Source organism: Ambystoma mexicanum, chromosome 12 (assembly GCF_040938575.1).
Source record: "Ambystoma mexicanum isolate Mex_15411 chromosome 12, UKY_AmexF1_1, whole genome shotgun sequence".
In the NCBI taxonomy this organism is placed as follows: Eukaryota; Metazoa; Chordata; class Amphibia; order Caudata; family Ambystomatidae; genus Ambystoma; species Ambystoma mexicanum.
Genome location: NC_090936.1, coordinates 1,221,685,448 through 1,221,827,755, shown reverse-complemented (window position 1 = coordinate 1,221,827,755; position 142,308 = coordinate 1,221,685,448).

The following is a 142,308-nucleotide window of genomic DNA, read 5'->3' as shown; positions in this document are numbered from 1 at the left end:
CACCCTGCTGTGTCTCAGTCACTCAGAGTCTGAAAGTGCAAGCTATTGAAAGAAGCTCTGCTGCTCGGGCCACCCTGCTGTGTCTCAGTCACTCAGATTCTGAAAGTGCAAGCTATCGAAAGAAGCTCTGCTGCTAGGGCTACCCTGCTCTGTCTCAGTCACTTAGAGTCTGAAAGTTCAAGCTATTGAAAGAAGCTCTGCTGCTCGGGCCACCCTGCTGTGTCTCAGTCACTCAGGTTCTGAAAGTGCAAGCTACTGGAAGACGCTCTGCTCCTCTGGCCACCCTGCTGTCTCTCGGTCACTCAGATTCTGAAAGTGCAAACTACTGATAGAAGCTCCGCTCCTCGGGCCACCATGCTGTGTCTCAGTCACTCAGATTCTGAAAGTGCAAGCTATCGCAAGAAGCTCTGCTGCTAGGGCCACCCTGCTGTGTCTCAGTCACTCAGAGTCTGAAAGTGCAAGCTATTGAAAGAAGCTCTGCTGCTCGGGCCACCCTGCTGTGTCTCAGTGACTCAGATTCTGAAAGTGCAAGCTTTCGAAAGAAGCTCTGCTGCTCTGGCCACCCTGCTGTGTCTCAGTCACTCAGTGTCTGAAAATGCAAGCTATTGAAAGAAGCTCTGCTGCTCGGGCCACCATGCTGTTTCTTAGTCACTCAGATTCTGAAAGTGCAAGCTATCAAAAGAAGCTCTGCTGCTCGGGCTACCCTGCCGTGTCTCAGTCACTCAGATTCTGAAAGTGCAAGCTATTGAAAGAAGCTCCGCTCCTCGGGCCACCCTGCTATGTCTGGGCCACCCTGCTGTGTCTCAGTCACTCAGGTTCTGAAAGTGCAAGCTACTGAAAGACGCTCTGCTCCTCTGGCCACCCTGCTGTCTCTCGGTCACTCAGATTCTGAAAGTGCAAACTACTGATAGAAGCTCCGCTCCTCAGGCCACCCTGCTGTGTCTCAGTCACTCAGATTCTGAAAGTGCAAGCTATCGAAAGAAGCTCTGCTGCTCAGGCCACCCTGCTGTGTCTCAGTAACTCAGAGTCTGAAAGTGCAAGATATTGAAAGACGCTGCGCTCCTCGGGCCACCCTGCTGTATCTCAGTCACTCAGATTCTGAAAGTGCAAGCTATCGAAAGAAGCTCTGCTGCTCGGGCCACCCTGCTGTGTCTCAGTCACTCAGATTCTTAAAGTGCAAGCTATTGAAAGAAGCTCCGCTCCTCGGGCCACCCTGCTGTATCTCAGTCACTCAGATTCTGAAAGTGCAAGCTATCGAAAGAAGCTCTGCTGCTCGGGCCACCCTGCTGTGTCTCAGTCACTCAGATTCTTAAAGTGCAAGCTATTGAAAGAAGCTCTGCTCCTCGGGCCACCCTGCTTTGTCCGTGCCACCCTGCTGTGTCTGGGCCACCCTGCTGTGTCTCAGTCACTCAGATTCTGAAAGTGCAAGCTACTGATAGAAGCTCTGCTCCTCGGGACACCCTGCTGTGTCTCAGTCACTCAGATTCTGAAGTGCAAGCTATCAAAAGAAGCTCTGCTGCTCGGGCCACCCTGCAGTGTCTCAGTCACTCAGATTCTTAAAGTGCAAGCTATTGAAAGAAGCTCTGCTCCCCGGGCCACCCTGCTGTTTCTTAGTCACTCAGAGTCTGAAAGTGCAAGCTATCGAAAGAAGCTCTGCTGCTCGGGCTACCCTGCTGTGTCCAGTCACTCAGAGTCTGAAAGTGCAAGCTATTGAAAGACGCTCCGCTACTCGGGCCACCCTGCTGTATCTCAGTCACTCAGATTCTGAAAGTGCAAGCTATCGAAAGAAGCTCTGCTGCTCGGGCTACCCTGCTGTGTCTCGGTCACTCAGATTCTTAAAGTGCAAGCTATCGAAAGAAGCTCCGCTCCCCGGGCCACCCTGCTGTGTCTCGGTCACTCAGATTCTGAAAGTGCAAGCTATTGAAAGAAGCTCCGCTCCTCGGGCCACCCTGCAGTGTCTCGGTCACTCAGATTCTTAAAGTGCAAGCTATTGAAAGAAGCTCCGCTCCTCGGGCCACCCTGCTGTGTCTCGGTCACTCAGATTCTTAAAGTGCAAGCTATCAAAAGAAGCTCCGCTGCTCGGGCCACCCTGCTGTGTCTCGTTCACTCAGATTCTGAAAGGGCAAGCTACTGAAAGAAGCTCTGCTGCTCGGGCCACCCTGCTGTGTCTCGGTCACTCAGATTCTGAAAGGGCAAGCTACTGAAAGAAGCTCAGCTGCTCGGGCCACCCCGCTGTGTCTCGGTCACTCAGATTCTGAAATTGCAAGCTATTGAAAGAAGCTCTGCTGCTCGGGCCACTCTGCTGTGTCTCAGTCACTCAGATTCTGAAAGTGCAAGCTATTGAAAGAAGCTCTGCTGCTCGGGCCACCCTGCTGTGTCTCAGTCACTCAGATTCTGAAAGTGCAAGCGATTGGAAGAAGCTCTGCTGCGGGCCACCCGGCTGTGTCCGGGCCACCCTGCTGTGTGTCAGTCACTCAGATTCTGAAAGTGCAAGCTATTGGAAGAAGCTCTGCTACTCTGGCCACCCTGCTGTTTCTTAGTCACTCAGATTCTGAAAGTGCAAGCTATTGAAAGAAGCTCCGCTCCCCGGGCCACCCTGCTGTTTCTTAGTCACTCAGAGTCTGAAAGTGCAGCAATTGTAAGATGCTCCGCTGCTCGGACCACCCTGCTGTGTCTCATTCACTCAGATTCTGAAAGTGCAAGCTACTGAAAGACGCTCTGCTCCGCGGGCCACCCTGCTGTGTCTCGGTCACTCAGATTCTGAAAGTGCAAGCTACTGATAGAATCTCTGCTCCTCGGGCCACCCTGCTGTGTCTCAGTCACTCAGATTGTGAAAGTGCAAGCTATCGAAAGATGCTCTGCTGCTCGGGCCACCCTGCAGTGTCACAGTCACTCAGATTCTTAAAGTGCAAGCTATTGAAAGAAGCTCCACTCCCCGGGCCACCCTGCTGTTTCTTAGTCACTCAGAGTCTGAAAGTGCAGCAATTGTAAGATGCTCCGCTGCTCGGACCACCCTGCTGTGTCTCATTCACTCAGATTCTGAAAGTGCAAGCTACTGAAAGACGCTCTGCTCCGCGGGCCACCCTGCTGTGTCTCGGTCACTCAGATTCTGAAAGTGCAAGCTACTGATAGAATCTCTGCTCCTCGGGCCACCCTGCTGTGTCTCAGTCACTCAGATTGTGAAAGTGCAAGCTATCGAAAGATGCTCTGCTGCTCGGGCCACCCTGCAGTGTCACAGTCACTCAGATTCTTAAAGTGCAAGTTATTGAAAGAAGCTCCACTCCCCGGGCCACCCTGCTGTGTCTCAGTCACTCAGATTCTGAAAGTGCAAGCTATTGAAAGAAGCTCTGCTGCTCGGGCCACCCTGCTGTGTCTCAGTCACTCAGATTCTGAAAGTGCAAGCTATCGAAAGAAGCTCTGCTGCTAGGGCTACCCTGCTCTGTCTCAGTCACTCAGATTCTGAAAGTGCAAGCTACTGAAAGAAGCTCTGCTGCTCGGGCTACCCTGCTGTGTCTCAGTCACTCAGATTCTGAAAGTGCAAGCTATTGAAAGAAGCTCTGCTCCCAGGGCCACCCTGCTGTTTCTTAGTCACTCAGATTCTTAAAGTGTAAGCTATTGAAAGAAGCTCCGCTCCTCGGGCCACCGTGCTGTATCTCAGTCCCTCAGATTCTGAAAGTGCAAGCTATCGAAAGAAGCTCTGCTGCTAGGGCCACCCTGCTGTGTCTCAGTCACTCAGAGTCTGAAAGTGCAAGCTATTGAAAGACGCTCTGCTGCTCGGGCCACCCTGCTGTGTCTCAGTCACTCAGATTCTGAAAGTGCAAGCTATCGAAAGAAGCTCTGCTGCTAGGGCCACCCTGCTGTGTCTCAGTCACTCAGAGTCTGAAAGTGCAAGCTATTGAAAGAAGCTCTGCTGCTCGGGCCACCCTGCTGTGTCTCAGTCACTCAGATTCTGAAAGTGCAAGCTATCGAAAGAAGCTCTGCTGCTAGGGCTACCCTGCTCTGTCTCAGTCACTTAGAGTCTGAAAGTTCAAGCTATTGAAAGAAGCTCTGCTGCTCGGGCCACCCTGCTGTGTCTCAGTCACTCAGGTTCTGAAAGTGCAAGCTACTGGAAGACGCTCTGCTCCTCTGGCCACCCTGCTGTCTCTCGGTCACTCAGATTCTGAAAGTGCAAACTACTGATAGAAGCTCCGCTCCTCGGGCCACCATGCTGTGTCTCAGTCACTCAGATTCTGAAAGTGCAAGCTATCGCAAGAAGCTCTGCTGCTAGGGCCACCCTGCTGTGTCTCAGTCACTCAGAGTCTGAAAGTGCAAGCTATTGAAAGAAGCTCTGCTGCTCGGGCCACCCTGCTGTGTCTCAGTCACTCAGATTCTGAAAGTGCAAGCTTTCGAAAGAAGCTCTGCTGCTCTGGCCACCCTGCTGTGTCTCAGTCACTCAGTGTCTGAAAATGCAAGCTATTGAAAGAAGCTCTGCTGCTCGGGCCACCATGCTGTTTCTTAGTCACTCAGATTCTGAAAGTGCAAGCTATCAAAAGAAGCTCTGCTGCTCGGGCTACCCTGCCGTGTCTCAGTCACTCAGATTCTGAAAGTGCAAGCTATTGAAAGAAGCTCCGCTCCTCGGGCCACCCTGCTATGTCTGGGCCACCCCGCTGTGTCTCAGTCACTCAGGTTCTGAAAGTGCAAGCTACTGAAAGACGCTCTGCTCCTCTGGCCACCCTGCTGTCTCTCGGTCACTCAGATTCTGAAAGTGCAAACTACTGATAGAAGCTCCGCTCCTCAGGCCACCCTGCTGTGTCTCAGTCACTCAGATTCTGAAAGTGCAAGCTATCGAAAGAAGCTCTGCTGCTCAGGCCACCCTGCTGTGTCTCAGTAACTCAGAGTCTGAAAGTGCAAGATATTGAAAGACGCTGCGCTCCTCGGGCCACCCTGCTGTATCTCAGTCACTCAGATTCTGAAAGTGCAAGCTATCGAAAGAAGCTCTGCTGCTCGGGCCACCCTGCTGTGTCTCAGTCACTCAGATTCTTAAAGTGCAAGCTATTGAAAGAAGCTCCGCTCCTCGGGCCACCCTGCTGTATCTCAGTCACTCAGATTCTGAAAGTGCAAGCTATCGAAAGAAGCTCTGCTGCTCGGGCCACCCTGCTGTGTCTCAGTCACTCAGATTCTTAAAGTGCAAGCTATTGAAAGAAGCTCTGCTCCTCGGGCCACCCTGCTTTGTCCGTGCCACCCTGCTGTGTCTGGGCCACCCTGCTGTGTCTCAGTCACTCAGATTCTGAAAGTGCAAGCTACTGATAGAAGCTCTGCTCCTCGGGACACCCTGCTGTGTCTCAGTCACTCAGATTCTGAAGTGCAAGCTATCAAAAGAAGCTCTGCTGCTCGGGCCACCCTGCAGTGTCTCAGTCACTCAGATTCTTAAAGTGCAAGCTATTGAAAGAAGCTCTGCTCCCCGGGCCACCCTGCTGTTTCTTAGTCACTCAGAGTCTGAAAGTGCAAGCTATCGAAAGAAGCTCTGCTGCTCGGGCTACCCTGCTGTGTCCAGTCACTCAGAGTCTGAAAGTGCAAGCTATTGAAAGACGCTCCGCTACTCGGGCCACCCTGCTGTATCTCAGTCACTCAGATTCTGAAAGTGCAAGCTATCGAAAGAAGCTCTGCTGCTCGGGCTACCCTGCTGTGTCTCGGTCACTCAGATTCTTAAAGTGCAAGCTATCGAAAGAAGCTCCGCTCCCCGGGCCACCCTGCTGTGTCTCGGTCACTCAGATTCTGAAAGTGCAAGCTATTGAAAGAAGCTCCGCTCCTCGGGCCACCCTGCAGTGTCTCGGTCACTCAGATTCTTAAAGTGCAAGCTATTGAAAGAAGCTCCGCTCCTCGGGCCACCCTGCTGTGTCTCGGTCACTCAGATTCTTAAAGTGCAAGCTATCAAAAGAAGCTCCGCTGCTCGGGCCACCCTGCTGTGTCTCGTTCACTCAGATTCTGAAAGGGCAAGCTACTGAAAGAAGCTCTGCTGCTCGGGCCACCCTGCTGTGTCTCGGTCACTCAGATTCTGAAAGGGCAAGCTACTGAAAGAAGCTCAGCTGCTCGGGCCACCCCGCTGTGTCTCGGTCACTCAGATTCTGAAATTGCAAGCTATTGAAAGAAGCTCTGCTGCTCGGGCCACTCTGCTGTGTCTCAGTCACTCAGATTCTGAAAGTGCAAGCTATTGAAAGAAGCTCTGCTGCTCGGGCCACCCTGCTGTGTCTCAGTCACTCAGATTCTGAAAGTGCAAGCTATTGGAAGAAGCTCTGCTGCGGGCCACCCGGCTGTGTCCGGGCCACCCTGCTGTGTGTCAGTCACTCAGATTCTGAAAGTGCAAGCTATTGGAAGAAGCTCTGCTACTCTGGCCACCCTGCTGTTTCTTAGTCACTCAGATTCTGAAAGTGCAAGCTATTGAAAGAAGCTCCGCTCCCCGGGCCACCCTGCTGTTTCTTAGTCACTCAGAGTCTGAAAGTGCAGCAATTGTAAGATGCTCAGCTGCTCGGACCACCCTGCTGTGTCTCATTCACTCAGATTCTGAAAGTGCAAGCTACTGAAAGACGCTCTGCTCCGCGGGCCACCCTGCTGTGTCTCGGTCACTCAGATTCTGAAAGTGCAAGCTACTGATAGAATCTCTGCTCCTCGGGCCACCCTGCTGTGTCTCAGTCACTCAGATTGTGAAAGTGCAAGCTATCGAAAGATGCTCTGCTGCTCGGGCCACCCTGCAGTGTCACAGTCACTCAGATTCTTAAAGTGCAAGCTATTGAAAGAAGCTCCACTCCCCGGGCCACCCTGCTGTGTCTCAGTCACTCAGATTCTAAAAGTGCAAGCTATTGAAAGACGCTCCGCTCCTCGGGCCACCCTGCTGTGCCTCAGTCACTGCTATTGACTCGGGGCACCCTGCTGTGCCTCAGTCACTCAGATTCTGAAAATGCAAGCTATTGAAAGAAGCTCTGCTGCTCGGGCCACCCTGCTGTGTCTCAGTCACTCAGATTCTGAAAGTGCAAGCTATTGAAAGACGCTCTGCTGCTCGGGCCACCCTGCTGTGTCTCAGTCACTGCTATTGACTTGGGCCACCCTGCCATGTCTCAGTCACTCAGATTCTTAAAGTGTAAGCTATTGAAAGAAGCTGCGCTCCTCGGGCCACCCTGCTGCGTCTCAGTCACCCAGATTCTGAAAGTGCAAGCTACTGAAAGAAGCTCTGCTGCTCGGGCCACCCTGCTGTGTCTCACTCACTCAGAGTCTGAAAGTGCAAGCTATTGAAAGAAGCTCTGCTGCTTGGGCCACCCTGCTGTGTCTCAGTCACTCAGATTCTGAAAGTGCAAGTTATTGAAAGAAGTTCTGCTGCTCGGGCTCCCCTGCTGTGTTTCACTCATTCAGATTCTGAAAGTGCAAGCTATTGAAAGACGCTCTGCTGCTCGGGCCACCCTGCTGTGTCTCAGTCACTCAGATTCTGAAAGTGAAAACTACTGAAAGAAGCTCCGCTCCTCGGGCCACCCTGCTGTGTCTCAGTCACTCAGATTCTGAAAGTGCAAGCTATCGAAAGAACCTCTGCTGCTCGGGCCACTCTGCTGTGTCTCAGTCACTCAGATTCTTAAAGTGCAAGCTATTGAAAGAAGCTCTGCTCCTCGGGCCATCCTGCTTTGTCCGTGCCACCCTGCTGTGTCTGGGCCACCCTGCTGTGTCTCAGTCACTCAGATTCTGAAAGTGCAAGCTATTGAAAGAAGTTCTGCTGCTCGGGCTCCCCTGCTGTGTTTCACTCATTCAGAGTCTGAAAGTGCAAGATATTGAAAGACGCTGCGCTCTTCGGGCCACCCTGCTGTATCTCAGTCACTCAGATTCTGAAAGTGCAAGCTATCGAAAGAAGCTCTGCTGCTCGGGCCACCCTGCTGTGTCTCAGTCACTCAGATTCTTAAAGTGCAAGCTATTGAAAGAAGCTCCGCTCCTCGGGCCACCCTGCTGTATCTCAGTCACTCAGATTCTGAAAGTGCAAGCTATCGAAAGAAGCTCTGCTGCTCGGGCCACCCTGCTGTGTCTCAGTCACTCAGATTCTTACAGTGCAAGCTATTGAAAGAAGCTCTGCTCCTCGGGCCACCCTGCTTTGTCCGTGCCACCCTGCTGTGTCTGGGCCACCCTGCTGTGTCTCAGTCCCTCAGATTCTGAAAGTGCAAGCTACTGATAGAAGCTCTGCTCCTCGGGACACCCTGCTGTGTCTCAGTCACTCAGATTCTGAAGTGCAAGCTATCAAAAGAAGCTCTGCTGCTCGGGCCACCCTGCAGTGTCTCAGTCACTCAGATTCTTAAAGTGCAAGCTATTGAAAGAAGCTCCGCTCCCCGGGCCACCCTGCTGTTTCTTAGTCACTCAGAGTCTGAAAGTGCAAGCTATCGAAAGAAGCTCTGCTGCTCGGGCTACCCTGCTGTGTCCAGTCACTCAGAGTCTGAAAGTGCAAGCTATTGAAAGACGCTCCGCTACTCGGGCCACCCTGCTGTATCTCAGTCACTCAGATTCTGAAAGTGCAAGCTATCGAAAGAAGCTCTGCTGCTCGGGCTACCCTGCTGTGTCTCGGTCACTCAGATTCTTAAAGTGCAAGCTATCGAAAGAAGCTCCGCTCCCCGGGCCACCCTGCTGTGTCTCGGTCACTCAGATTCTGAAAGTGCAAGCTACTGAAAGAAGCTCTGTTTTCGGGCCACCCTGCAGTGTCTCGGTCACTCAGAGTCTGAAAGTGCAAGCTATTGAAAGAAGCTCCGCTCCTCGGGCCACCCTGCAGTGTCTCGGTCACTCAGATTCTTAAAGTGCAAGCTATTGAAAGAAGCTCCGCTCCTCGGGCCACCCTGCTGTGTCTCGGTCACTCAGATTCTTACAGTGCAAGCTATCAAAAGAAGCTCCGCTGCTCGGGCCACCCTGCTGTGTCTCGTTCACTCAGATTCTGAAAGGGCAAGCTACTGAAAGAAGCTCTGCTGCTCGGGCCACCCTGCTGTGTCTCGGTCACTCAGGTTCTGAAAGGGCAAGCTACTGAAAGAAGCTCAGCTGCTCGGGCCACCCCGCTGTGTCTCGGTCACTCAGATTCTGAAATTGCAAGCTATTGAAAGAAGCTCTGCTGCTCGGGCCACTCTGCTGTGTCTCAGTCACTCAGATTCTGAAAGTGCAAGCTATTGAAAGAAGCTCTGCTGCTCGGGCCACCCTGCTGTGTCTCAGTCACTCAGATTCTGAAAGTGCAAGCTATTGGAAGAAGCTCTGCTGCGGGCCACCCGGCTGTGTCCGGGCCACCCTGCTGTGTGTCAGTCACTCAGATTCTGAAAGTGCAAGCTATTGGAAGAAGCTCTGCTACTCTGGCCACCCTGCTGTTTCTTAGTCACTCAGATTCTGAAAGTGCAAGCTATTGAAAGAAGCTCCGCTCCCCGGGCCACCCTGCTGTTTCTTAGTCACTCAGAGTCTGAAAGTGCAGCAATTGTAAGATGCTCCGCTGCTCGGACCACCCTGCTGTGTCTCATTCACTCAGATTCTGAAAGTGCAAGCTACTGAAAGACGCTCTGCTCCGCGGGCCACCCTGCTGTGTCTCGGTCACTCAGATTCTGAAAGTGCAAGCTACTGATAGAATCTCTGCTCCTCGGGCCACCCTGCTGTGTCTCAGTCACTCAGATTGTGAAAGTGCAAGCTATCGAAAGAAGCTCTGCTGCTCGGGCCACCCTGCAGTGTCACAGTCACTCAGATTCTTAAAGTGCAAGCTATTGAAAGAAGCTCCACTCCCCGGGCCACCCTGCTGTGTCTCAGTCACTCAGATTCTGAAAGTGCAAGCTATTGAAAGACGCTCCGCTCCTCGGGCCACCCTGCTGTGCCTCAGTCACTGCTATTGAATCGGGGCACCCTGCTGTGCCTCAGTCACTCAGATTCTGAAAATGCAAGCTATTGAAAGAAGCTCTGCTGCTCGGGCCACCCTGCTGTGTCTCAGTCACTCAGATTCTGAAAGTGCAAGCTATTGAAAGACGCTCTGCTGCTCGGGCCACCCTGCTGTGTCTCAGTCACTGCTATTGACTTGGGCCACCCTGCCATGTCTCAGTCACTCAGATTCTTAAAGTGTAAGCTATTGAAAGAAGCTGTGCTCCTCGGGCCACCCTGCTGCGTCTCAGTCACCCAGATTCTGAAAGTGCAAGCTACTGAAAGAAGCTCTGCTGCTCGGGCCACCCTGCTGTGTCTCACTCACTCAGAGTCTGAAAGTGCAAGCTATTGAAAGAAGCTCTGCTGCTTGGGCCACCCTGCTGTGTCTCAGTCACTCAGATTCTGAAAGTGCAAGCTATTGAAAGAAGTTCTGCTGCTCGGGCTCCCCTGCTGTGTTTCACTCATTCAGATTCTGAAAGTGCAAGCTATTGAAAGACGCTCTGCTGCTCGGGCCACCCTGCTGTGTCTCAGTCACTCAGATTCTGAAAGTGAAAACTACTGAAAGAAGCTCCGCTCCTCGGGCCACCCTGCTGTGTCTCAGTCACTCAGATTCTGAAAGTGCAAGCTATCGAAAGAACCTCTGCTGCTCGGGCCACCCTGCTGTGTCTCAGTCACTCAGATTTTTAAACTGCAAGCTATTGAAAGAAGCTCCGCTCCCCGGGCCACCCTGCTGTTTCTTAGTCACTCAGCTTCTTAAAGTGCAAGCTATTGAAAGAAGCTCCGCTCTTCAGGCCGCCCTGCTGTGTCTCAGTCTCTCAGAGTCTGAAAGTGCAAGCTATTGAAAGAAGCTCTGCTCCTCGGCCACCCTGCTGTGTCTCAGTCACTCAGATTCTGAAAGTGCAAGCTATTGAAAGACGCTCTGCTGCTCGAGCCACCCTGCTGTGTCTCAGTCACTGCTATTGACTTGGGCCACCCTGCCATGTCTCAGTCACTCAGATTCTTAAAGTGTAAGCTATTGAAAGAAGCTGCGCTCCTCGGGCCACCCTGCTGCGTCTCAGTCACCCAGATTCTGAAAGGGCAAGCTACTGAAAGAAGCTCAGCTGCTCGGGCCACCCCGCTGTGTCTCGGTCACTCAGATTCTGAAATTGCAAGCTATTGAAAGAAGCTCTGCTGCTCGGGCCACTCTGCTGTGTCTCAGTCACTCAGATTCTGAAAGTGCAAGCTATTGAAAGAAGCTCTGCTGCTCGGGCCACCCTGCTGTGTCTCAGTCACTCAGATTCTGAAAGTGAAAGCTATTGGAAGAAGCTCTGCTGCGGGCCACCCGGCTGTGTCCGGGCCACCCTGCTGTGTGTCAGTCACTCAGATTCTGAAAGTGCAAGCTATTGGAAGAAGCTCTGCTACTCTGGCCACCCTGCTGTTTCTTAGTCACTCAGATTCTGAAAGTGCAAGCTATTGAAAGAAGCTCCGCTCCCCGGGCCACCCTGCTGTTTCTTAGTCACTCAGAGTCTGAAAGTGCAGCAATTGTAAGATGCTCCGCTGCTCGGACCACCCTGCTGTGTCTCATTCACTCAGATTCTGAAAGTGCAAGCTACTGAAAGACGCTCTGCTCCGCGGGCCACCCTGCTGTGTCTCGGTCACTCAGATTCTGAAAGTGCAAGCTACTGATAGAATCTCTGCTCCTCGGGCCACCCTGCTGTGTCTCAGTCACTCAGATTGTGAAAGTGCAAGCTATCGAAAGAAGCTCTGCTGCTCGGGCCACCCTGCAGTGTCACAGTCACTCAGATTCTTAAAGTGCAAGCTATTGAAAGAAGCTCCACTCCCCGGGCCACCCTGCTGTGTCTCAGTCACTCAGATTCTGAAAGTGCAAGCTATTGAAAGACGCTCCGCTCCTCTGGCCACCCTGCTGTGCCTCAGTCACTGCTATTGAATCGGGGCACCCTGCTGTGCCTCAGTCACTCAGATTCTGAAAATGCAAGCTATTGAAAGAAGCTCTGCTGCTCGGGCCACCCTGCTGTGTCTCAGTCACTCAGATTCTGAAAGTGCAAGCTATTGAAAGACGCTCTGCTGCTCGGGCCACCCTGCTGTGTCTCAGTCACTGCTATTGACTTGGGCCACCCTGCCATGTCTCAGTCACTCAGATTCTTAAAGTGTAAGCTATTGAAAGAAGCTGCGCTCCTCGGGCCACCCTGCTGCGTCTCAGTCACCCAGATTCTGAAAGTGCAAGCTACTGAAAGAAGCTCTGCTGCTCGGGCCACCCTGCTGTGTCTCACTCACTCAGAGTCTGAAAGTGCAAGCTATTGAAAGAAGCTCTGCTGCTTGGGCCACCCTGCTGTGTCTCAGTCACTCAGATTCTGAAAGTGCAAGCTATTGAAAGAAGTTCTGCTGCTCGGGCTCCCCTGCTGTGTTTCACTCATTCAGATTCTGAAAGTGCAAGCTATTGAAAGACGCTCTGCTGCTCGGGCCACCATGCTGTGTCTCAGTCACTCAGATTCTGAAAGTGAAAACTACTGAAAGAAGCTCCGCTCCTCGGGCCACCCTGCTGTGTCTCAGTCACTCAGATTCTGAAAGTGCAAGCTATCGAAAGAACCTCTGCTGCTCGGGCCACCCTGCTGTGTCTCAGTCACTCAGATTTTTAAACTGCAAGCTATTGAAAGAAGCTCCGCTCTTCAGGCCACCCTGCTGTGTCTCAGTCTCTCAGAGTCTGAAAGTGCAAGCTATTGAAAGAAGCTCTGCTCCTCGGCCACCCTGCTGTGTCTCAGTCACTCAGATTCTGAAAGTGCAAGCTATTGAAAGACGCTCTGCTGCTCGAGCCACCCTGCTGTGTCTCAGTCACTGCTATTGACTTGGGCCACCCTGCCATGTCTCAGTCACTCAGATTCTTAAAGTGTAAGCTATTGAAAGAAGCTGCGCTCCTCGGGCCACCCTGCTGCGTCTCAGTCACCCAGATTCTGAAAGGGCAAGCTACTGAAAGAAGCTCAGCTGCTCGGGCCACCCTGCTGTGTCTCGGTCACTCAGATTCTGAAATTGCAAGCTATTGAAAGAAGCTCTGCTGCTCGGGCCACTCTGCTGTGTCTCAGTCACTCAGATTCTGAAAGTGCAAGCTATTGAAAGAAGCTCTGCTGCTCGGGCCACCCTGCTGTGTCTCAGTCACTCAGATTCTGAAAGTGCAAGCTATTGAAAGAAGCTCTGCTCCTCGGCCACCCTGCTGTGTCTCAGTCACTCAGATTCTGAAAGTGCAAGCTATTGAAAGACGCTCTGCTGCTCGGGCCACCCTGCTGTGTCTCAGTCACTGCTATTGACTTGGGCCACCCTGCCATGTCTCAGTCACTCAGATTCTTAAAGTGTAAGCTATTGAAAGAAGCTGCGCTCCTCGGGCCACCCTGCTGCGTCTTAGTCACCCAGATTCTGAAAGTGCAAGCTACTGAAAGAAGCTCTGCTGCTCGGGCCACCCTGCTGTGTCTCAGTCACTCAGAGTCTGAAAGTGCAAGCCATTGAAAGAAGCTCTGCTGCTCGGGCCACCCTGCTGTGTCTCAGTCACTCAGATTCTGAAAGTGCAAGCTATTGAAAGAAGTTCTGCTGCTTGGGCCACCCTGCTGTGTCTCAGTCACTCAGATTCTGAAAGTGCAAGCTATCGAAAGAAGCTCTGCTGCTAGGGCCACCCTGCTCTGTCTCAGTGACTTAGAGTCTGAAAGTTCAAGCTATTGAAAGAAGCTCTGCTGCTCGGGCCACCCTGCTGTGTCTCAGTCACTCAGGTTCTGAAAGTGCAAGCTACTGAAAGACGCTCTGCTCCTCTGGCCACCCTGCTGTCTCTCGGTCACTCAGGTTCTGAAAGTGCAAACTACTGATAGAAGCTCCGCTCCTCGGGCCACCATGCTGTGTCTCAGTCACTCAGATTCTGAAAGTGCAAGCTATCGCAAGAAGCTCTGCTGCTAGGGCCACCCTGCTGTGTCTCAGTCACTCAGAGTCTGAAAGTGCAAGCTATTGAAAGAAGCTCTGCTGCTCGGGCCACCCTGCTGTGTCTCAGTCACTCAGATTCTGAAAGTGCAAGCTTTCGAAAGAAGCTCTGCTGCTCTGGCCACCCTGCTGTGTCTCAGTCACTCAGAGTCTGAAAATGCAAGCTATTGAAAGAAGCTCTGCTGCTCGGGCCACCCTGCTGTTTCTTAGTCACTCAGATTCTGAAAGTGCAAGCTATCAAAAGAAGCTCTGCTGCTCGGGCTACCCTGCCGTGTCTCAGTCACTCAGATTCTGAAAGTGCAAGCTATTGAAAGAAGCTCCGCTCCTCGGGCCACCCTGCTGTGTCTGGGCCACCCTGCTGTGTCTCAGTCACTCAGGTTCTGAAAGTGCAAGCTACTGAAAGACGCTCTGCTCCTCTGGCCACCCTGCTGTCTCTCGGTCACTCAGATTCTGAAAGTGCAAGCTATTGAAAGAAGCTCTGCTGCTCGGGCCACCCTGCTGTGTCTCAGTCACTCAGAGTCTGAAAGTGCAAGCTATTGAAAGACGCTGCGCTCCTCGGGCCACCCTGCTGTATCTCAGTCACTCAGATTCTGAAAGTGCAAGCTATCGAAAGAGGCTCTGCTGCTCGGGCCACCCTGCTGTGTCTCAGTCACTCAGATTCTTAAAGTGCAAGCTATTGAAAGAAGCTCCGCTCCTCGGGCCACCCTGCTGTATCTCAGTCACTCAGATTCTGAAAGTGCAAGCTATCGAAAGAAGCTCTGCTGCTCGGGCCACCCTGCTGTGTCTCAGTCACTCAGATTCTTAAAGTGCAAGCTATTGAAAGAAGCTCTGCTCCTCGGGCCACCCTGCTTTGTCCGTGCCACCCTGCTGTGTCTGGGCCACCCTGCTGTGTCTCAGTCACTCAGATTCTGAAAGTGCAAGCTACTGATAGAAGCTCTGCTCCTCGGGACACCCTGCTGTGTCTCAGTCACTCAGATTCTGAAGTGCAAGCTATCAAAAGAAGCTCTGCTGCTCGGGCCACCCTGCAGTGTCTCAGTCACTCAGATTCTTAAAGTGCAAGCTATTGAAAGAAGCTTCGCTCCCCGGGCCACCCTGCTGTTTCTTAGTCACTCAGAGTCTGAAAGTGCAAGCTATCGAAAGAAGCTCTGCTGCTCGGGCTACCCTGCTGTGTCTCAGTCACTCAGAGTCTGAAAGTGCAAGCTATTGAAAGACGCTCCGCTACTCGGGCCACCCTGCTGTATCTCAGTCCCTCAGATTCTGAAAGTGCAAGCTATCGAAAGAAGCTCTGCTGCTCTGGCTACCCTGCTGTGTCTCGGTCACTCAGATTCTTAAAGTGCAAGCTATCGAAAGAAGCTCCGCTCCCCGGGCCACCCTGCTGTGTCTCGGTCACTCAGATTCTGGAAGTGCAAGCTACTGAAAGAAGCTCTGTTTTCGGGCCACCCTGCAGTGTCTCGGTCACTCAGAGTCTGAAAGTGCAAGCTATTGAAAGAAGCTCCGCTCCTCGGGCCACCCTGCAGTGTCTCGGTCACTCAGATTCTTAAAGTGCAAGCTATTGAAAGAAGCTCCGCTCCTCGGGCCACACTGCTGTGTCTCGGTCACTCAGATTCTTAAAGTGCAAGCTATCAAAAGAAGCTCCGCTGCTCGGGCCACCCTGCTGTGTCTCGGTCACTCAGATTCTGAAAGGGCAAGCTACTGAAAGAAGCTCTGCTGCTCGGGCCACCCTGCTGTGTCTCGGTCACTCAGATTCTGAAAGGGCAAGCTACTGAAAGAAGCTCAGCTGCTCGGGCCACCCCGCTGTGTCTCGGTCACTCAGATTCTGAAATTGCAAGCTATTGAAAGAAGGTCTGCTGCTCGGGCCACTCTGCTGTGTCTCAGTCACTCAGATTCTGAAAGTGCAAGCTATTGAAAGAAGCTCTGCTGCTCGGGCCACCCTGCTGTGTCTCAGTCACTCAGATTCTGAAAGTGCAAGCTATTGGAAGAAGCTCTGCTGCGGGCCACCCGGCTGTGTCCGGGCCACCCTGCTGTGTGTCAGTCACTCAGATTCTGAAAGTGCAAGCTATTGGAAGAAGCTCTGCTACTCTGGCCACCCTGCTGTTTCTTAGTCACTCAGATTCTGAAAGTGCAAGCTATTGAAAGAAGCTCCGCTCCCCGGGCCACCCTGCTGTTTCTTAGTCACTCAGATTCTGAAAGTGCAAGCTACTGAAAGACGCTCTGCTCCGCGGGCCACCCTGCTGTTTCTCGGTCACTCAGATTTTGAAAGTGCAAGCTACTGATAGAATCTCTGCTCCTCGGGCCACCCTGCTGTGTCTCAGTCACTCAGATTGTGAAAGTGCAAGCTATCGAAAGAAGCTCTGCTGCTCGGACCACCCTGCAGTGTCACAGTCACTCAGATTCTTAAAGTGCAAGGTATTGAAAGAAGCTCCACTCCCCGGGCCACCCTGCTGTGTCTCAGTCACTCAGATTCTGAAAGTGCAAGCTATTGAAAGACGCTCCGCTCCTCGGGCCACCCTGCTGTGCCTCGGGCACTGCTATTGACTCGGGGCACCCTGCTGTGCCTCAGTCACTCAGATTCTGAAAATGCAAGCTATTGAAAGAAGCTCTGCTGCTCGGGCCAACCTGCTGTGTCTCAGTCACTCAGATTCTGAAAGTGCAAGCTATTGAAAGACGCTCTGCTGCTCGGGCCACCCTGCTCTGTCTCAGTCACTGCTATTGACTTGGGCCACCCTGCCATGTCTCAGTCACTCAGATTCTTAAAGTGTAAGCTATTGAAAGAAGCTGCGCTCCTCGGGCCACCCTGCTGCGTCTCAGTCACCCAGATTCTGAAAGTGCAAGCTACTGAAAGAAGCTCTGCTGCTCGGGCCACCCTGCTGTGTCTCAATCACTCAGAGTCTGAAAGTGCAAGCTATTGAAAGAAGCTCTGCTGCTCGGGCCACCCTGCTGTGTCTCAGTCACTCAGATTCTGAAAGTGCAAGCTATTGAAAGAAGCTCTGCTGCTCGGGCCACCCTGCTGTGTCTCAGTCACTCAGATTCTGAAAGTGCAAGCTATCGAAAGAAGCTCTGCTGCTAGGGCCACCCTGCTCTGTCTCAGTGACTTAGAGTCTGAAAGTTCAAGCTATTGAAAGAAGCTCTGCTGCTCGGGCCACCCTGCTGTGTCTCAGTCACTCAGGTTCTGAAAGTGCAAGCTACTGAAAGACGCTCTGCTCCTCTGGCCACCCTGCTGTCTCTCGGTCACTCAGATTCTGAAAGTGCAAACTACTGATAGAAGCTCCGCTCCTCGGGCCACCATGCTGTGTCTCAGTCACTCAGATTCTGAAAGTGCAAGCTATCGCAAGAAGCTCTGCTGCTAGGGCCACCCTGCTGTGTCTCAGTCACTCAGAGTCTGAAAGTGCAAGCTATTGAAAGAAGCTCTGCTGCTCGGGCCACCCTGCTGTGTCTCAGTCACTCAGATTCTGAAAGTGCAAGCTTTCGAAAGAAGCTCTGCTGCTCTGGCCACCCTGCTGTGTCTCAGTCACTCAGAGTCTGAAAATGCAAGCTATTGAAAGAAGCTCTGCTGCTCGGGCCACCCTGCTGTTTCTTAGTCACTCAGATTCTGAAAGTGCAAGCTATCAAAAGAAGCTCTGCTGCTCGGGCTACCCTGCCGTGTCTCAGTCACTCAGATTCTGAAAGTGCAAGCTATTGAAAGAAGCTCCGCTCCTCGGGCCACCCTGCTGTGTCTGGGCCACCCTGCTGTGTCTCAGTCACTCAGGTTCTGAAAGTGCAAGCTACTGAAAGACGCTCTGCTCCTCTGGCCACCCTGCTGTCTCTCGGTCACTCAGATTCTGAAAGTGCAAATTACTGATAGAAGCTCCGCTCCTCGGGCCACCCTGCTGTGTCTCAGTCACTCAGAGTCTGAAAGTGCAAGCTATTGAAAGACGCTGCGCTCCTCGGGCCACCCTGCTGTATCTCAGTCACTCAGATTCTGAAAGTGCAAGCTATCGAAAGAAGCTCTGCTGCTCGGGCCACCCTGCTGTGTCTCAGTCACTCAGATTCTTAAAGTGCAAGCTATTGAAAGAAGCTCCGCTCCTCGGGCCACCCTGCTTTATCTCAGTCACTCAGATTCTGAAAGTGCAAGCTATCGAAAGAAGCTCTGCTGCTCGGGCCACCCTGCTGTGTCTCAGTCACTCAGATTCTTAAAGTGCAAGCTATTGAAAGAAGCTCTGCTCCTCGGGCCACCCTGCTTTGTCCGTGCCACCCTGCTGTGTCTGGGCCACCCTGCTGTGTCTCAGTCACTCAGATTCTGAAAGTGCAAGCTACTGATAGAAGCTCTGCTCCTCGGGACACCCTGCTGTGTCTCAGTCACTCAGATTCTGAAGTGCAAGCTATCAAAAGAAGCTCTGCTGCTCGGGCCACCCTGCAGTGTCTCAGTCACTCAGATTCTTAAAGTGCAAGCTATTGAAAGAAGCTCCGCTCCCCGGGCCACCCTGCTGTTTCTTAGTCACTCAGAGTCTGAAAGTGCAAGCTATCGAAAGAAGCTCTGCTGCTCGGGCTACCCTGCTGTGTCTCAGTCACTCAGAGTCTGAATGTGCAAGCTATTGAAAGACGCTCCGCTACTCGGGCCACCCTGCTGTATCTCAGTCCCTCAGATTCTGAAAGTGCAAGCTATCGAAAGAAGCTCTGCTGCTCGGGCTACCCTGCTGTGTCTCGGTCACTCAGATTCTTAAAGTGCAAGCTATCGAAAGAAGCTCCGCTCCCCGGGCCACCCTGCTGTGTCTCGGTCACTCAGATTCTGGAAGTGCAAGCTACTGAAAGAAGCTCTGTTTTCGGGCCACCCTGCAGTGTCTCGGTCACTCAGAGTCTGAAAGTGCAAGCTATTGAAAGAAGCTCCGCTCCTCGGGCCACCCTGCAGTGTCTCGGTCACTCAGATTCTTAAAGTGCAAGCTATTGAAAGAGGCTCCGCTCCTCGGGCCACACTGCTGTGTCTCGGTCACTCAGATTCTTAAAGTGCAAGCTATCAAAAGAAGCTCCGCTGCTCGGGCCACCCTGCTGTGTCTCGGTCACTCAGATTCTGAAAGGGCAAGCTACTGAAAGAAGCTCCGCTGCTCGGGCCACCCTGCTGTGTCTCGGTCACTCAGATTCTGAAAGGGCAAGCTACTGAAAGAAGCTCAGCTGCTCAGGCCACCCCGCTGTGTCTCGGTCACTCAGATTCTGAAATTGCAAGCTATTGAAAGAAGCTCTGCTGCTCGGGCCACTCTGCTGTGTCTCAGTCACTCAGATTCTGAAAGTGCAAGCTATTGAAAGAAGCTCTGCTGCTCGGGCCACCCTGCTGTGTCTCAGTCACTCAGATTCTGAAAGTGCAAGCTATTGGAAGAAGCTCTGCTGAGGGCCACCCGGCTGTGTCCGGGCCACCCTGCTGTGTGTCAGTCACTCAGATTCTGAAAGTGCAAGCTATTGGAAGAAGCTCTGCTACTCTGGCCACCCTGCTGTTTCTTAGTCACTCAGATTCTGAAAGTGCAAGCTATTGAAAGAAGCTCCGCTCCCCGGGCCACCCTGCTGTTTCTTAGTCACTCTGATTCTGAAAGTGCAAGCTACTGAAAGACGCTCTGCTCCGCGGGCCACCCTGCTGTTTCTCGGTCACTCAGATTCTGAAAGTGCAAGCTACTGATAGAATCTCTGCTCCTCGGGCCGCCCTGCTGTGTCTCAGTCACTCAGATTGTGAAAGTGCAAGCTATCGAAAGAAGCTCTGCTGCTCGGACCACCCTGCAGTGTCACAGTCACTCAGATTCTTAAAGTGCAAGCTATTGAAAGAAGCTCCGCTCCCGGGCCACCCTGCTGTGTCTCAGTCACTCAGATTCTGAAAGTGCAAGGTATTGAAAGAAGCTCCACTCCCCGGGCCACCCTGCTGTGTCTCAGTCACTCAGATTCTGAAAGTGCAAGCTATTGAAAGACACTCCGCTCCACGGGCCACCCTGCTGTGCCTCGGGCACTGCTATTGACTTGGGGCACCCTGCTGTGCCTCAGTCACTCAGATTCTGAAAATGCAAGCTATTGAAAGAAGCTCTGCTGCTCGGGCCACCCTGCTGTGTCTCAGTCACTCAGATTCTGAAAGTGCAAGCTATTGAAAGACGCTCTGCTGCTCGGGCCACCCTGCTCTGTCTCAGTCACTGCTATTGACTTGGGCCACCCTGCCATGTCTCAGTCACTCAGATTCTTAAAGTGTAAGCTATTGAAAGAAGCTGCGCTCCTCGGGCCACCCTGCTGCGTCTCAGTCACCCAGATTCTGAAAGTGCAAGCTACTGAAAGAAGCTCTGCTGCTCGGGCCACCCTGCTCTGTCTCAGTCACTCAGAGTCTGAAAGTGCAAGCTATTGAAAGAAGCTCTGCTGCTCGGGCCACCCTGCTGTGTCTCAGTCACTCAGATTCTGAAAGTGCAAGCTATTGAAAGAAGTTCTGCTGCTCGGGCTCCCCTGCTGTGTCTCACTCATTCAGATTCTGAAAGTGCAAGCTATTGAAAGACGCTCTGCTGCTCGGGCCACCCTGCTGTGTCTCAGTCACTCAGATTCTGAAAGTGAAAACTACTGAAAGAAGCTCCGCTCCTCGGGCCACCCTGCTGTGTCTCAGTCACTCAGATTCTGAAAGTGCAAGCTATCGAAAGAACCTCTGCTGCTCGGGCCACCCTGCTGTGTCTCAGTCACTCAGATTTTTAAACTGCAAGCTATTGAAAGAAGCTCCGCTCCCCGGGCCACCCTGCTGTTTCTTAGTCACTCAGATTCTTAAAGTGCAAGCTATTGAAAGAAGCTCCGCTCTTCAGGCCACCCTGCTGTGTCTCAGTCACTCAGAGTCTGAAAGTGCAAGCTATTGAAAGAAGCTCCGCTGCTCGTGCCACCCTACTGTGTCTCAGTCACTTAGAGTCTGGAAGTGCAAGCTATTGAAAGAAGCTCTGCTCCTCGGGCCACCCTGCTGTGTCCGGGCCACCCTGCTGTGTCTCAGTCACTCAGATGCTGAAAGTGCAAGCTATTGAAAGAAGCTCCCCTCCCCGGGTCACCCTGCTGTGTCTCGGTCACTCAGATTCTTAAAGTGCAAGCTATTGAAAGAAGCTCCGCTCCCCGGGCCACCCTGCTGTGTCTCTGTCACTCAGATGCTGAAAGTGCAAGCTATTGAAAGAAGCTCCGCTCCCCGGGCCACCCTGCTGTGTCTCGGTCACTCAGATTCTTAAAGTGCAAGCTATTGAAAGAAGCTCCGCTGCTCGGGCTACCCTGCTGTGTCTCAGTCACTCAGATTCTGAAAGTGCAAGCTATTGAAAGAAGCTCTGCTGCTCGGGCCCCCCTGATGTGTCTCAGTCACTCAGATTCTGAAAGTGCAAGCTATTGAAAGATCCTCTGCTGCTCGGGCCACCCTGCTGTGTGTCAGTCACTCAGATTCTGAAAGTGCAAGCTATTGGAAGAAGCTCTGCTATTCTGGCCACCCTGCTGTTTCTTAGTCACTCAGATTCTGAAAGTGCAAGCTATTGAAAGAAGCTCCGCTCCCCGGGCCACCCTGCTGTTTCTTAGTCACTCAGAGTCTGAAAGTGCAGCAATTGTAAGATGCTCCGCTGCTCGGACCACCCTGCTGTGTCTCATTCACTCAGATTCTGAAAGTGCAAGCTACTGAAAGACGCTCTGCTCCGCGGGCCACCCTGCTGTGTCTCGGTCACTCAGATTCTGAAAGTGCAAGCTACTGATAGAATCTCTGCTCCTCGGGCCACCCTGCTGTGTCTCAGTCACTCAGATTGTGAAAGTGCAAGCTATCGAAAGAAGCTCTGCTGCTCGGGCCACCCTGCAGTGTCACAGTCACTCAGATTCTTAAAGTGCAAGCTATTGAAAGAAGCTCCACTCCCCGGGCCACCCTGCTGTGTCTCAGTCACTCAGATTCTGAAAGTGCAAGCTATTGAAAGACGCTCCGCTTCTCGGGCCACCCTGCTGTGCCTCAGTCACTGCTATTGACTCGGGGCACCCTGCTGTGCCTCAGTCACTCAGATTCTGAAAATGCAAGCTATTGAAAGAAGCTCTGCTGCTCGGGCCACCCTGCTGTGTCTCAGTCACTCAGATTCTGAAAGTGCAAGCTATTGAAAGACGCTCTGCTGCTCGGGCCACCCTGCTGTGTCTCAGTCACTGCTATTGACTTGGGCCACCCTGCCATGTCTCAGTCACTCAGATTCTTAAAGTGTAAGCTATTGAAAGAAGCTGCGCTCCTCGGGCCACCCTGCTGCGTCTCAGTCACCCAGATTCTGAAAGTGCAAGCTACTGAAAGAAGCTCTGCTGCTCGGGCCACCCTGCTGTGTCTCACTCACTCAGAGTCTGAAAGTGCAAGCTATTGAAAGAAGCTCTGCTGCTTGGGCCACCCTGCTGTGTCTCAGTCACTCAGATTCTGAAAGTGCAAGCTATTGAAAGAAGTTCTGCTGCTCGGGCTCCCCTGCTGTGTTTCACTCATTCAGATTCTGAAAGTGCAAGCTATTGAAAGACGCTCTGCTGCTCGGGCCACCCTGCTGTGTCTCAGTCACTCAGATTCTGAAAGTGAAAACTACTGAAAGAAGCTCCGCTCCTCGGGCCACCCTGCTGTGTCTCAGTCACTCAGATTCTGAAAGTGCAAGCTATCGAAAGAACCTCTGCTGCTCTAGCCACCCTGCTGTGTCTCAGTCACTCAGATTTTTAAACTGCAAGCTATTGAAAGAAGCTCCGCTCCCCGGGCCACCCTGCTGTTTCTTAGTCACTCAGATTCTTAAAGTGCAAGCTATTGAAAGAAGCTCCGCTCTTCAGGCCACCCTGCTGTGTCTCAGTCTCTCAGAGTCTGAAAGTGCAAGCTATTGAAAGAAGCTCCGCTGCTCGGGCCACCCTGCTGTGTCTCAGTCACTCAGATTCTGAAAGTGCAAGCTATTGAAAGACGCTCTGCTGCTCGGGCCACCCTGCTGTGTCTCAGTCACTGCTATTGACTTGGGCCACCCTGCCATGTCTCATTCACTCAGATTCTTAAAGTGTAAGCTATTGAAAGAAGCTGCGCTCCTCGGGCCACCCTGCTGCGTCTCAGTCACCCAGATTCTGAAAGTGAAAGCTACTGAAAGAAGCTCTGCTGCTCGGGCCACCCTGCTGTGTCTCAGTCACTCAGAGTCTGAAAGTGCAAGCTATTGAAAGAAGCTCTGCTGCTCGGGCCACCCTGCTGTGTCTCAGTCACTCAGATTCTGAAAGTGCAAGCTATTGAAAGAAGCTCTGCTGCTCGGGCCACCCTGCTGTGTCTCAGTCACTCAGATTCTGAAAGTGCAAGCTATCGAAAGAAGCTCTGCTGCTAGGGCCACCCTGCTCTGTCTCAGTCACTTAGAGTCTGAAAGTTCAAGCTATTGAAAGAAGCTCTGCTGCTCGGGCCCCCCTGCTGTGTTTCAGTCACTCAGGTTCTGAAAGTGCAAGCTACTGAAAGACGCTCTGCTCCTCTGGCCACCCTGCTGTCTCTCGGTCACTCAGATTCTGAAAGTGCAAACTACTGATAGAAGCTCCGCTCCTCAGGCCACCATGCTGTGTCTCAGTCACTCAGATTCTGAAAGTGCAAGCTATCGCAAGAAGCTCTGCTGCTAGGGCCACCCTGCTGTGTCTCAGTCACTCAGAGTCTGAAAGTGCAAGCTATTGAAAGAAGCTCTGCTGCTCGGGCCACCCTGCTGTGTCTCAGTCACTCAGATTCTGAAAGTGCAAGCTTTCGAAAGAAGCTCTGCTGCTCTGGCCACCCTGCTGTGTCTCAGTCACTCAGAGTCTGAAAATGCCAGCTATTGAAAGAAGCTCTGCTGCTCGGGCCACCCTGCTGTTTCTTAGTCACTCAGATTCTGAAAGTGCAAGCTTTCGAAAGAAGCTCTGCTGCTCTGGCCACCCTGCTGTGTCTCAGTCACTCAGAGTCTGAAAATGCAAGCTATTGAAAGAAGCTCTGCTGCTCGGGCCACCCTGCTGTTTCTTAGTCACTCAGATTCTGAAAGTGCAAGCTATCAAAAGAAGCTCTGCTGCTCGGGCTACCCTGCCGTGTCTCAGTCACTCAGATTCTGAAAGTGCAAGCTATTGAAAGAAGCTCCGCTCCTCGGGCCACCCTGCTGTGTCTGGGCCACCCTGCTGTGTCTCAGTCACTCAGGTTCTGAAAGTGCAAGCTACTGAAAGACACTCTGCTCCTCTGGCCACCCTGCTGTCTCTCGGTCACTCAGATTCTGAAAGTGCAAACTACTGATAGAAGCTCCGCTCCTCGGGCCACCCTGCTGTGTCTCAGTCACTCAGAGTCTGAAAGTGCAAGCTATTGAAAGACGCTGCGCTCCTCGGGCCACCCTGCTGTATCTCAGTCACTCAGATTCTGAAAGTGCAAGCTATCGAAAGAAGCTCTGCTGCTCGGGCCACCCTGCTGTGTCTCAGTCACTCAGATTCTTAAAGTGCAAGCTATTGAAAGAAGCTCCGCTCCTCGGGCCACCCTGCTGTATCTCAGTCACTCAGATTCTGAAAGTGCAAGCTATCGAAAGAAGCTCTGCTGCTCGGGCCACCCTGCTGTGTCTCAGTCACTCAGATTCTTAAAGTGCAAGCTATTGAAAGAAGCTCTGCTCCTCGGGCCACCCTGCTTTGTCCGTGCCACCCTGCTGTGTCTGGGCCACCCTGCTGTGTCTCAGTCACTCAGATTCTGAAAGTGCAAGCTACTGATAGAAGCTCTGATCCTCGGGACACCCTGCTGTGTCTCAGTCACTCAGATTCTGAAGTGCAAGCTATCAAAAGAAGCTCTGCTGCTCGGGCCACCCTGCAGTGTCTCAGTCACTCAGATTCTTAAAGTGCAAGCTATTGAAAGAAGCTCCGCTCCCCGGGCCACCCTGCTGTTTCTTAGTCACTCAGAGTCTGAAAGTGCAAGCTATCGAAAGAAGCTCTGCTGCTCGGGCTACCCTGCTGTGTCTCGGTCACTCAGAGTCTGAAAGTGCAAGCTATTGAAAGACGCTCCGCTACTCGGGCCACCCTGCTGTATCTCAGTCCCTCAGATTCTGAAAGTGCAAGCTATCGAAAGAAGCTCTGCTGCTCGGGCTACCCTGCTGTGTCTCGGTCACTCAGATTCTTAAAGTGCAAGCTATCGAAAGAAGCTCCGCTCCCCGGGCCACCCTGCTGTGTCTCGGTCACTCAGATTCTGGAAGTGCAAGCTACTGAAAGAAGCTCTGTTTTCGGGCCACCCTGCAGTGTCTCGGTCACTCAGAGTCTGAAAGTGCAAGCTATTGAAAGAAGCTCCGCTCCTCGGGCCACCCTGCAGTGTCTCAGTCACTCAGATTCTTAAAGTGCAAGCTATTGAAAGAAGCTCCGCTCCTCGGGCCACACTGCTGTGTCTCGGTCACTCAGATTCTTAAAGTGCAAGCTATCAAAAGAAGCTCCGCTGCTCGAGCCACCCTGCTGTGTCTCGGTCACTCAGATTCTGAAAGGGCAAGCTACTGAAAGAAGCTCTGCTGCTCGGGCCACCCTGCTGTGTCTCGGTCACTCAGATTCTGAAAGGGCAAGCTACTGAAAGAAGCTCAGCTGCTCGGGCCACCCCGCTGTGTCTCGGTCACTCAGATTCTGAAATTGCAAGCTATTGAAAGAAGCTCTGCTGCTCGGGCCACTCTGCTGTGTCTCAGTCACTCAGATTCTGAAAGTGCAAGCTATTGAAAGAAGCTCTGCTGCTCGGGCCACCCTGCTGTTTCTCAGTCACTCAGATTCTGAAAGTGCAAGCTATTGGAAGAAGCTCTGCTGCAGGCCACCCGGCTGTGTCCGGGCCACCCTGCTGTGTGTCAGTCACTCAGATTCTGAAAGTGCAAGCTATTGGAAGAAGCTCTGCTACTCTGGCCACCCTGCTGTTTCTTAGTCACTCAGATTCTGAAAGTGCAAGCTATTGAAAGAAGCTCCGCTCCCCGGGCCACCCTGCTGTTTCTTAGTCACTCAGAGTCTGAAAGTGCAGCAATTGTAAGATGCTCCGCTGCTCGGACCACCCTGCTGTGTCTCATTCACTCAGATTCTGAAAGTGCAAGCTACTGAAAGACGCTCTGCTCCGCGGGCCACCCTGCTGTTTCTCGGTCACTCAGATTCTGAAAGTGCAAGCTACTGATAGAATCTCTGCTCCTCGGGCCACCCTGCTGTGTCTCAGTCACTCAGATTGTGAAAGTGCAAGCTATCGAAAGAAGCTCATCTGCTCGGGCCACCCTGCAGTGTCACAGTCACTCAGATTCTTAAAGTGCAAGCTATTGAAAGAAGCTCCGCTCCCGGGCCACCCTGCTGTGTCTCAGTCACTCAGATTCTGAAAGTGCAAGGTATTGAAAGAAGCTCCACTCCCCGGGCCACCCTGCTGTGTCTCAGTCACTCAGATTCTGAAAGTGCAAGCTATTGAAAGATGCTCCGCTCCTCGGGCCACCCTGCTGTGCCTCGGGCACTGCTATTGACTCGGGGCACCCTGCTGTGCCTCAGTCACTCAGATTCTGAAAATGCAAGCTATTGAAAGAAGCTCTGCTGCTCGGGCCACCCTGCTCTGTCTCAGTAACTGCTATTGACTTGGGCCACCCTGCCATGTCTCAGTCACTCAGATTCTTAAAGTGTAAGCTATTGAAAGAAGCTGCGCTCCTCGGGCCACCCTGCTGCGTCTCAGTCACCCAGATTCTGAAAGTGCAAGCTACTGAAAGAAGCTCTGCTGCTCGGGCCACCCTGCTGTGTCTCAGTCACTCAGAGTCTGAAAGTGCAAGCTATTGAAAGAAGCTCTGCTGCTCGCGCAACCCTGCTGTGTCTCAGTCACTCAGATTCTGAAAGTGCAAGCTATTGAAAGAAGTTCTGCTGCTCGGGCTCCCCTGCTGTGTCTCACTCATTCAGATTCTGAAAGTGCAAGCTATTGAAAGACGCTCTGCTGCTCGGGCCACCCTGCTGTGTCTCAGTCACTCAGATTCTGAAAGTGAAAACTACTGAAAGAAGCTCCGCTCCTCGGGCCACCCTGCTGTGTCTCAGTCACTCAGATTCTGAAAGTGCAAGCTATCGAAAGAACCTCTGCTGCTCGGGCCACCCTGCTGTGTCTCAGTCACTCAGATTTTTAAACTGCAAGCTATTGAAAGAAGCTCCGCTCCCCGGGCCACCCTGCTGTTTCTTAGTCACTCAGATTCTTAAAGTGCAAGCTATTGAAAGAAGCTCCGCTCTTCAGGCCACCCTGCTGTGTCTCAGTCACTCAGAGTCTGAAAGTGCAAGCTATTGAAAGAAGCTCCGCTGCTCGGGCCACCCTACTGTGTCTCAGTCACTTAGAGTCTGGAAGTGCAAGCTATTGAAAGAAGCTCTGCTCCTCGGGCCACCCTGCTGTGTCCGGGCCACCCTGCTGTGTCTCAGTCACTCAGATGCTGAAAGTGCAAGCTATTGAAAGAAGCTCCCCTCCCCGGGTCACCCTGCTGTGTCTCGGTCACTCAGATTCTTAAAGTGCAAGCTATTGAAAGAAGCTCCGCTCCCCGGGCCACCCTGCTGTGTCTCTGTCACTCAGATGCTGAAAGTGCAAGCTATTGAAAGAAGCTCCGCTCCCCGGGCCACCCTGCTGTGTCTCGGTCACTCAGATTCTTAAAGTGCAAGCTATTGAAAGAAGCTCCGCTGCTCGGGCTACCCGCTGTGTCTCAGTCACTCAGATTCTGAAAGTGCAAGCTATTGAAAGAAGCTCTGCTGCTCGGGCCCCCCTGATGTGTCTCAGTCACTCAGATTCTGAAAGTGCAAGCTATTGAAAGATCCTCTGCTGCTCGGGCCACCCTGCTGTGTCTCAGTCACTCAGATTCTGAAAGTGCAAGCTATTGAAAGAAGCTCTGCTGCTCGGGCGACCCTGCTGTGTCTCAGTCACTAAGATTCTGAAAGTGCAAGCTACTGAAAGAAGCTCTGCTGCTCGGGCCACCCTGATTTGTCTCAGTCACTCAGATTCTGAAAAGTGCAAGCTACTGAAAGAAGCTCTGCTGCTCGGGCTACCCTGCTGTGTCTCAGTCACTCAGATTCTGAAAGTGCAAGCTATTGAAAGAAGCTCTCCTGCTCGGGCTACCCTGCTGTGTCTCAGTCACTCAGATTCTGAAAGTGCAAGCTATTGAAAGAGGCTCTGCTGCTCGGGCTACCCTGCTGTGTCTCAGTCACTCAGATTCTGAAAGTGAAAGCTATTGAAAGAAACTCTGCTCCCCGGGCCACCCTGCTGTTTCTTAGTCACTCAGATTCTTAAAGTGCAAGCTATTGAAAGAAGCTCTGCTCCTCGGGCCACCCTGCTGTGTCTCAGTCACTCAGATTCTGAAAGTGCAAGCTATCGAAAGAAGCTCTGCTGCTAGGGCCACCCTGCCGTGTCTCAGTCACTCAGAGTCTGAAAGTGCAAGCTATCGAAAGAAGCTCTGCTGCTCGGGCCACCCTGCCGTGTCTCAGTCACTCAGATTCTGAAAGTGCAAGCTTTCGAAAGAAGCTCTGCTGCTCGGGCTACCCTGCCGTGTCTCAGTCACTCAGATTCTGAAAGTGCAAGCTATTGAAAGAAGCTCCGCTCCTCGGGCCACCCTGCTGTGTCTGGGCCACCCTGCTGTGTCTCAGTCACTCAGATTCTGAAAGTGCAAGCTACTGAAAGACGCTCTGCTCCTCGGGCCACCCTGCTGTGTCTCAGTCACTCAGATTCTGAAAGTGCAAGCTATCGAAAGAAGCTCTGCTGCTCAGGACACCCTGCTGTGTCTGAGTCACTCAGAGTCTGAAAGTGCAAGCTATTTAAAGATGCTCCGCTCCTCGGGCCACCCTGCTGTATCTCAGTCACTGAGATTCTGAAAGTGCAAGCTATCCAAAGAAGCTCTGCTGCTCGGGCCACCCTGCTGTGTATCAGTCACTCAGATTATGAAAGTGCAAGCTATTGAAAGAAGCTCCGCTCCTCGGGCCACCCTGCTTTGTCCGTGCCAACCTGCTGTGTCTGGGCCATCCTGCTGTGTCTCAGTCACTCAGATTCTGAAAGTGCAAGCTACTGATAGAAGCTCTGCTCCTCGGGCCACCCTGCTGTGTCTCAGTCACTCAGATTCTGAAGTGCAAGCTATCAAAAGAAGCTCTGCTGCTCGGGCCACCCTGCAGTGTCTCAGTCACTCAGATTCTTAAAGTGCAAGCTATTGAAAGAAGCTCCGCTCCCCGGGCTACCCTGCTGTTTCTTAGTCACTCAGAGTCTGAAAGTGCAAGCTATTGAAAGAAGCTCCGCTCCTCGAGCCACCCTGCTCTGTCTCGGTCACTCAGATTCTTAAAGTGCAAGCTATTGAAAGAAGCTCCGCTCCTCGGGCCACCCTGCTGTGTCTCGGTCACTCAGATTCTTAAAGTCCAAGCTATTGAAAGAAGCTCCGCTCCTCGGGCCACCCTGCTGTGTCTCAGTCACTCAGACTGAAAGTGCAAGCTATTGAAAGAAGCTCCGCTCCCCTGGCCACTCTGCTGTGTCTCGGTCACTCAGATTCTTAAAGTCCAAGCTATTGAAAGAAGCTCCGCTCCCCGGGCCACTCTGCTGTGTCTCGGTCACTCAGATTCTTAAAGTCTAAGCTATTGAAAGAAGCTCCGCTCCTCGGGCCACCCTGCTGTGTCTCGGTCACTCAGATTCTGAAAGTGCAAGGTATCGAAAGAAGCTCTTCTGCTCGGGCCACCCTGCTGTGTCTCGGTCACTCAGATTCTTAAAGTGCAAGCTATTGAAAGAAGCTCCGCTCCCCGGGCCACCCTGCTGTGTCTCGGTCACTCAGATACTTAAAGTCCAAGCTATTGAAAGAAGCTCCGCTCCTCGGGCCACCCTGCTGTGTCTCGGTCACTCAGATGCTGAAAGTGCAAGCTATTGAAAGAAGCTGCGCTCCCCGGGCCACCCTGCTGTGTCTCGGTCACTCAGATTCTTAAAGTGCAAGCTATTTAAAGAAGCTCCGCTCCCCGGGCCACCCTGCTGTGTCTCGGTCACTCCGAATCTGAAAGTGCAAGCTATTGAAAGAAGCTCCGCTCCTCGGGCCACCCTGCTGTGTCTCAGTCACTCAGATTCTTAAAGTGTAAGCTATTGAAAGAAACTCTGCTCCCCGGGCCACCCTGCTGTTTCTTAGTCACTCAGATTCTTAAAGTGCAAGCTGTTGAAAGAAGCTCTGCTCCTCGGGCCACCCTGCTGTGTCTCAGTCACTCAGATTCTGAAAGTGCAAGCTATCGAAAGAAGCTCTGCTGCTAGGGCCACCCTGCCGTGTCTCAGTCACTCAGATTCTGAAAGTGCAAGCTTTCGAAAGAAGCTCTGCTGCTCGGGCTACCCTGCCGTGTCTCAGTCACTCAGATTCTGAAAGTGCAAGCTATTGAAAGAAGCTCCGCTCCTCGGGCCACCCTGCTGTGTCTGGGCCACCCTGCTGTGTCTCAGTCACTCAGATTCTGAAAGTGCAAGCTACTGAAAGACGCTCTGCTCCTCGGGCCACCCTGCTGTGTCTCAGTCACTCAGATTCTGAAAGTGCAAGCTATCGAAAGAAGCTCTGCTGCTCAGGCCACCCTGCTGTGTCTGAGTCACTCAGAGTCTGAAAGTGCAAGCTATTTAAAGACGCTCCGCTCCTCGGGCCACCCTGCTGTATCTCAGTCACTGAGATTCTGAAAGTGCAAGCTATCCAAAGAAGCTCTGCTGCTCGGGCCACCCTGCTGTGTCTCAGTCACTCAGATTATGAAAGTGCAAGCTATTGAAAGAAGCTCCGCTCCTCGGGCCACCCTGCTTTGTCCATGCCAACCTGCTGTGTCTGGGCCATCCTGCTGTGTCTCAGTCACTCAGATTCTGAAAGTGCAAGCTACTGATAGAAGCTCTGCTCCTCGGGCCACCCTGCTGTGTCTCAGTCACTCAGATTCTGAAGTGCAAGCTATCAAAAGAAGCTCTGCTGCTCGGGCCACCCTGCAGTGTCTCAGTCACTCAGATTCTTAAAGTGCAAGCTATTGAAAGAAGCTCCGCTCCCTGGGCTACCCTGCTGTTTCTTAGTCACTCAGAGTCTGAAAGTGCAAGCTATTGAAAGAAGCTGCGCTCCTCGAGCCACCCTGCTCTGTCTCGGTCACTCAGATTCTTAAAGTGCAAGCTATTGAAAGAAGCTCCGCTCCTCGGGCCACCCTGCTGTGTCTCGGTCACTCAGATTCTTAAAGTCCAAGCTATTGAAAGAAGCTCCGCTCCTTGGGCCACCCTGCTGTGTCTCAGTCACTCAGACTGAAAGTGCAAGCTATTGAAAGAAGCTCCGCTCCCCTGGCCACTCTGCTGTGTCTCGGTCACTCAGATTCTTAAAGTCCAAGCTATTGAAAGAAGCTCCGCTCCCCGGGCCACTCTGCTGTGTCTCGGTCACTCAGATTCTTAAAGTCTAAGCTATTGAAAGAAGCTCCGCTCCTCGGGCCACCCTGCTGTGTCTCGGTCACTCAGATGCTGAAAGTGCAAGCTATTGATAGACGCTCCGCTCCTCGGGCCACCCTGCTGTGTCTCGGTCACTCAGATTCTGAAAGTGCAAGGTATCGAAAGAAGCTCTTCTGCTCGGGCCACCCTGCTGTGTCTCGGTCACTCAGATTCTTAAAGTGCAAGCTATTGAAAGAAGCTCCGCTCCCCGGGCCACCCTGCTGTGTCTCGGTCACTCAGATACTTAAAGTCCAAGCTATTGAAAGAAGCTCCGCTCCTCGGGCCACCCTGCTGTGTCTCGGTCACTCAGATGCTGAAAGTGCAAGCTATTGAAAGAAGCTGCGCTCCCCGGGCCACCCTGCTGTGTCTCGGTCACTCAGATTCTTAAAGTGCAAGCTATTTAAAGAAGCTCCGCTCCCCGGGCCACCCTGCTGTGTCTCGGTCACTCCGAATCTGAAAGTGCAAGCTATTGAAAGAAGCTCCGCTCCTCGGGCCACCCTGCTGTGTCTCAGTCACTCAGATTCTTAAAGTGTAAGCTATTGAAAGAAGCTCCGCTCCCTGGGCCACCCTGCTGTGTCTCAGTCACTCAGAATCTTAAAGTGCAAGCTATTGAAAGAAGCTCCGCTCCCCGGGCCACCCTGCTGTGTCTCAGTCACTCAGAGTCTGAAAGTGCAAGCTATTGAAAGACGCTCCGCTCCTCGGGCCACCCTGCTGTGTCTCAGTCACTCAGATTCTGAAAGTGCAAGCTATCGAAAGAAGCTCAACTGCTCGGGCCACCCTGCAGTGTCTCAGTCACTCAGATTCGGGCCACCCTGCTGTGTCTCAGTCACTCAGATTCTTAAAGTGCAAGCTATTGAAAGAGGCTCCGCTCACCGGGCCACCCTGATGTGTCTCAGTCACTCAGATTCTGAAAGTGTCCGGGACACCCTGCTGTGTCTTAGTCACTCAGATTCTGAAAATGCAAGCTATTGAAAGAAGCTCCGCTCCTCGGGCCACTCTGCTGTGTCCGAGCCACCCTGCTGTGTCTCAGTCACTCAGATTCTGAAAGTGGAAGCTATTGAAAGACGCTCTGCTGCTCGGGCCACCCTGCTGTTTCCGGGCCACCCTGCTGTGTGTCAGTCACTCAGATTCTTGAAGTGCAAGCTATTGAAAGAGGCTCCGCTCACCGGGCCACCCTGATGTGTCTCAGTCACTCAGATTCTTAAAGTGCAAGCTATTGAAAGAGGCTCCGCTCACCGGGCCACCGTGATGTGTCTCAGTCACTCAGATTCTGAAAGTGCAAGCTATTGAAAGAAGATCCGCTCCTCGGGCCACCCTGCTGTGTCTGGGACACCCTGCTGTTTCTTAGTCACTCAGATTCTGAAAGTGCAAGCTATTGAAAGAAGCTCCGCTCCTCGGGCCACCCTGCTGTGTCCGAGCCACCCTGCTGTGTCTCAGTCACTCAGATTCTGAAAGTGGAAGCTACTGAAAGACGCTCTGCTGCTCGGGCCACCCTGCTGTGTCCGGGCCACCCTGCTGTGTGTCAGTCACTCAGATAGCTATTGAATGAAGCTCAGTCACTTGTCACAGCTCTGAGAAGGATTATCTGTGCATGCCTAACTTGTCTTCCGTTCTCATAGTTCTAAGTTTTCTCTCCTTTAGCCTCCTACTTTGGGTCAGTGTTTGATGAAAACAAACATGAGAGCAGAGATGAGATGTTAATATTTAAGAAAAGTAGTGTTGGTGCACAAAAGGCTATCGATTCATTTCCCATTTCTTTTCACTGCAATTTAACTGTGTGATGCTGCTTGAAAATGCCACGTCAGCAGATGAGCAGCTGTGCTTTTGCTGTCATCTCTTGTTTATTAGCACAGATAAAGAAACACTTGTTTTTTTAACAAAAGGGTTTTTATTTGCATCGACACTTAGCTTTATGGCGCGTGTCTGCGTTTAATAAGCAGGTACGTTTAAGTAAAGTGCAACGTTTTCCATAACATGCACTTTGAAAGTCACTTGCATGAGCACTTATAGCAACATCAAAGCCTTTTCTTTTATTTCTAGGGCCATGCGTGTGCTCCTTGTTTAATAAAGTGTGAATATTACTTATTGCAAAAGGGTGTTTGTCATGATGCATTATTTTATTTTCGGCCTCTCTGATTGTGCAATAAAGCGCGTGCCAGCAGCTGGATCCAGTGGAAGCCAATGGAGACATCTCACCTGTGCTGTAATTGCTGTCTCGCGCCATTCACCCGAAGCCAGGATTGATGTCTTGGTATAAATCCCAGTGTGTGACTTCCAAATGGTTTCAACTGGATCCGGGTGCTCACCGATGGCTGTTGGACATGTCCTGAATTGCTATGAAGAACGACCCAGCGTGGATGTTATCAAACCAGGGGAATTTCATGCGCAGGAAACCATTTCTGAGGTGTCACGTGTTCGCTTACTAGTGTGAGCTACTCACAGGGGACACAGAACCCCTTGCAATGTTCTACCCCTGCCCTGACCAGCTTCTGTTCTTTTAACTTTAGAGTAAAGTGTCCTGTTGAAACTGACACTTTAGGCTTTCCTAATAGTCTCTACTGGATCCACTTACTGACTTATGTGATTGTGTTCATCTCCTGAGGATGTGTGTCTCTCCCCGTGCACTGCGCTGCTGTCCCACTTCCTCTCTGTGCACTCAGTAATCACCACCTCTTTCTTCCTCACTCATCCTCACTCTTCTTTCCTTCCCAACCCCAACCCCTCTTTCCCTCGGCTAATTTTCCCTCACCTTCCCTCATTCCTCGCTGTCCTGGCTCCTTATCAGTGGCTGCAGCAAAGTGACAGCCATTGGCGTGGTCCATTCTTGTTTAGTTTTTCAATAGCATTTCTTATGCAGGTCCTTGTTTTATGCCAAATAAATGGGCTAAGTCGCAGAGCGAGAATGTGATTTTCCCAGGATCACGCATCTTTGGAAATGTGTTGAAACTAAGGGACGGAATGTGCACAGAGAACCCACAAATCCTACATTCCTTAGAACGACTCTGCACAAGCCTCGGTCCAGATGTTTTTCTGTGCGTACCGCGTATTCATGGAATTGTTCACGCAAAGTAACCGTAAACACAAGTCACGGCCGGACACCCCTGACACGTCCCCACGCAAAGCAAAAACAGCCAGAAACAGCTACATTTGCGTGCTCCAGGGGTGAAAATACATGCACCTGTAGAGGAGCAGTTACATGCCTCTACAGGAAACCCCGCCCCCTACCTCCTATACGTTGGAAGCCTGAGATCATGCCGTGTTTGACACCAGCAGTTGTGCCAATACCGCAGCGCTTATTTGAAAGAAGGTACCCACTGAGAAAACCCTATCAAATGTATTCCTTAAGAGACGACCATCTGAGGGAGGAACTCCCTGAAGGAACATGAAAAGGAGCAAAGGGAGAAGCTGGTGACGTCACAAGAAACGTGCATGACGCCCCAAGAATACTGGCTAAAGAGAATGCATGGATTTTACAGACACTGATGACGAAGTTAAGAATCGAGTAAACTTTTATATGCGAGAAGACTGCACGTATGAGAAGTGCTGCAGAAAATCAACCATTCAATAATTGTACAGATGCTGTGACGCAAGTAGAATAAGTCATCATAAAATCTGGCTGTATGTAGTGATTAGAAAGCAGGTGAAGCCGCCATTGTATAGGAGCTGGACATCGCTATCATGAATTTAGTAAGCCCGGACCCATGGAGAGGAAAAGGCAGAGAATTGTGTTGCAGCAAGAATAAGTCGAGATTGTGGAAGTGCCTGGCGAGGTTGTCTGGCCTGGTATCAAAACTGAAGCAGCCAAGGTCGGTTATCTATTCTTGAAAGCAGTAAATGTGCGAAGGATGAATAATCCCTTAGTAAGGTGCAAAGAAAGAACACCAAGAGGGCCAGGTTTTATTCATTTAAGACATTCAAATGCTGCAAAATGGACCAAATTGTGATCTCCTGTCACGTGAGCAAAGGATGGAAATAGATTTGAGTTTGGAGTCCTAGACAACGATAGTGAGTGCCCGCACTCCTATGTATTCCCACAGACAAGGATACTTTGCAAGGCCTAGTTCCAAGACAATCTTCATGGCAGAAGGCATGGGTGATGACAGATGCTGGGCCAATTGGTTGGGGAGGTGAAGTCAAGTCCACCTCCTGGCGCCTGGGTTTGAGCTTACATGCTGCTAAGTGAACCGAAAATTCCAGAAATGGCACGAGCATGCCAACGAATTGTAGAGGGCCATATAATGAAGGGCCTTATAGTGTGAAGACCAATGATATACTGTGTGCTTAATAGTGTTAAAGATGACATGTATTTAGTGGTAGGCAAAAGGTGTCCACGTGACAGTGTGCAGCCAATCACAATCCTAGTCCCTATGCAATGTAAATTTAGATGTTTCCCTTAAGCCTATCACAGCCTTTGATAGGCTTTCTATTATTTGCCACGTAGTATGATATCATTTATTTTGCATATAAGGATGTTTTTATGAGAAAATCATCGAGAGCCTTGATGTCCGTTGTAACCTCGCTGTTTTAGATAATTGTTAATAAAACAGTACCTTTGCCATCTTCTTGAGTTGGTTCAAATATTTGAACCCAGAATTATTCTGCAACCCCATATGCTTACACCCTTAGAACAGTGGATTGGGTCCCCCGCAAGCAGGCCTGCATCTTGGAGACCCAGCGCGGGGTCCCCTGCAACTGTTACCGGCACCCTGAAAACATGCGTACGATTTATTGTAACTCGGGTAAAATCTGTGTGCGAACTCCCGTAAACCATTCCTGCACCCCACTACACTGTATACCCGCACTCCTGCGTTAGATTGGGACCCCGGCTGTGTACACGCACCTCTAGATCTGACACCTGATCTTACCTCTGCACAGTGAATCCTATGCACAAGTGTCTGTATGCCTGCCTCGGGGTGGCAGATCGAATGAGGGCTTTGCTTGGCCATTTCGCTGCCGAGAGGTTGCGCAGTCGGATCCATGACTATGTATCATTCCACGCAATAGTGGGCGTGTGATGAACTGGCTGCGGGCAATCCCTTGTAACTCCCACATTTTCACATGTTCTTCCTTAGTTTCCGAGTTCTGCCCCCTTCTCTGCTCAAGCCATGCCGATGCTCTACGTGGTGTCTCGTGCAAGGCACTCGGACCCTCGCATAGACGTGCCGAACCCGCGCGAAGTCCCCGCAAAGTACAAAAAAGTGCAGCGCAGTTAATTCCATGAATCGACTAATGGGATTTTGCATGCAGTTTGGCGCAAGTAATTCCATGAATCGGGCCCCAAGAATGAAATCCAGCTCTCTTGAGTCCAGGTTATACACCTGCGCCTGCCACACTTTGACACAAACATGAATTGTCACATTAGGCCACCCGACTTACCCAAATATATTGATTGTGCTTGGATAGAAATGATTTTTATCGCTGTGATTGATTTATCTGGTGTCAGGAAGCAGCCCAGCTTTCATGGATCTTTGCTGTCTTTCCGAGACCCACCCCCGGGGGATCTTCTGACCGACCAATCATGGCTGCGTATCATTTGTTTGACTTTTCTGCAAAAGAACCGGCGCCCATACGTAGAACAGGCAAGAAATACATAGTTATCATAGAAACACTTTAGGCTAATAAGCTTGCCTCCCTTTTAGCAGCGGAATGACCACAAAGGTGAATGAATGCAAATCCTTCAAGGGCAATGTCGAGGGCAAGGAAAGGAACATACAGTGAAGTCATATTTAAGAAGTTGACAAACTTGATGAAACAAAACGTACTTCCAGTCACATAACAATAGACACGATGAACAGCCACATTAGAAAAGAAAACAAGGCCACAACTACAGAAGCCTGCTCCCTGGTTCCATGCCTGAAGACAGCTGTAGGAGCTCCTAGCTTCATGCCATTGCATCGTGTCCGCAGCGTTATGAGTGATAACCACAGGGTGAGAAGGGCCCGGCAGGAGGGCCCAGAATCAGGAACATCAGGCGCCTGGGTGGCTGGGGAGGTCCAACGACGGGGTGTGACGCAGGAGCAGCTCCAAGTGCCATGCACGTGCACCGAGCTTGCCCTTGCCAGAGGCCAGCCCTGGTCCTTTCTCTTGAACCACATGTTCCCCTTGAAGAGCTTTGAATGGAAACCACAGCATTGTGACAGCATTCCTCAGTTAATGCTCAGATTAAGGCCATACTCTTCACTGGAAATAAAACCGTAGTTGAGGCTCCAGTTCTCCGAGCCGTAGTGATCTGATTCCAGTTGCAGGTACTCGCAACATACAGTTTCTCTCCCTGAAGGGTAAGGCGGGGAGAGTCTTTGCAAAATGGCGGCACTGAACTGGTAGGTGAGCTTGCGCCTGATCTTCAGGACCTCCCCTGTCCGGCCGTAGTTTCTGAGTGCTCGTGCCATCTTCTGGTAGGTCATGGTCTTGCGGTTGCCTTTTCTCTTGCCCCAGATCTCGGCCAGGGTCTCCTTGTTCTTGGATATGAACTGGAAGACTCCATTGGGCTCGTCCACCCACTGGATGCAGCCGGCCATGCTTGGGTCGTTCAAAGACTCGTGCAGGTACTCAAACAGTCGCAGCTTCCGCCGTCCTAGGGACAAAACAAGAGGAAGACGGTAAACGCAAAGAAAATGTGTTCCAAACGGAATATCATACATATAATCATTTATTCTGAGTGACTGAAAATATAATATGCAGGTTCCAAATAACATAAAATCCAACATCTAATCTTTCATCCATGGAACATGTTTTGGCAGAATGCATGATTTTTAGGCATCAATATGTCAAACTCAGATTGAACCCCTGCTGAGACCCGCGAATGTGCCTTCCCATGGCCCTCATCATTCCCTTCTAAAGCCCACCAAGGTCCCCTCTTGAGGCCCTCAAAATTCCCTTTGTGAGGCTCAACGTAAATCAGTTCCTTAGGGTTATGTAGAGGAACAGTTGGATGCATTATCCTAACTCCCGCCCCCTTGCCGCCGTCATCCTGGAACAGTAGAAAAGCTCTGTATGGGACCCCATGTGTTGTTCCTGTACTGCATCGAGTACGAGAGATGATATGCACTCAAACAGCCATACCGAATGTACCCTTGCACTGAAAGTGTGGAAGGATGCCGTGTGGAAGGATGTCAGCACGCACCATTGGACATCATCCAGCACTGAGTGAAACCTGATGAGGGCAGAGTGATGTCATGAAGCAAATATACAAAGCCATACTGAAACAATATGAAAATACTTAAGAGAGACGATGTAACCGGAATAACAAGAGAAATATGTACGAAATGATAAAGTAATCATGAATGCAAAAGAAGACAAAGGGCCTCATTACGAGTCTGGCGGTAACCCCGCCGGTGCGACCGGCAGCTTGCCGCCAGACACAGAATATTTTACCGGCGCCTGACCTCTCAGTGCCACCGGCTGATTACGAGTCCGGAGGCCCCGGAAGTCAGGTGCCACTAAATTTCAAGTTCCAATTTGCATAGAGCCCTGTAGGACTCTATGGGCCTGGGGACACAGAAGCAGAAGCACTGTTGCTAACAATGCTGGTGCATCCGTGACGGGTCTGCCTACTGTGGCCGCTGCGCCTGGCAGGGTCAGACCTGTCGGGCACAGCGGCCACAGCAGGCAGACTCAGAGTTTGCCGATCTGGAAACAAGGGTGCCATGATCTTACCAGCATCCTTGTTTCTTGACTGACAAACTCCTAATGAGGCCCAAAGTAACTTACTGACCAATACGTTGAAATACGCAGTAACGCAATGTAGGAAGGACATATAGAAGCTTGCTATAGAGGAATATATAACGAGATAGGACGGCCATAATTGGAAAATGGGCGCTGGCTCATGTAAATATTCAATTCAGCTACCTCAGAAGCAGATCAGGGTTGAGGAGTCAGGAGACGCTGGAAGAACAGCTTTGTGTGCAAAACAAAGAGGAGTCGATGTTGGCTTGGGATCAAGGATGCTATGTTTAAGGAATAGCTGCAAAGCACAAAGGGAGGCAGACGGATAAGCCATGGACGAGACATATTTCTCTTAAATTTAAGAACAGGAAAACATCTGCAAACACCGTATTGGACGGTTATAGGTCAAAGGATCGAAAAAAAGGGTCGAATGACAAAAGGGTCGAGTCAATCCGACCGAAAAAAAAGATCAAATTATTTATTTATGTATTTATTTTTTGCCCCCCCCCACCCCCAAACTCCTGTTTTTGGGGTAAAAAAAACCCTTTTAAAGCTACACTAGAGCAAAAAGAAATATATATATTTTTTTTAATTTCGATCCTTTGGTTTTCGGTCGAATGCACTCGACCCTTTTGCATTCAACCCTTTTGCTTTCGACCCTTTAACTGGACACCGTATTGGACAATTAAAAGTGTATAAAGTCTATACAAGGTAAAGTGAACAGATCTCTAGAGGCCAAGAAGAGCAATGCCACTCAGTATAATTAAATCTAATAGCAGTAAATAAGAGGTTGAAATGGACAAATTCATGGTCTCTTCACATGTGATGCAGAAGTCGAAAACGAGGGCTATTCATTAAGCCTCAGATGAAGACGTCATGTGCTTACAGCCCCTTGAATGTCCCAGAACAGAGGTCAGGCTACAAGGTCAACTACAGACGGGTAACTTTGGCTCATAGCCAGAATGATGAGAGAGGATGGACTAATTGGAAAAGTGGGGAATAATCTGACGTGATTCAAGCACCTGGGTTTCATTTCGCTTATGTGCTGCTAGTTGAGCCGAAAGGCCAAGGTTGGGTAAGAATGCCAACCAATCAGTGGGTCTATGGGGCAACCTGCTATACAATGTTGCACAGACCAATGTTCTGCCAATTTGTTTGCAATAATTAGTATTATACATATTTAGAGCTAGTTCGAGGCGTGCCTCACAGATAAGAGACAGCCAATAGTTAGTAGATATGTTCCCCTAACCAATTCCTCCAGCTGATAAGTTTAATAGATTGCCACGTAGGATGACGTCATAGATGACACTCATTGGGGTATAAGACCTCTGTGTGTGAGTGTGCAAACATCAGTCTGATATCTGCCAGTTGACCCTGCTTTATTAAATTCAGAATAAAGTAGTACTTTGCCATATTCTTTGAGTCTGTCTGGTTATTTGGGTCTGAGATCATTATTGGTAATTCCATCTAGCACATGAGACGCTTCAAGGTGCTAGAGCACAGTTACCAGGTTCCCTTCCTGAGGCTTACATGGTTCCTTCCTGAGGCTCACATCAGTCTCTTCCTGAGGCTCACATCAGTCCCTTCCTGCCGCGCATATCAGTCCCTTCCTGAGGCTCACATCAGTCCCTTACTGAGGATCATATCAGTCCCTTTCTGAGGCTCACATCAGAACACCTACTGAGGCTCACATCAGCCTCTTCCTGAGGCTGCAATTAGTCATTTCCTGAGGCTCAAATCAGTCCCCTCCTGAGGATCACATCAGTCCCTTCCTAAGGCTCACTAACACTCCTTCCTGAAGCTCAAATCAATCCCTTCCTGAGGCTCACATGACTCCCTTCCTTAGGCACACATCGGTCAATTCCTAACACTCACCAGTGCCCTTCATGAGGCTCACCAGTGTCCCTTCCAATGGCTTACTAATTTCCATTCACGAGGCTAACATCAGTCCCTTCCTCAGGCTCACCAAGGTCCCTTCCTGATGCTCACACCCATCCCCTCCTACGGCCTTCTACATTCCCTTCCTCAGGAGCACATCAGTGCCTTCCTAAGGCTCACATAGGTATCTTTCCCAGAAACACATAGGGCCTCTTCCTATAAGACACTTCCTCAGGCTACTATCGATTCATCTTCAGGCTCAGGTCACTTTCTCACACTCACCTGAATGCCTTCCCCGGCTCACACCAGTCATTCCCTGAGGACCCTCTCTTCCCAGAGGTGCAACATGCTTTGAAAAATCTACTTGTCCAAAAAGGGTAAGAAATATACTTGTCATGTAAGAAAAATCTACTTTTACTAGAGGTAAGTCATGACAGTGGTACAGAAACACCCACAAAATCATTTGGGGATACCCGCAAAAACACACACACACAATGTCATGCACATACACACACACACTCACATACTATATCGCATCACTCATCAGATTAGTCATTAGATGAACTCCAAATGGTTCAACAAACAAACACAAAACTGAACTCCTGTTGGTCAGCCAGATGGTACCCACTGTTCAATCTTTAACTGAGGCACTGTTCTCCAACCTTCACCCACACACCCCATTGACTCCAAAACAAAATGATGTCTTTAAGCAGTGCTGGAAATGGAAGAAAATTGCTCAAGTTCACATCTGAATGAATTCCTATAGCTCAGTATTGGGGTTCTCAGTGTAGGTCTGCCCCCAAGCACCCTCATAGAGCTACTTGACACCTGGCGTTGGTGTCTAGAGATTCGCACACAGCTGCCAGGATGTTCTTCTGACTGCAACTTGCTGTGAGACACATGTGGATTGGGAGCCCGAGCCAAGTTCACCTGACCCTGGACACCCCCACCATGCACTGCACGGCACTGCAAGGCCACTGGCCTCACTACAGCGGGCACTGGCCGCTTAATTGTGCACGGCCATTGCTGGTCTATGGTCTAGAGCTGTCAGGACCAGCTACTTAGCAAATAATGATTTTAGAAATGTATTGTTCCTGACGTATGACATGTCCTGGGTGTTCAGTGATATGATTTTGATGCCCTTGCTTGCTCAGGTTCACAAAGGACCTTTCCCGAGTCTCGTGAAGGGCCGTGCATGGGGTGCACACGGGTCCTTTCCTCAGGATCCCCTAAGTGTATAATGAGGGTCACAAATATGACTTCCTCGGGCCCACATCAACCCTCTTCCTGGTCTTACAACGGTCCCTTGCATGAGGCTCAAATAGGACTTTTGTACTTATTTGAAGAGCAGGGATATCAATTTTGATCAGAAATGACTTCCAATAACACATTTACAACTGGCGGCTGCGTTCCCACAAAGGGTGTCTGTACAACAGTAACAAAGATGAGAAAAAGTGGTGAGCACGTTTATGAGGTGTGAAAAAAGTGGGACGTATCCCAGAGACAGAACAAAACAAAACAAACCTGAAAAAAATATATATTAAAAACTGGTGACTTACAAAGGTAACATTAAGGGGTAAGTGCTTCAAACTAAAGAGGAGTACTATCGAAACAAAATTACATTATTAAGCATCATTGTCAAGAGTAGTGGGGTCAAGAAGAGAGGGTTGGGGAGGGGGCAGAGGGAGCTCCCTCTCAAGCTGGGCTTTGATTGTGATGAGAAGCTGTTTGCAGTGGATCCGGGCGAGTAGGTAGGATAGCTCTGGGGCAACGTGCTCGCCTTGGAAGCAAGACGACACAGACCAACACAGTTTCAATCCGTGGGTCTGCACTTAGAAAGCTCTGGGTATTAAGCGCATCATAAATAACCTATCATATAATATCAGAACGGTAGCGAGAGGAGGCATAACGAGGGTATGGGACAGTGAGGTTGAGAGCAGAGGAGGATCAGAGGGAACAAGATGACGAAGAAACAGTGAAACAGCGAAACAGTCAGCCAGGTACAGAGGGGCACGACTATTGATAACTTTGTAAACTCAGAGAAGGGAATTGAAAAGACAGGAGTTGTGCATGGTGAGCCAATAAGCATGTTGTTGGTAAGTGGGGGGGGGTGCTGGTTGGGTTGCAGAGAGTGTATGTAACAAAGTTAAGGACTTTGTCTAGAGGGAGGAAAGAGTAGAGAGGAAGACCGAGGAGTAGGCTAGAGCAGTAGGCACAAGGGTGGAGATTGGAGGTTTCAGAGAGTGGTTATCAGGAAAATGTCGCACTTCCTGAATGTTGAGGAGGTGAATACGAGCAGCAGAGCCATGCAGTGATGAATTGCAGTGAGACAGTTCATAATCCATTCCGAGGTGGCTGCAGTGAATGATGGGTCATCAGCAAAAAGGTGACAGTGAAAACCAAAGGATGAGATACGTCTTCCTAGGGCAGAGGTGTAGAGGGTGAAGAGCAGAGGTCCAAGGACTGATCTTTGGGGGACACTGACAGGGAGAAGGGTGGGGTCAGAGGCAGTGCTGGACTGAGTAGGCGGGATACCGGGAGTTTTCCCGGTAGGCCTCTTAACTTGGGGGCCTCTTTTTTATGTGGTAGGATACCCGAGTTAATCCTGCTTCCCCTGCAGTGCATGCAGTAATTATTACTTTAAAAACAAATATGTGCTTGTGTGCATTCTTACGTGAGCGCGATTAGCAAAATGTTTTGATGTGCCTTTTCCACCAGGCCCAGCCCAAAACAGTTTGAGCTGTGACTTTCAGTCACTTACTCCATTTCTCGTGCTTAATGGCGCCCCATTCAAGCCGATATGAAAACAGGGCCAGGAGTAGGACAGGGTGAGGTTCTGCCTGCACCTGTGCATCGGATTGAAACACGGGCACTGCATGTGTGCTGGCTGTTGTAGCAATACACAGACGCTGTATCTGCCTTTGGCGCACGCCGTCGCCTTCTCTGCCAAGACCACAGGAACGGTGACAAGCTGATGCAGAGAGGAGTAAGCTGAGTTGGAGGAGGGTCGGGTGGGGGAGCAGGCCCACGAGTAACCAGGGCCCCCACCAGGGCCACCACCAGAGAAAGGTCTAGGGTAGGTAAGGAGTTGGGTGTCTGTCCCGCCTGAACAATTTTAATATTTCCCCTTCATCAAGCTTTCCTCATACCCCCACCAACTCTCTCTATCCCACCTAAGCTGAAAGTTGCAACCATGCACCTGAACAGCTGCTCTAGATTCGAATAATCATTTTCTAGTCCACTCTGTCAAGCTGACCCTGGTAGTTAAGCCATTCCCTTTGATGTGCACTCTTAGTGTATTTACATACTGCCTTTCTTGGACCCTCAGCGCAGGAGCACCTGCACGTGTGAAATGGAGCACCCTGGATTTCTTCAATCTCCTGGATCTTGACGGATGTAAATCGAGTGGGGAATTGGGAGGAGGAAGGGTCTGAAGGGCACTGCAGGAGACAAGTTGACATCTTGGGTTAAATAAGTACTGCATTGTGCCGAATACGCGTACATAACAAGGAGCATGACTTTCTTTTATATTGTTGCATGCACACTGTTGTATACACACGCAAACACAGACATATACAGATGTATACCCAGTGAGAAGAGAGTGCAGCTTGTATAGGTAGAGATATGGTGATAGAGAGATAGGGAGATGGCTAGATAGTGGATAGATAGGTTGCTTGAAAGGTAGTAATATAGATTGATAGATAGCTAGGAGGATAGTTGATAGGTCGACAGATAGGTAGATAGACTTAAGTATGATTGGAGATGTGGTGATAGGCAGGTAGGCAGAGTAGCTAGATAGGAGGATAGGTAGAAAAATGGGTAGATAGGTAGGTAAACCTATACATATAAGTGGTGATAGATGGACAGGTAGAGAGATATGCACATGTCTATCGACCTATCTTTCTAAGTCGAGATATGTTGATAGATAGGTAGATAGGCAGTTATGTAGGTACATAGGTAAGTAGATAGAGAGGTTGATACATAGGATGATAGGAATATTGATAGGTAGTCAGAAGGTAGTTAGGAAGGTAGAGATGTAGACAGGTAGGTAGATAGAAAGAAAGATGGGTACACAGACAAACATAGGATAAGTACAAATCCAGTGATAGGTATGTAGATAGGAAGATCAACAGACATATACATAGACCTAAAGGTGTAAGTAGAGATATGGTGAGAAATAGACAGATGGGTAGGTAGATAATAGGATGTTACTGTCTGTGCTAGAGAGTGCCTTTAAAGTCAGGCAGAGACATGAAGTAAAGCACTTTTTTTTCTCAATCAATTAAATACATTGTTGAAAGTGCTGTCATGTTAATGATTTCCGTGGCTTGACGTTAGACTAGTGATGGGCAAAACATCCATATTGTGTAACAGTAATGTCTTTTAAATAATTTTCTGATGTTTCATTTTGTGGGGGGATGGTATATTTTCCCCTTTTGTTCAGCATTTTTTAGTAGGAGCGGGCTGCAGAGAACACCGTAGTTCCCCCTTTTCCTTCCTCCGCCCAATCATCCTTCTCCCAGACCCTCTTTTTCTTTTTTGCACTAGTTCAGTTTTTTCATTTTAGCACTCCCTTTTCGGCCCACATGCCTCCACTCACCCTGTCTCTTATTGTGTGTTTTGGCAGTTGAAAAACACATTTCTGTTTGTGCCACTGCTACTGCTGCTTAACTGCAGTGAATGAGTTGCAGTGATTGGAAAGTTATTCCTTAAGCCTATTTAAACGAAGGTTTTTATCTTGTCTAGCCTACAGAGGGTCCAGGTACCTTCAATAAATTGGGATCGAATGAGCAGATAGATCTGGCAGGTCTTTCGGGTTTCACATTGGCTGCTAGATATGCCTGAGCTCGGTAGCGTAGGCATGTAATGCCATGATCACTCTTTAGTTTTCCAGCATTTAGATGCTGCAACTCGTCATATAAAACATACATGGTTAGATAGATGCTTTGCAGCATTAGACGGAGGGATCATGTCTGCTGGTGATACTTGTTGCCTGCGGTGAACTCTACCCCTGCATCCTGAAAATAAATTGTAAGTTAAACGCATGTCACTAGTTTGTAAGAGTCCAGTGAGTATGCACCTTTATAAACCTGTGTGTGCGCTCATGTTTCCATCAGTGCCCTCGGGCACTATGCGTTTTCACTGGATGACCGGTGAGAATGCGTGTACATCATAATATCCAGAGAGGATCTGTGTTGCTGCCCAGCCTCCCCTTCATCATTATGTCCAGGGCAGCAGCAGGTATCTCGCCTTCCACCACAGAGCCCTTCTTCATGCTGCGGTGCCCGCATAAGGACATGGGCAGGCATTATTTCCACACTCCAATCTTACTGTAAGAACAGGCTTCCAGCAAATATTTCCCAGGATCGTTGTCACCATTCTGTCAGTAGTAAACATTAGTGTGCTAATGGGGAAGAAGATTGATCCACCATTAAGTAATAATTGTCCTGAAGATGGCCCGATACTTACCGTTGTGACCACTGTTGACATAAGTGGTATACTTTAAGGGGCCGAAACATATGTCGACTGCCTAAGGAAAATCTAATGTCTTTTTCCAATGTCTAAATTGCATACATTGAACAACTGTTATGCACAAGTCTTTTCCTCAGTTGTAGAACTCCCCTGTTAGAATGTATGTATGACGAATGAATGGAATGATTGAGAATCATGTCTGAAATGTTTTTTAAGATATTTTTATGACTATTAAAAAGATACATATTTTGTAATAAATTGCAGTTGTTGCGCAATTTCTCTCAACTAAGTGATAACCTAGTCAATGTAATACACAGGTTGCTCTGATTCCTGACCTGGGATCCATACAAGACTAAAAGAGAGGGGTAGTCAATCTGTATTTCACAATTTCCCTTCACAGATCGTCCCTTCCATCAGATTGACCCCGTGAACAAAAAAATAGGGATTACCCTTTATTCAAACCAGTAGTAAACATCTGACTGCAGCCAGCAACAATTCCACAAAAGTATGCATTTTTGGGCAAATCATTAATCTTATTGGGGTTATCTGCTAAAGGTGGCACTCCCTGCTTGGAAGTGATTCAGTTCACACAGTAGAGTGTATTCTATCAAAAAGGACTTTCAATCCTCGTATTTTGCTAGTTGATAATGTTGTTGCTTAATATATAAGAATAATGGTGGCCATTCATACGTTCCACACCACAAGGTTATTTATCTCTTGAATCACTTACTGCAACGTCTTGTAATGCCAACATCCTTAAAGGCCTTCTGTATTAAATACTGTGAGTGAAGATACTAATGTCCATTGTAATGGCATTACTTTGATGATGGCAATGCTAATTGGGGACCATATGTCTTTTGCTGCCTATGTTAGTGTTATGGTTTTATATAGTGCTTCTTGTAATTGGTATTTTTAATTGCCAGGTTAACGCTACTCAATTTATCAACCATGATGGTCTGGGTCGGATGTGTCAATATTTAAACATGTGTCTTTCAGACTGACCACAGATGTTTGGTACTCTCCGTCTGAGATATTTCATGACACTGACATTATACAACACCTGGGATATGCCGCAGTCAGGTTTGCTAACTCATTATCGGCTGTTTTCCTCTAGTGCATAGCCACCAGATACATATGCCTGCAGTTCAAACGTTTCTTTTAACTAGTGCAGTTCAGCTCAGCGGTGAACCCAGAAAAGACCAAATGCAAAACCCCATATAAAACTTGGAGACAGCAAGAGTGAAGCAGAAATTAAAAGATTGATCAGGCTAGCATAACAGCTTGAAATGCATTCCTGAAATGCCTACCTGTCTTGTTTCCATTGTTGAAAATCTGCCATTCCTTTCCTTGGTTACAGCTATCATCATTATAAACCGAGCGTAGCTGATCTAGCTCACATTTCACTGACTGATCCAGAGTGCCAAGAGATGGTTTGTGTATCTCTAGAAAAACCTGGCTCATGTAAATGTCTCATCTTCTTCTTCCCCTGCCCCTTGCTCCAACTCGGTTTGCAATTAGACACTTCAAAATTATTTACAGTGATCCTTGATCAACAGCATTTTCCTGACTAATGTCTTTTCTTTCTTGCTACTAGAAGTGAACCGAATTAAATCAGACCAAGGTGTATATAGCCCCAAAAATACTCATAAGGCTTTTGTCAAACTTTAGCAGTTTCCAAAGGCCTGATTCATGGAATTGTTTGCGTGCTGAAATGTGACTTTGCGCACTTTTCAGTGCATAAAACTGCTTTGCCAATTCATGGATTCGACTTTGCGTGTTTTTCCAGGACTGTGCGCGGGTCCGTCACATCTTTGTTTGCAGTCGAGCGCTTTGCGCGACACTCCACGCAAAGTGTGGGATGGGCTACGCAAAGAAATAAATAGGGGGCGGGGCATGAGTGTTCACCATTCTCCCGGCAAAATGAGGAAGAGGGTGGGTGTGTTGAGGGTCGGGCATTGCAAAGTAATCTCACGCCCAGTCAAGCGCAAACCCAACTGCATTCATGGATTTCAACATGCAACTTCACGCTGTGTAAAGTCACACGCAAACCTTGTGTACTCACTGCCACATGAACGGAGGCGCAAAGCACTATGCTCATAGGCTCCAATGCGCAAAGGCGACGTATACATGGCAATTTAGGGGTGACGGCACGTAGTTGAAGTAACAGTTGGATTTAGGTGTGATCGGATGCAGATTAATGGGGTGCTGACTTGAATTACGGGGGTTCGCACGCAGGTTTACCAGCCGCTGCCTTGAGTTATGTGAAATGGTACGCAGGTTATCAGGATGCAGTTTTATGTTATGAGGGTTCGTACACAGTGCTGCCAAGGTGCTGCCTTGGTTGCAGGGAGCTGGCCCACAGTATTGTCAGGGTGCTTGATGGTGGGAATAAGGTAGGCGCAAAAGTTGGTATATGTCGCTGGTTTTGGTTTGCGTGGGGGCGTTTCGTGGGTGTTCCGGGTGCTACTCTATTTTCTTTGAGCCTAGGGTAACTTCGTGGTTATAATTCCATGAATACGTGCAGCGCACAAAACCTACTTTTGCGTGCGGGTACATGCAACAAGTTGTTTTACTCAGAGTACTTTGCTGGGAATTTGCCCTTTTTCTATGAATCAGGCACTAAGGGCCTCATTACGACCCTTGCGGAAATGGAAAAATGATGGCGGAAATGCAATACCGCCATCGAACACCGCTCGTTGCGATCATGACCCGTCACCGTAAAGTACGATGCCATTAGCGACACCGCAGTGAACGGCAACGCTAACTGCACCAAGTACGCGCACGCGCGCCTTGCAAAACCGGAATCACCGCCATGGCGCAACGGTACGCGAATTCTGACCCTAGCGGACATGCACTGAACGCCATCAAGCACGTCGTAAAGTACCATTCCGCCATGGCGAGAAATACGGCAACGCGAACCAACCGTAAATGGCCCACTGAGTGCCTGTACTCCACTCCCTGGCCTCATTGCACAACTCCTGGCAGGCGCAATGTACTCACACTATGCAACCAGTGAAATCCACAATTCACCCATGCATGCCAACGTAGAAAAGCATGCAGGGGCTCAAAGCGCCCCGTGAGTGGGCATCCATGTACGGCATGTCACCATAGCCGTACTGACGCAGCACAGGCATGTGAAGGTACAATACATCAAAATGAAAATCAAGAACACATGACACAAAACAACAGTAGTCCCCCATCGCTTGCCACCAGCGCAAGGCAACATCCAAAACAGCATCCTGAGGGGGATTGCACCAGCCCTGTACTCATGCCAGTAAACAAACCAACCATCAGCAGAAGCATGTACCACACAAGTCGGCAGAGTGACTGAGCAGCCAGGCTCATCCCAAGAGGGGCCGATGGGAGCTGCAGGGCACAGATGGCATCAATACAGAAGCTATTCCAATGGACATGACCCCAGTCCCCCTCCAACAAACGCACGCAAACACAGTCACCTGTGACCAGCCACATTCTGAACAACCCATCATTCCACCAATCGACCTGGCTGACAGGCACCAGTCGGCCAAAAGCCAATCCCCCGCCCCTGAACAGCACATCATGTAAACAGTCACAATGGCAGCCCCTATCCGTGACCATACTGTGCTACGTAGGCAAACGCGGCCAGTACTGTACCACGCAACTCAACTCAGAAGGCGGAACACAATGCAGATCATCACGCAATACATACCGCCACAAAGCGAAAATCGCCACATCACCTGCAAAGAACAACGCAACACGTCAGATATCGGAATACAATTTAAATGCACATCCAAATGACAAAGGCCCCACAGCAATTTGCAAAATACCACCAAAACAACCATCATCACCGAGGGCTGCATCTGCAATAATTGTCCGGCTTCCACTTGTGTGACGCCCTGTACCATCATGGCACACAGGGCCTACATCAACGTTCCAAAAGGCACCATGGAAGCGGCAAGAACCGCAGGTCCGTCCCATGAGGCAGGCACTAGTCGAGCTGAAAGGCCGAAATGTTGCACCTAGCCACCAGTACAGCGTAAGGGCATGTGGCCCATTGGCGATCGTCCCATATGATCGAAATGGTGCTCCACTGATTCACCCGAAGCTGCAGGAGTCGAGAGTAAAAACCATCTGGAGGAGTGGCGTAGAGATGGCATCTGCAATAGGGCAGGAGATACCTGTCACCCAAAAGAAACACAAATCAACCGATTGCATTACGGGACTCATGATGCATTACAATCTTCATTCAACACACCAAATCCACACCCATATGCATGCTAGCCCACTCCAAAGGAATATACACACCCCTAAATCAGTATCGAATCACAACGGAACCAATCGAGCTAAATACACCATTGTCAACGTCGGTTACTGTGCATGCGTCCGTCAAGATAGAACCCATGACATGGGATTAGTAACGTGCCTAGACACAAGTGTATGAAGGCGCGTCGAGACAGGGAGGATCCGACAAGGGCAGATAGACGTATGTCCCACTATGGCAGCCTTGCATCACATAACGCAGGGGAAGGGGAGTGAATCAAAAAACCCATGTACATGGCAGACCCTAAACGGAATCATCAGTCCATGCATCCACACATCATTCCCTCATCCCGCAATGAAAACGCATGAATATTCACTCACATAATATGTGAAACTTCCATCGCGTCTGTGCGTAATGCAGTCCGCAAAAACCACTGTGCCCCTGGCCGGATCTGTAGTGTTGTGAAGCAAGATGGATTTGGGAACGTCCTGCCTTATCGTCCACTACGCTGTTGCGCATCCCATTCAATTCATATCATTCATTGCCTGCTCGTTATGGGCCATGTCCCAAGGACATACTACAATAGAACGTTACATTTCCAGCCAGACCTGTGGGCGTATCCTCGCCGCTACTTCAAAACCCAAAATGCTGGCCTTCGAATTCCTCACTTGCAACATTACGTCGAAAAGGCTTCTGTGAACGCTTGCATTCACAATTACATCAATGTAGTGCGGCTGTGTGTCATGATGCTAACTGGCTGCAATCACAAATGGCACGCCACGCCCGTCGGTGAAGTACGTTACTGTGCTGCATGAGGGTCGGCCATCGATCGAGCCCTACATACCACTGACTCTTCACAGGTATGGAAGCGGCTGTAATCATAGCATGTGTAACAATGGGAGCATAGCATGAAAATCAGTCAAAGTACATCACACTGCCATCGGGATTTGATACATGATTCAAATCCCAAGATGCCATGCGGCCAAATTCAGCCTTACGTGCGGGACGTGCTCGGCCAGAAGGGATTGCATCTGCCACAGATTCATTCAATCAGCACAGGTGGAGGCCATACAGGCCGACAGCACATATATTGCAGACCCAAACCCCTCCCACAACCACTCCCACTCCAAAATGCTACCGGCAGGACTAGCGATGTAGGGCCTGGGGTACCAGATAGCACTGCAAGTGCTACAACTACAAGAAGACGACGAACAACAACAGGTACAACAACCGGGCGCACAGGGGAGACGGAGGAGAAGGAGGAGGAGGAGGGCAAGGCAGGGTCAGCAAGGCCCACAAGCACTGCCACTACCACCACGCAGGCGGCCCGCAATCCCACGCCTCCGAGCCGATCCGTTCAACCTCACTGCTGAGCAGATCCACACCCTCTACCGTTTGGACCGGGACACCATAATCGCCATTGTGGACATGACACATGCTGACCTCGTGAGCATGATAGATAGCCCAACCGCCATCCCACCCCTACTGAAGGTGGTGTCTGCACTCCACTTCCTGGCCACAGGCACCTACCAGCACACAGTGGGACAGTTGCATGGCATTTCACAGCCACTGTTCTCACGGACACTCTTCCAAGTGCACGATGCCCTCCTGAAGCACGCCGACGACCACATCACACTACCACGCACGTACCAGGAGATTACCAACGCTAAAGTGGGATTCCATGCACTTGGCGGCATCCCGGGTTGCATTGGTGCCATCGACTGCACCCATGTAGAATTGGTTGTCCCACATGCCATGGAGGTCCAGTACCGCAACCGGAAACAATTTCATTCAATCAATGTGCAAATGGTGTGTGACTCCAACAAGATCTTTACGCATTGTTGTGCCAGATTTCCAGGATCTACCCATGATTCTATGGTCCTGAGGAACACAAGAATACCACGCTACATGGAGCGACACGCAGGGCACAGATCCTGGCTACTCGGTGAGTCTCATCCCATGCATGACATCGTGGCCCATTTGATGCGTCAATGACCTTGCAGGGGGGGGGGGGCTACTTAGCACTATCATTCCACTGACACCCTTAATTCGTCTCATACAGGTGATGCCGGGTATCCACTGAAGAGATGGCTCCTTACACCAATCCGGAACCCACAGAACGAGCATGAGGAGGACTACAACCATGCCCACTCACGTACCCGTGTGGTCATTGAACAGGCATTCGGCCTACTGAAGGCTCGTTTCCGCAGCCTCAGCAGGTCTGGCGGGGCACTCATGTACAGCCATGAGAAGGTTTCTAAGATGGTCATGGCATGTGTCATGCTGCACAACATGTGCATACGTAGGAATGTGCCCATGCCCCCTGACGCTGTACTGCATGCACCTGAGGATGATGATGGTGATGAGGGTGTGGATGTGGAGGCACCTCAAGGAGTCCATGAGGCACAGGATGTACGTGCAATCCGACAGAGCATCATAGATGCATGCTTCTAGCAACCACGCATGGTGCCTATTACACGGAAAGGGGACCTGTGGCACTGTGTGTGTGTAGTACAGGCACATTGTGGACTGTACGCCTATGAAGGCCTCGTACGCAAATATCAATGTCCACACATGTCATTGGATGATAATGAGGTGCTGTATTGTTAATGTGATTTGATTTATACACCCTATGGACCCGCCACCCAGTGAAGCCCAACACACCCCCTCCACCCTACTACCTCCCCCCCCAACACCAGTGTCCAAATATGCATGCTGTCCGTGGGTAGACGCTATTGCAAGCCCCCTCTACGGGTATCAGGGGCACCCCTGCCCGTGGAGCGCAGGTTCCTGCCAGATCTGCGTTGGGGGCTGCCCTGGACGGAACTTGCCACGGATGATGTCTCTGCCTGCTCGCGTCCATGCATGTCTCTGAGGGTTTGTGAGAGCTCCGAGAGCACACGGCGCACAGCAGCAAGTTCAGCACAAACGTCTTTGGACGTCGCATGCAGTTCCCCCCTCAGGCTCTCGGTGCTTTTCTCCATTTGTGCTCTCAGGCTCTCGGTGCTTCTCTCCATTTCTCCCCTGAGGCTCTCACTACTTTTCTCTATTTGTGCCCTGAGTGTCTCGGTGGATGTTTCCATGGCTGCCCTGGAACCCCCGCATTCATTTGCATGGTCCTTGAGTAGCGTGGACGCTTCCTGCTGTTGCTCGATCAGCAGGTCGAGGGACTGTTGCCTCTGCTGGGCCATGGACATTTGCGGTGGTGTGACAGGGGGGCTGCTCAACACATGTTGCCTTGGCACAGGACTTGTGGGGGTTGGCCAGTCGTCGTCTTCAGGGTGCCCCTGCGTGGTTTCGTCATGGTGTAGGGGATGGAACATGCAGGGGGATTGGGAAAGGTCATGGATGGTACCTACGTCGCCAGCACTGTTTTCCGTGTCGGAGCATGCTGGCATGACAGCTGTGTCACCTATGGTGCTGCTACCACCAGAGGCAGTGCCATCAGATACGTTCTTTGGGGGGACCTGTGGTGCTGGGGTTGTGGACTTGCTGGCTGCTGGGGTGCCTGTTGCAGTCCCCTCCAGTGTGCTGCCACTTGATTCCTGCTGCTGCCGTGTCTTGATCCTTGCACCTGAGGTGGAGGCTCTTGGGACGTTGGTCCTGGCCCTCTTTGCAGGCGTGCTGGTAGGGGTGTCCTGCAGCTCGTCGTTGGTATCGGACCCTGTGGTGGAGTAAAGAGGGGCGAGCGTTAGTTATGGGTCTGTCGGATTTGGAATGGCAACGTATCAAATGCATTGGGGTGGTACATGTGGCTGATTTGGGACTGGGCCTTGGAGGTGGTCTCATTTTCGTGTGGATTGAGGATGCATTCATTTGGCTGCCTGCAGTTAGGGGGTGCATGCTGCACATGTAGGGGTTGTTTATGGCTTCTTGATTGATTCGTTTGTTCATTCTGACTTTTAGAGGGCGCTGTCAGGGCAAAGTATGTATTGCACTATGGGGTCACATGGTACTGCACATGTTCGTGGTTTGTGGATTTCGCATTGTTTCTCTTGGCCAACCTACCTGATTCTCCGGATGTCGGCACTCCTTTCTCCATCCCTCCGACTCCCTCTATGCTCTCCATTCCTATGGTGGAGGCGCAGATTTCCTCCCAGGGGGTCAACTTGATGGGCGACTCTGAACCCCCCCCGGTAGCTGTGGCGATGTTCCTGTTCGCAGAAAGTATGCTGCGTACGCGGATCCGCAGGTCGTCCCACCGCTTGCGACATTGCTGTGGCATGCGGGGTGTTGTCCCCACCGCACTTACGCGCTGTGCCACCAGGGCCCATATGGCCTTCTTGTTGGCAAGGGCCGTCCTGGTCATTTGACTGGAGAAGACGACGGCGGAATTTTCCTGGAGGGTCTCGGTGAGCACGGTCAGTTCCTCTCGGGAGAAGTGTACCTGCCGCTTGCGGTCACACGCTTTCTTGGCTACCTTTCCCATATTTATTTTTTAACTGGGGTTGCTAACGGGTTGGGATGTGTGTCAGGGTCGGATTTTTTATGGTTGTGTTGGGATTCGGATTTTATAGTTGTGCGGCGTGCTGTTTCCCGTTCCGGCCACATGCTTTTACTTCCGTTTCCGTATATTTACGGTGGCCGTAATTTGCGGTGCACGCTCGTTACGGTGACCGCTCATTACGGTGACCGCTAAGATGGGTGGCGGTATTGCACCTGGTGCAGCGTACGGCGGCGGTAAGGGCCGTTTTGGGGTCATTTCCGCCATCGCAGCCTTTCGGATTCCGCCATGGCGTAATGCTCGTGCCCGATGGGTCGTGATTGGCCGCACTTTGCTCCTTCGTGCAATGGCGGAAACGCTATTTACGCTGTTGCGGTCCGGTCAGTCACTTTCCGCCAGGGTCGTAATGAGGCCCTAAGTCTTCAAAAATAATGTCTCCACTTTCAGTGATTGATGCACAGATTATTTGCAAACTAGCTGTGCTGTGCTTTCAATTGGCAAATGTTTTACAAACATGCTTCTAAAGTAGGTTCAACAAACTTGTAATATTGGTTTATAATTGATAACCACACGTTAAAGTTTTTTAATCTTGCATATTTTCTTTTGCATTCCTAGTTTTTACCATGGATAAAAAGGGTCATGATGATCGGAAGAGAAAACGATCCAAAGGAGATTTTGAATGTATTTAAAACTTGACCTTTTAATCCATATATGTTGAAAAATATTCTTTAATCAGGGGGCATAAATTATTGTTTTAAGAAAGTCACTCGCCACCTCCATTCTGTACGTACACACAGCACACCATGTCTTACTCGCCATTAGTCAAATATCAATTGCCAGTGGCTAGTGGTGAGCGCATATTTAGTACCTTTCTTTAAATGTGCCATTTTGACACATTTTATTTAACAATTCAACATTTCCTTGGGGCAAACAACCAGTCCCCCATTAGAAGGGTTGTGCTCTTGCTCTTTCTGTAAAATATAGGGCCACTTTGAAAACAAATCTCCGGGCCCCTTTTGACTCCCAGTCCAGCCCTGGTCAGAGGTTTGCGAGTTCCAAGAGATTTTAAAGCATCAAGCTTCCAGGTAGGAGGCGATCCAGTCATTAGCAGATTTACAAAACCCTAGTTCCTGAAGAGTGAGCAGGAGAAAGGAGTTGGAAACAGTGTTAAAAAAAAAAGAAAGGCCAAGAAGGATGAGTATAGAAGAGGGCTTGGAGTGGTGAGCATCAGAGAAAAGGTTACATAATTACATAAATACATGTGTGCAGTCTTGGTGGAGTGTCTACTATGGAAGCCAGAGTGAAGTGGATCTCCAAGGCCATTATAACCTGCTGAAGTCCACCTGCACAAGGACCTTAAAATAAAGGGGCAGGAATGAAACTGGGCCATAGTATGCTAGGATGCTTTGGTCAGCAGAGGGCTTCTTCAATTGGGTTACACCAGTTCCAGATTTGAAGGACGCAGGGAATAGAGCCAGGAGACCCAAAGCAACAAAGGCCAAGTCACACCAGAGAGTAAGGAGACCCATAACCCCAACAACCACTGGACAATGAAAGGTCCTAGAGCTTGGGGGTGGGGGGGGCAGAGAATGCTGGTTATGTATAAGAGCCTTATGCATGGGTTCTCTACGGGTCCGGGCATGAGCCCTAGGTAGGCTGGATCCATCTATTAAATGATCCTCTGGCTGAAGCGGGTCCCAGTTACAAAGACCTACTGTAACTTTTAAATGGATGCTTCATTTTGAGAGCACTAGTTCTCCTTTGACTGTACACAGCATTAATGCTTTCCTGTGTTTGAATTGAAGGTTCAAGGCAGACAAGCACTTCCATATCCATATCAGATGGACCCCTGGGCGCGAGGAGGGCTTTGGGTGTGCTGGGGCACATGTACTCAAGGCAGGCAGCGTTTACAATGGATTCTACTGCCTTTTTGATGGTGCAAAAAGCCAGTGACTCCATAGGAATCCTCAGCATTTGCACCAGCATGAAAATCCATACTACTGCAAATACTGGAGTATTTGTATGGCGTAGAGGAAGGGAGCAGCGGAAACATGAGTTACGTCTGCCCCTCCTCTCCGCCATACAAATGAATGAAATGTCCTGTCGCGGAAATGACACGTGTAAACACCTTTTAAGCATGTCATTTCGGTTACGCAGGGATTAAACGGGGCTCTTTGAGGCTCGCTGGGGGTGGTCAGGCTTGTTGTGGAAACTGTGTGATGGTTGCAGTCTCATTTCAATGCCTGAACCAGCCATGGGGGCCACAGCGAAGGATGCTATGAGTAGCAGGGCACAGTGGGTTATGCAGGCCCATGAAGCTGAGAGGGGGATCTCTGTATCACGGCCAGATAGTTAAGCCGAGGCCTACAGGCTCTCTCTGCTCCTCTCCATTTCCTACAAAGAAAGCTTTTCATGCCTGTGTCCTGGACTGATTGACCCATGGTGTGTTCCTGCAAAACGATTTGTTCCTCATCCGCCCTCCGAAAAACACAAAGTGCTGTTTTAAAGTGTGTCCTGATTCTGCAAGTGTTCAAGCGCAGCTCAGCTGGGCCTGCTCCTGCATCAGTCTGTTGAGGCCTACGGTAGGGAGTGATATGATATGATATGTTATTTATAATGCGTTTAATACCCAGAGGTTTCTAAGCATGTACCGGGAATCAAACCTGCGTTGCTCCGTGTCGTCTTGCTTCCAAGGCGAGCACGTTGCCGTTGAGCTATCCTCTTGAGAAACCCACCCAATCATGAGTTACACAGGGGTGGGCTCCTAAACAGGTCCAAAGAGTAGAGAGACAAGTACTCTGGGAGAAACCTAAAATATCACAAGCAGACCTCTGCTGCTTGAGGTAGAAGGAGGCCTGTATCTGCTGCAAATGGCTGCCACGCAGAGAAAGCTTCCCTCTCGGTGCGGCCAGCTGTGCGGCACCCTCCCCTGAAAAGCTTCCCTCTCAGTGCGGCCAGCTGTGCTGCACCCTCTCCTGAAAAGCTTCCCTCTCGGTGCGGCCAGCTGTGCTGCACCCTCCCCTGGAAAGCTTCCCTCTCGGTGCGGCCAGCTGTGCTGCACACTTCCCTGAAAATCTTCCCTCTCAGTGCGGCCAGCTGTGCTGCACCCTCCCCTGAAAAGCTTCCCTCTCCGTGCGGCCAGCTGTGCTGCACCCTCCCCTGGAAAGCTTTCTCTCAGTGCGACCAGCTGTGCTGAACCCTCCCCTGGAAAGTTCCCTCTCAGTGCGGCCAGCTGTGCTGCACCCTCCCCTGAAAAGCTTCCCTCTCGGTGCGGCCAGCTGTGCTGCACCCTCCCCTGGAAAGCTTCCCTCTCGGTGCGGCCAGCTGTGCTGCACACTGCCCTGAAAAGCTTCCCTCTCAGTGCGGCCAGCTGTGCTGCACCCTCCCCTGAAAAGCTTCCCTCTCGGTGCCGCCAGCTGTGCTGCACCCTCCCCTGGAAAGCTTTCTCTCAGTGCAGCCAGCTGTGCTGCACCCTCCCCTGAAAAGCTTTCTCTCAGTGCGGCCAGCTGTGCTGCACCCTCCCCTGAAAAGCTTTCTCTCAGGGCAGCCAGCTACACTGCACCCTCCCCCCTGGAAAGCGAACCGGGCCAGTGAGCCTCAGTTAGCTCGAGCCTGCCCTCCACAAACCAATAGCACCCACCATACCCCCTGAAGTTGATAGGGGGTCCCCACTTCCTCCTGCTGCCTGCTCCTCTCACAAAGTGTTGGGGCGGGCACCAGCACTCTTGAGGAGCAGCAATAGGCTCCTCACATGCTTGATGGACAGCTTGGTAACGAATCACTGCCCTTCTCCACCCACCTGTTATCTTTACAGCCAAATGAAATCTATTTGCTGTTTGTGGGTGTTGGCAGGACAGTGATGTCACCTCAGCCGTCCAATCAAGGCAAACCTTCTTTTACCGGATATAAAGGCCACATGGAGCCTCATTACAAGGGCGGCGCTCCCTAATGAAGGGGGCCGGTACGGGACCGGCCCCCTTCATTTCGGGAGCGCCGATTACGAGTTTCCCTTTACGGGACCTGGATCAGATGCCTGGTAAAACCAGGCGTGCTTTCCGGGTCCCGCGAGGGGAAGAGGGAGGGAATAACGGGCCAGATGTAATCTGCTCGTTATTACCTCCCCCCCATTCCCATTGAGCCCTGTGGGGGCTCAAATGGGAATGGGGATGGGTTCGTGCAAGGAGGAGATACCGGGTCCTCCTATGTCGGAGTAACCCGGTAATTCCCCATTGCAGGAACCCGGTAATGGAGCCCTGAACGGAGTTAATAGCTCCATGGCTACCTCCATTCTCGTAATGAGGCCCATAAAGGCTGGTTATAAGTCAACAGAAAGAGGGCCTCATTACGAGGCTGGCGGAATGGGTTTAACGGCACCGGTAATGGTGCCGGTGCCGTTAAACCCACTGCACCCTATTACGAGGTTCCCTCACGGTAAAACCAGACGTACTTTCTGGGTCCCGCGAGGGGACCAATGAGCTAATAACGGGTGTGTTAGGAACAGGCCCGTTATTAGCTCCATCCCCATTACCATTGAGCCCTATGGGGGCTCAAATGGGAATGGAGATTGGTTTTATAAATGAGGAATTACCAGGTCCTCCAAGGTTGGAATGACCCGGTAATTCCACATTCACAGAACCCGGACATGATTTGGAGGCAGCCATGGCGCTAATAGCACCATGGCTACCTCCAAACTCGTAACACCCTAAATGCTGTACCGCTCATAATGCAGACTAATGGGTAGTTACCGCAGGGGAGATTTCAACCTGGCCACTGGAGCATTAATATAGGCAAAAGCTAGGGGTGGCTGGCTTAGTCCCCCTACAGGAGGGAGTGGTGCATTACAGAGCTAACAGGGTAATCGACCAACAGTAACATTGGGTTCTGCCCTCAATGAAGCCCTGTGAAGCCAGGCGCCATATTTAGTGTTGGCGGATTTTGCATTCAGGACCGTGAACTCGTGACATCTGAACGAGGGAAGCTAGGGGCAACTTCCTGCTGTGACGTGGGTCACCAGTGCCAAAGTGTGAAGTGGGCAGCGATAAGGGCGATGCCTGCGGATGTCTCCATCTCTCAATGCCACCTGCCCCGAGCCATACTCACACCATTAGTTTTGTGTCACACTAGGTGCTGCTAAAGCTCCAACTAAGAGCCAAACCTAAAGCCCGGCCACCCCCACCCCCAGACAGATATGTTATGCAGGGTCTGACACTCCCAACACCCAGAAGCCTACACAAGCCTTTGCATTGCCCACCCAAGCACAACAGGGGCTCCCAGGGTGCCCGTCAGGCACCCCAGTGAATCCCGAGCCTAGGCCGCAGAGGACTACAACAGGAAAGGCTTCCAGCAATCCACAGTGGCCAAGGAAAGAGGGGGAGGAGATTCCATGAATTCTCTGATGACATCTCTACTCCAATAGGTTCTTTGTTTCTCACCTTTCGCTCCTTTTGGCTGGAGAGCCGTGGCCAGCACCGTTCGGAGAACTTGATTTTCTGAAACGTTTTGCAAACAGTGGTCGAAGTTGTCATCAGGATAAAAATCCGAAGAACAATTCTGAAACAAGAGAAGGTGCCACAGGCCAAGAAAGGTAGGCGTTAATAAGACTCCCCAAAAACAAAAAGGCACAGAGCACACAGGTTGCTTAAGAAATCAGTTTGCAGAGAGTTATATTACACTTTCCTATAGATCACATTCACAAACTAACATGTTTCCCTTGTTTGTTCAAAGTAAGGCCAGCTCATACTCATGCGAATTCAAGCAATTAGCAGGACTGATCAGAAACCTGTGTGAGCCAGGGCTAGCTGCGTAATGGGCCCGACATCTCTGTTTGAGCCAGAGCTAGCTCCGTAATGGGTCCAAACATCGTCCAAACATCTATGTGTGAGCCAGAGCTAGCTGTGTAATGGGTCCAAACATCTATGTGTGAGCCAGAGCTAGCTGTGTAATGGGTCCAAACATCTATGTGTGAGCCAGAGCTAGCTGTGTAATGGGTCCAAACATCTATGTGTGAGCCAGAGCTAGCTGTGTAATGGGTCCAAACATCTATGTGTGAGCCAGAGCTAGCTGTGTAATGGGTCCAAACATCTATGGTTGAGCCAGAGCTAGCTATGTAATGGGTCCAAACATCTATGTGTGAGCCAGAGCTAGCTGCGTAATGGGCCCGACATCTCTGTTTGAGCCAGAGCTAGCTGCGTAATGGGTCCAAACATCGTCCAAACATCTATGTGTGAGCCAGAGCTAGCTGTGTAATGGGTCCAAACATCTATGTGTGAGCCAGAGCTAGCTGTGTAATGGGCCCAGACATCAATGTGTGCGCCAGATCTAGCGGTGTAATGGGCCCAAACATCTCTGTGTGAGCCAGAGCTAGCTGAGTAAGGGGGACTAGACATCTATGTGTGAGCCAGAGCTAGCTGAGTAATGGGCCCAACATCTATGTGTGAGCCAGAGCTAGCTGAGTAATGGGCCCAGACATCTATGTGTAAGCCAGAGCTAGCTGTGTAATGGGCCCAAACAGCTATGTGTGAGCCAGTGCTAGCTGTGTAATGGGCCAGACATCTATATGTGAGCCAGAGCTAGCTGGGTAAGGGGCCAAGACTTCTATGTGTGAGCCAGAGGTAGCTGTGTAATGGGCCCAGACATCTATGTGTGAGCAAGAGCTATCTGGGTAAGGGGCCAGGTTTCTATGTGTGAGCCAGGGCTAGCTGTGTAATGGGCACACACATCTATATGTGAGCCAGAGCTAGCTGGGTAAGGGGCCAAGACATCTATGTGTGAGCCAGAGCTAGCTATGTAATGGGTCCAAACATCTATGTGTGAGCAAGAGCTAGCTGCGTGATGAGTCCATAAATCTATATGTGAGCCAGAGCTAGCTGTTTAATGGGCCCAAACATATATTGGTGAGCCAGAGCTAGCTGTGTAATGGGTCCAAACATCTGTGTGTGAGCCAGAGCTAGCTGTATAATGGGCCCAGACATCTATATGTGAGCCAGAGCTAGCTGGGTAAGGGGTCCAGACTTCTATGTGTGAGCCAGAGCTAGCTGTGTAATGGGTCCAAACATCTATGTGTGAGCCAGAGCTAACTGTGTAATGGGCCCAAACATCTATATGTGAGCCAGAGCTAGCTGGGTAGGAGGCCCAGACTTCTATGTGTGAGCCACAGCTAGCTGTGTAATGGGCCCAAACATCTATATGTGAGCCAGCTCTAGCTGTGTAATGGGCCTAAACATCTCTGTGTGAGCCAGAGCTAGCTGTGTAATGGGTCAAAACATCTATGTGTGAGCCAGAGCTAGCTGTGTAATGGCCCAAACATCTATATGTTAGCCAGAGCTAGCTGGATAAGGGGCCCAGACTTCTATGTGTGAGCCAGAGCTAGCTGTGTAATGGGTCCAAACATCTATGCGTGAGCCAGAGCTAGCTGTGTAATGGGTCCAAACATCTATGTGTGAGCCAGAGCTAGCTGTGTAATGGGTCCAAACATCTATGTGTGAGCCAGAGCTAGCTATGTAATGGGTCCAAACATCTATGCGTAAGCCAGAGCTAGCTGTGTAATGGGTCCAAACATCTATGTGTGAGCCAGAGCTAGCTGTGTAATGGGTCCAAACATCTATGTGTGAGCCAGAGCTAGCTGTGTAATGGGTCCAAACATCTATGTGTGAGCCAGAGCTAGCTATGTAATGGGTCCAAACATCTATGTTTGAGCCAGAGCTAGCTGCGTAATGGGCCCGACATCTCTGTTTGAGCCAGAGCTAGCTGCGTAATGGGTCCAAACATCTATGTGTGAGCCAGAGCTAGCTGTGTAATGGGTTCAAACATCTATGTATGAGCCAGAGCTAGCTGTGTAATGGGTCCAAACATCTATGTGTGAGCCAGAGCTAGCTGTGTAATGGGTCCAAACATCTATGTGTGAGCCAGAGCTAGCTATGTAATGGGTCCAAACATCTATGTGTGAGCAAGAGCTAGCTGTGTGATGAGTCCATAAATCTATATGTGAGCCAGAGCTAGCTGTGTAATGGGCCAAAACATATATTGGTGAGCCAGAGCTAGCTGTGTAATGGGTCCAAACATCTGTGTGTGAGCCAGAGCTAGCTGTATAATGGGCCCAGGCATCTATATGTGAGCCAGAGCTAGCTGGGTAAGGGGCCCAGACTTCTATGTGTGAGCCAGAGCTAGCTGTGTAATGGGTCCAAACATCTATGTGTGAGCCAGAGCTAACTGTGTAATGGGCCCAAACATCTATATGTGAGCCAGAGCTAGCTGGGTAGGAGGCCCAGACTTCTATGTGTGAGCCACAGCTAGCTGTGTAATGGGCCCAAACATCTATATGTGAGCCAGCTCTAGCTGTGTAATGGGCCTAAACATCTCTGTGTGAGCCAGAGCTAGCTGTGTAATGGGTCAAAACATCTATGTGTGAGCCAGAGCTAGCTGTGTAATGGGCCCAAACATCTATATGTTACCCAGAGCTAGCTGGATAAGGGGCCCAGACTTCTATGTGTGAGCCAGAGCTAGCTGTGTAATGGGCCCAGACTTCTATGTGTGAGCCACAGCTAGCTGTGTAATGGGCCCAAACATCTATATGTGAGCCAGCTCTAGCTGTGTAATGGGCCTAAACATCTCTGTGTGAGCCAGAGCTAGCTGTGTAATGGGTCAAAACATCTATGTGTGAGCCAGAGCTAACTGTGTAATGGGCCCAAACATCTATATGTTAGCCAGAGCTAGCTGGATAAGGGGCCCAGACTTCTATACGTGAGCCAGAGCTAGCTGTGTAATGGGTCCAAACATCTATGCGTAAGCCAGAGCTAGCTGTGTAATGGGTCCAAACATCTATGTGTGAGCCAGAGCTAGCTGTGTAATGGATCCAAACATCTATGTGTGAGCCAGAGCTAGCTATGTAATGGGTCCAAACATCTATGTGTAAGCCAGAGCTAGCTGTGTAATGGGTCCAAACATCTATGTGTGAGCCAGAGCTAGCTGTGTAATGGGTCCAAACATCTATGTGTGAGCCAGAGCTAGCTGTGTAATGGGTCCAAACATCTATGTGTGAGCCAGAGCTAGCTATGTAATGGGTCCAAACATCTATGTGTGAGCCAGAGCTAGCTGCGTAATGGGCCCGACATCTCTGTTTGAGCCAGAGCTAGCTGCGTAATGGGTCCAAACATCTATGTGTGAGCCAGAGCTAGCTGTGTAATGGGTCCAAACATCTATGTGTGAGCCAGAGCTAGCTATGTAATGGGTCCAAACATCTATGTGTAAGCAAGAGCTAGCTGTGTGATGAGTCCATAAATCTATATATGAGCCAGAGCTAGCTGTGTAATGGGCCAAAACATATATTGGTGAGCCAGAGCTAGCTGTGTAATGGGTCCAAACATCTGTGTGTGAGCCAGAGCTAGCTGTATAATGGGCCCAGACATCTATATGTGAGCCAGAGCTAGCTGGGTAAGGGGCCCAGACTTCTATGTGTGAGCCAGAGCTAGCTGTGTAATGGGTCCAAACATCTATGTGTGAGCCAGAGCTAACTGTGTAATGGGCCCAAACATCTATATGTGAGCCAGAGATAGCTGGGTAGGAGGCCCAGACTTCTATGTGTGAGCCACAGCTAGCTGTGTAATGGGCCCAAACATCTATATGTGAGCCAGCTCTAGCTGTGTAATGGGCCTAAACATCTCTGTGTGAGCCAGAGCTAGCTGTGTAATGGGTCAAAACATCTATGTGTGAGCCAGAGCTAGCTGTGTAATGGGCCCAAACATCTATATGTTAGCCAGAGCTAGCTGGATAAGGGGCCCAGACTTCTATGTGTGAGCCAGAGCTAGCTGTGTAATGGGCCCAGACATTTATGTGTGAGCCAGAGCTAGCTGGGTAAGGGGCCCATACTTCTATGTGTGAGCCAGAGCTAGCTCTGTAATGGGCCCAGACATCTATGTGTGCGCCAGAGCTAGCTGTGTAATGGGCCCAAACATCTCTGTGTGAGCCAGAGCTAGCTGAGTAAGGGGGCCCAGACATTTATGTGTGAGCCAGAGCTAGCTCAGTAATGGGCCCAGATATCTATGTGTGAGCCAGAGCTAGCTGAGTAATGGTCCCAGACATCTATGTGTGAGCCAGAGCTAACTGTGTAATGGGCCCAAACAGCTACGTGTGAGCCAGTGCTAGCTGTGTAATGGGCCAGACATCTATATGTGAGCCAGAGCTAGCTGGTTAAGGGGCCCAGACTTCTATGTGTGAGCCAGAGCTAGCTGTGTAATGGGCCCAGACATCTATGTGTGAGCCAGAGCTAGCTGGGTAAGGGGCCCAGACTTCTATGTGTGAGCCAGAGCTAGCTGTGTAATGGACCCATACTTCTATGTGTGAGCCAGAGCTAGCTGTGTAATGGGCCCAGACATCAATGTGTGCGCCAGATCTAGCGGTGTAATGGGCCCAAACATCTCTGTGTGAGCCAGAGCTAGCTGAGTAAGGGGGACTAGACATCTATGTGTGAGCCAGAGCTAGCTGAGTAATGGGCCCAACATCTATGTATGAGCCAGAGCTAGCTGAGTAATGGGCCCAGACATCTATGTGTAAGCCAGAGCTAGCTGTGTAATGGGCCCAAACAGCTATGTGTGAGCCAGTGCTAGCTGTGTAATGGGCCAGACATCTATATGTGAGCCAGAGCTAGCTGGGTAAGGGGCCAAGACTTCTATGTGTGAGCCAGAGGTAGCTGTGTAATGGGCCCAGACATCTATGTGTGAGCAAGAGCTAGCTGGGTAAGGGGCCAGGTTTCTATGTGTGAGCCAGGGCTAGCTGTGTAATGGGCACACACATCTATATGTGAGCCAGAGCTAGCTGGGTAAGGGGCCAAGACATCTATGTGTGAGCCAGAGCTAGCCGTGTAATGGGCACAGATTTTATGTGTGAGCCACAGCTACCTGTGTAATGGGCCAGAACATCTAATTGTAAGCTAGAGCCAGCTGGGGAAGGGGCACAGATTTCTATGTGTGAGCCAGAGCTAGCGGTGTAATGGGCCTAGACATCTATGTGTGAGCCAGAGCTAGCCGTGTAATGGGCACAGACATCTATGTGTGAGCCACAGCTACCTGTGTAATGGGCCAAAACATCTATGTGTAAGCTAGAGCCAGCTGGGTAAGGGGCACAGATTTCTATGTGTGAGCCAGAGCTAACTGTGTAATGGGCCCAAACATCTATATGTGAGCCAGAGCTAGCTGGGTAGGAGGCCCAGACTTCTATGTGTGAGCCACAGCTAGCTGTGTAATGGGCCCAAACATCTATATGTGAGCCAGCTCTAGCTGTGTAATGGGCCTAAACATCTCTGTGTGAGCCAGAGCTAGCTGTGTAATGGGTCAAAACATCTATGTGTGAGCCAGAGCTAGCTGTGTAATGGGCCCAAACATCTATATGTTAGCCAGAGCTAGCTGGATAAGGGGCCCAGACTTCTATATGTGAGCCAGAGCTAGCTGTGTAATGGGCCCAGACATCTATGTGTGAGCCAGAGCTAGCTGAGTAATGGGCCCAACATCTATGTGTGAGCCAGAGCTAGCTGAGTAATGGGCCCAGACATCTATGTGTGAGCCAGAGCTAGCTGTGTAATGGGCCCAAACAGCTATGTGTGAGCCAGTGCTAGCTGTGTAATGGGCCAGACATCTATATGTGAGCCAGAGCTAGGTGGGTAAGGGGCCAAGACTTCTATGTGTGAGCCAGAGGTAGCTGTGTAATGGGCCCAGACATCTATGTGTGAGCCAGAGCTAGCTGGGTAAGGGGCCCAGACTTCTATGTGTGAGCCAGAGCTAGCTGTGTAATGGGTCCAAACATCTATATGTGAGCCAGAGCTAGCTGGGTAGGAGGCCCAGACTTCTATGTGTGAGCCACAGCTAGCTGTGTAATGGGCCCAAACATCTATATGTGAGCCAGCTCTAGCTGTGTAATGGGCCTAAACATCTCTGTGTGAGCCAGAGCTAGCTGTGTAATGGGTCAAAACATCTATGTGTGAGCCAGAGCTAGCTGGATAAGGGGCCCAGACTTCTATGTGCGAGCCGGAGCTAGCTGTGTAATGGGTCCAAGCATCTATGTGTAAGCCAGAGCTAGCTGTGTAATGGGTCCAAACATCTATGTGTGAGCCAGAGCTAGCTGTGTAATGGGTCTAAACTTCTATGTGTGAGCCAGAGCTAGCTGTGTAATGGGTCCAAACATCTATGTGTAAGCCAGAGCTAGCTGTGTAATGGGTCCAAACATCTATGTGTGAGCCAGAGCTAGCTGTGTAATGGGTCCAAACATCTATGTGTGAGCCAGAGCTAGCTGTGTAATGGGTCCAAACATCTATGTGTGAGCCAGAGCTAGCTATGTAATGGGTCCAAACATCTATGTGTGAGCCAGAGCTAGCTGCGTAATGGGCCCGACATCTCTGTTTGAGCCAGAGCTAGCTGCGTAATGGGTCCAAACATCTATGTGTGAGCCAGAGCTAGCTGTGTAATGGGTTCAAACATCTATGTATGAGCCAGAGCTAGCTGTGTAATGGGTCCAAACATCTATGTGTGAGCCAGAGCTAGCTGTGTAATGGGTCCAAACATCTATGTGTGAGCCAGAGCTAGCTATGTAATGGGTCCAAACATCTATGTGTGAGCAAGAGCTAGCTGTGTGATGAGTCCATAAATCTATATGTGAGCCAGAGCTAGCTGTGTAATGGGCCCAAACATATATTGGTGAGCCAGAGCTAGCTGTGTAATGGGTCCAAACATCTGTGTGTGAGCCAGAGCTAGCTGTATAATGGGCCCAGACATCTATATGTGAGCCAGAGCTAGCTGGGTAAGGGGCCCAGACTTCTATGTGTGAGCCAGAGCTAGCTGTGTAATGGGTCCAAACATCTATGTGTGAGCCAGAGCTAACTGTGTAATGGGCCCAAACATCTATATGTGAGCCAGAGCTAGCTGGGTAGGAGGCCCAGACTTCTATGTGTGAGCCAGAGCTAGCTGTGTAATGGGCCCAGACATCTATGTGTGAGCCAGAGCTAGCTGGGTAAGGGGCCCATACTTCTATGTGTGAGCCAGAGCTAGCTCTGTAATGGGCCCAGACATCTATGTGTGCGCCAGAGCTAGCTGTGTAATGGGCCCAAACATCTATATGTGAGCCAGCTCTAGCTGTGTAATGGGCCTAAACATCTCTGTGTGAGCCAGAGCTAGCTGTGTAATGGGTCAAAACATCTATGTGTGAGCCAGAGCTAGCTGTGTAATGGGCCCAAACATCTATATGTTAGCCAGAGCTAGCTGGATAAGGGGCCCAGACTTCTATGTGTGAGCCAGAGCTAGCTGTGTAATGGGCCCAGACATCTATGTGTGAGCCAGAGCTAGCTGGGTAAGGGGCCCATACTTCTATGTGTGAGCCAGAGCTAGCTCTGTAATGGGCCCAGACATCTATGTGTGCGCCAGAGCTAGCTGTGTAATGGGCCCAGACATCTCTGTGTGAGCCAGAGCTAGCTGAGTAAGGGGGCCCAGACATTTATGTGTGAGCCAGAGCTAGCTTAGTAATGGGCCCAGATATCTATGTGTGAGCCAGAGCTAGCTGAGTAATGGTCCCAGACATCTATGTGTGAGCCAGAGCTAACTGTGTAATGGGCCCAAACAGCTACGTGTGAGCCAGTGCTAGCTGTGTAATGGGCCAGACATCTATATGTGAGCCAGAGCTAGCTGGGTAAGGGACCCAGACTTCTATGTGTGAGCCAGAGCTAGCTGTGTAATGGACCCAGACATCTATGTGTGAGCCAGAGCTAGCTGGGTAAGGGGCCCAGACTTCTATGTGTGAGCCAGAGCTAGCTGTGTAATGGACCCATACTTCTATGTGTGAGCCAGAGCTAGCTGTGTAATGGGCCCAGACATCAATGTGTGCGCCAGATCTTGCGGTGTAATGGGCCCAAACATCTCTGTGTGAGCCAGAGCTAGCTGAGTAAGGGGGACTAGACATCTATGTGTGAGCCAGAGCTAGCTGAGTAATGGGCCCAACATCTATGTGTGAGCCAGAGCTAGCTGAGTAATGGGCCCAGACATCTATGTGTAAGCCAGAGCTAGCTGTGTAATGGGCCCAAACAGCTATGTGTGAGCCAGTGCTAGCTGTGTAATGGGCCAGACATCTATATGTGAGCCAGAGCTAGCTGGGTAAGGGGCCAAGACTTCTATGTGTGAGCCAGAGGTAGCTGTGTAATGGGCCCAGACATCTATGTGTGAGCCAGAGCTATCTGGGTAAGGGGCCAGGTTTCTATGTGTGAGCCAGGGCTAGCTGTGTAATGGGCACAAACATCTATATGTGAGCCAGAGCTAGCTGGGTAAGGGGCCAAGACATCTATGTGTGAGCCAGAGCTAGCCGTGTAATGGGCACAGACATCTATGTGTGAGCCACAGCTACCTGTGTAATGGGCCAAAACATCTATGTGTAAGCTAGAGCCAGCTGGGTAAGGGGCACAGATTTCTATGTGTGAGCCAGAGCTAGCGGTGTAATGGGCCTAGACATCTATGTGTGAGCCAGAGCTAGCCGTGTAATGGGCACAGACATCTATGTGGGAGCCACAGCTACCTGTGTAATGGGCCAAAACATCTATGTGTAAGCTAGAGCCAGCTGGGTAAGGGGCACAGATTTCTATGTGTGAGCCAGAGCTAACTGTGTAATGGGCCCAAACATCTATATGTGAGCAGAGCTAGCTGGGTAGGAGGCCCAGACTTCTATGTGTGAGCCACAGCTAGCTGTGTAATGGGCCCAAACATCTATATGTGAGCCAGCTCTAGCTGTGTAATGGGCCTAAACATCTCTGTGTGAGCCAGAGCTAGCTATGTAATGGGTCAAAACATCTATGTGTGAGCCAGAGCTAGCTGTGTAATGGGCCCAAACATCTATATGTTAGCCAGAGCTAGCTGGATAAGGGGCCCAGACTTCTATGTGTGAGCCAGAGCTAGCTGTGTAATGGGCCCAGACATCTATGTGTGAGCCAGAGCTAGCTGAGTAATGGGCCCAACATCTATGTGTAAGCCAGAGCTAGCTGAGTAATGGGCCCAGACATCTATGTGTGAGCCAGAGCTAGCTGTGTAATGGGCCCAAACAGCTATGTGTGAGCCAGTGCTAGCTGTGTAATGGGCCAGACATCTATATGTGAGCCAGAGCTAGCTGGGTAAGGGGCCAAGACTTCTATGTGTGAGCCAGAGCTAGCTGTGTAATGGGCCCAGACATCTATGTGTGAGCCAGAGCTAGCTGGGTAAGGGGCCAGGTTTCTATGTGTGAGCCAGGGTAGCTGTGTAATGGGCACAAACATCTATATGTGAGCCAGAGCTAGCTGGGTAAGGGGCCAAGACATCTATGTGTGAGCCAGAGCTAGCTGTGTAATGGGCACAGACATCTATGTGTAAGCTAGAGCCAGCTGGGTAAGGGGCACAGATTTCTATGTGTGATCCAGAGCTAGCGGTGTAATGGGCCTAGACATCTATCTGTGAGGCAGAGATAGCTGTGTAATGGGCACAGACATCTATGTGTGAGCCACAGCTAGTTGTGTAATGGGCCACAACATCTATGTGTGAGCCAGAGCTAGCTGGGTAAGGGGGCCAGACTTGTATGTGTGAGCCAGAGCTAGCTGTGTAATGGGCCCAAACATCTATATGCAAGCCAGAGCTATCTGAGTAATGGGCCCAGACATCTATGTGTGAGCCAGAGCTAGCTGTGTAATGGGCCTAGACATCTATGTGTGAGCCAGAGCTAGCTGGGTAAGGGGCCCAGACTTCTATGTGTGAGCCAGAGCTGGCTGTGTAATGGGTCCAAATATCTATATGTGAGCCAGAGCTAGCTGGATAAGGGGCCCAGACTTCTATGTGTGAGCCAGAGCTAGCCGTGTAATGGGCCCAACCATATCTGTGTGAGCCAGAGCTAGCTGTGTAATGGGTCCAAACATCTATGTTTGAGCCCGAGCTAGCTGTGTAATGGGCCCAGACATCTATGTGTGAGCCAGAGCTAGCTGGGTAAGGGGCCCATACTTCTATGTGTGAGCCAGAGCTAGCTCTGAAATGGGCCCAGAAATCTATGTGTGCGCCAGAGATAGCTGTGTAATGGGCCCAAACATCTCTGTGTGAGCCAGAGCTAGCTGAGTAAGTGGGCCCAGACATCTATGTGTGAGCCAGACCTAGCTGTGTAATGGGCCCAAACAGCTACGTGTGAGCCAGTGCTAGCTGTGTAATGGGCCAGGCATCTAAATGTGAGCCAGAGCTAGCTGGGTAAGGGGCCCAGACTTCTATGTGTGAGCCAGGCTGGCTGTGTAATGGGCCCAAACATCTATATGTGAGCCAGAGCTAGCTGGGTAAGGGGCCCAGACTTCTATGTGTGAGCCAGAGCTAGCCATGTAATGGGTCCAAACATCTATATGTGAGCCCGAGCTAGCAGTGTAATGGGCCCAAACATATCTATGTGTAAGCCAGAGCTAGCTGTGTAATGTGCCCAAACAGCTATGTGTGAGCCAGAGCTAGCTGTGTAATGCGCCCAAACATCTGTATGTGAGCCAGAGCTAGCTGGGTAAGGGGCCCAGACCTCTATGGTTGAGCCAGAGCTAGCTGTGTAATGCACCCAAACACCTATGTGTGAGCCCGAGCTAGCTGTGTAATGGGCCCAAACAGCTATGTGTGAGCCAGAGCTAGCTGTGTAATGTGCCCAAACATCTATATGTGAGCCAGAGCTAGCTGGGTAAGGGGCCCAAACAGTTACGTGTGAGCCAGCGCTAGCTGTGTAATGGACCCAAACATCTATATGTGAGCCAGAGCTAGCTGGGTAAGGGGCCAAGACTTCTATGTGTGAGCCCGAGCTAGCTGTGTAATGGGCACAGACATCTATGTGTGAGGCACAGCTAGCTGTGTAATGGGCCCAAACATCTATGTGTGAGCTAGAGCCAACTGGGTAAGGGGCCCAGACTTCTATGTGTGAGCCAGAGCTAGCCGTGTAATGGGCCCAGACATCAATGTGTGAGCCAGAGCTAGCTGTGTAATGGGCACAGATATCTATGTGTGAGCCCCAGCTAGCTGTGTAATGGGCCAAAACATCTATGTGTGAGCCAGAGCTAAGTGGGTAAGGGGCCAAGACTTCTATGTGTGAGCCAGAGCTAGCTTGGTAAACAGCCTAAACTTCTATGTGTGAGCCAGAGCTGGTTGCGTAATGGGCCCAAATATCTATATGTGAGCCAGATCTAGCTGAGTAATGGGCCCAGACATGTATGTTTGAGCCAGAGCTAGCTGTTTAATGGGCCCAAACAGTTACGTGTGAGCCAGCTCTAGCTGTGTAATGCGCCCAAACATCTATATGTTAGCCAGAGCTAGCTGGGTAAGGGGCCCACCAGACTTCTATGTGTGAGCCAGAGCTAGCCGTGTAATGGGCCCAGACATCTATGTTTGAGCCAGAGCTACTGTGTAATGGGCCCAAACATCCCTGTGTGAGCCAGAGCTAGCTGTGTAATGGGCCCAGACATTTATGTGTGAAACAGAGCTAGCTGGGTAAGGGGCCCATACTTCTATGTGTGAGCCAGAGCTAGCTGTGTAATGGGCCGAGACATCTATGTGTGTGCCAGCGCTAGCTGTGTAATGGGCCCAAACATCTCTGTGTTAGCCAGAGCTAGCTGAGTAAGGGGGACCAGACATCTATTTGTGAGCCAGAGCTAGCTGAGTAATGGGCCCAAACATCTATGTGTGAGCCAGAGCTAGCTGAGTAATGGGCCCAGACATCTATGTGTGAGCCAGAGCTAGCTGTGTAATGGGCCCAAACAGCTATGTGTGAGCCAGTGCTAGCTGTGTAATGGGCCAGACATCTATATGTGAGCCAGAGCTAGCTGGGTAAGGGGCCGAGACTTCTATGTGTGAGCCAGAGCTAGCTGTGTAATGGGCCCAGACATCTATGTGTGAGCCAAAGCTAGCTGGGTAAGGGGCAAGACTTCTATGTGTGAGCCAGAGCTAGCTGTGTAATGGGCACAAACATCTATATGTGAGCCAGAGCTAGCTGAGTAAGGGGCAAAGACTTCTATGTGTGAGCCAGAGCTAGCTGTGTAATGGACCCAGACATCTATGTGTGAGCCAGAGCTAGCTGTGTAATGGGCACAGACATCTATGTGTGAGCCACAGCTACCTATGTAATGGGCCAAAACATCTATGTGTGAGCTAGAGCCAGCTGGGTAAGGGGCCCAGACTTCTATGTGTGAGCCAGAACTAGCGGTGTAATGGGCCTAGACATCTATGTGTGAGGCAGAGCTAGCTGTGTAATGGGCACAGACATCTATGTGCGAGCCACAGCTAGCTGTGTAATGGGCCAAAACATATATGTGTGAGCCAGAGCTAGCTGGGTAAGGGGCCCAGACTTCTATGTGTGAGCCAGAGCTAGCTGTGTAATGGGCCCAAACATCTATTTGTGAGCCAGAGCTAGCAGGGTAAGGGGCCCAGTCTTCTATGTGTGAGCCAGGGATAGCTGTGTAATGGGCCCAAACATCTATATGTGAGCCAGAGCTAGCTGAGTAATGGGCCCAGACATCTATGTGTGAGCCAGAGCTAGCTGTGTAATGGGCCCAAACATCTATATGTGAGCCAGAGCTAGCTGAGTAATGGGCCCAAACATCTATATGTGAGCCAGAGCTAGCTGGGTAAGGGGCCCAGACTTCTATGTGTGAGCCAGAGCTAGCTGTATAATGGGCCTAGACATCTATGTGTGAGCCAGAGCTAGCTGGTTAAGGGGCCCAGACTTCTATGTGTGAGCCAGCGCTGGCTGTGTAATGGGCCCAAACATCTATATGTGAGCCAGAGCTAGCTGGGTAAGGGGCCCAGACTTCTATGTGTGAGCCAGAGCTAGCCGTGTAATGGGCTTAGACATCTATGTTTGAGCCAGAGCTAGCTGTGTAATGGGCCCAAACATATCTGTGTGAGCCAGAGCTAGCTGTATAATGGGTCCAAACATCTATGTGTGAGCCCGAGCTAGGTGTGTAATGGGCCCAAACAGCTATATGTGAGCCAGAGCTAGCTGTGTAATGCGCCCAAACATCTATATGTGAGCCAGAGCTTGCTGGGTAAGGTGCCCACCAGACTTCTATGTGTAGGCCAGAGCTAGCTGTGTAATGGGCCCAAACATCGATGTGTTTGCCCGAGCTAGCTGTGTAATGGGCCCAAACAGCTATGTGTGAGCCAGAGCTAGCTGTGTAATGCGCCTTAACATCTATATGTGAGCCAGAGCTAGCTGGGTAAGGGGGCCAGATTTCTATGTGTGAGCCAAAGCTAGCTGGATAAGGGTTCCAGACTTCTATGTGTGAGCCAGAGCTAGCTGTGTAATGGGCCCAAACATCCATATGTGAGCCAGAGTTGGCTGGGTAAGGGGCCAAGACTTCTATGCGTGAGCCAGAGCTAGCTGTGTAATGGGCACAGACATCTATGTGTGAGCCACAGCTAGCTGTGTAATGGGCCAAAACATCTATGTGTGAGCTAGAGCCAGCTGGGTAAGGGGCCCAGACTTCTATGTGTGAGCCAGAGCTAGCCGTGTACTGGGCCTAGACATCTATGTGTGAGCCAGAGCTAGCTGGGTAAGGGGCCAGACTTCTATGTGTGAGCCAGAGCTAGCTGTGTAATGGGCCCAAACATCTATAATTGAGCCAGAGCTAGCTGAGTAATGGGCCCAGACATCTATGTATGAGCCAGAGCTAGCTGTGTAATGGGGCCAAACAGCTACGTGTGAGCCAGTGCTAGCTGTGTAATGGGCCCAAACATCTATATGTGAGCCAGAGCTAGCTGGGTAAGGGGCCCAGACTTCTATGTGTGAGCCAGAGCTAGCTGTGTAATGGACCCAGACATCTATGTGTGAGCCAGAGCTAGCTGGGTAAGGGGCCCGAACTTCTATGTGTGAGCCAGAGCTAGCCGTGTAATGGGCCCAGACATCAATGTGTGAGCCAGAGCTAGTTGTGTAATGGGCACAGATATCTATGTGTGAGCCCCAGCTAGCTGTGTAATGGGCCAAAACATCTATGTGTGAGCCAGAGCTAAGTGGGTAAGGGGCCAAGACTTCTATGTGTGAGCCAGAGATAGCTGTGTAATGCGCCCAAACATCTATATGTGAGCCAGAGCTAGCTGGGTAAGGGGCCCAGACTTCTATGTGTGAGCCAGAGCTAGCTGTGTAATGGGCCCAAACATCTATGTGGGAGCCTGAGCTAGCTGTGTAATGGGCCCAAACAGCTATGTGTGAGCCAGAGATAGCTGTGTAATGCACCCAAACATCTATAGGTGAGCCAGAGCTAGCTGGGTAAGGGGTCCAGACTTCTATGTGTGAGCCAGAGCCAGCTGTGTAATGGGCCCAAACAGCTACGTGTGAGCCAGTGCTAGCTGTGTAATGGGTCCAAACATCTATATGTGAGCCAGAGCTAGCTGGGTAAGGGGCCCAGACTTCTATGTGTGAGCCAGAGCTAGCTGTATAATGGGCCTAGACATCTATGTGTGAGCCAGAGCTAGCTGGGTAAGGGGCCCAGACTTCTATGTGTGAGCCAGAGATAGCCGTGTAATGGGCCCTAACATCTATATGTGAGCCAGAGCTAGCTGGGTAAGGGGCCCAGACTTCTATGTGTGAGCCAGAGCTAGCTGTGTAATGGGCCGAGACATCTATGTTTGAGCCAGAGCTAGCTGTGTAATGGGCCCAAACATCTCTGTGTGAGCCAGAGCTAGCTGTGTAATGGGTCCAAACATCTATGTGTCAGCCAGAGCTAGCTGTGTAATGGGCCCAAACAGCTATGTGTGAGCCAGAGCTAGTTGTGTATTGGGCTTAGACATCTATGTGTGAGCCAGAGCTAGCTGTGTAATGGGCACAGACATCTATGTGTGAGCCACAGCTAGCTGGGCAATGGGCCCAGACTTCTATGTGTAAGCCAGAGCTAGCTGTGTAATGGGCCCAAACATCTATATGTGAGCCAGATCTAGCTGGGTAAGGGGCCCAGACTTCTATGTGTGAACCACAGCTAGCTGTGTAATGGACCCAAACATCTATATGTGAGCCAGAGCTAGCTGAGTAATGGGCCCTGACATCTATGTATGAGCCAGAGCTAGCTGTGTAATGGGCACAAACAGCTACGTGTGAGCCAGTGCTAGCTGTGTAATGGGCCCAAACATCTATATGTGAGCCAGAGCTAGCTGTGTAATGGGCACAGACATCTATGTGTGAGCCACAGCTAGCTGTGTAATGGGCCAAAACATCTATGTGTGAGCAAGAGCTAGCTGGGTAAGGGGCCCAGACTTCTATGTGTGAGCCAGAGCTAGCTGTGTAATGGGCCCATACATCTATGTGTGAGACAGAGCTAGCTGTGTAATGGGCACAGACATCTATGTGTGAGCCACAGCTAGCTGTGTAATGGGCCAAAACATCTATGTGTGAGCAAGAGCTAGCTGGGTAAGGGGCCCAGACTTCTATGTGTAAGCCAGAGCTAGTTGTGTAATGGGCCCAAACATCTATATGTGAGCCAGATCTAGCTGGGTAAGGGGCCCAGACTTCTATGTGTGAGCCAGAGCTAGCTGTGTAATGGGCCCAAACATCTATATGTGAGCCAGAGCTAGATGAATAATGTGCCCAGACATCTATGTTTGAGCCAGAGCTAGCTGTGTAATGGGCACAAACAGCTACGTGTGAGCCAGTGCTAGCTGTGTAATGGGCCCAAACATCTATATGTGAGCCAGAGCTAGCTGTGTAATGTGCCCAAACATCTATGTTTGAGCCAGAGCTAGCCCTGTAATGGGCCCAGACATCTATGTTTGAGCCATAGCTAGCTGTGTAATGGGCCCAAACATCTCTGTGTGAGCCAGAGCTAGCTGTGTAATGGGTCCAAACATCTATATGTGAGCCCGAGCTAGCTGCGTAATGGCCCAAGACTTCTATGTGTGAGCCAGAGCTAGCTGTGTAATGTGCCCAAACATTGATGTGTGAGCCTGAGCTAGCTGTGTAATGGGCCCAAACAGCTATGTGTGAGCCAGAGCTAGCTGTGTAATGTGCCCAAACATCTATATGTGAGCCAGAGCTAGCTGGGTAAGGGGCCCAGACTTCTATGTGTGAGCCAGAGCTAGCTGGGTAAGGGCCCCAGACTTCTCTGTGTGAGCCAGGGCTAGCTGTGTAATGGGCCCAAACATCTATATGTGAGCCAGAGCTAGCTGTGTAAGGATCCCAGACTTCTATGTGTGAGCCAGAGCTAGCTGTGTAATGGGCCCAAGCATCTATATGTGAGCCAGAGCTAGCTGGGTAAGTGGCAAAGACTTCTATGTGTGAGCCAGAGCTAGCTGTGTAATGGGCCCAGACTTCTATGTGTAAGCCAGAGCTAGTTGTGTAATGGGCCCAAACATCTATATGTGAGCCAGATCTAGCTGGGTAAGGGGCCCAGACTTCTATGTGTGAGCCAGAGCTAGCTGTGTAATGGGCCCAAACATCTATATGTGAGTCAGAGCTAGATGAGTAATGTGCCCAGACATCTATGTTTGAGCCAGAGCTAGCTGTGTAATGCGCACAAACAGCTATGTGTGAGCCAGAGCTAGCTGTGTAATGCGCCCAAACATCTATATGTGAGCCAGAGCTAGCTGGGTAAGGGGCCCAGACTTCTATGTGTGAGCCAGAGCTAGCTGGGTAAGGGCCCCAGACTTCTCTGTGTGAGCCAGGGCTAGCTGTGTAATGGGCCCAAACATCTATATGTGAGCCAGAGCTAGCTGTGTAAGGATCCCAGACTTCTATGTGTGAGCCAGAGCTAGCTGTGTAATGGGCCCAAGCATCTATATGTGAGACAGAGCTAGCTGGGTAAGGGGCAAGACTTCTATGTGTGAGCCAGAGCTAGCTGTGTAATGGGCCGAGACATCTATGTTTGAGCCAGAGCTAGCTGTGTAATGGGCCCAAACATCTCTGTGTGAGCCAGAGCTAGCTGTGTAATGGGTCCAAACATCTATGTGTCAGCCAGAGCTAGCTGTGTAATGGGCCCAAACAGCTATGTGTGAGCCAGAGCTAGTTGTGTATTGGGCCTAGACATCTATGTGTGAGCCAGAGATAGCTGTGTAATGCGCCCAAACATCTATATGTGAGCCAGAGCTAGCTGGGTAAGGGGCCCAGACTTCTATGTGTGAGCCAGAGCTAGCTGTGTAATGGGCCCAAACATCTATGTGGGAGCCTGAGCTAGCTGTGTAATGGGCCCAAACAGCTATGTGTGAGCCAGAGATAGCTGTGTAATGCACCCAAACATCTATAGGTGAGCCAGAGCTAGCTGGGTAAGGGGTCCAGACTTCTATGTGTGAGCCAGAGCCAGCTGTGTAATGGGCCCAAACAGCTACGTGTGAGCCAGTGCTAGCTGTGTAATGGGTCCAAACATCTATATGTGAGCCAGAGCTAGCTGGGTAAGGGGCCCAGACTTCTATGTGTGAGCCAGAGCTAGCTGTATAATGGGCCTAGACATCTATGTGTGAGCCAGAGCTAGCTGGGTAAGGGGCCCAGACTTCTATGTGTGAGCCAGAGATAGCCGTGTAATGGGCCCTAACATCTATATGTGAGCCAGAGCTAGCTGGGTAAGGGGCCCAGACTTCTATGTGTGAGCCAGAGCTAGCTGTGTAATGGGCCGAGACATCTATGTTTGAGCCAGAGCTAGCTGTGTAATGGGCCCAAACATCTCTGTGTGAGCCAGAGCTAGCTGTGTAATGGGTCCAAACATCTATGTGTCAGCCAGAGCTAGCTGTGTAATGGGCCCAAACAGCTATGTGTGAGCCAGAGCTAGTTGTGTATTGGGCTTAGACATCTATGTGTGAGCCAGAGCTAGCTGTGTAATGGGCACAGACATCTATGTGTGAGCCACAGCTAGCTGGGCAATGGGCCCAGACTTCTATGTGTAAGCCAGAGCTAGCTGTGTAATGGGCCCAAACATCTATATGTGAGCCAGATCTAGCTGGGTAAGGGGCCCAGACTTCTATGTGTGAACCACAGCTAGCTGTGTAATGGACCCAAACATCTATATGTGAGCCAGAGCTAGCTGAGTAATGGGCCCTGACATCTATGTATGAGCCAGAGCTAGCTGTGTAATGGGCACAAACAGCTACGTGTGAGCCAGTGCTAGCTGTGTAATGGGCCCAAACATCTATATGTGAGCCAGAGCTAGCTGTGTAATGGGCACAGACATCTATGTGTGAGCCACAGCTAACTGTGTAATGGGCCAAAACATCTATGTGTGAGCAAGAGCTAGCTGGGTAAGGGGCCCAGACTTCTATGTGTGAGCCAGAGCTAGCTGTGTAATGGGCCCATACATCTATGTGTGAGACAGAGCTAGCTGTGTAATGGGCACAGACATCTATGTGTGAGCCACAGCTAGCTGTGTAATGGGCCAAAACATCTATGTGTGAGCAAGAGCTAGCTGGGTAAGGGGCCCAGACTTCTATGTGTAAGCCAGAGCTAGTTGTGTAATGGGCCCAAACATCTATATGTGAGCCAGATCTAGCTGGGTAAGGGGCCCAGACTTCTATGTGTGAGCCAGAGCTAGCTGTGTAATGGGCCCAAACATCTATATGTGAGCCAGAGCTAGATGAATAATGTGCCCAGACATCTATGTTTGAGCCAGAGCTAGCTGTGTAATGGGCACAAACAGCTACGTGTGAGCCAGTGCTAGCTGTGTAATGGGCCCAAACATCTATATGTGAGCCAGAGCTAGCTGTGTAATGTGCCCAAACATCTATGTTTGAGCCAGAGCTAGCCCTGTAATGGGCCCAGACATCTATGTTTGAGCCATAGCTAGCTGTGTAATGGGCCCAAACATCTCTGTGTGAGCCAGAGCTAGCTGTGTAATGGGTCCAAACATCTATATGTGAGCCCGAGCTAGCTGCGTAATGGCCCAAGACTTCTATGTGTGAGCCAGAGCTAGCTGTGTAATGTGCCCAAACATTGATGTGTGAGCCTGAGCTAGCTGTGTAATGGGCCCAAACAGCTATGTGTGAGCCAGAGCTAGCTGTGTAATGCGCCCAAACATCTATATGTGAGCCAGAGCTAGCTGGGTAAGGGGCCCAGACTTCTATGTGTGAGCCAGAGCTAGCTGGGTAAGGGCCCCAGACTTCTCTGTGTGAGCCAGGGCTAGCTGTGTAATGGGCCCAAACATCTATATGTGAGCCAGAGCTAGCTGTGTAAGGATCCCAGACTTCTATGTGTGAGCCAGAGCTAGCTGTGTAATGGGCCCAAGCATCTATATGTGAGCCAGAGCTAGCTGGGTAAGTGGCCAAGACTTCTATGTGTGAGCCAGAGCTAGCTGTGTAATGGGCCCAGACTTCTATGTGTAAGCCAGAGCTAGTTGTGTAATGGGCCCAAACATCTATATGTGAGCCAGATCTAGCTGGGTAAGGGGCCCAGACTTCTATGTGTGAGCCAGAGCTAGCTGTGTAATGGGCCCAAACATCTATATGTGAGTCAGAGCTAGATGAGTAATGTGCCCAGACATCTATGTTTGAGCCAGAGCTAGCTGTGTAATGCGCACAAACAGCTATGTGTGAGCCAGAGCTAGCTGTGTAATGCGCCCAAACATCTATATGTGAGCCAGAGCTAGCTGGGTAAGGGGCCCAGACTTCTATGTGTGAGCCAGAGCTAGCTGGGTAAGGGCCCCAGACTTCTCTGTGTGAGCCAGGGCTAGCTGTGTAATGGGCCCAAACATCTATATGTGAGCCAGAGCTAGCTGTGTAAGGATCCCAGACTTCTATGTGTGAGCCAGAGCTAGCTGTGTAATGGGCCCAAGCATCTATATGTGAGACAGAGCTAGCTGGGTAAGGGGCAAGACTTCTATGTGTGAGCCAGAGCTAGCTGTGTAATGGGCCGAGACATCTATGTTTGAGCCAGAGCTAGCTGTGTAATGGGCCCAAACATCTCTGTGTGAGCCAGAGCTAGCTGTGTAATGGGTCCAAACATCTATGTGTCAGCCAGAGCTAGCTGTGTAATGGGCCCAAACAGCTATGTGTGAGCCAGAGCTAGTTGTGTATTGGGCCTAGACATCTATGTGTGAGCCAGAGCTAGCTGTGTAATGGGCACAGACATCTATGTGTGAGCCACAGCTAGCTGTGTAATGGGACAAAACATCTATGTGTGAGCCAGAGCTAGCTGGGCAATGGGCCCAGACTTCTATGTGTAAGCCAGAGCTAGCTGTGTAATGGGCCCAAACATCTATATGTGAGCCAGATCTAGCTGGGTAAGGGGCCCAGACTTCTATGTGTGAACCACTGCTAGCTGTGTAATGGACCCAAACATCTATATGTGAGCCAGAGCTAGCTGAGTAATGGGCCCTGACATCTATGTATGAGCCTGAGCTAGCTGTGTAATGGGCACAAACAGCTACGTGTGAGCCAGTGCTAGCTGTGTAATGGGCCCAAACATCTATATGTGAGCCAGAGCTAGCTGTGTAATGGGCACAGACATCTATGTGTGAGCCACAGCTAGCTGTGTAATGGGCCAAAACATCTATGTGTGAGCAAGAGCTAGCTGGGTAAGGGGCCCAGACTTCTATGTGTGAGCCAGAGCTAGCTGTGTAATGGGCCCATACATCTATGTGTGAGACAGAGCTAGCTGTGTAATGGGCACAGACATCTATGTGTGAGCCACAGCTAGCTGTGTAATGGGCCAAAACATCTATGTGTGAGCAAGAGCTAGCTGGGTAAGGGGCCCAGACTTCTATGTGTAAGCCAGAGCTAGTTGTGTAATGGGCCCAAACATCTATATGTGAGCCAGATCTAGCTGGGTAAGGGGCCCAGACTTCTATGTGTGAGCCAGAGCTAGCTGTGTAATGGGCCCAAACATCTATATGTGAGCCAGAGCTAGATGAGTAATGTGCCCAGACATCTATGTTTGAGCCAGAGCTAGCTGTGTAATGGGCACAAACAGCTACGTGTGAGCCAGTGCTAGCTGTGTAATGGGCCCAAACATCTATATGTGAGCCAGAGCTAGCTGTGTAATGTGCCCAAACATCTATGTTTGAGCCAGAGCTAGCCCTGTAATGGGCCCAGACATCTATGTTTGAGCCAGAGCTAGCTGTGTAATGGGCCCAAACATCTCTGTGTGAGCCAGAGCTAGCTGTGTAATGGGTCCAAACATCTATATGTGAGCCCGAGCTAGCTGCGTAATGGGCCAAGACTTCTATGTGTGAGCCAGAGCTAGCTGTGTAATGGGCCCAGACTTCTATGTGTAAGCCAGAGCTAGTTGTGTAATGGGCCCAAACATCTATATGTGAGCCAGATCTAGCTGGGTAAGGGGCCCAGACTTCTATGTGTGAGCCAGAGCTAGCTGTGTAATGGGCCCAAACATCTATATGTGAGCCAGAGCTAGATGAGTAATGTGCCCAGACATCTATGTTTGAGCCAGAGCTAGCTGTGTAATGCGCACAAACAGCTATGTGTGAGCCAGAGCTAGCTGTGTAATGCGCCCAAACATCTATATGTGAGCCAGAGCTAGCTGGGTAAGGGGCCCAGACTTCTATGTGTGAGCCAGAGCTAGCTGGGTAAGGGCCCCAGACTTCTCTGTGTGAGCCAGGGCTAGCTGTGTAATGGGCCCAAACATCTATATGTGAGCCAGAGCTAGCTGTGTAAGGATCCCAGACTTCTATGTGTGAGCCAGAGCTAGCTGTGTAATGGGCCCAAGCATCTATATGTGAGACAGAGCTAGCTGGGTAAGGGGCAAGACTTCTATGTGTGAGCCAGAGCTAGCTGTGTAATGGGCCCATACATCTATGTGTGAGACAGAGCTAGCTGTGTAATGGGCACAGACATCTATGTGTGAGCCACAGCTAGCTGTGTAATGGGCCAAAACATCTATGTGTGAGCAAGAGCTAGCTGGGTAAGGGGCCCAGACGTCTATGTGTAAGCCAGAGCTAGTTGTGTAATGGGCCCAACCATCTATATGTGAGCCAGATCTAGCTGGGTAAGGGGCCCAGACTTCTATGTGTGAGCCAGAGCTAGCTGTGTAATGGGCCCAAACATCTATATGTGAGCCAGAGCTAGATGAGTAATGTGCCCAGACATCTATGTTTGAGCCAGAGCTAGCTGTGTAATGGGCACAAACAGCTACGTGTGAGCCAGTGCTAGCTGTGTAATGGGCCCAAACATCTATATGTGAGCCAGAGCTAGCTGGGTAAGGGGCCCAGACTTCTATGTGTGAGCCAGAGCTAGCTGTGTAATGGGCCTAGACATCTATGTGTGAGCCAGAGCTAGCTGGGTAACGGGCCCAGACTTCTATGTGTGAGCAAGAGCTGGCTGTCTAATGGGCCCAAACATCTATATGTGAGCCAAAGCTAGCTGGGTAAGGGGCCCATATTTCTATGTGTGAGCCAGAGCTAACCATGTAATGGGCCCAGACATCTATGTTTGAGCCAGAGCTAGCCTGGTAATGGGCCCAAATATCTCTGTGTGAGCCAGAGCTAGCTGTGTAATGGGTCCAAACATCTATAGGTGAGCCTGAGCTAGCTGTGTAATGGGCCCAAACAGCTATGTGTGAGCCAGAGCTAGCTGTGTAATGCGCCCAAACATCTATATGCGAGCCAGAGCTAGCTGGGTAAGGGGCCCAGACTTCTATGTGTGAGCCAGAGCTAGCTGTGTAATGGGCCCAAACATCTATGTGTGAGCCCGAGCTAGCTGTGTAATGGGCCCAAACAGCTATTTGTGAGCCAGAGCTAGCTGTGTAATGTGCCCAAACATCTATGTTTGAGCCAGAGCTAGCCCTGTAATGGGCCCAGACATCTATGTTTGAGCCAGAGCTAGCTGTGTAATGGGCCCAAACATCTCTGTGTGAGCCAGAGCTAGCTGTGTAATGGTTCCAAACATCTATATGTGAGCCCGAGCTAGCTGCGTAATGGGCCAAGACTTCTATGTGTGAGCCAGAGCTAGCTGTGTAATGTGCCCAAACATTGATGTGTGAGCCTGAGCTAGCTGTGTAATGGGCCCAAACAGCTATGTGTGAGCCAGAGCTAGCTGTGTAATGCGCCCAAACATCTATATGTGAGCCAGAGCTAGCTGGGTAAGGGGCCCAGACTTCTATGTGTGAGCCAGAGCTAGCTGGGTAAGGGCCCCAGACTTCTATGTGTGAGCCAGAGCTAGCTGTGTAATGGGCCCAAGCATCTATATGTGAGCCAGAGCTAGCTGGGTAAGGGGCCCAGACTTCTATGTGTAAGCCAGAGCTAGTTGTGTAATCGGCCCAAACATCTATATGTGAGCCAGATCTAGCTGGGTAAGGGGCCCAGACTTCTATGCGTGAGCCAGAGCTAGCTGTGTAATGGGCCCAAACATCTATATGTGAGCCAGAGCTAGATGAGTAATGTGCCCAGACATCTATGTTTGAGCCAGAGCTAGCTGTGTAATGCGCACAAACAGCTAAGTGTGAGCCATTGCTAGCGGTGTAATGGGCCCAAACATCTATATGTGAGCCAGAGCTAGCTGGGTAAGGGTCCCAGACTTCTATGTGTGAGCCAGAGCTAGCTGTTTAATGGCCTAGACATCTATGCGTGAGCCAGAACTAGCTGGGTAACGGGCCCAGACTCCTATGTGTGAGCCAGAGCTGGCTGTGTAATGGACCCAAACATCTATATGTGAGCCAGAGCTAGCTGGGTAAGGGGCCCAGACTTCTATGTGTGAGCCAGAGCTAGCCATGTAATGGGTCCAAACATCTATATGTGAGCCCGAGCTAGCTGTGTAATGGGCCCAAGCAGCTATGTGTGAACCAGAACTAGCTGTGTAATGCACCCAAACAGCTATTTGTGAGCCAGAGCTAGCGGTGTAATGCGCCGAGACATCTATATGTGAGCCAGAGCTAGCTGGGCAAGGGGCCCAGACTTCTATGTGTGAGCCTTGGCTAGCTGTGTAATGGACCCAAACATCTATGTGTGAGCCTGAGCTAGCTGTGTAATGGGCCCAAACAGCTATGTGTGAGCCATTACTAGCTGTGTAATGGGCCAAACATCTATATGTGAGCCTGAGCTAGCTGGGTAAGGGGCCCAGACTTCTATGTGTGAGCCAGAGCTAGCTGTTTAATGGGCCTAGACATCTATGTGTGAGCCAGAGCTAGCTGGGTAAGGGGCCCAGACATCTATGTGTGAGCCAGAGCTGGCTGTGTAATGGGCTCAAACATCTATATGTGAGGCAGAGCTAGCTGGGTAAGGGGCCCAGACTTCTATGTGTGAGCCAGAGCTAGCCATGTAATGGGTCCAAACATCTATATATGAGCCCGAGCTAGCATTGTAATGGGCCCAAACAGCTGTGTGTGAGCCAGAGCTAGCTGTGTAATGCGCCAAAACATATGTATGTGAGCCAGAGCTAGCTGGGTAAGGGGCCCAGACTTCTATGTTTGAGCCAGAGCTAGCTGTGTAATGGACCCAAACATCTATGTGTGAGCCCGAGCTAGCTGTGTAATGGGCCCAAACATCTATATGTGAGCCAGAGCAAGCTGGGTAATGGGCCCAAACAGTTACGTGTGAGCCAGCGCTAGCTGTGTAATGGGCCCAAACATCTATATGTGAGCCAGAGCTAGCTGGGTAAGGGGCCAAGACTTCTATGTGTGTGCCAGAGCTAGCTGTGTAATGGGCACAGACATCTATGTGTGAGGCACAGCAAGCTGTGTAATGGGCCCAAACATCTATGTGTGAGCTAGAGCCAACTGGGTAAGGGCCCAGACTTCTATGTGTGAGCCAGAGCTAGTCGTGTAATGGGCCAGGACTTCAATGTGTGAGCCAGAGCTAGCTGTGTAATGGGCACTGACATCTATGTGTGAGCCCCAGCTAGCTGTGTAATGGGCCAAAACATCTATGTGTGAGCCAGAGCTAAGTGGGTAAGGGGCCAAGACTTCTATGTGTGAGCCAGAGCTAGCTGTGTAATGGTCCCAAACATCTATATGTGAGCCAGAGCTAGCTGGGTAAAGGGCCTAAACCTCTATGTGTGAGCCAGAGCTAGCTGCGTAATGGGCCCAAACAACTATATGTGAGCCAGATCTAGCTGAGTAATGGGCCCAGACATCTATGTGTGAGCCAGAGCTAGCTGTGTAATGGGCCCAAACAGCTATGTGTGAGCCAGTGCTAGCTGTGTAATGGGCCAGACATCTATATGTGAGCCAGAGCTAGCTGGGTAAGGGGCCAAGACTTCTATGTGTGAGCCAGAGCTAGCTGTGTAATGGACCCAGACATCTATGTGTGAGCCAAAGCTAGCTGGGTAAGGGGCAAGACTTCTATGTGTGAGCCAGAGCTAGCTGAGTAAGGGGCAAAGACTTCTATGTGTGAGCCATAGCTAGCTGTGTAATGGGCCCAGACATCTATGTGTGAGCCATAGCTAGCTGTGTAATGGGCACAGACATCTATGTGTGAGCCACAGCTACCTATGTAATGGGCCAAAACATCTATGTGTGAGCTAGAGCCAGCTGGGTAAGGGGCCCAGACTTCTATGTGTGAGCCAGAGCTAGCTGTATAATGGGCCTAGACATCTATGTGTGAGCCAGAGCTAGCTTGGTAAGGGGCCCAGACTTCTATGTGTGAGCCAGAGCTGGCTGTGTAATGGGCCCAAACATCTATATGTGAGCCAGAGCTAGCTGGGTAAGGGGCCCAGACTTCTATGTGTGAGCCAGAGCTAGCCGTGTAATGGGCCTAGACATCTATGTTTGAGCCAGAGCTAGCTGTGTAATGGGCCCAAACATATCTGTGTGAGCCAGAGCTAGCTGTGTAATGGGTCCCAACATCTATGTGTGAGCCCAAACTAGGTGTGTAATGGGCCCAAACAGCTATGTGTGAGCCAGAGCTAGCTGTGTAATGCGCCCAAACATCTATATGTGAGCCAGGGCTAGCTGGGTAAGGGGCCCAGCAGACTTCTATGTGTAGGCCAGAGCTAGCTGTGTAATGGGCCCAAACATCGATGTGTTTGCCCGAGCTAGCTGTGTAATGGGCCCAAACAGCTATGTGTGAGCAGGAGCTAGCTGTGTAATGCGCCTAAACATCTATATGTGAGCCAGAGCTAGCTGGGTAAGGGGCCCAGATTTCTATGTGTGAGCCAAAGCTAGCTGGGCAAGGGGTCCAGATTTCTATGTGTGAGCCAGAGCTAGCTGTGTAATGGGCCCAAACATCCATATGTGAGCCAGAGTTGGCTGGGTAAGGGGCCAAGACTTCTATGTGTGAGCCAGAGCTAGCTGTATAATGGGCACAGACATCTATGTGTGAGCCACAGCTAGCTGTGTAATGGGCCAAAACATCTATGTGTGAGCTAGAGCGAGTTGGGTAAGGGGCCCAGACTTCTATGTGCGAGCCAGAGCTAGCTGTGTAATGGACCCAGACATCTATGTGTGAGCCAGAGCTAGCTGGGTAAGGGGCCCGGACTTCTATGTGTGAGCCAGAGCTAGCCGTGTAATGGGCCCAGACATCTATGTTTGAGCCAGAGCTAGCTGTGTAATGGGCCCAAACAGCTACGTGTGAGCCAGTTCTAGCTGTGTAATGGGCCCAAACATCTATATGTGAGCAAGAGCTAGCTGGGTAAGGGGCCCAGACTTCTATGTGTGAGCCAGAGCTAGCTGTGTAATGGACCCAAACATCTATGTGTGAGCCAGAGCTAGCTGGGTAAGGGGCCCGGACTTCTATGTGTGAGCCAGAGCTAGCCGTGTAATGGGCCCAGACATCTATGTTTGAGCCAGAGCTAGCTGTGTAATGGGCCCAAACATCTCTGTGTGAGCCAGAGCTAGCTGTGTAATGGGTCCAAACATCTATGTGTGAGCCCGAGCTAGCTGTGTAATGGGCCCAAACAGCTATGTGTGAGCCAGAGATAGCTGTGTAATGCACCCAAACATCTATATGTGAGCCAGAGCTAGCTGGGTAAGGGGCCCAGACTTCTATGTGTGAGCCAGAGCTAGCTGTGTAATGGGCCCAAACATCTATGTGGGAGCCCGAGCTAGCTGTGTAATGGGCCCAAACAGCTATGTGTGAGCCAGAGCTAGCTGGGTAAGGGGCCCAGACTTCTATGTGTGAGCCAGGGCTAGCTGTGTAATGGGCCCAAACATCTATATGTGAGCCAGAGCTAGCTGTGTAAGGATCCCAGACTTCTATGTGTGAGCCAGAGCTAGCTGTGTAATGGGCCCAAGCATCTATATGTGAGACAGAGCTAGCTGGGTAAGGGGCAAGACTTCTATGTGTGAGCCAGAGCTAGCTGTGTAATGGGCCCATACATCTATGTGTGAGACAGAGCTAGCTGTGTAATGGGCACAGACATCTATGTGTGAGCCACAGCTAGCTGTGTAATGGGCCAAAACATCTATGTGTGAGCAAGAGCTAGCTGGGTAAGGGGCCCAGACGTCTATGTGTAAGCCAGAGCTAGTTGTGTAATGGGCCCAACCATCTATATGTGAGCCAGATCTAGCTGGGTAAGGGGCCCAGACTTCTATGTGTGAGCCAGAGCTAGCTGTGTAATGGGCCCAAACATCTATATGTGAGCCAGAGCTAGATGAGTAATGTGCCCAGACATCTATGTTTGAGCCAGAGCTAGCTGTGTAATGGGCACAAACAGCTACGTGTGAGCCAGTGCTAGCTGTGTAATGGGCCCAAACATCTATATGTGAGCCAGAGCTAGCTGGGTAAGGGGCCCAGACTTCTATGTGTGAGCCAGAGCTAGCTGTGTAATGGGCCTAGACATCTATGTGTGAGCCAGAGCTAGCTGGGTAACGGGCCCAGACTTCTATGTGTGAGCAAGAGCTGGCTGTCTAATGGGCCCAAACATCTATATGTGAGCCAAAGCTAGCTGGGTAAGGGGCCCATATTTCTATGTGTGAGCCAGAGCTAACCATGTAATGGGCCCAGACATCTATGTTTGAGCCAGAGCTAGCCTGGTAATGGGCCCAAATATCTCTGTGTGAGCCAGAGCTAGCTGTGTAATGGGTCCAAACATCTATAGGTGAGCCTGAGCTAGCTGTGTAATGGGCCCAAACAGCTATGTGTGAGCCAGAGCTAGCTGTGTAATGCGCCCAAACATCTATATGCGAGCCAGAGCTAGCTGGGTAAGGGGCCCAGACTTCTATGTGTGAGCCAGAGCTAGCTGTGTAATGGGCCCAAACATCTATGTGTGAGCCCGAGCTAGCTGTGTAATGGGCCCAAACAGCTATTTGTGAGCCAGAGCTAGCTGTGTAATGTGCCCAAACATCTATGTTTGAGCCAGAGCTAGCCCTGTAATGGGCCCAGACATCTATGTTTGAGCCAGAGCTAGCTGTGTAATGGGCCCAAACATCTCTGTGTGAGCCAGAGCTAGCTGTGTAATGGTTCCAAACATCTATATGTGAGCCCGAGCTAGCTGCGTAATGGGCCAAGACTTCTATGTGTGAGCCAGAGCTAGCTGTGTAATGTGCCCAAACATTGATGTGTGAGCCTGAGCTAGCTGTGTAATGGGCCCAAACAGCTATGTGTGAGCCAGAGCTAGCTGTGTAATGCGCCCAAACATCTATATGTGAGCCAGAGCTAGCTGGGTAAGGGGCCCAGACTTCTATGTGTGAGCCAGAGCTAGCTGGGTAAGGGCCCCAGACTTCTATGTGTGAGCCAGAGCTAGCTGTGTAATGGGCCCAAGCATCTATATGTGAGCCAGAGCTAGCTGGGTAAGGGGCCCAGACTTCTATGTGTAAGCCAGAGCTAGTTGTGTAATCGGCCCAAACATCTATATGTGAGCCAGATCTAGCTGGGTAAGGGGCCCAGACTTCTATGCGTGAGCCAGAGCTAGCTGTGTAATGGGCCCAAACATCTATATGTGAGCCAGAGCTAGATGAGTAATGTGCCCAGACATCTATGTTTGAGCCAGAGCTAGCTGTGTAATGCGCACAAACAGCTAAGTGTGAGCCATTGCTAGCGGTGTAATGGGCCCAAACATCTATATGTGAGCCAGAGCTAGCTGGGTAAGGGTCCCAGACTTCTATGTGTGAGCCAGAGCTAGCTGTTTAATGGCCTAGACATCTATGCGTGAGCCAGAACTAGCTGGGTAACGGGCCCAGACTCCTATGTGTGAGCCAGAGCTGGCTGTGTAATGGACCCAAACATCTATATGTGAGCCAGAGCTAGCTGGGTAAGGGGCCCAGACTTCTATGTGTGAGCCAGAGCTAGCCATGTAATGGGTCCAAACATCTATATGTGAGCCCGAGCTAGCTGTGTAATGGGCCCAAGCAGCTATGTGTGAACCAGAACTAGCTGTGTAATGCACCCAAACAGCTATTTGTGAGCCAGAGCTAGCGGTGTAATGCGCCGAGACATCTATATGTGAGCCAGAGCTAGCTGGGCAAGGGGCCCAGACTTCTATGTGTGAGCCTTGGCTAGCTGTGTAATGGACCCAAACATCTATGTGTGAGCCTGAGCTAGCTGTGTAATGGGCCCAAACAGCTATGTGTGAGCCATTACTAGCTGTGTAATGGGCCAAACATCTATATGTGAGCCCGAGCTAGCTGGGTAAGGGGCCCAGACTTCTATGTGTGAGCCAGAGCTAGCTGTTTAATGGGCCTAGACATCTATGTGTGAGCCAGAGCTAGCTGGGTAAGGGGCCCAGACATCTATGTGTGAGCCAGAGCTGGCTGTGTAATGGGCTCAAACATCTATATGTGAGGCAGAGCTAGCTGGGTAAGGGGCCCAGACTTCTATGTGTGAGCCAGAGCTAGCCATGTAATGGGTCCAAACATCTATATATGAGCCCGAGCTAGCATTGTAATGGGCCCAAACAGCTGTGTGTGAGCCAGAGCTAGCTGTGTAATGCGCCAAAACATATGTATGTGAGCCAGAGCTAGCTGGGTAAGGGGCCCAGACTTCTATGTTTGAGCCAGAGCTAGCTGTGTAATGGACCCAAACATCTATGTGTGAGCCCGAGCTAGCTGTGTAATGGGCCCAAACATCTATATGTGAGCCAGAGCAAGCTGGGTAATGGGCCCAAACAGTTACGTGTGAGCCAGCGCTAGCTGTGTAATGGGCCCAAACATCTATATGTGAGCCAGAGCTAGCTGGGTAAGGGGCCAAGACTTCTATGTGTGTGCCAGAGCTAGCTGTGTAATGGGCACAGACATCTATGTGTGAGGCACAGCAAGCTGTGTAATGGGCCCAAACATCTATGTGTGAGCTAGAGCCAACTGGGTAAGGGCCCAGACTTCTATGTGTGAGCCAGAGCTAGTCGTGTAATGGGCCAGGACTTCAATGTGTGAGCCAGAGCTAGCTGTGTAATGGGCACTGACATCTATGTGTGAGCCCCAGCTAGCTGTGTAATGGGCCAAAACATCTATGTGTGAGCCAGAGCTAAGTGGGTAAGGGGCCAAGACTTCTATGTGTGAGCCAGAGCTAGCTGTGTAATGGTCCCAAACATCTATATGTGAGCCAGAGCTAGCTGGGTAAAGGGCCTAAACCTCTATGTGTGAGCCAGAGCTAGCTGCGTAATGGGCCCAAACAACTATATGTGAGCCAGATCTAGCTGAGTAATGGGCCCAGACATCTATGTGTGAGCCAGAGCTAGCTGTGTAATGGGCCCAAACAGCTATGTGTGAGCCAGTGCTAGCTGTGTAATGGGCCAGACATCTATATGTGAGCCAGAGCTAGCTGGGTAAGGGGCCAAGACTTCTATGTGTGAGCCAGAGCTAGCTGTGTAATGGACCCAGACATCTATGTGTGAGCCAAAGCTAGCTGGGTAAGGGGCAAGACTTCTATGTGTGAGCCAGAGCTAGCTGAGTAAGGGGCAAAGACTTCTATGTGTGAGCCATAGCTAGCTGTGTAATGGGCCCAGACATCTATGTGTGAGCCATAGCTAGCTGTGTAATGGGCACAGACATCTATGTGTGAGCCACAGCTACCTATGTAATGGGCCAAAACATCTATGTGTGAGCTAGAGCCAGCTGGGTAAGGGGCCCAGACTTCTATGTGTGAGCCAGAGCTAGCTGTATAATGGGCCTAGACATCTATGTGTGAGCCAGAGCTAGCTTGGTAAGGGGCCCAGACTTCTATGTGTGAGCCAGAGCTGGCTGTGTAATGGGCCCAAACATCTATATGTGAGCCAGAGCTAGCTGGGTAAGGGGCCCAGACTTCTATGTGTGAGCCAGAGCTAGCCGTGTAATGGGCCTAGACATCTATGTTTGAGCCAGAGCTAGCTGTGTAATGGGCCCAAACATATCTGTGTGAGCCAGAGCTAGCTGTGTAATGGGTCCCAACATCTATGTGTGAGCCCAAACTAGGTGTGTAATGGGCCCAAACAGCTATGTGTGAGCCAGAGCTAGCTGTGTAATGCGCCCAAACATCTATATGTGAGCCAGGGCTAGCTGGGTAAGGGGCCCAGCAGACTTCTATGTGTAGGCCAGAGCTAGCTGTGTAATGGGCCCAAACATCGATGTGTTTGCCCGAGCTAGCTGTGTAATGGGCCCAAACAGCTATGTGTGAGCAGGAGCTAGCTGTGTAATGCGCCTAAACATCTATATGTGAGCCAGAGCTAGCTGGGTAAGGGGCCCAGATTTCTATGTGTGAGCCAAAGCTAGCTGGGCAAGGGGTCCAGATTTCTATGTGTGAGCCAGAGCTAGCTGTGTAATGGGCCCAAACATCCATATGTGAGCCAGAGTTGGCTGGGTAAGGGGCCAAGACTTCTATGTGTGAGCCAGAGCTAGCTGTATAATGGGCACAGACATCTATGTGTGAGCCACAGCTAGCTGTGTAATGGGCCAAAACATCTATGTGTGAGCTAGAGCGAGTTGGGTAAGGGGCCCAGACTTCTATGTGCGAGCCAGAGCTAGCTGTGTAATGGACCCAGACATCTATGTGTGAGCCAGAGCTAGCTGGGTAAGGGGCCCGGACTTCTATGTGTGAGCCAGAGCTAGCCGTGTAATGGGCCCAGACATCTATGTTTGAGCCAGAGCTAGCTGTGTAATGGGCCCAAACAGCTACGTGTGAGCCAGTTCTAGCTGTGTAATGGGCCCAAACATCTATATGTGAGCAAGAGCTAGCTGGGTAAGGGGCCCAGACTTCTATGTGTGAGCCAGAGCTAGCTGTGTAATGGACCCAAACATCTATGTGTGAGCCAGAGCTAGCTGGGTAAGGGGCCCGGACTTCTATGTGTGAGCCAGAGCTAGCCGTGTAATGGGCCCAGACATCTATGTTTGAGCCAGAGCTAGCTGTGTAATGGGCCCAAACATCTCTGTGTGAGCCAGAGCTAGCTGTGTAATGGGTCCAAACATCTATGTGTGAGCCCGAGCTAGCTGTGTAATGGGCCCAAACAGCTATGTGTGAGCCAGAGATAGCTGTGTAATGCACCCAAACATCTATATGTGAGCCAGAGCTAGCTGGGTAAGGGGCCCAGACTTCTATGTGTGAGCCAGAGCTAGCTGTGTAATGGGCCCAAACATCTATGTGGGAGCCCGAGCTAGCTGTGTAATGGGCCCAAACAGCTATGTGTGAGCCAGAGCTAGCTGGGTAAGGGGCCCAGACTTCTATGTGTGAGCCAGAGCTAGCTGTGTAATGGGCCTGGACATCTAAGTGTGCCAGAGCTAGCTGGGTAAGCGGCCCAGACTTCTATGTGTGAGCCAGAGCTGGCTGTGTAATGGGCCCTAACATCTATATGTGAGCCAGAGCTATCTGGGTAAGGGGCCCAGACTTCTATGTGTGAGCCAGAGATAGCCGTGTAATGGGCCCAAACATCTCTGTGTGAGCCAGAGCTAGCTGTGTAATGGGTCCAAACATCTATGTGTGAGCCACAGCTAGCTGTGTAATGGGACAAAACATCTATGTGTGAGCCAGAGCTAGCTGGGTAATGGGCCCAGACTTCTATGTGTAAGCCAGAGCTAGCTGTGTAATGGGCCCAAACATCTATATGTGATCCAGATCTAGCTGGGTAAGGGGACCAGACTTCTATGTGTGAGCCAGAGCTAGCTGTGTAATGGACCCAAACATCTATATGTGAGCCAGAGCTAGCTGAGTAATGGGCCCACACATCTATGTATGAGCCAGAGCTAGCTGTGTAATGGGCGCAAACAGCCAAGTGTGAGCCAGTGCTAGCTGTGTAATGTGCCCAAACATCTATGTGTGAGCCAGAGCTAGCCGTGTAATGGGCCCAGACATCTATGTTTGAGCCAGAGCTAGCTGTGTAATGGGCCCAAACATCTCTGTGTGAGCCAGAGCTAGCTGTGTAATGAGTCCAAACATCTATATGTGAGCCCGAGCTAGCTGTGTAATGGGCCAAGACTTCTATGTGTGAGCCAGAGCTAGCTATGTAATGTGCCCAAACATCTATATGTGAGCCAGAGGTAGCTGGGTAAGGGGCCCAGACTTCTATGTGTGAGCCAGAGCTAGCTGTGTAATGGGTCCAAACATCTATGTGTGAGCCCGAGCTAGGTGTGTAATGGGCCCAAACAGCTATGTGTGAGCCAGAGCTAGCTGTGTAATGCGCCCAAACATCTATATGTGAGCCAGAGCTAGCTGGGTAAGGTGCCCACCAGACTTCTATGAGTAGGCTAGAGCTAGCTGTGTAATGGGCCCAAACATCGATGTGTTGCCCGAGCTAGCTGTGTAATGGACCCAAACATCTATGTGTGAGCCTGAGCTAGCTGTGTAATGGGCCCAAACAGCTACGTGTGAGCCATTACTAGCTGTGTAATGGGCCAAACATCTATATGTGAGCCCGAGCTAGCTGGGTAAGGGGCCCAGACTTCTATGTGTGAGCCAGAGCTGGCTGTGTAATGGGCCCAAACATCTATATGTGAGGCAGAGCTAGCTGGGTAAGGGGCCCAGACTTCTATGTGTGAGCCAGAGTTAGCCATGTAATGGGTCCAAACATCTATATGTGAGCCCGAGCTAGCAGTGTAATGGGCCCAAACAGCTATGTGTGAGCCAGAGCTAGCTTTGTAATGCGCCAAAACATATGTATGTGAGCCAGAGCTAGCTGGATAAGGGGCCCAGACTTCTATGTTTGAGCCAGAGCTAGCTGAGTAATGGGCCCAGACATCTATGTGTGAGCCAGAGCTAGCTGTGTAATGGGCCCAAACAGCTATGTGTGAGCCAGTGCTAGCTGTGTAATGGGCCAGACATCTATATGTGAGCCAGAGCTAGCTGGGTAAGGGGCCGAGACTTCTATGTGTGAGCCAGAGCTAGCTGTGTAATGGGCCCAGACATCTATGTGTGAGCCAAAGCTAGCTGGGTAAGGGGCAAGACTTCTATGTGTGAGCCAGAGCTAGCTGTGTAATGGGCACAAACATCTATATGTGAGCCAGAGCTAGCTGAGTAAGGGGCAAAGACTTCTATGTGTGAGCCAGAGCTAGCTGTGTAATGGACCCAGACATCTATGTGTGAGCCAGAGCTAGCTGTGTAATGGGCACAGACATCTATGTGTGAGCCACAGCTACCTATGTAATGGGCCAAAACATCTATGTGTGAGCTAGAGCCAGCTGGGTAAGGGGCCCATACTTCTATGTGTGAGCCAGAACTAGCGGTGTAATGGGCCTAGACATCTATGTGTGAGGCAGAGCTAGCTGTGTAATGGGCACAGACATCTATGTGCGAGCCACAGCTAGCTGTGTAATGGGCCAAAACATATATGTGTGAGCCAGAGCTAGCTGGGTAAGGGGCCCAGACTTCTATGTGTGAGCCAGAGCTAGCTGTCTAATGGGCCCAAACATCTATTTGTGAGCCAGAGCTAGCAGGGTAAGGGGCCCAGTCTTCTATGTGTGAGCCAGGGATAGCTGTGTAATGGGCCCAAACATCTATATGTGAGCCAGAGCTAGCTGAGTAATGGGCCCAGACATCTATGTGTGAGCCAGAGCTAGCTGTGTAATGGGCCCAAACATCTATATGTGAGCCAGAGCTAGCTGAGTAATGGGCCCAAACATCTATATGTGAGCCAGAGCTAGCTGGGTAAGGGGCCCAGACTTCTATGTGTGAGCCAGAGCTAGCTGTATAATGGGCCTAGACATCTATGTGTGAGCCAGAGCTAGCTGGTTAAGGGGCCCAGACTTCTATGTGTGAGCCAGCGCTGGCTGTGTAATGGGCCCAAACATCTATATGTGAGCCAGAGCTAGCTGGGTAAGGGGCCCAGACTTCTATGTGTGAGCCAGAGCTAGCCGTGTAATGGGCTTAGACATCTATGTTTGAGCCAGAGCTAGCTGTGTAATGGGCCCAAACATATCTGTGTGAGCCAGAGCTAGCTGTATAATGGGTCCAAACATCTATGTGTGAGCCCGAGCTAGGTGTGTAATGGGCCCAAACAGCTATGTGTGAGCCAGAGCTAGCTGTGTAATGCGCCCAAACATCTATATGTGAGCCAGAGCTTGCTGGGTAAGGTGCCCACCAGACTTCTATGTGTAGGCCAGAGCTAGCTGTGTAATGGGCCCAAACATCGATGTGTTTGCCCGAGCTAGCTGTGTAATGGGCCCAAACAGCTATGTGTGAGCCAGAGCTAGCTGTGTAATGCGCCTTAACATCTATATGTGAGCCAGAGCTAGCTGGGTAAGGGGCCCAGATTTCTATGTGTGAGCCAAAGCTAGCTGGATAAGGGTTCCAGACTTCTATGTGTGAGCCAGAGCTAGCTGTGTAATGGGCCCAAACATCCATATGTGAGCCAGAGTTGGCTGGGTAAGGGGCCAAGACTTCTATGCGTGAGCCAGAGCTAGCTGTGCAATGGGCACAGACATCTATGTGTGAGCCACAGCTAGCTGTGTAATGGGCCAAAACATCTATGTGTGAGCTAGAGCCAGCTGGGTAAGGGGCCCAGACTTCTATGTGTGAGCCAGAGCTAGCCGTGTACTGGGCCTAGACATCTATGTGTGAGCCAGAGCTAGCTGGGTAAGGGGCCAGACTTCTATGTGTGAGCCAGAGCTAGCTGTGTAATGGGCCCAAACATCTATAATTGAGCCAGAGCTAGCTGAGTAATGGGCCCAGACATCTATGTATGAGCCAGAGCTAGCTGTGTAATGGGGCCAAACAGCTACGTGTGAGCCAGTGCTAGCTGTGTAATGGGCCCAAACATCTATATGTGAGCCAGAGCTAGCTGGGTAAGGGGCCCAGACTTCTATGTGTGAGCCAGAGCTAGCTGTGTAATGGACCCAGACATCTATGTGTGAGCCAGAGCTAGCTGGGTAAGGGGCCCGAACTTCTATGTGTGAGCCAGAGCTAGCCGTGTAATGGGCCCAGACATCAATGTGTGAGCCAGAGCTAGTTGTGTAATGGGCACAGATATCTATGTGTGAGCCCCAGCTAGCTGTGTAATGGGCCAAAACATCTATGTGTGAGCCAGAGCTAAGTGGGTAAGGGGCCAAGACTTCTATGTGTGAGCCAGAGATAGCTGTGTAATGCGCCCAAACATCTATATGTGAGCCAGAGCTAGCTGGGTAAGGGGCCCAGACTTCTATGTGTGAGCCAGAGCTAGCTGTGTAATGGGCCCAAACATCTATGTGGGAGCCTGAGCTAGCTGTGTAATGGGCCCAAACAGCTATGTGTGAGCCAGAGATAGCTGTGTAATGCACCCAAACATCTATAGGTGAGCCAGAGCTAGCTGGGTAAGGGGTCCAGACTTCTATGTGTGAGCCAGAGCCAGCTGTGTAATGGGCCCAAACAGCTACGTGTGAGCCAGTGCTAGCTGTGTAATGGGTCCAAACATCTATATGTGAGCCAGAGCTAGCTGGGTAAGGGGCCCAGACTTCTATGTGTGAGCCAGAGCTAGCTGTATAATGGGCCTAGACATCTATGTGTGAGCCAGAGCTAGCTGGGTAAGGGGCCCAGACTTCTATGTGTGAGCCAGAGATAGCCGTGTAATGGGCCCTAACATCTATATGTGAGCCAGAGCTAGCTGGGTAAGGGGCCCAGACTTCTATGTGTGAGCCAGAGCTAGCTGTGTAATGGGCCGAGACATCTATGTTTGAGCCAGAGCTAGCTGTGTAATGGGCCCAAACATCTCTGTGTGAGCCAGAGCTAGCTGTGTAATGGGTCCAAACATCTATGTGTCAGCCAGAGCTAGCTGTGTAATGGGCCCAAACAGCTATGTGTGAGCCAGAGCTAGTTGTGTATTGGGCCTAGACATCTATGTGTGAGCCAGAGCTAGCTGTGTAATGGGCACAGACATCTATGTGTGAGCCACAGCTAGCTGTGTAATGGGACAAAACATCTATGTGTGAGCCAGAGCTAGCTGGGCAATGGGCCCAGACTTCTATGTGTAAGCCAGAGCTAGCTGTGTAATGGGCCCAAACATCTATATGTGAGCCAGATCTAGCTGGGTAAGGGGCCCAGACTTCTATGTGTGAACCACAGCTAGCTGTGTAATGGACCCAAACATCTATATGTGAGCCAGAGCTAGCTGAGTAATGGGCCCTGACATCTATGTATGAGCCAGAGCTAGCTGTGTAATGGGCACAAACAGCTACGTGTGAGCCAGTGCTAGCTGTGTAATGGGCCCAAACATCTATATGTGAGCCAGAGCTAGCTGTGTAATGGGCACAGACATCTATGTGTGAGCCACAGCTAGCTGTGTAATGGGCCAAAACATCTATGTGTGAGCAAGAGCTAGCTGGGTAAGGGGCCCAGACTTCTATGTGTGAGCCAGAGCTAGCTGTGTAATGGGCCCATACATCTATGTGTGAGACAGAGCTAGCTGTGTAATGGGCACAGACATCTATGTGTGAGCCACAGCTAGCTGTGTAATGGGCCAAAACATCTATGTGTGAGCAAGAGCTAGCTGGGTAAGGGGCCCAGACTTCTATGTGTAAGCCAGAGCTAGTTGTGTAATGGGCCCAAACATCTATATGTGAGCCAGATCTAGCTGGGTAAGGGGCCCAGACTTCTATGTGTGAGCCAGAGCTAGCTGTGTAATGGGCCCAAACATCTATATGTGAGCCAGAGCTAGATGAATAATGTGCCCAGACATCTATGTTTGAGCCAGAGCTAGCTGTGTAATGGGCACAAACAGCTACGTGTGAGCCAGTGCTAGCTGTGTAATGGGCCCAAACATCTATATGTGAGCCAGAGCTAGCTGTGTAATGTGCCCAAACATCTATGTTTGAGCCAGAGCTAGCCCTGTAATGGGCCCAGACATCTATGTTTGAGCCATAGCTAGCTGTGTAATGGGCCCAAACATCTCTGTGTGAGCCAGAGCTAGCTGTGAAATGGGTCCAAACATCTATATGTGAGCCCGAGCTAGCTGCGTAATGGGCCAAGACTTCTATGTCTGAGCCAGAGCTAGCTGTGTAATGTGCCCAAACATTGATGTGTGAGCCTGAGCTAGCTGTGTAATGGGCCCAAACAGCTATGTGTGAGCCAGAGCTAGCTGTGTAATGCGCCCAAACATCTATATGTGAGCCAGAGCTAGCTGGGTAAGGGGCCCAGACTTCTATGTGTGAGCCAGAGCTAGCTGGGTAAGGGCCCCAGACTTCTCTGTGTGAGCCAGGGCTAGCTGTGTAATGGGCCCAAACATCTATATGTGAGCCAGAGCTAGCTGTGTAAGGATCCCAGACTTCTATGTGTGAGCCAGAGCTAGCTGTGTAATGGGCCCAAGCATCTATATGTGAGCCAGAGCTAGCTGGGTAAGTGGCCAAGACTTCTATGTGTGAGCCAGAGCTAGCTGTGTAATGGGCCCAGACTTCTATGTGTAAGCCAGAGCTTGTTGTGTAATGGGCCCAAACATCTATATGTGAGCCAGATCTAGCTGGGTAAGGGGCCCAGACTTCTATGTGTGAGCCAGAGCTAGCTGTGTAATGGGCCCAAACATCTATATGTGAGTCAGAGCTAGATGAGTAATGTGCCCAGACATCTATGTTTGAGCCAGAGCTAGCTGTGTAATGCGCACAAACAGCTATGTGTGAGCCAGAGCTAGCTGTGTAATGCGCCCAAACATCTATATGTGAGCCAGAGCTAGCTGGGTAAGGGGCCCAGACTTCTATGTGTGAGCCAGAGCTAGCTGGGTAAGGGCCCCAGACTTCTCTGTGTGAGCCAGGGCTAGCTGTGTAATGGGCCCAAACATCTATATGTGAGCCAGAGCTAGCTGTGTAAGGATCCCAGACTTCTATGTGTGAGCCAGAGCTAGCTGTGTAATGGGCCCAAGCATCTATATGTGAGACAGAGCTAGCTGGGTAAGGGGCAAAACTTCTATGTGTGAGCCAGAGCTAGCTGTGTAATGGGCCGAGACATCTATGTTTGAGCCAGAGCTAGCTGTGTAATGGGCCCAAACATCTCTGTGTGAGCCAGAGCTAGCTGTGTAATGGGTCCAAACATCTATGTGTCAGCCAGAGCTAGCTGTGTAATGGGCCCAAACAGCTATGTGTGAGCCAGAGCTAGTTGTGTATTGGGCCTAGACATCTATGTGTGAGCCAGAGCTAGCTGTGTAATGGGCACAGACATCTATGTGTGAGCCACAGCTAGCTGTGTAATGGGACAAAACATCTATGTGTGAGCCAGAGCTAGCTGGGCAATGGGCCCAGACTTCTATGTGTAAGCCAGAGCTAGCTGTGTAATGGGCCCAAACATCTATATGTGAGCCAGATCTAGCTGGGTAAGGGGCCCAGACTTCTATGTGTGAACCACAGCTAGCTGTGTAATGGACCCAAACATCTATATGTGAGCCAGAGCTAGCTGAGTAATGGGCCCTGACATCTATGTATGAGCCAGAGCTAGCTGTGTAATGGGCACAAACAGCTACGTGTGAGCCAGTGCTAGCTGTGTAATGGGCCCAAACATCTATATGTGAGCCAGAGCTAGCTGTGTAATGGGCACAGACATCTATGTGTGAGCCACAGCTAGCTGTGTAATGGGCCAAAACATCTATGTGTGAGCAAGAGCTAGCTGGGTAAGGGGCCCAGACTTCTATGTGTGAGCCAGAGCTAGCTGTGTAATGGGCCCATACATCTATGTGTGAGACAGAGCTAGCTGTGTAATGGGCACAGACATCTATGTGTGAGCCACAGCTAGCTGTGTAATGGGCCAAAACATCTATGTGTGAGCAAGAGCTAGCTGGGTAAGGGGCCCAGACTTCTATGTGTAAGCCAGAGCTAGTTGTGTAATGGGCCCAAACATCTATATGTGAGCCAGATCTAGCTGGGTAAGGGGCCCAGACTTCTATGTGTGAGCCAGAGCTAGCTGTGTAATGGGCCCAAACATCTATATGTGAGCCAGAGCTAGATGAGTAATGTGCCCAGACATCTATGTTTGAGCCAGAGCTAGCTGTGTAATGGGCACAAACAGCTACGTGTGAGCCAGTGCTAGCTGTGTAATGGGCCCAAACATCTATATGTGAGCCAGAGCTAGCTGTGTAATGTGCCCAAACATCTATGTTTGAGCCAGAGCTAGCCCTGTAATGGGCCCAGACATCTATGTTTGAGCCAGAGCTAGCTGTGTAATGGGCCCAAACATCTCTGTGTGAGCCAGAGCTAGCTGTGTAATGGGTCCAAACATCTATATGTGAGCCTGAGCTAGCTGCGTAATGGGCCAAGACTTCTATGTGTGAGCCAGAGCTAGCTGTGTAATGTGCCCAAACATTGATGTGTGAGCCTGAGCTAGCTGTGTAATGGGCCCAAACAGCTATGTGTGAGCCAGAGCTAGCTGTGTAATGCGCCCAAACATCTATATGTGAGCCAGAGCTAGCTGGGTAAGGGGCCCAGACTTCTATGTGTGAGCCAGAGCTAGCTGGGTAAGGGCCCCAGACTTCTCTGTGTGAGCCAGGGCTAGCTGTGTAATGGGCCCAAACATCTATATGTGAGCCAGAGCTAGCTGTGTAAGGATCCCAGACTTCTATGTGTGAGCCAGAGCTAGCTGTGTAATGGGCCCAAGCATCTATATGTGAGCCAGAGCTAGCTGGGTAAGTGGCCAAGACTTCTATGTGTGAGCCAGAGCTAGCTGTGTAATGGGCCCAGACTTCTATGTGTAAGCCAGAGCTAGTTGTGTAATGGGCCCAAACATCTATATGTGAGCCGGATCTAGCTGGGTAAGGGGCCCAGACTTCTATGTGTGAGCCAGAGCTAGCTGTGTAATGGGCCCAAACATCTATATGTGAGCCAGAGCTAGATGAGTAATGTGCCCAGACATCTATGTTTGAGCCAGAGCTAGCTGTGTAATGCGCACAAACAGCTATGTGTGAGCCAGAGCTAGCTGTGTAATGCGCCCAAACATCTATATGTGAGCCAGAGCTAGCTGGGTAAGGGGCCCAGACTTCTATGTGTGAGCCAGAGCTAGCTGGGTAAGGGCCCCAGACTTCTCTGTGTGAGCCAGGGCTAGCTGTGTAATGGGCCCAAACATCTATATGTGAGCCAGAGCTAGCTGTGTAAGGATCCCAGACTTCTATGTGTGAGCCAGAGCTAGCTGTGTAATGGGCCCAAGCATCTATATGTGAGACAGAGCTAGCTGGGTAAGGGGCAAGACTTCTATGTGTGAGCCAGAGCTAGCTGTGTAATGGGCCCATACATCTATGTGTGAGACAGAGCTAGCTGTGTAATGGGCACAGACATCTATGTGTGAGCCACAGCTAGCTGTGTAATGGGCCAAAACATCTATGTGTGAGCAAGAGCTAGCTGGGTAAGGGGCCCAGACTTCTATGTGTAAGCCAGAGCTAGTTGTGTAATGGGCCCAACCATCTATATGTGAGCCAGATCTAGCTGGGTAAGGGGCCCAGACTTCTATGTGTGAGCCAGAGCTAGCTGTGTAATGGGCCCAAACATCTATATGTGAGCCAGAGCTAGATGAGTAATGTGCCCAGACATCTATGTTTGAGCCAGAGCTAGCTGTGTAATGGGCACAAACAGCTACGTGTGAGCCAGTGCTAGCTGTGTAATGGGCCCAAACATCTATATGTGAGCCAGAGCTAGCTGGGTAAGGGGCCCAGACTTCTATGTGTGAGCCAGAGCTAGCTGTGTAATGGGCCTAGACATCTATGTGTGAGCCAGAGCTAGCTGGGTAACGGGCCCAGACTTCTATGTGTGAGCCAGAGCTGGCTGTCTAATGGGCCCAAACATCTATATGTGAGCCAAAGCTAGCTGGGTAAGGGGCCCATATTTCTATGTGTGAGCCAGAGCTAACCATGTAATGGGCCCAGACATCTATGTTTGAGCCAGAGCTAGCCTGGTAATGGGCCCAAATATCTCTGTGTGAGCCAGAGCTAGCTGTGTAATGGGTCCAAACATCTATAGGTGAGCCTGAGCTAGCTGTGTAATGGGCCCAAACAGCTATGTGTGAGCCAGAGCTAGCTGTGTAATGCGCCCAAACATCTATATGCGAGCCAGAGCTAGCTGGGTAAGGGGCCCAGACTTCTATGTGTGAGCCAGAGCTAGCTGTGTAATGGGCCCAAACATCTATGTGTGAGCCCGAGCTAGCTGTGTAATGGGCCCAACCAGCTATTTGTGAGCCAGAGCTAGCTGTGTAATGTGCCCAAACATCTATGTTTGAGCCAGAGCTAGCCCTGTAATGGGCCCAGACATCTATGTTTGAGCCAGAGCTAGCTGTGTAATGGGCCCAAACATCTCTGTGTGAGCCAGAGCTAGCTGTGTAATGGTTCCAAACATCTATATGTGAGCCCGAGCTAGCTGCGTAATGGGCCAAGACTTCTATGTGTGAGCCAGAGCTAGCTGTGTAATGTGCCCAAACATTGATGTGTGAGCCTGAGCTAGCTGTGTAATGGGCCCAAACAGCTATGTGTGAGCCAGAGCTAGCTGTGTAATGCGCCCAAACATCTATATGTGAGCCAGAGCTAGCTGGGTAAGGGGCCCAGACTTCTATGTGTGAGCCAGAGCTAGCTGGGTAAGGGCCCCAGACTTCTATGTGTGAGCCAGAGCTAGCTGTGTAATGGGCCCAAGCATCTATATGTGAGCCAGAGCTAGCTGGGTAAGGGGCCCAGACTTCTATGTGTAAGCCAGAGCTAGTTGTGTAATGGGCCCAAACATCTATATGTGAGCCAGATCTAGCTGGGTAAGGGGCCCAGACTTCTATGCGTGAGCCAGAGCTAGCTGTGTAATGGGCCCAAACATCTATATGTGAGCCAGAGCTAGATGAGTAATGTGCCCAGACATCTATGTTTGAGCCAGAGCTAGCTGTGTAATGCGCACAAACAGCTAAGTGTGAGCCATTGCTAGCGGTGTAATGGGCCCAAACATCTATATGTGAGCCAGAGCTAGCTGGGTAAGGGTCCCAGACTTCTATGTGTGAGCCAGAGCTAGCTGTTTAATGGCCTAGACATCTATGCGTGAGCCAGAACTAGCTGGGTAACGGGCCCAGACTCCTATGTGTGAGCCAGAGCTGGCTGTGTAATGGACCCAAACATCTATATGTGAGCCAGAGCTAGCTGGGTAAGGGGCCCAGACTTCTATGTGTGAGCCAGAGCTAGCCATGTAATGGGTCCAAACATCTATATGTGAGCCCAAGCTAGCTGTGTAATGGGCCCAAGCAGCTATGTGTGAACCAGAACTAGCTGTGTAATGCACCCAAACAGCTATTTGTGAGCCAGAGCTAGCGGTGTAATGCGCCGAGACATCTATATGTGAGCCAGAGCTAGCTGGGCAAGGGGCCCAGACTTCTATGTGTGAGCCAGGGCTAGCTGTGTAATGGACCCAAACATCTATGTGTGAGCCTGAGCTAGCTGTGTAATGGGCCCAAACAGCTATGTGTGAGCCATTACTAGCTGTGTAATGGGCCAAACATCTATATGTGAGCCCGAGCTAGCTGGGTAAGGGGCCCAGACTTCTATGTGTGAGCCAGAGCTAGCTGTTTAATGGGCCTAGACATCTATGTGTGAGCCAGAGCTAGCTGGGTAAGGGGCCCAGACATCTATGTGTGAGCCAGAGCTGGCTGTGTAATGGGCTCAAACATCTATATGTGAGGCAGAGCTAGCTGGGTAAGGGGCCCAGACTTCTATGTGTGAGCCAGAGCTAGCCATGTAATGGGTCCAAACATCTATATATGAGCCCGAGCTAGCATTGTAATGGGCCCAAACAGCTGTGTGTGAGCCAGAGCTAGCTGTGTAATGCGCCAAAACATATGTATGTGAGCCAGAGCTAGCTGGGTAAGGGGCCCAGACTTCTATGTTTGAGCCAGAGCTAGCTGTGTAATGGACCCAAACATCTATGTGTGAGCCCGAGCTAGCTGTGTAATGGGCCCAAACATCTATATGTGAGCCAGAGCAAGCTGGGTAATGGGCCCAAACAGTTACGTGTGAGCCAGCGCTAGCTGTGTAATGGGCCCAAACATCTATATGTGAGCCAGAGCTAGCTGGGTAAGGGGCCAAGACTTCTATGTGTGTGCCAGAGCTAGCTGTGTAATGGGCACAGACATCTATGTGTGAGGCACAGCAAGCTGTGTAATGGGCCCAAACATCTATGTGTGAGCTAGAGCCAACTGGGTAAGGGCCCAGACTTCTATGTGTGAGCCAGAGCTAGTCGTGTAATGGGCCAGGACTTCAATGTGTGAGCCAGAGCTAGCTGTGTAATGGGCACTGACATCTATGTGTGAGCCCCAGCTAGCTGTGTAATGGGCCAAAACATCTATGTGTGAGCCAGAGCTAAGTGGGTAAGGGGCCAAGACTTCTATGTGTGAGCCAGAGCTAGCTGTGTAATGGTCCCAAACATCTATATGTGAGCCAGAGCTAGCTGGGTAAAGGGCCTAAACCTCTATGTGTGAGCCAGATCTAGCTGAGTAATGGGCCCAGACATCTATGTGTGAGCCAGAGCTAGCTGTGTAATGGGCCCAAACAGCTATGTGTGAGCCAGTGCTAGCTGTGTAATGGGCCAGACATCTATATGTGAGCCAGAGCTAGCTGGGTAAGGGGCCAAGACTTCTATGTGTGAGCCAGAGCTAGCTGTGTAATGGACCCAGACATCTATGTGTGAGCCAAAGCTAGCTGGGTAAGGGGCAAGACTTCTATGTGTGAGCCAGAGCTAGCTGAGTAAGGGGCAAAGACTTCTATGTGTGAGCCATAGCTAGCTGTGTAATGGGCCCAGACATCTATGTGTGAGCCATAGCTAGCTGTGTAATGGGCACAGACATCTATGTGTGAGCCACAGCTACCTATGTAATGGGCCAAAACATCTATGTGTGAGCTAGAGCCAGCTGGGTAAGGGGCCCAGACTTCTATGTGTGAGCCAGAGCTAGCTGTATAATGGGCCTAGACATCTATGTGTGAGCCAGAGCTAGCTTGGTAAGGGGCCCAGACTTCTATGTGTGAGCCAGAGCTGGCTGTGTAATGGGCCCAAACATCTATATGTGAGCCAGAGCTAGCTGGGTAAGGGGCCCAGACTTCTATGTGTGAGCCAGAGCTAGCCGTGTAATGGGCCTAGACATCTATGTTTGAGCCAGAGCTAGCTGTGTAATGGGCCCAAACATATCTGTGTGAGCCAGAGCTAGATGTGTAATGGGTCCCAACATCTATGTGTGAGCCCAAACTAGGTGTGTAATGGGCCCAAACAGCTATGTGTGAGCCAGAGCTAGCTGTGTAATGCGCCCAAACATATATATGTGAGCCAGGGCTAGCTGGGTAAGGGGCCCAGCAGACTTCTATGTGTAGGCCAGAGCTAGCTGTGTAATGGGCCCAAACATCGATGTGTTTGCCCGAGCTAGCTGTGTAATGGGCCCAAACAGCTATGTGTGAGCAGGAGCTAGCTGTGTAATGCGCCTAAACATCTATATGTGAGCCAGAGCTAGCTGGGTAAGGGGCCCAGATTTCTATGTGTGAGCCAAAGCTAGCTGGGCAAGGGGTCCAGATTTCTATGTGTGAGCCAGAGCTAGCTGTGTAATGGGCCCAAACATCCATATGTGAGCCAGAGTTGGCTGGGTAAGGGGCCAAGACTTCTATGTGTGAGCCAGAGCTAGCTGTATAATGGGCACAGACATCTATGTGTGAGCCACAGCTAGCTGTGTAATGGGCCAAAACATCTATGTGTGAGCTAGAGCCAGTTGGGTAAGGGGCCCAGACTTCTATGTGCGAGCCAGAGCTAGCTGTGTAATGGACCCAGACATCTATGTGTGAGCCAGAGCTAGCTGGGTAAGGGGCCCGGACTTCTATGTGTGAGCCAGAGCTAGCCGTGTAATGGGCCCAGACATCTATGTTTGAGCCAGAGCTAGCTGTGTAATGGGCCCAAACAGCTACGTGTGAGCCAGTTCTAGCTGTGTAATGGGCCCAAACATCTATATGTGAGCAAGAGCTAGTTGGGTAAGGGGCCCAGACTTCTATGTGTGAGCCAGAGCTAGCTGTGTAATGGACCCAAACATCTATGTGTGAGCCAGAGCTAGCTGGGTAAGGGGCCCGGACTTCTATGTGTGAGCCAGAGCTAGCCGTGTAATGGGCCCAGACATCTATGTTTGAGCCAGAGCTAGCTGTGTAATGGGCCCAAACATCTCTGTGTGAGCCAGAGCTAGCTGTGTAATGGGTCCAAACATCTATGTGTGAGCCCGAGCTAGCTGTGTAATGGGCCCAAACAGCTATGTGTGAGCCAGAGATAGCTGTGTAATGCACCCAAACATCTATATGTGAGCCAGAGCTAGCTGGGTAAGGGGCCCAGACTTCTATGTGTGAGCCAGAGCTAGCTGTGTAATGGGCCCAAACATCTATGTGGGAGCCCGAGCTAGCTGTGTAATGGGCCCAAACAGCTATGTGTGAGCCAGAGCTAGCTGGGTAAGGGGCCCAGACTTCTATGTGTGAGCCAGAGCTAGCTGTGTAATGGGCCTGGACATCTAAGTGTGCCAGAGCTAGCTGGGTAAGCGGCCCAGACTTCTATGTGTGAGCCAGAGCTGGCTGTGTAATGGGCCCTAACATCTATATGTGAGCCAGAGCTATCTGGGTAAGGGGCCCAGACTTCTATGTGTGAGCCAGAGATAGCCGTGTAATGGGCCCAAACATCTCTGTGTGAGCCAGAGCTAGCTGTGTAATGGGTCCAAACATCTATGTGTGAGCCACAGCTAGCTGTGTAATGGGACAAAACATCTATGTGTGAGCCAGAGCTAGCTGGGTAATGGGCCCAGACTTCTATGTGTAAGCCAGAGCTAGCTGTGTAATGGGCCCAAACATCTATATGTGATCCAGATCTAGCTGGGTAAGGGGACCAGATTTCTATGTGTGAGCCAGAGCTAGCTGTGTAATGGACCCAAACATCTATATGTGAGCCAGAGCTAGCTGAGTAATGGGCCCACACATCTATGTATGAGCCAGAGCTAGCTGTGTAATGGGCGCAAACAGCCAAGTGTGAGCCAGTGCTAGCTGTGTAATGTGCCCAAACATCTATGTGTGAGCCAGAGCTAGCCGTGTAATGGGCCCAGACATCTATGTTTGAGCCAGAGCTAGCTGTGTAATGGGCCCAAACATCTCTGTGTGAGCCAGAGCTAGCTGTGTAATGAGTCCAAACATCTATATGTGAGCCCGAGCTAGCTGTGTAATGGGCCAAGACTTCTATGTGTGAGCCAGAGCTAGCTATGTAATGTGCCCAAACATCTATATGTGAGCCAGAGCTAGCTGGGTAAGGGGCCCAGACTTCTATGTGTGAGCCAGAGCTAGCTGTGTAATGGGTCCAAACATCTATGTGTGAGCCCGAGCTAGGTGTGTAATGGGCCCAAACAGCTATGTGTGAGCCAGAGCTAGCTGTGTAATGCGCCCAAACATCTATATGTGAGCCAGAGCTAGCTGGGTAAGGTGCCCACCAGACTTCTATGAGTAGGCTAGAGCTAGCTGTGTAATGGGCCCAAACATCGATGTGTTGCCCGAGCTAGCTGTGTAATGGAGCCAAACATCTATGTGTGAGCCTGAGCTAGCTGTGTAATGGGCCCAAACAGCTACGTGTGAGCCATTACTAGCTGTGTAATGGGCCAAACATCTATATGTGAGCCCGAGCTAGCTGGGTAAGGGGCCCAGACTTCTATGTGTGAGCCAGAGCTGGCTGTGTAATGGGCCCAAACATCTATATGTGAGGCAGAGCTAGCTGGGTAAGGGGCCCAGACTTCTATGTGTGAGCCAGAGTTAGCCATGTAATGGGTCCAAACATCTATATGTGAGCCCGAGCTAGCAGTGTAATGGGCCCAAACAGCTATGTGTGAGCCAGAGCTAGCTTTGTAATGCGCCAAAACATATGTATGTGAGCCAGAGCTAGCTGGATAAGGGGCCCAGACTTCTATGTTTGAGCCAGAGCTAGCTGTGTAATGGTCCCAAACATCTATGTGTGAGCCCGAGCTAGCTGTGTAATGGGCCCAAACAGCTATGTGTGAGCCAGAGCTAGCTGTGTAATGTGCCCAAACATCTATATGTGAGCCAGAGCTAGCTGGGTAAGGGGCCAGACATCTATATGTGAGCCAGAGCTAGCTGGGTAAGGGGCCAAGACTTCTATGTGTGAGCCAGAGCTAGCTGTGTAATGGACCCAGACATCTATGTGTGAGCCAAAGCTAGCTGGGTAAGGGGCAAGACTTCTATGTGTGAGCCAGAGCTAGCTGTGTAATGGGCACAAACATCTATATGTGAGCCAGAGCTAGCTGAGTAAGGGGCAAAGACTTCTATCTGTGAGCCATAGCTAGCTGTGTAATGGGCCCAGACATCTATGTGTGAGCCAGAGCTAGCTGTGTGATGGACACAGACATCTATGTGTGAGCCACAGCTACCTATGTAATGGGACAAAACATCTATGTGTGAGCTAGAGCCAGCTGGGTAAGGGGCCCAGACTTCTATGTGTGAGCCAGAGCTAGCTGTATAATGGGCCTAGACATCTATGTGTGAGCCAGAGCTAGCTTGGTAAGGGGCCCAGACTTCTATGTGTGAGCCAGAGCTGGCTGTGTAATGGGCCCAAACATCTATATGTGAGCCAGAGCTAGCTGGGTAAGGTGCCCAGACTTCTATGTGTGAGCCAGAGCTAGCCGTGTAATGGGCCTAGACATCTATGTTTGAGCCAGAGCTAGCTGTGTAATGGGCCCAAACATATCTGTGTGAGCCAGAGCTAGCTGTGTAATGGGTCCCAACATCTATGTGTGAGCCCAAACTAGGTGTGTAATGGGCCCAAACAGCTATGTGTGAGCCAGAGCTAGCTGTGTAATGCGCCCAAACATCTATATGTGAGCCAGGGCTAGCTGGGTAAGGGGCCCAGCAGACTTCTATGTGTAGGCCAGAGCTAGCTGTGTAATGGGCCCAAACATCGATGTGTTTGCCCGAGCTAGCTGTGTAATCGGCCCAAACAGCTATGTGTGAGCAGGAGCTAGCTGTGTAATGCGCTTAAACATCTATATGTGAGCCAGAGCTAGCTGGGTAAGGGGCCCAGATTTCTATGTGTGAGCCAAAGCTAGCTGGGCAAGGGGTCCAGATTTCTATGTGTGAGCCAGAGCTAGCTGTGTAATGGGCCCAAACATCCATATGTGAGCCAGAGTTGGCTGGGTAAGGGGCCAAGACTTCTATGTGTGAGCCAGAGCTAGCTGTATAATGGGCACAGACATCTATGTGTGAGCCACAGCTAGCTGTGTAATGGGCCAAAACATCTATGTGTGAGCTAGAGCCAGTTGGGTAAGGGGCCCAGACTTCTATGTGCGAGCCAGAGCTAGCTGTGTAATGGACCCAGACATCTATGTGTGAGCCAGAGCTAGCTGGGTAAGGGGCCCGGACTTCTATGTGTGAGCCAGAGCTAGCCGTGTAATGGGCCCAGACATCTAAGTGTGAGCCAGAGCTAGCTGTGTAATGGGCCCAAACAGCTACGTGTGAGCCAGTTCTAGCTGTGTAATGGGCCCAAACATCTATATGTGAGCAAGAGCTAGCTGGGTAAGGAGCCCAGACTTCTATGTGTGAGCCAGAGCTAGCTGTGTAATGGACCCAAACATCTATGTGTGAGCCAGAGCTAGCTGGGTAAGGGGCCCGGACTTCTATGTGTGAGCCAGAGCTAGCCGTGTAATGGGCCCAGACATCTATGTTTGAGCCAGAGCTAGCTGTGTAATGGGCCCAAACATCTCTGTGTGAGCCAGAGCTAGCTGTGTAATGGGTCCAAACATCTATGTGTGAGCCCGAGCTAGCTGTGTAATGGGCCCAAACAGCTATGTGTGAGCCAGAGATAGCTGTGTAATGCACCCAAACATCTATATGTGAGCCAGAGCTAGCTGGGTAAGGGGCCCAGACTTCTATGTGTGAGCCAGAGCTAGCTGTGTAATGGGCCCAAACATCTATGTGGGAGCCCGAGCTAGCTGTGTAATGGGCCCAAACAGCTATGTGTGAGCCAGAGCTAGCTGGGTAAGGGGCCCAGACTTCTATATGTGAGCCAGAGCTAGCTGTGTAATGGGCCTGGACATCTAAGTGTGAGCCAGAGCTAGCTGGGTAAGCGGCCCAGACTTCTATGTGTGAGCCAGAGCTGGCTGTGTAATGGGCCCTAACATCTATATGTGAGCCAAGCTAGCTGGGTAAGGGGCCCAGACTTCTATGTGTGAGCCAGAGATAGCTGTGTAATGGGCCCAAACATCTCTGTGTGAGCCAGAGCTAGCTGTGTAATGGGTCCAAACATCTATGTGTGAGCCACAGCTAGCTGTGTAATGGGACAAAACATCTATGTGTGAGCCAGAGCTAGCTGGGTAATGGGCCCAGACTTCTATGTGTAAGCCAGAGCTAGCTGTGTAATGGGCCCAAACATCTATATGTGATCCAGATCTAGCTGGGTAAGGGGACCAGACTTCTATGTGTGAGCCAGAGCTAGCTGTGTAATGGACCCAAACATCTATATGTGAGCCAGAGCTAGCTGAGTAATGGGCCCACACATCTATGTATGAGCCAGAGCTAGCTGTGTAATGGGCGCAAACAGCCAAGTGTGAGCCTGTGCTAGCTGTGTAATGTGCCCAAACATCTATGTGTGAGCCAGAGCTAGCCGTGTAATGGGCCCAGACATCTATGTGTGAGCCAGAGATAGCTGTGTAATGGGCCCAAACATCTCTGTGTGAGCCAGAGCTAGCTGTGTAATGGGTCCAAACATCTATGTGTGAGCCACAGCTAGCTGTGTAATGGGACAAAACATCTATGTGTGAGCCAGAGCTAGCTGTGTAATGGGCCCAAACATCTCTGTGTGAGCCAGAGCTAGCTGTGTAATGAGTCCAAACATCTATATGTGAGCCCGAGCTAGCTGTGTAATGGGCCAAGACTTCTATGTGTGAGCCAGAGCTATCTATGTAATGTGCCCAAACATCTATATGTGAGCCAGAGCTAGCTGGGTAAGGGGCCCAGACTTCTATGTGTGAGCCAGAGCTAGCTGTGTAATGGGTCCAAACATCTATGTGTGAGCCCGAGCTAGGTGTGTAATGGGCCCAAACAGCTATGTGTGAGCCAGAGCTAGCTGTGTAATGCGCCCAAACATCTATATGTGAGCCAGAGCTAGCTGGGTAAGGTGCCCACCAGACTTCTATGAGTAGGCTAGAGCTAGCTGTGTAATGGGCCCAAACATCAATGTGTTGCCCGAGCTAGCTGTGTAATGGACCCAAACATCTATGTGTGAGCCTGAGCTAGCTGTGTAATGGGCCCAAACAGCTACGTGTGAGCCATTACTAGCTGTGTAATGGGCCAAACATCTATATGTGAGCCCGAGCTAGCTGGGTAAGGGGCCCAGACTTCTATGTGTGAGCCAGAGCTAGCTGTTTAATGGGCCTAGACATCTATGTGTGAGCCAGAGCTAGCTGGGTAAGGGGCCCAGACATCTATGTGTGAGCCAGAGCTGGCTGTGTAATGGGCCCAAACATCTATATGTGAGGCAGAGCTAGCTGGGTAAGGGGCCCAGACTTCTATGTGTGAGCCAGAGCTAGCCATGTAATGGGTCCAAACATCTATATGTGAGCCCGAGCTAGCAGTGTAATGGGCCCAAACAGCTATGTGTGAGCCAGAGCTAGCTGTGTAATGCGCCAAAACATATGTATGTGAGCCAGAGCTAGCTGGATAAGGGGCCCAGACTTCTATGTTTGAGCCAGAGCTAGCTGTGTAATGGACCCAAACATCTATGTGTGAGCCCGAGCTAGCTGTGTAATGGGCCCAAACAGCTATGTGTGAGCCAGAGCTAGCTGTGTAATGTGCCCAAACATCTATATGTGAGCCAGAGCTAGCTGGGTAAGGGGCCCAAACAGTTACGTGTGAGCCAGCGCTAGCTGTGTAATGGGCCCAAACATCTATATGTAAGCCAGAGCTAGCTGGGTAAGGGACCAAGACTTCTATGTGTGAGCCAGAGCTAGCTGTGTAATGGGCACAGACATCTATGTGTGAGGCACAGCTAGCTGTGTAATGGGCCCAAACATCTATGTGTGAGCTAGAGCTAACTGGGTAAGGGCCCAGACTTCTATGTGTGAGCCAGAGCTAGCCGTGTAATGGGCCCGGACATCAATGTGTGAGCCAGAGCTAGCTGTGTAATGGGCACTGACATCTATGTGTGAGCCCCAGCTAGCTGTGTAATGGGCCAAAACATCTATGTGTGAGCCAGAGCTAAGTGGGTAAGGGGCCAAGACTTCTATGTGTGAGCCAGAGCTAGCTGTGTAATGGTCCCAAACATCTATATGTGAGCCAGAGCTAGCTGGGTAAAGGGCCTAAACTTCTATGTGTGAGCCAGAGCTAGCCGTGTAATGGGCCCAAACAACTATATGTGAGCCAGATCTAGCTGTGTAATGGGCCCAAACATCTATGTGTGAGCCAGTGCTAGCTGTGTAATGGGCCAGACATCTATATGTGAGCCATAGCTAGCTGGGTAAGGGGCCAAGACTTCTATGTGTGAGCCAGAGCTAGCTGTGTAATGGACCCAGACATCTATGTGTGAGCCAAAGCTAGCTGAGTAAGGGGCAAAGACATCTATGTGTGAGCCAAAGCTACCTATGTAATGGGCCAAAACATCTATGTGTGAGCTAGAGCCAGCTGGGTAAGGGGCCCAGACTTCTATGTGTGAGCCAGAGCTAGCTGTATAATGGGCCTAGACATCTATGTGTGAGCCAGAGCTAGTTTGGTAAGGGGCCCAGACTTCTATGTGTGAGCCAGAGCTGGCTGTGTAATAGGCCCAAACATCTATATGTGAGCCAGAGCTAGCTGGGTAAGGGGCCCAGACGTCTATGTGTGAGCCAGAGCTAGCCGTGTAATGGGCCTAGACATCTATGTTTGAGCCAGAGCTAGCTGTGTAATGGGCCCAAACATATCTGTGTGAGCCAGAGCTAGCTGTGTAATGGGTCCCAACATCTATGTGTGAGCCCAAACTAGGTGTGTAATGGGCCCAAACAGTTATGTGTGAGCCAGAGCTAGCTGTGTAATGCGCCCAAACATCTATATGTGAGCCAGAGCTAGCTGGGTAAGGGGCCCACCAGACTTCTATGTGTAGGCCAGAGCTAGCTGTGTAATGGGCCCAAACATCGATGTGTTTGCCCGAGCTAGCTGTGTAATGGGCCCAAACAGCTATGTGTGAGCAGGAGCTAGCTGTGTAATGCGCCTAAACATCTATATGTGAGCCAGAGCTAGCTGGGTAAGGGGCCCAGATTTCTATGTGTGAGCCAAAGCTAGCTGGGCAAGGGGTCCAGATTTCTATGTGTGAACCAGAGCTAGCTGTGTAATGGGCCGAAACATCCATATGTGAGCCAGAGTTGGCTGGGTAAGGGGCCAAGACTTCTATGTGTGAGCCAGAGCTAGCTGTGTAATGGGCACAGACATCTATGTGTGAGCCACAGCTAGCTGTGTAATGGGCCAAAACATCTATGTGTGAGCTAGAGCCAGCTGGGTAAGGGGCCCAGACTTCTATGTGTGAGCCAGAGTTAGCTGTGTAATGGGCCCAAACAGCTACGTGTGAGCCAGTTCTAGCTGTGTAATGGGCCCAAACATCTATATGTGAGCCAGAGCTAGCTGGGTAAGGGGCCCGGACTTCTATGTGTGAGCCAGAGCTAGCCGTGTAATGGGCCCAGACATCTATGTTTGAGCCAGAGCTAGCTGTGTAATGGGCCCAAACATCTCTGTGTGAGCCAGAGCTAGCTGTGTAATGGGTCCAAACATCTATGTGTGAGCCCGAGCTAGCTGTGTAATGGGCCCAAACATATCTGTGTGAGCCAGAGCTAGCTGTGTAATGGGTCCCAACATCTATGTGTGAGCCCAAACTAGGTGTGTAATGGGCCCAAACAGCTACGTGTGAGCCAGTTCTAGCTGTGTAATGGGCCCAAACATCTATATGTGAGCAAGAGCTAGCTGGGTAAGGGGCCCAGACTTCTATGTGTGAGCCAGAGCTAGCTGTGTAATGGACCCAAACATCTATGTGTGAGCCAGAGCTAGCTGGGTAAGGGGCCCGGACTTCTATGTGTGAGCCAGAGCTAGCCGTGTAATGGGCCCAGACATCTATGTTTGAGCCAGAGCTAGCTGTGTAATGGGCCCAAACATATCTGTGTGAGCCAGAGCTAGCTGTGTAATGGGTCCAAACATCTATGTGTGAGCCCGAGCTAGCTGTGTAATGGGCCCAAACAGCTATGTGTGAGCCAGAGATAGCTCTGTAATGCACCCAAACATCTATATGTGAGCCAGAGCTAGCTGGGTAAGGGGCCCAGACTTCTATGTGTGAGCCAGAGCTAGCTGTGTAATGGGCCCAAACATCTATATGGGAGCCCGAGCTAGCTGTGTAATGGGCCCAAACAGCTATGTGTGAGCCAGAGCTAGCTGGGTAAGGGGCCCAGACTTCTATGTGTGAGCCAGAGCTAGCTGTGTAATGGGCCTGGACATCTAAGTGTGAGCCAGAGCTAGCTGGGTAAGCGGCCCAGACTTCTATGTGTGAGCCAGAGCTGGCTGTGTAATGGGCCCTAACATCTATATGTGAGCCAGAGCTAGCTGGGTAAGGGGCCCAGACTTCTATGTGTGAGCCAGAGATAGCCGTGTAATGGGCCCAAACATCTCTGTGTGAGCCAGAGCTAGCTGTGTAATGGGTCCAAACATCTATGTGTGAGCCACAGCTAGCTGTGTAATGGGACAAAACATCTATGTGTGAGCCAGAGCTAGCTGGGTAATGGGCCCAGACTTCTATGTGTAAGCCAGAGCTAGCTGTGTAATGGGCCCAAACATCTATATGTGATCCAGATCTAGCTGGGTAAGGGGACCAGACTTCTATGTGTGAGCCAGAGCTAGCTGTGTAATGGACCCAAACATCTATATGTGAGCCAGAGCTAGCTGAGTAATGGGCCCACACATCTATGTATGAGCCAGAGCTAGCTGTGTAATGGGCGCAAACAGCCAAGTGTGAGCCAGTGCTAGCTGTGTAATGTGCCCAAACATCTATTTGTGAGCCAGAGCTAGCCGTGTAATGGGCCCAGACATCTATGTTTGAGCCAGAGCTAGCTGTGTAATGGGCCCAAACATCTCTGTGTGAGCCAGAGCTAGCTGTGTAATGAGTCCAAACATCTATATGTGAGCCCGAGCTAGCTGTGTAATGGGCCAAGACTTCTATGTGTGAGCCAGAGCTAGCTATGTAATGTGCCCAAACATCTATATGTGAGCCAGAGCTAGCTGGGTAAGGGGCCCAGACTTCTATGTGTGAGCCAGAGCTAGCTGTGTAATGGGTCCAAACATCTATGTGTGAGCCCGAGCTAGGTGTGTAATGGGCCCAAACAGCTATGTGTGAGCCAGAGCTAGCTGTGTAATGCGCCCAAACATCTATATGTGAGCCAGAGCTAGCTGGGTAAGGTGCCCACCAGACTTCTATGTGTAGGCTAGAGCTAGCTGTGTAATGGGCCCAAACATCGATGTGTTTGCCCGAGCTAGCTGTGTAATGGACCCAAACATCTATGTGTGAGCCTGAGCTAGCTGTGTAATGGGCCCAAACAGCTACGTGTGAGCCATTACTAGCTGTGTAATGGGCCAAACATCTATATGTGAGCCCGAGCTAGCTGGGTAAGGGGCCCAGACTTCTATGTGTGAGCCAGAGCTAGCTGTTTAATGGGCCTAGACATCTATGTGTGAGCCAGAGCTAGCTGGGTAAGGGGCCCAGACATCTATGTGTGAGCCAGAGCTGGCTGTGTAATGGGCCCAAACATCTATATGTGAGGCAGAGCTAGCTGGGTAAGGGGCCCAGACTTCTATGTGTGAGCCAGAGCTAGCCATGTAATGGGTCCAAACATCTATATGTGAGCCCGAGCTAGCAGTGTAATGGTCCCAAACATCTATATGTGAGCCAGAGCTAGCTGTGTAATGGGCCCAAACATATCTGTGTGAGCCAGAGCTAGCTGTGTAATGGGTCCCAACATCTATGTGTGAGCCCAAACTAGGTGTGTAATGGGCCCAAACAGTTATGTGTGAGCCAGAGCTAGCTGTGTAATGCGCCCAAACATCTATATGTGAGCCAGAGCTAGCTGGGTAAGGGGCCCACCAGACTTCTATGTGTAGGCCAAAGCTAGCTGTGTAATGGGCCCAAACATCGATGTGTTTGCCCGAGCTAGCTGTGTAATGGGCCCAAACAGCTATGTGTGAGCAGGAGCTAGCTGTGTAATGCGCCTAAACATCTATATGTGAGCCAGAGCTAGCTGGGTAAGGGGCCCAGATTTCTATGTGTGAGCCAAAGCTAGCTGGGCAAGGGGTCCAGATTTCTATGTGTGAACCAGAGCTAGCTGTGTAATGGGCCGAAACATCCATATGTGAGCCAGAGTTGGCTGGGTAAGGGGCCAAGACTTCTATGTGTGAGCCAGAGCTAGCTGTGTAATGGGCACAGACATCTATGTGTGAGCCACAGCTAGCTGTGAAATGGGCCAAAACATCTATGTGTGAGCTAGAGCCAGCTGGGTAAGGGGCCCAGACTTCTATGTGTGAGCCAGAGCTAGCCGTGTAATGGGCCCAGACATCTATGTTTGAGCCAGAGTTAGCTGTGTAATGGGCCCAAACAGCTATGTGTGAGCCAGTTCTAGCTGTGTAATGGGCCCAAACATCTATATGTGAGCCAGAGCTAGCTTGGTAAGGGGCCCGGACTTCTATGTGTGAGCCAGAGCTAGCCGAGTAATGGGCCCAGACATCTATGTTTGAGCCAGAGCTAGCTGTGTAATGGGCCCAAACATCTCTGTGTGAGCCAGAGCTAGCTGTGTAATGGGTCCAAACATCTATGTGTGAGCCCGAGCTAGCTGTGTAATGGGCCCAAACATATCTGTGTGAGCCAGAGCTAGCTGTGTAATGGGTCCAAACATCTATGTGTGAGCCCAAACTAGGTGTGTAATGGGCCCAAACAGCTACGTGTGAGCCAGTTCTAGCTGTGTAATGGGCCCAAACATCTATATGTGAGCAAGAGCTAGCTGGGTAAGGGGCCCAGACTTCTATGTGTGAGCCAGAGCTAGCTGTGTAATGGACCCAAACATCTATGTGTGAGCCAGAGCTAGCTGGGTAAGGGGCCCGGACTTCTATGTGTGAGCCAGAGCTAGCCGTGTAATGGGCCCAGACATCTATGTTTGAGCCAGAGCTAGCTGTGTAATGGGCCCAAACATCTCTGTGTGAGCCAGAGCTAGCTGTGTAATGGGTCCAAACATCTATGTGTGAGCCCGAGCTAGCTGTGTAATGGGCCCAAACAGCTATGTGTGAGCCAGAGATAGCTGTGTAATGCACCCAAACATCTATATGTGAGCCAGAGCTAGCTGGGTAAGGGGCCCAGACTTCTATGTGTGAGCCAGAGCTAGCTGTGTAATGGGCCCAAACATCTATATGGGAGCCCGAGCTAGCTGTGTAATGGGCCCAAACAGCTATGTGTGAGCCAGAGCTAGCTGGGTAAGGGGCCCAGACTTCTATGTGTGAGCCAGAGCTAGCTGTGTAATGGGCCTGGACATCTAAGTGTGAGCCAGAGCTAGCTGGGTAAGAGGCCCAGACTTCTATGTGTGAGCCAGAGCTGGCTGTGTAATGGGCCCTAACATCTATATGTGAGCCAGAGCTAGCTGGGTAAGGGGCCCAGACTTCTATGTGTGAGCCAGAGATAGCCGTGTAATGGGCCCAAACATCTCTGTGTGAGCCAGAGCTAGCTGTGTAATGGGTCCAAACATCTATGTGTGAGCCACAGCTAGCTGTGTAATGGGACAAAACATCTATGTGTGAGCCAGAGCTAGCTGGGTAATGGGCCCAGACTTCTATGTGTAAGCCAGAGCTAGCTGTGTAATGGGCCCAAACATCTATATGTGATCCAGATCTAGCTGGGTAAGGGGACCAGACTTCTATGTGTGAGCCAGAGCTAGCTGTGTAATGGACCCAAACATCTATATGTGAGCCAGAGCTAGCTGAGTAATGGGCCCACACATCTATGTATGAGCCAGAGCTAGCTGTGTAATGGGCGCAAACAGCCAAGTGTGAGCCAGTGCTAGCTGTGTAATGTGCCCAAACATCTATTTGTGAGCCAGAGCTAGCCGTGTAATGGGCCCAGACATCTATGTTTGAGCCAGAGCTAGCTGTGTAATGGGCCCAAACATCTCTGTGTGAGCCAGAGCTAGCTGTGTAATGAATCCAAACATCTATATGTGAGCCCGAGCTAGCTGTGTAATGGGCCAAGACTTCTATGTGTGAGCCAGAGCTAGCTATGTAATGTGCCCAAACATCTATATGTGAGCCAGAGCTAGCTGGGTAAGGGGCCCAGACTTCTATGTGTGAGCCAGAGCTAGCTGTGTAATGGGTCCAAACATCTATGTGTGAGCCCGAGCTAGGTGTGTAATGGGCCCAAACAGCTATGTGTGAGCCAGAGCTAGCTGTGTAATGAGCCCAAACATCTATATGTGAGCCAGAGCTAGCTGGGTAAGGTGCCCACCAGACTTCTATGTGTAGGCTAGAGCTAGCTGTGTAATGGGCCCAAACATCGATGTGTTTGCCCGAGCTAGCTGTGTAATGGACCCAAACATCTATGTGTGAGCCCGAGCTAGGTGTGTAATGGGCCCAAACAGCTACGTGTGAGCCATTACTAGCTGTGTAATGGGCCAAACATCTATATGTGAGCCCGAGCTAGCTGGGTAAGGGGCCCAGACTTCTATGTGTGAGCCAGAGCTAGCTGTTTAATGGGCCTAGACATCTATGTGTGAGCCAGAGCTAGCTGGGTAAGGGGCCCAGACATCTATGTGTGAGCCAGAGCTGGCTGTGTAATGGGCCCAAACATCTATATGTGAGGCAGAGCTAGCTGGGTAAGGGGCCCAGACTTCTATGTGTGAGCCAGAGCTAGCCATGTAATGGGTCCAAACATCTATATGTGAGCCCGAGCTAGCAGTGTAATGGGCCCAAACAGCTATGTGTGAGCCAGAGCTAGCTGTGTAATGCGCCAAAACATATGTATGTGAGCCAGAGCTAGCTGGATAAGGGGCCCAGACTTCTATGTTTGAGCCAGAGCTAGCTGTGTAATGGACCCAAACATCTATGTGTGAGCCCGAGCTAGCTGTGTAATGGGCCCAAACAGATATGTGTGAGCCAGAGCTAGCTGTGTAATGTGCCCAAACATCTATATGTGAGCCAGAGCTAGCTGGGTAAGGGGCCCAAACAGTTACGTGTGAGCCAGCGCTAGCTGTGTAATGGGCCCAAACATCTATATGTGAGCCAGAGCTAGCTGGGTAAGGGACCAAGACTTCTATGTGTGAGCCAGAGCTAGCTGTGTAATGGGCACAGACATCTATGTGTGAGGCACAGCTAGCTGTGTAATGGGCCCAAACATCTATGTGTGAGCTAGAGCTAACTGGGTAAGGGCCCAGACTCTATGTGTGAGCCAGAGCTAGCTGTGTAATGGGCCCGGACATCAATGTGTGAGCCAGAGCTAGCTGTGTAATGGGCACTGACATCTATGTGTGAGCCCCAGCTAGCTGTGTAATGGGCCAAAACATCTATGTGTGAGCCAGAGCTAAGTGGGTAAGGGGCCAAGACTTCTATGTGTGAGCCAGAGCTAGCTGTGTAATGGTCCCAAACATCTATATGTGAGCCAGAGCTAGCTGGGTAAAGGGCCTAAACTTCTATGTGTGAGCCAGAGCTAGCTGCGTAATGGGCCCAATCAACTATATGTGAGCCAGATCTAGCTGTGTAATGGGCCCAAACATCTATGTGTGAGCCAGTGCTAGCTGTGTAATGGGCCAGACATCTATATGTGAGCCAGAGCTAGCTGGGTAAGGGGCCAAGACTTCTATGTGTGAGCCAGAGCTAGCTGTGTAATGGACCCAGACATCTATGTGTGAGCCAAAGCTAGCTGAGTAAGGGGCAAAGACTTCTATGTGTGAGCCATAGCTAGCTGTGTAATGGGCCCAGACATCTATGTGTGAGCCAGAGCTAGCTGTGTAATGGGCACAGACATCTATGTGTGAGCCACAGCTACCTATGTAATGGGCCAAAACATCTATGTGTGAGCTAGAGCCAGCTGGGTAAGGGGCCCAGACTTCTATGTGTGAGCCAGAGCTAGCTGTATAATGGGCCTAGACATCTATGTGTGAGCCAGAGCTAGTTTGGTAAGGGGCCCAGACTTCTATGTGTGAGCCAGAGCTGGCTGTGTAATGGGCCCAAACATCTATATGTGAGCCAGAGCTAGCTGGGTAAGGGGCCCAGACGTCTATGTGTGAGCCAGAGCTAGCCGTGTAATGGGCCTAGACATCTATGTTTGAGCCAGAGCTAGCTGTGTAATGGGCCCAAACATATCTGTGTGAGCCAGAGCTAGCTGTGTAATGGGTCCCAACATCTATGTGTGAGCCCAAACTAGGTGTGTAATGGGCCCAAACAGCTATGTGTGAGCCAGAGCTAGCTGTGTAATGCACCCAAACATCTATATGTGAGCCAGAGCTAGCTGGGTAAGGGGCCCACCAGATTTCTATGTGTAGGCCAGAGCTAGCTGTGTAATGGGCCCAAACATCGATGTGTTTGCCCGAGCTAGCTGTGTAATGGGCCCAAACAGCTATGTGTGAGCAGGAGCTAGCTGTGTAATGCGCCTAAACATCTATATGTGAGCCAGAGCTAGCTGGGTAAGGGGCCCAGATTTCTATGTGTGAGCCAAAGCTAGCTGGGCAAGGGGTCCAGATTTCTATGTGTGAACCAGAGCTAGCTGTGTAATGGGCCCAAACATCCATATGTGAGCCAGAGTTGGCTGGGTAAGGGGCCCAGACTTCTATGTGTGAGCCAGAGCTAGCCGTGTAATGGGCCCAGACATCTATGTTTGAGCCAGAGTTAGCTGTGTAATGGGCCCAAACAGCTACGTGTGAGCCAGTTCTAGCTGTGTAATGGGCCCAAACATCTATATGTGAGCCAGAGCTAGCTGGGTAAGGGGCCCGGACTTCTATGTGTGAGCCAGAGCTAGCCGTGTAATGGGCCCAGACATCTATGTTTGAGCCAGAGCTAGCTGTGTAATGGGCCCAAACATCTCTGTGTGAGCCAGAGCTAGCTGTGTAATGGGTCCAAACATCTATGTGTGAGCCCGAGCTAGCTGTGTAATGGGCCCAAACATATCTGTGTGAGCCAGAGCTAGCTGTGTAATGGGTCCCAACATCTATGTGTGAGCCCAAACTAGGTGTGTAATGGGCCCAAACAGCTATGTGTGAGCCAGAGCTAGCTGTGTAATGCGCCCAAACATCTATATGTGAACCAGAGCTAGCTGGGTAAGGGGCCCACCAGACTTCTATGTGTAGGCCAGAGCTAGCTGTGTAATGGGCCCAAACATCGATGTGTTTGCCCGAGCTAGCTGTGTAATGGGCCCAAACAGCTATGTGTGAGCAGGAGCTAGCTGTGTAATGCGCCTAAACATCTATATGTGAGCCAGAGCTAGCTGGGTAAGGGGCCCAGATTTCTATGTGTGAGCCAAAGCTAGCTGGGCAAGGGGTCCAGATTTCTATGTGTGAACCAGAGCTAGCTGTGTAATGGGCCCAAACATCCATATGTGAGCCAGAGTTGGCTGGGTAAGGGGCCAAGACTTCTATGTGTGAGCCAGAGCTAGCTGTGTAATGGGCACAGACATCTCTGTGTGAGCCAGAGCTAGCTGTGTAATGGGTCCAAACATCTATGTGTGAGCCCGAGCTAGCTGTGTAATGGGCCCAAACAGCTATGTGTGAGCCAGAGATAGCTGTGTAATGCACCCAAACATCTATATGTGAGCCAGAGCTAGCTGGGTCAGGGGCCCAGACTTCTATGTGTGAGCCAGAGCTAGCTGTGTAATGGGCCCAAACATCTATGTGGGAGCCCGAGCTAGCTGTGTAATGGGCCCAAACAGCTATGTGTGAGCCAGAGATAGCTTTGTAATGCGCCCAAACATCTATAGGTGAGCCAGAGCTAGCTGGGGAAGGGGTCCAGATTTCTATGTGTGAGCCAGAGCTAGCTGTGTAATGGGCCCAAACAGCTATGTGTGAGCCAGAGCTAGCTGTGTAATGTGCCCAAACATCTATGTTTGAGCCAGAGCTAGCCCTGTAATGGGTCCAGACATCTATGTTTGAGCCAGAGCTAGCTGTGTAATGGGCCCAAACATCTCTGTGTGAGCCAGAGCTGGCTGTGTAATGGGTCCAAACATCTATATGTGAGCCCGAGCTAGCTGTGTAATGGGCCAAGACTTCTATGTGTGAGCCAGAGCTAGTTGTGTAATGTGCCCAAACATTGATGTGTGAGCCTGAGCTAGCTGTGTAATGGGCCCAAACAGCTATGTGTGAGCCAGAGCTAGCTGTGTAATGCGCCCAAACATCTATATGTGAGCCAGAGCTAGCTGGGTAAGGGGCCCAGTCTTTTATGTGTGAGCCAGAGCTAGTTGGGTAAGGGCCACAGACTTCTATGTGTGAGCCAGGGCTAGCTGTGTAATGGGCCTGGGCCCAAACATCTATATGTGAGCCAGAGCTAGCTGGGTAAGGATCCCAGACTTCTATGTGTGAGCCAGAGCTAGCTGTGTAATGGGCCCAAGCATCTATATGTGAGCCAGAGCTAGCTGGGTAAGGGGCCAAGACTTCTATGTGTGAGCCAGAGCTAGCTGTGTAATGGGCCCATACATCTATGTGTGAGACAGAGCTAGCTGTGTAATGGGCACAGACATCTATGTGTGAGCCACAGCTAGCTGTGTAATGGGCCAAAACATCTATGTGTGAGCTAGAGCCAGCTGGGTAAGGGGCCCAGACTTCTATATGTGAGCCAGAGCTAGTCATGTACTGGGCCTAGACATCTATTTGTGAGCCAGAGCTAGCTGTGTAATGGGCACAGACATCTATGTGTGAGCCACAGCTAGCTGTGTAATGGGCCAAAACATCTATGTGTGAGCCAGAGCTAGCTGGGTAAGGGGCCCAGACTTCTATGTGTAAGCCAGAGCTAGTTGTGTAATGGGCCCAAACATCTATATGTGAGCCAGATCTAGCTGGGTAAGGGGCCCAGACTTCTATGTGTGAGCCAGAGCTAGCTGTGTAATGGGCCCAAACATCTATATGTGAGCCAGAGCTAGATGAGTAATGTGCCCAGACATCTATGTTTGAGCCAGAGCTAGCTGTGTAATGCGCACAAACAGCTAAGTGTGAGCCATTGCTAGCTGTGTAATGGGCCCAGACTTCTATGTGTGAGCAAGAGCTAGCTGTTTAATGGCCTAGACATCTATGCGTGAGCCCGAGCTAGCTGGGTAAGGGGCCCAGACATCTATGTGTGAGCCAGAGCTGGCTGTGTAATGGGCCCAAACATCTATATGTGAGCCAGAGCTAGCTGGGTAAGGGGCCCAGACTTCTATGTGTGAGCAAGAGCTAGCTGTTTAATGGCCTAGACATCTATGCGTGAGCCCGAGCTAGCTGGGTAAGGGGCCCAGACATCTATGTGTGAGCCAGAGCTGGCTGTGTAATGGGCCCAAACATCTATATGTGAGGCAGAGCTAGCTGGGTAAGGGGCCCAGACTTCTATGTGTGAGCCAGAGCTAGCCATGTAATGGGTCCAAACATCTATATGTGAGCCAGAGCTAGCAGTGTAATGGGCCCAAACAGCTATGTGTGAGCCAGAGCTAGCTGTGTAATGCGCCCAAACATATGTATGTGAGCCAGAGCTAGCTGGGTAAGGGGCCAAGACTTCTATGTGTGAGCCAGAGCTAGCTGTGTAATGGGCCCATACATCTATGTGTGAGACAGAGCTAGCTGTGTAATGGGCACAGACATCTATGTGTGAGCCACAGCTAGCTGTGTAATGGGCCAAAACATCTATGTGTGAGCTAGAGCCAGCTGGGTAAGGGCCCCAGACTTCTATATGTGAGCCAGAGCTAGTCATGTACTGGGCCTAGACATCTATTTGTGAGCCAGAGCTAGCTGTGTAATGGGCACAGACATCTATGTGTGAGCCACAGCTAGCTGTGTAATGGGCCAAAACATCTATGTGTGAGCCAGAGCTAGCTGGGTAAGGGGCCCAGACTTCTATGTGTAAGCCAGAGCTAGTTGTGTAATGGGCCCAAACATCTATATGTGAGCCAGATCTAGCTGGGTAAGGGGCCCAGACTTCTATGTGTGAGCCAGAGCTAGCTGTGTAATGGGCCCAAACATCTATATGTGAGCCAGAGCTAGATGAGTAATGTGCCCAGACATCTATGTTTGAGCCAGAGCTAGCTGTGTAATGCGCACAAACAGCTAAGTGTGAGCCATTGCTAGCTGTGTAATGGGCCCAAACATCTATATGTGAGCCAGAGCTAGCTGGGTAAGGGGCCCAGACTTCTATGTGTGAGCCAGAGCTAGCTGTTTAATGGCCTAGACATCTATGCGTGAGCCCGAGCTAGCTGGGTAAGCGGCTCAGACTCCTATGTGTGAGCCAGAGCTGGCTGTGTAATGGACCCAAACATCTATATGTGAGCCAGAGCTACCTGGGTAAGGGGCCCAGACTTCTATGTGTGAGCCAGAGCTAGCCATGTAATGGGTCCAAACATCTATATGTGAGCCCGAGCTAGCAGTGTAATGGGCCCAAACAGCTATGTTTGAGCCAGTACTAGCTGTGTAATGCATCCAAACAGCTATGTGTGAGCCAGAGCTAGCGGTGTAATGCGCCGAGACATCTATATGTGAGCCAGAGCTAGCTGGGTAAGGGGCCCAGACTTCTATGTGTGAGCCAGAGCTAGCTGTGTAATGGACCCAAACATCTATGTGTGAGCCTGAGCTAGCTGTGCAATGGGCTCAAACATCTATGTGTGAGCAAATGCTAGCTGTGTAATGGGCCCAAACATCTATATGTGAGCCCGAGCTTGCTGGGTAAGGGGCCCAGACTTCTATGTGTTAGCCAGAGCTAGCTGTGTAATGGACCCAAACATCTATGTGTGAGCCTGAGCTAGCTGTGTAATGGGTCCAAACATCTATGTGTGAGCCATTGCTAGCTGTGTAATGGGCCCAAACATCTATATGTGAGCCCGAGCTAGCTGGGTAAGGGGCCCAGACTTCTATGTGTGAGCCAGAGCTAGCTGTTTAATGGGCCTAGACATCTATGTGTGAGCCAGAGCTAGCTGGGTAAGGGGCCCAGACATCTATGTGTGAGCCAGAGCTGGCTGTGTAATGGGCCCAAACATCTATATGTGAGGCAGAGCTAGCTGGGTAAGGGGCCCAGACTTCTATGTGTGAGCCAGAGCTAGCCATGTAATGGGTCCCAACATCTATATGTGAGCCCGAGCTAGCAGTGTAATGGGCCCAAACAGCTATGTGTGAGCCAGAGCTAGCTGTGTAATGCGCCCAAACATATGTATGTGAGCCAGAGCTAGCTGTGTAATGGACCCAAACATCTATGTGTGAGCCCGAGCTAGCTGTGTAATGGGCCCAAACAGCTATGTGTGAGCCAGAGCTAGCTGTGTAATGTGCCCAAACATCTATATGTGAGCCAGAGCTAGCTGGGTAAGGGGCCCAAACAGTTACGTGTGAGCCAGCGCTAGCTGTGTAATGGGACCAAACATCTATATGTGAGCCAGAGCTAGCTGGGTAAGGGGCCAAGACTTCTATGTGTGAGCCAGAGCTAGCTGTGTAATGGGCACAGACATCTATGTGTGAGGCACAGCTAGCTGTGTAATGGGCCCAAACATCTATGTGTGAGCTAGAGCCAACTGGGTAAGGGCCCAGACTTCTATGTGTGAGCCAGAGCTAGCCGTGTAATGGGCCCGGACATCAATGTGTGAGCCAGAGCTAGCTGTGTAATGGGCACTGACATCTATGTGTGAGCCCCAGCTAGCTGTGTAATGGGCCAAAACATCTATGTGTGAGCCAGAGCTAAGTGGGTAAGGGGCCAAGACTTCTATGTGTGAGCCAGAGCTAGCTGTGTAATGGTCCGAAACATCTATATGTGAGCCAGAGCTAGCTGGGTAAAGGGCCTAAACTTCTATGTGTGAGCCAGAGCTAGCTGCGTAATGGGCCCAAACAACTATATGTGAGCCAGATCTAGCTGAGTAATGGGCCCAGACATCTATGTGTGAGCCAGAGCTAGCTGTGTAATGGGCCCAAACAGCTATGTGTGAGCCAGTGCTAGCTGTGTAATGGGCCAGACATCTATATGTGAACCAGAGCTAGCTGGGTAAGGGGCCAAGACTTCTATGTGTGAGCCAGAGCTAGCTGTGTAATGGACCCAGACATCTATGTGTGAGCCAAAGGTAGCTGAGTAAGGGGCAAGACTTCTATGTGTGAGCCAGAGCTAGCTGTGTAATGGGCACAAACATCTATATGTGAGCCAGAGCTAGCTGAGTAAGGGGCAAAGACTTCTATGTGTGAGCCATAGCTAGCTGTGTAATGGGCCCAGACATCTATGTGTGAGCCAGAGCTAGCTGTGTAATGGGCACAGACATCTATGTGTGAGCCACATCTACCTATGTAATGGGCCAAAACATCTATGTGTGAGCTAGAGCCAGCTGGGTAAGGGGCCCAGACTTCTATGTGTGAGCCAGAGCTAGCTGTATAATGGGCCTAGACATCTATGTGTGAGCCAGAGCTAGTTTGGTAAGGGGCCCAGACTTCTATGTGTGAGCCAGAGCTGGCTGTGTAATGGGCCCAAACATCTATATGTGAGCCAGAGCTAGCTGGGTAAGGGGCCCAGACTTCTATGTGTGAGCCAGGGCTAGCTGTGTAATGGGCCCAAACATCTATATGTGAGCCAGAGCTAGCTGAGTAATGGGCCCAGACATCTATATGTGAGCCAGCGCTAGCTGGGTAAGGGGCCCAGACTTCTATGTGTGAGCCAGAGCTAGCTTTGTAATGGGCCCAAACAGCTACGTGTGAGCCAGTGCTAGCTCTGTAATGGGCCCAACCATCTATATGTGAGCCAGAGCTAGCTGGGAAAGGTGCCCAGACTTCTATGTGTGAGCCAGAGCTGGCTGTGTAATGGGCCCTAACATCTATATGTTAGCCAGAGCTAGCTGGGTAAGGGGCCAAGGCTTCTATGTGTGAGCCAGAGCTAGCCGTGTAATTGGCCCAGACATCTATGTTTGAGCCAGAGCTAGCTGTGTAATGGGCCCAAACATCTCTGTGTGAGCCAGAGCTAGCTGTGTAATGGGTCCAAACATCTATCTGTGAGCCAGAGCTAGCTGTGTAATGGGCCCAAACATCTATGTGTGAGCCAGAGCTGGCTGTGTAATGGGCCCAAACATCTATATGTGAGCCAGAGCTAGCTGGGTAAGGGGCCCAGACTTCTATGTGTGAGCCAGAGCTAGCCGTCTAATGGGCCTAGACATCTATGTTTGAGCCAGAGCTAGCTGTGTAATGGGCCCAAACATATCTGTGTGAGCCAGAGCTAGCTGTGTAATGGGTCCCAACATCTATGTGTGAGCCCAAACTAGGTGTGTAATGGGCCCAAACAGCTATGTGTGAGCCAGAGCTAGCTGTGTAATGCGCCCAAACATCTCTATATGTGAGCCAGAGCTAGCTGGGTAGGGGGCCCACCAGACTTCTATGTGTAGGCCAGAGCTTGCTGTATAATGGGCCCAAAAATCGATGTGTTTGCCCGAGCTAGCTGTGTAATGGGACCAAACAGCTATGTGTGAGCCAGAGCTAGCTGTGTAATGCGCCTAAACATCTATATGTGAGCCAGAGCTAGCTATGTAATGGGCCCAAACATCCATATGTGAGCCAGAGTTGGCTGGGTAAGGGGCCAAGACTTCTATGTGTGAGCCAGAGCTAGCTGTGTAATGGGCTCAGACATCTGTGTGAGCCACAGCTAGCTGTGTAATGGGCCAAAACATCTATGTGTGAGCTAGAGCCAGCTGGGTAAGGGGCCCAGACTTCTATGTGTGAGCCAGAGCTAGCCGTGTACTGGCCCTAGACATCTATGTGTGAGCCAGATCTAGCTGTGTAATGGGCACAGACATCTATGTGTGAGCCACAGCTCGCTGTGTAATGGGCCAAAACATCTATGTGTGAGCCAGAGCTAGCTGGGTAAGGGGCCCAAACATCTATAATTGAGCCAGAGCTAGCTGAGTAATGGGCCCAGACATCTATGTATGAGCCAGAGCTAGCTGTGTAATGGGCCTAAACAGCTACGTGTGAGCCAGTTCTAGCTGTGTAATGGGCCCAAACATCTATATGTGAGCCAGAGCTAGCTGGGTAAGGGGCCCAGACTTCTATGTGTGAGCCAGAGCTAGCTGCGTAATGGACCCAGACATCTATGTGTGAGCCAGAGCTAGCTGGGTAAGTGGCCCGGACTTCTATGTGTGAGCCAGAGCTAGCCGTGTAATGGGCCCAGACATCTATGTTTGAGCCAGAGCTAGCTGTGTAATGGGCCCAAACATCTCTGTGTGAGCCAGAGCTAGCTGTGTAATGGGGCCAAACATCTATGTCTGAGCCCGAGCTAGCTGTGTAATGGGCCCAAACAGCTATGTGTGAGCCAGAGATAGCTGTGCAATGCACCCAAACATCTATATGTGAGCCAGAGCTAGCTGGGTAAGGGGCCCAGACTTCTATGTGTGAGCCAGAGCTAGCTGTGTAATGGGCCCAAACATCTATGTGGGAGCCCGAGCTAGCTGTGTAATGGGCCCAAACAGCTATGTGTGAGCCAGAGATAGCTGTGTAATGCGCCCAAACATCTATATGTGAGCCAGAGCTAGCTGGGGAAGGGGTCCAGACTTCTATGTGTGAGCCAGAGCTAGCTGTGTAATGGGCCCAAACAGCTACATGTGAGCCAGTGCTAGCTGTGTAATGGGTCCAAACATCTATATGTGAGCCAGAGCTAGCTGGGTAATGGGCCTGGACATCTATGTGTGAGCCAGAGCTAGCTGGGTAAGCGGCCCAGACTTCTATGTGTGAGCCAGAGCTGGCTGTGTAATGGGTCCTAACATCTATATGTGAGCCAGAGCTAGCTGGGTAAGGGGCCCAGACTTCTATGTGTGAGCCAGAGATAGCCGTGTAATGGGCCCAGACATCTATGTTTGAGCCAGAGCTAGCTGTGTATTGGGCCCAAACATCTCGGTGTGAGCCAGAGCTAGCTGTGTAATGGTCCAAACATCTATGTGTGAGCCACAGCTAGCTGTGTAATGGGACAAAACATCTATGTGTGAGCCAGAGCTAGCTGGGTAATGGGCCCAGACTTCTATGTGTAAGCCAGAGCTAGCTGTGTAATGGGCCCAAACATCTATATGTGAGCCAGATCTAGCTGGGTAAGGGGACCAGACTTCTATGAGTGAGCCAGAGCTAGCTGTGTAATGGACCCAAACATCTATATGTGAGCCAGGGCTAGCTGAGTAATGGGCCCAGACATCTATGTATGAGCCAGAGCTAGCTGTGTAATGGGCACAAACAGCCAAGTGTGAGCCAGTGCTAGCTGTGTAATGGGCCCAAACATCTATATGTGAGCCAGAGCTAGCTGGGTAAGGGGCCCAGACTTCTATGTGTGAGCCAGAGCTAGCTGTGTAATGGGCCTAGACATCTATGTGTGAGCCAGAGCTAGCTGGGTAACGGGCCCAGACTTCTATGTGTGAGCCAGAGCTGGCTGTGTACTGGGCCAACACATCTATATGTGAGCCAGAGCTAGCTGGGTAAGGGGCCCAGATTTCTATGTGTGAGCCAGAGCTAGCCATGTAATGGGCCCAGACATCTATGTTTGAGCCAGAGCTAGCTGGTTAATGGGCCCAAATATCTCTGTGTGAGCCAGAGCTAGCTGTGTAATGGGCCCAAACAGCTATGTGTGAGGCAGAGCTAGCTGTGTAATGCGCCCAATCATCTATATGTGAGCCAGAGCTAGCTGGGTAAGGGGCCCAGACTTCTATGTGTGAGCCAGAGCTGGCTGTGTACTGGGCCCACACATCTATATGTGAGCCAGAGCTAGCTGGGTAAGGGGCCCAGACATCTATGTTTGAGCCAGAGCTAGCTGGTTAATGGGCCCAAACATCTATAGGTGAGCCTGAGCTAGCTGTGTAATGGGCCCAAACAGCTATGTGTGAGGCAGAGTTAGCTGTGTAATGCCCCCAACCATCTATATGTGAGCCAGAGCTAGCTGGGTAAGGGGCCCAGACTTCTATGTGTGAGCCAGTGCTAGCTGTGTAATGGGCCCAAACATCTATGTGTGAGCCCGAGCTAGCTGTGTAATGGGCCCAAACAGCTATGTGTGAGCCAGAGCTAGCTGTGTATTGTGCCCAAACATCTATGTGTGAGCCAGAGCTAGCCGTGTGATGGGCCCAGACATCTATGTTTGAGCCAGAGCTAGCTGTGTAATGGGCCCAAACATCTCTGTGTGTGCCAGAGCTAGCTGTGTAATGGGTCCAAACATCTATATGTGAGCCTGAGCTAGCTGTGTAATGGGCCAAGACTTCTATGTGTGAGCCAGAGCTAGCGGTGTAATGTGCCCAAACATCTATATGTGAGCCAGAGCTAGCTGGGTAAGGGGCCCAGACTTCTATGTGTGAGCCAGAGCTACCTGTGTAATGGACTCAAACATTGATGTGTGAGCCTGCGCTAGCTGTGTAATGGGCCCAAACAGCTATGTGTGAGCCAGAGCTAGCTGTGTAATGCGCCCAAACATCTATATGTGAGCCAGAGCTAGCTGGGTAAGGGGCCCAGACTTCTAGGTGTGAGCCAGAGCTAGCTGGGTAAGGGCCCCAGACTTCTCTGTGTGAGCCAGGGCTAGCTGTGTAATGGGCCCAAACATCTATATGTGAGCCAGAGCTAGCTGGGTAAGGATCCCAGACTTCTATGTGTGAGCCAGAGCTAGCTGTGTAATGGGCCCAAGCATCTATATGTGAGCCAGAGCTAGCTCGGTAAGGGGCCAAGACTTCTATGTGTGAGCCAGAGCTAGCTGTGTAATGGGCCCAGACATCTATGTGTGAGACAGAGCTAGCTGTGTAATGGGCACAGACATCTATGTGCGAGCCACAGCTAGCTGTGTAATGGGCCAAAACATCTATGTGTGAGCCAGAGCTAGCTGGGTAAGGGGCCCAGACTTCTATGTGTAAGCCAGAGCTAGCTGTGTAATGGGCCCAAACACCTATATGTGAGCCAGATCTTGCTGGGTAAGGGGCTCAGACTTCTATGTGTGAGCCAGAGCTAGCTGTGTAATGGGCCCAAACATCTATATGTGAGCCAGAGCTAGATGAGTAATGTGCCTAGACATCTATGTTTGAGCCAGAGCTAGCGGTGTAATGCGCACAAACAGCTAAGTGTGAGCCATTGCTAGCTGTGTAATGGGCCCAAACATCTATATGTGAGCCAGAGCTAGCTGGGTAAGGGGCCCAGACTTCTATGTGTGAGCCAGAGCTAGCTGTTTAATGGCCTAGACATCTATGTGTGAGCCAGAACTAGCTGGGTAAGGGGCCCAGACTTCTATGTGTGAGCCAGAGATAGCCATGTAATGGGTCCAAACACCTATATGTGAGCCCGAGCTAGCTGTGTAATGGGCCCAAACAGCTATGTGTGAGCCATAGCTAGCTGTGTAATTCACCCAAACAGCTATGTGTGAGCCAGAGCTAGTGGTGTAATGCGCCGAGACATCTATATGTGAGCCAGAGCTAGCTGGGTAAGGGGCACAGACTTCTATGTGTGAGCCAGAGCTAGCTGTGTAATGGACCCACACATCTATGTGTGAGGCAGAGCTAGCTGTGTAATGGGCCCAAACAGCTACGTGTGAGCCATTGCTAGCTGTGTAATGGGCCCAAACATCTATATGTGAGCCCGAGCTAGTCGAGTAAGGGGCCCAGACTTCCATGTGTGAGCCAGAGCTAGCTGTTTAATGGGCCTAGACATATATGTGTGAGCCAGAGCTAGCTGGGTAAGGGCCCAGACATCTATGTGTGAGCCAGAGCTGGCTGTGTAATAGCCCAAACATCTATATGTGAGCCAGAGCTAGCTGGGTAAGGGGCCCAGACTTCTATGTGTGAGCCAGAGCTAGCCATGTAATGGGTCCAAACATCTATATGTTAGCCCGAGCTAGCAGTGTAATAGGCCCAAACAGCTATGTGTAAGCCAGAGCTACCTGTGTAATGCGCCCAAACAGCTATGTGTGAGCCAGAGCTAGCTGTGTAATGCGCCCAAACATCTGTATGTGAGCCAGAGCTAGCTGGGTAAGGGGCCCAGACTTCTATGGTTGAGCCAGAGCTAGCTGTGTAATGGACCCAAACATCTATGTGTGAGCCCAAGCTAGCTGTGTATTGGGCCCAAACAGCTATGTGTGAGCCAGAGCTAGCTGTGTAATGTGCCCAAACATCTATATGTGAGCCAGAGCTAGCTGGGTAAGGGGCCCAAACAGTTACGTGTGAGCCAGCGCTAGCTGTGTAATGGCCCAAACATCTATATGTGAGTCAGAGCTAGCTAGGTAAGGGGCCAAGACTTCTATGTGTGAGCCAGAGCTAGCTGTGTAATGGGCACAGACATCTATGTGTGAGGCACAGCTAGCTGTGTAATGGGCTCAAACATCTATGTGTGAGCTAGAGCCAACTGGGTAAGGGGCCCAGACTTCTTTGTGTGAGCCAGAGCTAGCCGTGTAATGGGCCCAGAAATCAATGTGTGAGCCAGAGCTAGCTGTGTAATGGGCACAGATATCTATGTGTGAGCCCCAGCTAGCTGTGTAATGGGCCAAAACATCTATGTGTGAGGCAGAGCTAAGTGGGTAAGGGGCCAAGACTTCTATGTGTGAGCCAGAGCTAGCTGTGTAATGGACCCACACATCTATGTGTGAGCCCAAGCTAGCTGTGTAATGGACCCAAACAGCTATGTGTGAGCCATTGCTAGCTGTGTAATGGGCCCAAACATCTATATGTGAGCCCGAGCTAGCTGGGTAAGGGGCCCAGACTTCCATTTGTGAGCCAGAGCTAGCTGTTTAATGGGCCTAGACATCTATGTGTGAGCCAGAGCTAGCTGGGTAAGGGGCCCAGTCATCTATGTGTGAGCCAGAGCTGGCTGTGTAATGGGCCCAAACATCTATATGTGAGCCAGAGCTAGCTGGGTAAGGGGCCCAGACTTCTATGTGTGAGCCAGAGCTAGCCATGTAATGGGTCCAAACATCTATATGTGAGCCCGAGCTAGCAGTGTAATGGGCCCAAACAGCTATGTGTAAGCCAGAGCCAGCTGTGTAATGCGCCCAAACAGCTATGTGTGAGGCACAGCTAGCTGTGTAATGGGCCCAAACATCTATGTGTGAGCTAGAGCCAACTGGGTAAGGGGCCCAGACTTCTATGTGTGAGCCAGAGCTAGCCGTGTAATGGGCCCAGAAATCAATGTGTGAGCCAGAGCTAGCTGTGTAATGGGCACAGATATCTATGTGTGAGCCCCAGCTAGCTGTGTAATGGGCCAAAACATCTATGTGTGAGCCAGAGCTAAGTGGGTAAGGGGCCAAGACTTCTATGTGTGAGCCAGAGCTAGCTGGGTAAAGGGCCTAAACTTCTATGTGTGAGCCAGAGCTAGCTGCGTAATGGGCCCAAACATCTATATGTGAGCCAGATCTAGCTGAGTAATGGGCCCAGACATCTATGTTTGAGCCAGCGCTCAAAGAAGTCTGGGCGAGCCCGAGCTAGCTGTGTAATGGGCCCAAACAGCTATGTGTGAGCCAGAGCTAGCTGTGTAATGTGCCCAAACATCTATATGTGAGCCAGAGCTAGCTGGGTAAGGGGCCCAAACAGTTACGTGTGAGCCAGCGCTAGCTGTGTAATGGGCCCAAACATCTATATGTGAGACAGAGCTAGCTAGGTAAGGGGCCAAGACTTCTATGTGTTAGCCAGAGATAGCTGTGTAATGGACACAGACATATATGTGTGAGGCACAGCTAGCTGTGTAATGGGCCCAAACATCTATGTGTGAGCTAGAGCCAACTGGGTAAGGGGCCCAGACATCTTTGTGTGAGCCAGAGCTAGCCGTGTAATGGGCCCAGAAATCAATGTGTGAGCCAGAGCTAGCTGTGTAATGGGCACAGATATCTATGTGTGAGCCCCAGCTAGCTGTGTAATGGGCCAAAACATCTATGTGTGAGGCAGAGCTAAGTGGGTAAGGGGCCAAGACTTCTATGTGTGAGCCAGAGCTAGCTGTGTAATGGACCCACACATCTATGTGTGAGCCCGAGCTAGCTGTGTAATGGGCCCAAACAGCTATGTGTGAGCCATTGCTAGCTGTGTAATGGGCCCAAACATCTATATGTGAGCCCGAGCTAGCTGGGTAAGGGGCCTAGACTTCCATTTGTGAGCCAGAGCTAGCTGTTTAATGGGCCTAGACATCTATGTGTGAGCCAGAGCTAGCTGGGTAAGGGGCCCAGTCATCTATGTGTGAGCCAGAGCTGGCTGTGTAATGGGCCCAAACATCTATATGTGAGCCAGAGCTAGCTGGGTAAGGGGCCCAGACTTCTATGTGTGAGCCAGAGCTAGCCATGTAATGGGTCCAAACAGCTATGTGTAAGCCAGAGCTAGCTGTGTAATGCGCCCAAACAGCTATGTGTGAGGCACAGCTAGCTGTGTAATGGGCCCAAACATCTATGTGTGAGCTAGAGCCAACTGGGTAAGGGGCCCAGACTTCTATGTGTGAGCCAGAGCTAGCCGTGTAATGGGCCCAGAAATCAATGTGTGAGCCAGAGCTAGCTGTGTAATGGGCACAGATATCTATGTGTGAGCCCCAGCTAGCTGTGTAATGGGCCAAAACATCTATGTGTGAGCCAGAGCCAACTGGGTAAGGGGCCCAGACTTCTATGTGTGAGCCAGAGCTAGCCGTGTAATGGGCCCAGAAATCAATGTGTGAGCCAGAGCTAGCCGTGTAATGGGCCCAGAAATCAATGTGTGAGGCACAGCTAGCTGTGTAATGGGCCAAAACATCTATGTGTGAGCCAGAGCTAAGTGGGTAAGGGGCCAAGACTTCTATGTGTGAGCCAGAGCTAGCTGGGTAAAGGGCCTAAACTTCTATGTGTGAGCCAGAGCTAGCTGCGTAATGGGCCCAAACATCTATATGTGAGCCAGATCTAGCTGAGTAATGGGCCCAGACATCTATGTTTGAGCCAGAGCTAGCTGTTTAATGGGCCCAAACAGTTACGTGTGAGCCAGCTCTAGCTGTGTAATGCGCCCAAACATCTATATGTGAGCCAGAGCTAGCTGGGTAAGGGGCCCACCAGACTTCTATGTGTGAGCCAGAGCTAGCCATGTAATGGGTCCAAACATCTATATGTTAGCCCGAGCTAGCAGTGTAATAGGCCCAAACAGCTATGTGTAAGCCAGAGCTACCTGTGTAATGCGCCCAAACAGCTATGTGTGAGCCAGAGCTAGCTGTGTAATGCGCCCAAACATCTGTATGTGAGCCAGAGCTAGCTGGGTAAGGGGCCCAGACTTCTATGGTTGAGCCAGAGCTAGCTGTGTAATGGACCCAAACATCTATGTGTGAGCCCAAGCTAGCTGTGTATTGGGCCCAAACAGCTATGTGTGAGCCAGAGCTAGCTGTGTAATGTGCCCAAACATCTATATGTGAGCCAGAGCTAGCTGGGTAAGGGGCCCAAACAGTTACGTGTGAGCCAGCGCTAGCTGTGTAATGGGCCCAAACATCTATATGTGAGACAGAGCTAGCTAGGTAAGGGGCCAAGACTTCTATGTGTTAGCCAGAGATAGCTGTGTAATGGACACAGACATATATGTGTGAGGCACAGCTAGCTGTGTAATGGGCCCAAACATCTATGTGTGAGCTAGAGCCAACTGGGTAAGGGGCCCAGACATCTTTGTGTGAGCCAGAGCTAGCCGTGTAATGGGCCCAGAAATCAATGTGTGAGCCAGAGCTAGCTGTGTAATGGGCACAGATATCTATGTGTGAGCCCCAGCTAGCTGTGTAATGGGCCAAAACATCTATGTGTGAGGCAGAGCTAAGTGGGTAAGGGGCCAAGACTTCTATGTGTGAGCCAGAGCTAGCTGTGTAATGGACCCACACATCTATGTGTGAGCCCGAGCTAGCTGTGTAATGGGCCCAAACAGCTATGTGTGAGCCATTGCTAGCTGTGTAATGGGCCCAAACATCTATATGTGAGCCCGAGCTAGCTGGGTAAGGGGCCTAGACTTCCATTTGTGAGCCAGAGCTAGCTGTTTAATGGGCCTAGACATCTATGTGTGAGCCAGAGCTAGCTGGGTAAGGGGCCCAGTCATCTATGTGTGAGCCAGAGCTGGCTGTGTAATGGGCCCAAACATCTATATGTGAGCCAGAGCTAGCTGGGTAAGGGGCCCAGACTTCTATGTGTGAGCCAGAGCTAGCCATGTAATGGGTCCAAACAGCTATGTGTAAGCCAGAGCTAGCTGTGTAATGCGCCCAAACAGCTATGTGTGAGGCACAGCTAGCTGTGTAATGGGCCCAAACATCTATGTGTGAGCTAGAGCCAACTGGGTAAGGGGCCCAGACTTCTATGTGTGAGCCAGAGCTAGCCGTGTAATGGGCCCAGAAATCAATGTGTGAGCCAGAGCTAGCTGTGTAATGGGCACAGATATCTATGTGTGAGCCCCAGCTAGCTGTGTAATGGGCCAAAACATCTATGTGTGAGCCAGAGCCAACTGGGTAAGGGGCCCAGACTTCTATGTGTGAGCCAGAGCTAGCCGTGTAATGGGCCCAGAAATCAATGTGTGAGCCAGAGCTAGCCGTGTAATGGGCCCAGAAATCAATGTGTGAGGCACAGCTAGCTGTGTAATGGGCCAAAACATCTATGTGTGAGCCAGAGCTAAGTGGGTAAGGGGCCAAGACTTCTATGTGTGAGCCAGAGCTAGCTGGGTAAAGGGCCTAAACTTCTATGTGTGAGCCAGAGCTAGCTGCGTAATGGGCCCAAACATCTATATGTGAGCCAGATCTAGCTGAGTAATGGGCCCAGACATCTATGTTTGAGCCAGAGCTAGCTGTTTAATGGGCCCAAACAGTTACGTGTGAGCCAGCTCTAGCTGTGTAATGCGCCCAAACATCTATATGTGAGCCAGAGCTAGCTGGGTAAGGGGCCCACCAGACTTCTATGTGTGAGCCAGAGCTAGCCGTGTAATGGGCCCAGACATCTATGTTTGAGCCAGAGCTAGCTGTGTAATGGGCCCAAACATCTCTGTGTGAGCCAGAGCTAAATGTGTAATGGGTCCAAGCATCTATGTGTGAGCCCAAGCTAGCTGTGTAATGGGCCCAAACAACTATGTGTGAGCCAGAGCTAGCTGTGTAATGCGCCCAAACATCTGTATGTGAGCCAGAACTAGCTGGGTAAGGGGCCCAGACTTCTATGTGTGAGCCAGAGCTAGCTGTGTAATGGGCCTAGACATCTATGTGTGAGCCAGAGCTAGCTGGGTAAGGGGCCCAGACATCTATGTGTGAGCCAGAGCTGGCTGTGTAATGGGCCCAAACATCTATATGTGAGCCAGAGCTAGCTGGGTAAGGGTCCCAGACTTCTATGTGTGAGCCATAGCTAGCCATGTAATGGGTCCAAACATCAATATGTGAGCCCGAGCTAGCAGTGTAATGGGCCCAAACAGCTATATGTAAGCCAGAGCTAGCTGTGTAATGCACCCAAACAGCTATGTGTGAGCCAGAGCTAGCTGTGTAATGCACCCAAACATCTGTATGTGAGCCAGAGCTAGCTGGGTAAGGGGCCCAGATTTCTATGTTTGAGCCAGAGCTAGCTGTGTAATGGACCCAAACATCTATGTGTGATCCCGAGCAAGCTGTGTAATGGGCCCAAACAGCTATGTGTGAGCCAGGGCTAGCTGTGTAATGTGCCCAAACATCTATATGTGAGCCAGAGCTAGCTGGGTAAGGGGCCCAAACAGTTACGTGTGAGCCAGCGCTAGCTGTGTAATGGGCCTAAACATCTATATTTGAACCAGAGCTAGCTGGGTAAGGGGCCAAGACGTCTATGTGTGAGCCAGAGCTAGCTTTGTAATGGGCACAGACATCTATGTGTGAGGCACAGCTAGCTGTGTAAAGGGCCCAAACAACTATGTGTGAGCCAGCGCTAGCTGTGTAATGGGCCCAAACATCTATGTGTGAGCTAGATCCAACTGGGTAAGGGGCCCAGACTTCTATGTGTGAGCCAGAGCTAGCCGTGTAATGGGCCCAGACATCAATGTGTGAGCCAGAGCTAGCTGTGTAATGGGCCAAGACTTCTATGTGTGAGCCACAGCTAGCTGTGTAATGGGCACAGACATCTATGTGTGAGCCCCAGCTAGCTGTGTAATGGGCCAAAACATCTATGTGTGAGCCAGAGCTAAGTGGGTAAGAGGCCAAGACTTCTATGTGTGAGCCAGAGCTAGCTGGGTAAAAGGCCTAAACTTCTATGTGTGAGCCAGAGCTAGCTGTGTAATGGGCCTAAACATCTATATGTGAGCCAGATCTAGCTGAGTAATGGGCCCAGACATCTATGTTTGATCCAGAGCTAGCTGTGTAATGGGCCCAAACAGTTACGTGTGAGCCAGCTCTAGCTGTGTAATGCGCCCAAACATCTATATGTGTGCCAGAGCTAGCTGGGTAAGGGGCCCACCAGACTTCTATGTGTGAGCCAGAGCTAGCTGTGTAATGGGCCCAAACATCGATGTGTGAGCCCGAGCTAGCTGTGTAATGGGCCCAAACAGCTATGTGTGAGCCAGATCTAGCTGTGTAATGCGCCCAAACATCTATATGTGAGCCAGAGCTAACAGGGTAAGGGGCCCAGACTTCTATGTGTGAGCTAGAGCTAGCTGGTTAAGGTGCCCAGACTTCTATATGTGAGCCAGAGCTGGTTGTGTAATGGGCCCAAACACCTATATGTGAGCCAGAGCTAGCTGTGCAATGGACCCAGACATCTATGTGTGAGCCAGAGCTAGCTGGGTAAGGGGCCCGGACTTCATTGTGTGAGCCAGAGCTAGCCGTGTAATGGGCCCAGACATCTATGTTTGAGCCAGAGCTAGCTGTGTAATGGGCCCACACATCTCTGTGTGAGCCAGAGCTAAATGTGTAATGGGTCCAAACATCTATGTGTGAGCCCAAGCTACCTGTGTAATGGGCCCAAACAACTATGTGTGAGCCAGAGCTAGCTGTGTAATGCGCCCAAACATCTATATGTGAGCCAGAGCTAGCTGGGTAAGGGGCCCAGACTTCTATGTGTGAGCCAGAGCTAGCCGTGTAATGGGCCTAGACATCTATGTGTGAACCACAGCTAGCTGTGTAATGAGCCAAAACTTCTATGTGTGAGCCGGAGCTAGCTGGGTAAGGGGCCCAGATGTATATGTGTGAGCCAGAGCTAGCTGTGTAATGGGCCCACACATCTATATGTGAGCCAGAGCTAGCTGGGAAAGGGGCCCAGAATTCTATGTGTGAGCCAGAGCTAGTTGTGTAATGGGCCTAGAGATCTATGTGTGTGCCAGGGCTAGCTGGGTAAGGGGCCCAGTCTTCTATGTGTGAGCCAGAGCTGGCTGTGTAATGGGCCCAAACATCTAAATGTGAGCCAGAGCTAGCTGGGTAAGGGGCCCAGACTTCTATGTGTGAGCCAGAGCTAGCCGTGTAATGGGCCCAGACATCTATGTTTGAGCCAGAGCTAGCTGTGTAATGGGCCCAAACAGCTATGTGTGAGCCAGAGCTAGCTGTGTAATGCGCCCAAACATCTATATGTGAGCCAGAGCTAACAGGGTAAGGGGCCCAGACTTCTATGTGTGAGCTACAGCTAGCTGGGTAAGGGGCCCAGACTTCTATGTGTGAGCCAGAGCTAGCTGTGCAATGGACCCAGACATCTATGTGTGAGCCAGAGCTAGCTCGGTAAGGGGCCCAGACTTCTATGTGTGAGCCAGAGCTGGTTGTGTAATGGGCCCAAACACCTATATGTGAGCCAGAGCTAGCTGGGTAAGGGGCCCGGACTTCTTTGTATGAGCCAGAGATAGCCGTGTAATGGGCCCAGACATCTATGTTTGAGCCAGAGCTAGCTGTGTAATGGGCCCACACATCTCTGTGTGAGCCAGAACTAAATGTGTAATGGGTCCAAACAACTATGTGTGAGCCAGAGCTAGCTGTGTAATGTGCCCAAACATCTATATGTGAGCCAGAGCTAGCTGGGTAAGGGGCCCAGACTTCTATGTGTTAGCCAGAGCTAGCTGTGTAATGGGCCTAGAAATCTATGTTTGAGCCAGAGCTAGCTGTGTAATGGGTTCAAACATCTCTGTGTGAGCCAGAGCTAGCTGTGTAATGGGTCCAAACATCTATGTGTGAGCCAGAGCTAGCTGTGTAATGGGCTCAAACATCTATATGTGAGCCAGAGCTAGTTGGGTAAGGAGCCCAGACTTCTATGTTTGAGCCAGAGCTAACTGGTTAAAGGGCCCAAACATCTATGTGTGAGCCTGAGCTCGCTGTGTAATGGGCCCGAACAGCTATGTGTGAGCCAGAGCTAGCTGTGTAATGCGCCCAAACATCTATATGTGAGCAAGAGATAGTTGGGTAAGGGGCCCAGACTTCTATGTTTGAGCCAGAGCTAACTGGGTAAGGGGCCCAGACTTATATGTGTGTGCCAGAGCTAGCAGTGTAATGAGTCCAGACATCTATTTGTGAGCCAGAGATAGCTATGTAATGGGCACAGACATCCATGTGTGATGCACAGCTAGCTGTGTAATGGGCCAAAACATCTATGTGTGAGCTAGAGCCAGCTGGGTAAGGGGCCCATACTTCTATCTGTGAGCCAGAGCTAGCCGTGTAATGGGCCTAAACATCTAAGTGTGAGCCAGAGCTAGCTGTGTAATGGGCACAGACATCTATGTGTGAACCACAGCTAGCTGTGTAATGGGCCAAAACATCTATGTGTGAGCCGGAGCTAGCTGGGTAAGGGGCCCAGATGTATATGTGTGAGCCAGAGCTAGCTGTGTAATGGGCCCACACATCTATATGTGAGCCAGAGCTAGCTGGGTAAGGGGCCCAGACTTCTATGTGTGAGCCAGAGCTAGCTGTGTAATGGGCCTAGACATCTATGTGTGTGCCAGGGCTAGCTGGGTAAGGGGCCCAGTCTTCTATGTGTGAGCCAGAGCTGGCTGTGTAATGGGCCCAAACATCTAAATGTGAGCCAGAGCTAGCTGGGTAAGGGGCCCAGACTTCTATGTGTGAGCCAGAGCCAGCCGTGTAATGGGCCCAGACATCTATGTTTGAGCCAGAGCTAGCTGTTTAATGGGCCTAAAAATCTCTGTGCGAGCCAGAGCTAGCTGTGTAATGGTTCCAAACATCTATGTATGAGCCCGAGCTAGCTGTGTAATGGGCCCAAAGAGCTATGTGTGAGCCAGAGCTAGCTGTGTAATGCACCCAAACATCTATATGTGAGCCAGAGC